General features: G+C 35.7%; 1 protein-coding gene and 3 pseudogenes across 2 annotated transcripts; 3 read left to right on the top strand and 1 right to left on the bottom strand.

The window, feature by feature from the left end:
- Window positions 1–2,516: 2,516 nt before the first annotated feature.
- On the bottom strand, window positions 2,517–96,051 carry SCP2 (sterol carrier protein 2). 2 transcript variants are annotated; one of them, XM_016120334.2, is made up of 16 exons: window positions 95,897–96,051; window positions 86,821–86,878; window positions 84,122–84,193; window positions 82,026–82,154; window positions 79,928–79,995; window positions 66,131–66,257; window positions 55,406–55,469; window positions 52,012–52,098; window positions 50,703–50,850; window positions 49,403–49,550; window positions 46,018–46,125; window positions 31,235–31,388; window positions 18,604–18,697; window positions 14,511–14,640; window positions 6,223–6,302; window positions 2,517–3,472 (listed from the first exon to the last, which is right to left on the bottom strand). In XM_016120334.2, the coding sequence occupies exons 1-16, from the start codon at window positions 95,951–95,953 to the stop codon at window positions 3,377–3,379; spliced, it is 1,620 nt and encodes a 539-aa protein (XP_015975820.2). In that variant the 5' UTR covers window positions 95,954–96,051; the 3' UTR covers window positions 2,517–3,376. The 2 variants fall into 2 exon arrangements, with proteins under 2 accessions (XP_015975820.2, XP_036089962.1); XM_036234069.1 differs by lacking the exon at window positions 86,821–86,878 and having other exon boundaries at window positions 95,897–96,028.
- LOC118605110 lies at window positions 16,900–17,018 on the top strand (annotated as a pseudogene).
- LOC118605483 lies at window positions 48,475–48,590 on the top strand (annotated as a pseudogene).
- On the top strand, window positions 68,698–68,816 carry LOC118607017 (annotated as a pseudogene).
- Window positions 96,052–110,036: the final 13,985 nt, after the last annotated feature.

The following is a 110,036-nucleotide window of genomic DNA, read 5'->3' as shown; positions in this document are numbered from 1 at the left end:
TAAAACCTGCTTGTCCCCTCATCATTCCTGGCCAGTCGCTGGAAATCATTCCTGCCCCTATATCCAGTCACCAAGTCTGTCAGCTCTGCCTCTGCTTACTTTTCCACATCTAGCCCCACCACTGACACCCTCATCTAGGACACCATCTTATTGCACCTAGATATCCATTCTCTAGCACCCGTCCCAATACATTCTCCACAGAGCAGCTACAGTGACAATTTCATTCCCCTGCTTACAGCCCTTCTGTGTTCATCGGTTCTTTCAAAAATATTCTAACTCCATTCTCTCCTTTTGACATGTGATAAGATTGTGAAGTTAGTGTGTGTGGGGGGGGGCATGTGACTTTCTTGGGATAATGAAATGGGGACAAAAGTGATATGGATCACTTCCGAGCAGAAACTTTAAGAGCCAACATGTATGTTACCTTTTTCTCTTCCTCTGCCCTGATGAGCACAATGCTCCAGAGAGTAGCTGCTCCATTAGCCTACGTTCCTGATTTAGAATAATGGCAAAGTAGATAAGCAGCATAAGTGAGAAATAAACATACAAAAACCTACACCTTCAACAGCTCCCAACTACACTAAGAATGACATACAAATGCCTTATCGTGATGAACAAATTCCAATATAACTGGCTCCTATGTACCTATCTAACCTCATCTTGGGCCTGTCCTTCCCGTTGACTATATTCCACTCACATGGCCCCTTTGCAATTTTTGGAATAAGCCAGGCCCCTTTCTACCCTTTCATGCAATGTTCTTTGTACAGTTCACTCCTTAACCTTTAGAACTTAGCTTAACTATTGCCTCCTCAGAGATGTCTCCCTTATCCATTTTATCAAAGGAGACCCCTCGCTGTGATTCTCCATCCCGGCACCCTATCTCCTGAATGGCACACCACAGTCTGTAATAATTATTCATATCTTTGAATGACTGTCTTTCCCACTAGACTGTAGATTGGTGGGGGGGAAGGGGGTTAGCTCACCACCATCTCCAGTGCCTAGCATTGTATGCTCAACATACTGCCCTATGTGTGGTAAGCATTCAACAAATATTTGTTCAGCGAATGAACAAATGAAAAAAGACTCAAATAGTGGCATATAAGGAAACACTACAAACATCATATCATGTATCAGAGAGGCAAGAGGTAGAGGTAGAGGTAGTGGTAGGGACAGGAAGGGAACTCACATTTTCAGTAAGGGAACTAAGAATGACTACGGTATACCTAATACTAATTTAGGTATTTACATATGTTCTCTCTCTAGATTTTCAATAATTCTAGGAGGTCAATATTAATATCTCCACTTTGTAAATCAGGTAACTGAGATTCAACCTGCTCAAGTAGCAAAGACCAGTAACAGTAGCAGTTTCAGTCCAGACCTGCTAACCTTTTCCCTCCAAATCATGATGCTTCCCTAGAAATGAAACCACTACTAAATTTCATCGCTAAGTAATTTTCTGTTATACATATAAATTGCACTTGTATATGAATATATTTCTACTCTAAGAACCAGTTTTTGTTTTTCTTTTTTTCAGGTTTACCCTAAAGCCTGTTTCAGGTATCTCATGTTAGCTGGGAAAAGTGAAAGCGGAAAGATGTAGTAAATCCAAATTATAAATAAATCAAACACTATGTTGGAACTTTTTTTCTGCAAGCCTTTTTCTTCTCGGAGTAAGAAGCTACTGTGATTAGAAAGTAAGTCTGTGTTCTGAATTAATTTTATGGGACTTGAGATTGACTTATATTAGCTTAATTTATTATCTTGCCCCACCACCAAATACTGTTCTGCTGGTCGCAGAACATGCAAAGTTTAATGGTCTAAGGTTGGGGTCCCCAACCCCCGGGCCATGAACTGGTAGTGATCTGTGGCCTACTAGGAACCGGGCCATACAACAGGAGGTTGAGCGGCAAGTAAGTGAGCAAAACTTCACCTGTATTTGTAGCCGCTCCCCAGCACTAGCATCACAGCCTCAGCTCCACCTCAGATCATCAGGCATTAGATTCTCATAGGAGCACTGGTCCCTGGTGCCAAAATGATTGGGGACTACTGGTCTGATCCACAGTCCTGACTTGATTTGCACAGGCTCCAAACATCTAAACAAACAAATGAAGCCACCTGGAGTTTTGCCTCTGACCATCTTGGGGTGAAGTAACATGTTAACAACAGAAAGTTGGGGCTTATGTAACTCCCAAACAGTTCTGCTGGGCTCTGAGTAGGTTCACAAAATGATCAGCGCAAAAGAAACCATAGAGAGCATGTACTTTAAGTTCCCTCTTTTAAAAGTTTAGCAAACAGGCCCAGGCAGGCAGTTATTTGCCTGATGAACTCCTTCCGTGACAACACACAGCATCCCACACACACAGCGTCCCTAATCAAGAACTAGTGATTATGTCAAAGTAACCAGCAGATAACATATCGATGATACAGACTGTAGATCCCCCACTGTTTCACTTTCGCTTACTCTCCACCAATTAGACAACCGTGAACAAAAAGAACATACAAAATAAAAACAAAGGTGATCAGGAAGAGCTATTTTAATTTTCTGTTAAACATTCTTCCAAAAGCATTATTTTATCCAATTATCTTAATGAGTTATATATAAGAAATAACTAGGAGATAAGTGTGAATAATTAAACTAAACATATGAAACTAAAAATTATAACAAAGGACTGAGGGCTTTAGAAACAAATCAATGAGATAATTTTAAAACTGTGCATCTCAAAGTAAATTTTATTCAATGATTTTTCAAGAAAGAAACCCACTTAAAAATATTTTTACTTTAAAAATAGGCCTGTGTGCAGCTAGCTATAAATTTTCCCCCCAAGCTGTGATATTTCTTCTATTTACATTTGGGAAGAAAATACCACTCAGATGACACAAAATGCAAAATTTTAATTTTTTAAAATCTCAGTACAGAATTTTAAAAACTATTAATGGAAAATAGATTGAGTGCATAACACTAATTATTGGCCAGCTACTGGTATTTTGGTTTTTACCTTAATTCTCTCAAGGAAAACTTAAAATTGAATCTTCAGCAGAATAATCCTTAAATATACATTATAAGCAAAATGAGAGCTCTTGTTTACATAGTTTTTCGATTTTGCTGTTCCTAATTTTATTCTGAAATTCAATTTTGCTCCACACCATAATTACCACATTAACTTTGTAATGCACAGTTGTATGCAATTCAGCAAAGCAGTAGTATACCATCAGGCTCTATTCACCCAGAGCTTAGGAAAAACAGGATTGGTCACACTCATTTAAAAACAAATCTTATACTATTTGCCAACGCGTGGTTTCAGTCTAAGTTCTGACAATGAAATATATGGATATACATCTATATGTCTCATCTTGATTTTCAAAGCAAAGAAGTTCTTCACAGCTTAGCTTTGCTTGGCTGAAGCTGAAGATTTTGTAACTTCATAGCCAGACCCATGTTGCCAGTGATTTTCAATTTGCCTTGAAAGAAGGCCTGCGAGTAAAAAGAAAGAAAATTCATTACTTGGTGTTTTTTGTTGTGAGATTACTGATATTTCTAGACTATCCAGCCCTATGATAATTTATCAGGTCTCTTCCTTTGATAAAATTTAAAATGTGGCTTTCTGGAATAGATTTAGAACCAGATTCTTCAAAACAATGAATCTTTACACAGAACAGTCAAAAGGCAGATCTTTTCCAAAGGTCTGCTCTTAGAATTTGAGTCTGCCTTACCTGCCTTCCTCAATGGTGGTACATTTTCCAATACTAGGCTAAGTGGGTTCATACCAGACTGATTTTGTTTAAAAACATTACATGTGGATCAGGGGTATGAACTGAAATTTTCAGAAGTCTACAGACAGAAAAAGCACATGCATAACACACTTAGAAACTCTTGGAATACAACATGAATGAAGTGTCACCAATTTTTTTCCATTTTTGGTCTACATGATAAAGAATTTTTCCCTTACAGAAGGAGGCCAGGCAGCCTGCTGAGACTGAGGTGCTTGTGTTAATCTTTGACTCAGTAAGAAAAATCAAACCGATCTGAAGTGCAGAGCCACAATTTGTTCCATTTAACAAATGCCTGAGATTAGGTCACATGATGCTCGCTAAATTTGTCACATAACAAAATCCCAGGAAAACTTTAGAGAAATATCAAAATTGGGAGCACAGCATGATTTCCCTGATATATCGTCTTTTAACTCACTTCTTAAAATAACGAAGGGCTAGATGAAAAAAGTTTATGACAGTCTAAGCTTTTTCACAAGTACTTTACGAAGCTAGGAGCTCTTCTGCCTCATCCATGGGAATGCACAGAGCTCTGCTTTTACTACACCTCTGGTAAGGGTGACTAATTCTTTTTTTTCCCTCCTCTGTCTGGACAAACTAAATATTTCCTTTCTATATGGCACACAGCCTTCTGTCTGATGACTTAAAGGTCAGGTGTCTCAGAATACAATATATTTAACATATGTCCTTTAAAAATATGGACCAGCAGTACCTAAAAGAGAAACTCACCAGCTTCCCCTTTTTTAAACTGAAAGAGAAAATGACTTTGTATTCACTAATTTTTACAGAGAAAACATGAATCTTTGCCGTTTAGAGAACCCAAACATAAGAATCATTTTAATCCGGCCCCTAGATGTTCCTCATGTGTGCCTGCTGCTGGAGAACATGCTGCTTTGTTTCAACTGTAGCCAAACACTGAAATTATAATTTCCACTGAATATAATGGTTTCCAGTCAAATCCTCTACTGATCAGAAGGGAAGGCCATCAGCACATTAATAGAAAGGTCTGCCATTTTTTATCTTTAATTCCTTTGGGTGCTAACAGATATTCAAGAAAAATAAGCTGACATTTTGCTCCCCAAAAGGTTGGTAAACAGACACGCTAAGAATGGAGGGCAGCTGATGTGTGAAGCCTGACCACCCTGACAAGGAAGGGTATGGAGTGAGAGCACTGCGGAATGAGGAGCAGTGAGTGGGAAGGAGGATGACAGCCAACTCCTATACCGGTGGCCTCTGTTCTGTTCAGATAGCTGGAGCAGGCCCAGTGGGTAGAAATGTCAGTGCTACTGGTGTGTATTCAGTTGAAACGTGACAGATGTATGACTTGTTTGTCAACGCATCAACTAAAATATGCTTAGGTGCTTAGACGAACATTTTTTAAAAAGGAATAAAAATAAAAGTCGGGTTTAGTTGTTTTATTCAATCTTTCAAATTACCAAGGACCACAGAAGCAAGACCTAACACAAGTCAAGCTGAGGCAATAACAGTAAAAATAAAGTTACAATATAAAGAAGCGTCTTAGTTTCCTTTCTGTTATCCATGGCTAACGGAAAGCTCAGTGTACCAAGTCTGTTCACCACTATGCAACTGAAGAATACAAGGAGACCCTTGACAATCTGGGGACCAGGAAAATCTACACAAGGCATAAATACACTGTAGGCAAATAAAATTCAATCTAGCAATTGTGAAAACCTAAAAATGTCAGGCATCCTGCTAAGTTCTTGAAGATAAATAAGATATGGTTTGCTCCTTTGAGATATCCACAATCTAATGGGGAAGGCACATTGTGATTAATATGTGACAAGTGCTAAGCTAGCAGTCCAAGAAGTGGACATGAGGAAGGACTGGCTACAGCTCCCCAACAACTTGGAAGGAAGTCTGTGGAGATAAGAGCTGAGTTTATTTTGAGAGACAAGGAGTCTGCCAGGGAAGGATAGCTTGGGGAAAAGAGCAAGGGCAAAGACACAAAATGTGAAAGGTCATGCCTTTGCTTCCTCCTTCCACCTGGATTGCTCTTACTCCCCATCTGTGCACCAATCACGTCTCGGCACCCTTAGGACTCACTCAGCTCAAGTGTCACTTCCTCTGTGAGCCTGATGGTCAAGAAAAACATGCGTATTCCTTCCCCCACCCTCCCCGACCACAAATCAGGCATGGCATCTCATATATTTGGCTGCACTTACTCTTTGCAGATCTGTCTCAATCCATATTGTAGATGCCCTGAGCATGGGAACTATTTTTTATTCACCTAGGCATTTCTAGTACACGAGACAGTGTCTACCACATAGTTTGCTCCATAAATGTTTGTTATTTGTTAACTGGACGTTTGGGGGAACATTAAGTTTTGTGGATTTGACCACTTTCCACTTTATGATATGAGACCAAGGCCTGAGGTAAAGTGGAATGGGCTAAAAGATCCACCTATTAGAAGGCCATAAGTGCCATCAAACTTACCGACTGAGGATTCATTTTACCAGTCATTAAAGCCAGTATGTCCGAGTCAGCCATTGTGATTGTGCAGTCGGCCTTCTTATCTAAAATAGAGATGTGGGAGAAGGAAGGAGAAGAAGGGAGTGTTCAGTTTCATGTATATATTTAATCAAAAGCCACTAACTGCAACAGAATCACATCTAGTACCAGCGTAGTATGGGGAAATGGGCTCTCAGATACATTTCCATGGCAGCCTGGTAAAATGTGGTATAAATCACAAGCAACTCTGACATTTAACAAGAAAGAACTAAGTAAATAAATGATGGTATATTCATTTACTGGGATACAATGCAATCATTAGATGATATGAATCTATATTTATTGGCCTGAAAAAAATGTCCGTGTCATAGTGTTCATGATACTGCTCTATAAACCAGTTACAAAACAAACTGTAAGCATGACCCCATTTTTGCGTAAAAACATATATTCATTATATATGTGTAGAAAACACAACTGTAAACTTAGACACCAATATATTAATAATAGTCACGGTGGTGCACAGACTCTATTGACTCCCATGATCCCTGCCTCCTGGCATTCAGGCCTTCGTATAATAACCTACCCTTGAGTGTGGGCAGGACCTGTGACTTGATTCCAGCCAAAAGAATGTGTCAACAGTGATGGGATGTCATTCCCGTGGTTCTGTTAAGTTATAAAAGACTCTGTCTTGCTTGCTAGCAGACTCACTCTCCAGCTGCTATGTTGTAAACTGCATATAGGTATGGCTACATGATAGGTTATCAGCCTTTAGGACCTGAGGGCGGACTCTGGCCTTTAACCAGTAAAAACAAACAAACAAACAAACAAAAAACCTAAAGCTATCATTCATACAGCTGCAAAGAAATGAATTCTGCCAGCAACCTGAGTAAGCTTGGACATGGACCCTCCCCTAGTCAAGTCTCCAGATGAGAACCAGCCCTGGCCAACACCTTGATTGTAACCTGTGAAACCCTATGCAGAGGACCCAGCTAAGCTGTCCTCAGCCAAATTACCCACAGAAACTGGGAGGCACTAAATGTTTGCATTGTTTTAAGCCACTAAGTTTGTGATAATTTGTTATGCAATAATAGAAAATGAATACATGTATCTAGATAAGGGGGTTAATAACAAACTTCTGTAAAGGATCAGACACTAAACAGTTTAGTCTTTGTGGGCCATTAGGTCTCTATCACAACTACTTGACTCTGGCCCTGTATCTCAAAAGAAGCCATAGATAAAACTTATGAGTGCGGCTCTGTGACAATAAAACTATTTTTAAAACAGGAAACATACCCAGGGGGAGAAGATATTTGCAATTCATATATCTGACACAGAACTTGTACCCAGAATACATAAAACATTACTATCACTCGATTAGAAAAGTTTAGATAATCCAATACAAGAAATGATCACATAACATAAAACAGGCATTGTACAAAAGAGGATCTCCAAATGCCTCCCCCCCCCAAAAAAAAAAGCACATGAAACCGTTCAATTTCATTAGTTATCAGGAAAAGGCAAACTTAAAGCCTTTTAAGTTTGATGAGATACTGTTACAGAGCTGCTAGAATGAATATTAGGGAAAAAAAGAGTATCAGTGCTAGTGAGGATGAGGAGCAACTAACAGATCGATGCAATGCAGGAAGGGTTGTAAAATGGTACAGCCGCTTTAGAAAATAGTCGGGAAGTTTCTTATGCAGCTAACCATGCACATGCCCTACGACCTAGCAATCCCACTTTTAAGTGTTTACTCAAGAGAAATGAAAACATATGTCCACACAAAAATCTCTATGTGAATATTAATAGTGGCTTTATTCGAATTGCCAAAAGGTAGATAAAACCTAAATGTGCACAAACTGGTGAATGGATAAACTACTCAGCAACAAAAAGGAATAAGCTACTGATGATATATTCAACATAAATGAATCTCAGTGAAAAAAGTATGCTCAAAAGGCTACATACTGTATGATTCCATTAATAAGACATTCTGGAAAAAGTAAAACTACAGGGACGGGAAATCAAATTTATGGTTGCCAGGGCCTGAGGGTGGGAGAAGGGAACTGACTGCAAAGGGACATGACACTTTTTGGGGTGATGGAAATATTCTCTATCTTGATTTTTGGTGATGGTTACAAAACTATGATTTGTCTAAATTTATAAAATTGTACATCTAAAAAGAGTAGATTTTACTGCATCTCAATGATCCTGACTAAAAAAAATCTGACAGTGCCACAAACTGTCAAAAATTAGGAGCAAATGAAATTCTCATATAATATGGTAGGGAATGTAAAACACTATATCCACATCGAAAAATTGTTTGGCTATATTGTACCTTAGTATTTCTTCTTCTGGTTATATGCCAAATAGAATGAATACATATGTCCACTAAAAGACACATACGAGAATGTTTATAAACTGCTTTATTTGTAAGATCTCCAAGTGGAAACACTACAAGAACACATCAGCCATGAAATGAATAAATTCTGGTGCATTTATGTAGTAAATATGAACTACTGCTATATGTAACAATATTATGAATCTTACAATGCTGAGCAAAAGAAACCAGACCTGGAAGAATAAATATTTTATGGTTCTGTTTATATAAATTTCCAAAATAAAATCAATCTATGGTGACAGGATTCGAACAGTGGCTCCTTTTGGAAATGGATAGTGACGAGATGGGGTGGGAGAGAAGTTTCTGGAGTACTGGCAACATTCTGCATCTTGATCTGGGACATGCATTTTTAACGTTTATCAAGCTGTACATACATTTCAGATTTATGCCCTGTATTACAGGCTAGACTTCAATAAAAATTTTGCACACAACAAAAAAAACAGGTAGTGGAGATAGTCGGTTGATTTGGCCCATAAACCATAGTTTTCAATCTCTGAAGTAGACGGTGGGGTTATAGGAGAGTAATTTTTCCATTTTTTCTACCTTCTCTAATTTTGTTTACACTGCATGTATATTATATGACACAAAGTTTTAAAAATACAACAGACTCCAATATCTCATTGCTAAATTAGCTATGTCCACCTTGGATAAGTGAGAGGTGGTTTTAAGTGCAAAAGAAAAAAACTGACCAAGGAATCAAAATTTTCAGCAGTGTTTTAGGCAATAAATTTAACAATAGTACTCTTAACAGTTGGCTCCCCCTCAAATTAAAGTGGGACTCTCTCAGAAACCAAGTCACTTTCTATCTCACTATTCTGCTTTATATTTTCTTCACTGTCCTTATCTGAAACTATCTTATTAATTTGTATATGTGTTTTCTGTCTATATTTGTCCACTAGAATGAAAACTTTATGGGGGCAGGGCCTTCGTCAGTTTTGTCCACTGCTATATCCTCAGGCCCTCGAAGAGTGCTTGATCCATAAAGGGAAATCAATAAATACTTGAATGTATGAGTCAATGAATGAATGATGTTCAAAAGATTATCAAATTATGGCCCAATAACTAATCAGATAATCTATGCCTTAATAAAAGAAATAGGAATTGCTATCGTCTAAATGCTGTGTGCCTACATTCCAAAACTCATATGTTTGAATTATAATGCCCAATGTGATGGTGTTCCTAGGTATGGCCTTTGGGAGGTCATGAGGGTATTACTGTAATGGATAGGATTAGTGCCTTATAAAAGAAGCTCCAAAGAGACCCCCTCCCCTTCTATCCTATGAGTCAACACCAAGAAGGCATTGGCTATGAACCAGGAAGAGGGCCCTCACCAAACATGACCATGTAGGCACCTTGATCTTGCATTTCCAGTGTCCAGAACTCTTAGAAATAAACTTCTGTTGTTTATAAGCCACCTGATGTGTGATGTTTGTTATGGTAACCCAAATGGACAAGACAAGGGTAAACTGTTAAAGCATAGCATGCCCATATTATTAAATAACTAAAACAAGATTGAAAATAAAGTTTTTATTACATATCTTACAATTCAGAAATAGCCCTAAAAAAGAACGAAATTCAGTGGCCAGTCCACATCTTTGCCAGTAACAAAACTTTCTCTTATTACTGGAAAAAAGGTGTGAAGCCTTGAAAATAAAGGAATTTATAATCTAGAAAATCCGGTTCTCTTGTAGACATATAACATCAAATAGGAGAAAGAAAAAAAGCTAAGAAATTGAGATAGTTGGACTTGATTTATAGTTGAACTTGATCCTAATATTCTAAGAAAGGACTCTTAATCACTGAAAGGTGCCTTTAGGAAATGAAGTCTGTTGCTGCTATTGCTGCTGATATAAAACATCAGCATTTATTGAGTTTTCACTACACCAAGCACTTCACATACATGAACTCATTTGATATTTATAACAGCTCTATGAGGGTCAGAGAACTTGCCCAGATCACACAGCTAATAAGCAGCTGAGCTAGGTCTGAAAGCAGATTCCTGTAGCTAAAGCCTATGCTCCTAACTTTTCAGCTCTATGGTTTCCTCTTGTTATAGGAAGGATATAAACATTCAACAGCTCAGTTTTAACTGAGCATTCATTCAGATGCTTTCTCAGTTCCCCACATCCTTTTGAGGAGTCTCAGACTCCTCAAAATTCCACAGTGGAATGCATTCATGCAAAATTAATGTTTAATATATGGGCTGGGAAGGAAGCAATGATCTACTGGGTACTTAATAAGTTAAAAGTGCTTTACATACCTTATCTCATTTAATCTCCACAATAGTTACATGAATAGAAATTATTCTCATTATTTTTGAGATGAGACAATTGGACTCAGGGAAGAGATACATGTAGTAAGTCACAGAACCAAGATCTGAACCCAGGTTTGTATGTCTCCAAAGGCTATGCTCTTTCTCCTATATCTTGGGGCTGGGAGAGACTGAGGCTCTCTATATCATGTTCCCCACAAAAAGGCAGAGTTGAGAACTCAAGTAAGTGCAGGGAGGGCAGAATAAAGGAATAAAAGAATAATATGTCATGTAAGATTAATCAACGTTGGTTTCCTGGAGAGATGCTATGTGAGTTGTTTCAGAGGAAAGGACGGCGGGGCAGAATTCATGGAGAAGGTACTAAAAGGCACCCAGGCAGGAAAAAAAAATGGTAAATGTGCAAAATCTAAAGTATAATCATTACCAAACTCTTAGAATATAAGCAAATGAAATACATTTAAGTAAATTTCACTTTGTTAACAGTAACTAAATCTCTCAACGTTGTGTACATGCCAAAAGAACTAGCAATTCTCTTTAAGATGCCAGTTCAAACTAGGACAGGTTATTAATGCTTTAACGTAGCTGATCTCTAACAAATGGTCATTTGTTGGCTGATGTAAAAGGAGCTGGCAATTTCCAGTAGTGGCTTTCACTGGATAAGTCCATATTTCAGCGCCACTCCTGGCTGCCAACAAGTGTCAATTTCAGCAGAAATTACCTGCCCCAGGGTAAAGCCCTTCAGGTCTGGGATGGGGCACCTAATGTGGGGGAGAGCTCACACTGCCAGAGTCCATAGGCAGGAAACAAGGTTTTTCTGAAATTAAGCGATAGCCTTCCATTAGCATCTTTTGTGACAAAATCAACACCATAACAAAATAGTAGAAAAAAATTTTTTTTGATCATCTTAACATCTGCCTGGGCATATCAGAATATAATCCTGAAGTAACTATTAAACCTCAGTCATTAAAAATTTGGCACTATTTCCCAAAAGTTCTTTTTATTTCCAAAAGCTAGAATCAATGAAGCATTCAGTTTTTCTTCCTCTAACTACCACATTTGAGAGGCAGCTCACAGAAGGAAAATATACAGTTATTTTTCTGTCCACACATTTTGAGGGGGAAAAACTATATATAATTCAGAAACTTCTCACAATGCCATCCTGCTCATACCAGATGGACACCCTTACTACTGCTCAGCTTTTCCTTCGATAATCTCTAGTTGACTCCTTATTCAACAGCACATATAACATTGCTCTTAACATTTTCTTCTGTTTCCAAGCTCTAAACTCCACTTCAGAGGCACTGTCAACCTTCGTTCTACTTGAAAATGACCTTTCAGAAAAGAAAGTATCCATCCCTCCTTGCTAAGGCTAACCTTCCTTCTACCTGAGCTCTTGATGTCAACCTCTCCTTCAGGAGCACCCTCGAGAATGTATCTATCAATAATAAACTCTACCACCTTTGATAGAGCTCCTTCTACACAGCTTCCAGGTCCCATCAACTTCACCCCAAATATCCCTGGCAATGATCCTGTAACAACATCCCTTTTTTCTCACTGCCAACACTGAGGCCATCTTTTCTGCTCACTTAAGACAATGGCAACATTCATTCTCGTAACTGCTCTCTCTGCCTCTGATTTCTCCCTTCGCAATTCATCAAGTCTAATGCATCAGCTTCATCCTCTAAAACACAGCTCTGACTTTGACTTTTCTACTTAAAAAGCTTTAATGGCTTGATTATATATCAAATCACGTTCGAAGTTCAAAGCACGGTATTTTAAGCCCTCCAAAAAGCCGGTTTTCATCCATCACATTTCTTAGTTGCACCAGGCTCTATCCAACAAGAGACACATATCATACAATATCACTTACTGAATGGTCACTAAGCATCAGTCATTCATTCTGCTGTTCGTTTTTATTTTATTGAAAGCCTACCATGTGTCAGGTACTATTCTAGACATTGGGAATGCAGCAGTGAACCTAACAGGCAAAAAGTTCTGCCTCCATTTGGCTTACAATTAGAGAGGGGTAGCTAAACAATAAGGAAATAAATGAGTAAAATATTATGGTATATCAGATGGCAATAAGTACCATAAGAAAAAACAGGAAATGGTATTGGGGGGTGTAATTGTAAAAGTGTGATTAGGGAAGGGCCTCCTGAGAAGGTGACATTTGGACAAAGATACAAAAGAAATGAGGGAACGAGCCATGAAGATATCTGAGGGAAGACAATTCCAGGCAGAGGGAACTAAGTAGGAAGCCCCTGAACTGAGAACACCGCATGTTCAAGCAATAGCAAGGAGGCCAGCATGACTGGAGCAAAGTGAGGGAGAGTATAGTAAGCCAGAGAATACTGGGGCCAGATCGTGTGGTACCAATTGTAAGAACTCTGGCTTTTACTCTGAGTGAGCAAAAAGCCACTGGATGGTTTGGGGAGAAGGAGGGTCACGACCTGACTTAAGTTTTAAAATGATCATTCAGTTGGTGTGTGGAGAAGAATCTGTAGGGGGAAAGGTTAGAAACAGGGAGATCAGGCAAAAATAATGATAGAAGCTTACACCAAGGTGGTAGTAGTACAGGAGGACAGAATTTGCTGATGGATTAGACTGTGGAGTGTGAGAAAAAGAGAAGCCAATGATGACTTCGGGGGTTTTGGACAAAGAACTGGTAGGACAGAGGAACAATTTACCGAGATGGGGAAGATAGTGGAAGGAGCACATAAATAATGGGGAGTGGGAAGAAGATCAGGAGTTCAGTTTTATACATGTTAGCTTTGTGATACCTATTAAGTATCCAGGTAAACTTGCCAATTAAGCAGCTGGATCTGTACCTTGGAATTCAGTGATTGGGCCCACATTGATGATATCTGGGAGTCACCAGTGTAGAGATGGTTTTAAAAGCGTGAGACTAGATGAGATTTTCTAGTAGATAGAACTGAGCCTTGGAGTACTCCAATGCTGAGAAATTTGGAGATGAGAAAACAGAAAGACAGGCCAAGAAAGAGCAGCCAGTAGGTAAGAGGAAAGCCTAGAATAATATCGTCATGAGGGCTGGGAATTAACCACTGAATTTAGCAACATGGTCATTGGTGACAAGAATAGTTGTGGGATAGTTATAAGGAAAAAAGCTGACTAGAGTGGGTTCAAGAAAGACTAGGATGTGAGGAAGTGGGTAGTGAGTACAGACAGGTTTTTCAAGCCACATAACCATACACTGGACCATGTGCTTTACAGATTAAGAGATAATTCTCTTAATCCTCCTGCCAACCCTGTGAAATAGGTACTACTTATTATTCCCATGTATAGATGAGAAAGCTGTGTCTCAGAGAAGTTACAAAATGTATTCAAGGCCAGAACCCGTGAGTGGCAAGGCCGGGACTCTAAACCAAGCTTGTCTAATTCCAAAGCCTAGGATTGCCAACTCTATGATTGGGGTTCCAATTTTGGGGAGAAGGCAGCTGTGACCTATTCCTGTTTCCAAGGATTCACTAGTTCTAGTTCTTTAACAAGGTCCAAAAGCCAGCCTTTTGTGGGAACACCAGAGCAGACTCCCATTTTCCTTTGTGAACTTGTCAGTGTTCCTACAAATGAAGTTATTACTGCACCGACCTGAGTTAGGATGCACTGATCCTTTGCCGTTCTTCACATCTACCACCCAGGTGGCTTCTTTACCCTCAGGGCCATCCTTCACTTTGAAGGCAAAAATACCACCGATTTTCTTCACAAGCTGTTCCCCTTCCTGGAAAGAAAAATAACACTGGGAGTTACATTAAGTTCATTTCTCTGGCTTTTCCCTCAGTCAGATTAAATGTTTTAAATAGATACATGACGTGAGCAGCAGGCAGTCCCCAAGCTCCCTTAGGATCTTCTACCCAGAAAAGTGTGAAAGGCAACCAGGCGACAACTCTCACATCTGCCAAATCTTTTGTTAAAAACGGCTTTCTGGATACAACTGGAAGAAGGAAAAGGAGGATGGGGGTGGCACGGTAGCATTTTCTAGTGAAATAGCCTTCATTTGTCTCAATCATTTCTGAAAGATTCACTCTGATGTCTCTAAATGTTATGAACCCTCTCTCCCTCTTTTATTATTATTTTTTTTTAGGTTAAATACCTTTACATATATTTTTGGTCCCACAATCAGAACAAAAAGATAAGTGGTTCTGAGATCAAAGTCTTTTTTGCCCCCGATCAACCCATTCTCTGGATTGGTATAAAGAGTTACCCAAGGAATATATCATCTACCCCTCACTTTTGGAAGAATGAAGCTGGAAAAATAACCTCAGATACACATCTCTGTAGGTTGGTTTCCATTCCTCCTCCCTCTTCCCTTCATCTCCACTTTCCTTCATCTTTCCTGAAATGTTTATTGAAACAACTAGCACCATACATTGTTCTAGGGACCAAGAATAGAAGTAGGAGTTAGAAGGTGAGTGATAATACACTATGACTACGACAATACACAGTGATAAAGGGAAGCACAGAGGACTACAGGAGCACAGAGGAGCAGCTAAGCCAGCTGGCAGGGGCAAGGAATGACAACCATCTCACATACAATTTAAAAAAAAAAACAAAACATAATAAGTTTATTGCAATTATTCTTCTATAAATAAATTTTTAAAAAGTTCAAAGTCTTCTCCCGATTTAGAAGAGTGGGTTAATAATGATGTGTGCTGGGTCGCCCAAGAGCCAGGCTCCCTTTGGGGCCTGGGGTCCCTGAGAGACTACTTCCAGGTGCATTTATGCCATCTGCTTGCACAATGCCTTAAGAACAGGGCTATGACAGGCATCAACAAGTTAGAGAAAGAAACACCAGCACACATTTAGAAATTCTACCTGTATGCTTGGAGAGAAATGCCTCCTGCCTCCTTCAGACAGATGTAGATTAATTTTGCACTTGCTATTACTTTTCAGAACCAAATGATCCCCTTATAAAATCACATCCTTTGGTCAAGAAAACATTTTCAATAGAAGAGGGAGGAAGAGAGTTAAAAGGGGAAAGAAAATACACATTTGTTGCGAAACTGGAGATCATTAATACTAAGAAGGGCCTCCTTGCCTGAAGAAAAGTACTTCTTTCTGACTAGGTAAAAGGTCAAGGAGTAGGTCCTGTTGTAAACATAATAGGAACAAAAAATTAAGAGAATTCAAAGAAGGGCAATGGGGTATTGCTAACAAAAAAGGGGAATTGCTAAAAAAAAAAAAATGTAGAAATAAAATCTCTTGTCAAGCTTCTTTTGCTAAGGCAGAAAATGTATGAATTGACAAAAGATTTTAAGACTTTCACTTTCTAGTCCTGTAAACAAATAGGAAACTGACAATCGTGGGAAGGAAAAAAGAAACAAGAGGACAAGGTCCATGCAAGTGAGGTTATGGAAGGAGAAAAGAAAATGGGAGCAAGAGGCATACATTTGCAAAGCTAAAAGAAGACTGTGAAATAAAAACAGGACTGCTTTGTTAATCTCATAATGAAGTACTGACATCTAGCCATACCAGATACTCTCTAAACTGATCATTTGATTTTTTTTGACAAAATAAAGTTGAAAAAAATGAGGTAAAACTTGGCTGAAGCAACTATTCTATGGGTTACTCTGTCAGCAAATAATGGTGGAATAAAAAAAAAAAAAATTTCAGGCTGAGCCCTTAGAGAGTCCAATTTCATTTTAGTGGACACTTGTACTGAAAGAAATTTTTAAAAATTAGATATCTTTTTCTACTAGATTGGCAAAAAAATAAAATAAAATAAAATATATACACACACACATACATACATACACACACATATATATTAAAGCAGCCAAGTAGCACTAGAGACAGTATAAATTTAAAAAGTTACTCTCAAGAACTATTATAATATTTGAAAATTGGTACTCCTTTTTGATGGATAATTTGGCAATATGTATCAAAGTGCAAAATACACACATCCAACTACTCCACAATTTCCTCTTTTAATTATTTATGCTAAGGTAATTGTGACATTAAGTACTTAAAGATAAATTCAGTTTACAGCCATGCCACCCTGAACAAGTCCAATCCTGTCTGATCTCAGAAGCTGAGCAGGGTTGGCCCTGGTTAGTACTTGGATGGGAGACCACCTAGGAAGACCAGGTGCTGTAGGCGTAAAAAATAAAAAAAATAAGGGATTGTAAACTGACAAGGTCCTTGCAACCTGTGAGATCAACCAAAGGTTGCCTTGACTAAAAAAAAAAAAAAAAAAAGATAAGTTCAAAGGGAAATTTATTAAACCATTGTTTTTCACACAAAATTTAAATACAACCAGAAGTTCATCGTTGGAGACTAATTCAATAGATTATGGTACACACATTCAAACATGTACTATGTGATTACTAAAACTGATGGTAAGAATTTATGTGTATGGGCACGGAACATACTGTCAGCAGTTAAAAGCAGGTTATAAAACAAAATCAGGCAGGTGTATTCCCACAAGATGGTGGAGGGACAGGTCGGTAGTAACCGGACCAGTGCTTGCCGGCCCAGAACTGTCAGCCCTGGCCTTCTCTACCTCAGGAAGGTTGTTGGTCATTATGAAAATCCTAGAAATGCAGGGTCCTTTGCCAAGACACATAGTCACATTGGCTGTCTTCCCACCCGCAAGACAATCACCTTAGATGTAAACAAGTCCTTTGTGCTATAAATAAGGGGGTTATAAGATATGCACAATGTTTACATTTACACTGTGGCTCTAATATGAGTGAAATATGTAGCTCAAATGTTCTGAATCTTTTTCTTTATTTCATACCCTTTGGATCAGCTTAACAGATAATGCGATTAGAATCGTTTGTGGCTGTAAGTGCCTTGTTGGTTTCAAAATTAAATCAATAAAAAATCTGAAGATGCCTTTAGGTTTGAATCAATGAAAAAAATATTTCTTTTTGCCTGAATAGAATAACTCTCTTTTTGGAGAGTTACTGTTAAATTACCTTAGTATGATTATTATCTAGCAAGAACTAATTATTATACATAAAAAGAAGATATGCATATGTAGCATAATTTAAAAAACTCACTGTTTGTATGATCCTCATGTAAAACTATGCTCATACACACAAAGAGATGTCTAAAAAAAATGGCAATCAGTGTTAACATTTTAGTGAACTCTAACATTTCAGGAGATTTCTAATTTTTGTTTTATATGTTTCTATATAATGTGTTTTTTTAAAAAAATTCACATCATTTTTACAAAAATAAATTAAAAACTACTCTGAAAAAAATCAAGCACAAAAGATTTCTTTTTAAAAGGAGTTTTAACATTAGATAGCTTTAAAGGCCACTTTAAGTATTCTTTTGAATAGTTCTAAGTAAGATTTTTTTAATTCATAATAAAGTTATACCAAAATAAATTAGAATCCCTTTACATAGAAACTTTGTCCATAATTATCATCTCCCTGACGAAGAAGATAAAGAGTGACATGGATTAGCCTTTCCTCTGAAGTTAAGATTTTAATAGCAATTTACCATAGTTATTTATATTCTATAACTCAAATCTGGAGATTTATATATCTCTGAAATGCACTCTTACCAGAATTACAAGGAAACTATAATAGACAGTGAGAAATCTAAAATACACTCAATACTTGACAATATGACATAAATTTTCAAATTGTACCCCCTCATGGCGACATCTGAAATCTATACACGCTCCCTCTAGCTTCAGGGTCCTCCTGGTAGTATTTTATATAAATCTTACCTTTTCAAGTCTTTTCTCAATCTCCTTAAAGACCAAATTTGCCTTAAATCCATCCATTCCAGAGCTGGCGGGAGTAGCCTGAATTTTGTGATTTCTAAAAGAATTGGGGGAAAGACTGAATTTCAATCCATGGAGTCATATATACATATATTCTACATTTATACAGTAATCAGTCATTTCAAAAACCCTAAAAACAGAGATGCTGTGACTCTTATTCAAAGGAAATTGTTATAAAGTCCATAAAACAAGCTGTACTTCCCTTTTTTTTTTTTCCAACGATATGAGTGCTCACTAGATGCTAGGTATTATCCTTGAAAATATGGTAAAAACAAAGAACCTACCTTCATGAAGCTTATATGCTAGTGGGGAAATGAGACAATGAACAAGGAAAAGAAAAGGAAAAAAAAGAAAAGAGAAGAGAAGACAAGAAAAGGAAAGAAAAGGAAAGAAAAGGAAAGAGAAAGAAAGAGAGAGAGAAAGAGTTACTTTGAAGAAAATAAGGCAGGTTAAGGGGATTTAGAGAAAGTATTTTATGGGTGTTAGTTGTTCTATTTTAGATCGCCTAGTCAGATAGGCCTCCCTGAGGAGGTGATGCTTAAATTATGTCAATGAGCAAGCCATGTAAAGATTTGGGTGGGGAAGCCAGTTCTTAAAGAACCTGAGACAAAAACTAGTTTGGCAGTTAAAGGAATTTAACAACCATCTGCCTGTTGGTTATATACTTGGGGAACCACTATAGCTAGATGACAGAAGGAACACAGTCTTTATAGCCACAAAGGCCTGAGTTGGAATTCTAAGGGCTTCCTCCACTCACTATCCATATCACTATGAGCCAGCTACTTCCTCTCTGTGTACCTCGGGTAAGGAAGTAGGAAAGAAGGTGGAGAGTGCCAGTGACTTTGCAGACTTAAATGGAATCCTGTGTGTAAACACCTAGCAGAGATCCTGGTTCATGGTTTGGGGAAAAAAAAAAAAAAGAGAGAGAGAGAGAGAGAGAAAAACGACTGTTAAGGGCTCCAGAGTTTAAGTGTTAGATATAGACAGAAACTCAAAGAGTCTGAGGAGGATGAGGCCACCTAAGGATGTTAGGTGATTCCTCTGACACATTGCAGGCATGCTGGTGGTATATGGTATAGAGACTGGAACAACATGGGAAGGGAATATTTGAAGCAGTCAAGAGTGTGGCAGCTGATCAGTAAGTATTTCTTTCTTTACCCCTTCTCATTCTTTCTGTTTCTTTTTAGTCTATCCCCACCTGCCCCGGCAATGTCTCCTTTCCCTTCCCTTTCTTTCTTTCTATCATTTCATAAATATGTAATGAGTGCTTGCTACATGTTCAAGGCACTGAGAGTATAATGGTAAACAAATTAGACCCACTCCCTGTCCTTACTGAGTTTACATTCTTCCAATGCAGGAGAAAAGCAAGTACACAGACAAAATAATTGCAAATATTAGGAATAGCAAACAAAAAGAGGAACCTGCTTTAGATAGGGCGACCAAAGAATGACATCTTTGAGAAGGCGAATTTAAGCTAAGTCCCGATTAAAGGAAGAAAAGAAGCTGCCAAGTTCCTGAGAGAGAGAGAGAGAGAGTCTGATATGTTAAAAGAAAGTAAAACATAATCAGTGTCACTAGAGCACACAATATGTCGGGGGAGAGTGACGAGAGATGAAATCGGAGAACCAGGCAGGAACCAGATCATGCACACCAAAGTAGGAAATCTGGGAAGTACTGAAATGATTAAAAAGGGAAGTGATACAGTTTGATTTGTGATTATTCTTACAACAGTATGCAGAATGAATTGGGGAGAGGGGTACAAAACCAGAGGTGGAGAGACAAGAGGCTGCTGGAGTAGTTCGGATAAGACGTGATGGTGGTCTTGGACTATAAGAGAGGCAGTCTGCCAGTGGAGATGGAGAGAAGGAAGTGGATTCAAAAATAGATTTTGAAGACAGAATCTGTAAGCCTTGCTGCTAGGAATGAGGGAGATCTAATGGGGATGGGAAAGGGCAAAGGTGATTGAGATGTTTAGCCTGAATAACAGAGAATGGTAGTGCCATTTATTTATAAAAGATGTAGTAGGAGTAGAGAAGATCAAGTTCCATTTTAGGCACATTAAGTATGAAATATTTGTGAGAAAAGAAGGCAGTTAGATATGAGAGTCTGGAGCTCAGAGGACAGGTCTGGGCTGGAGATAAAATGGAGATAATCATCAGCATAACTAAAGTATTTAAAGTAATCCATGGGAACTGATAAGCTCACCTTGAGAGTTACAGAGAAAGAAGAGAGCCCAGGACAACACCCAATGGAAGTCTATTATTTAGAGGTCTGGGAGAGAAGGAGAAGCAGCAGCCAGTGATGCAAGGGGAAAACCAGTAGAGCATGGTGTTACACAAGCTGAGACGGGAGAAAGAATCTGGAGGGAGGCGTAAACTAAGTTAAATGCTTCTGAAGGGCAAATACTTTCTGGATTTGGCAAAACGCAGAACACAGGTGACTTTGAGAAGAGTAATTTTAAGGAAGTGGTAGAAGGTAGAAGTTAGATTATTGTAATTAAAGAGTAAATAAAAGAAGGAATGAGACAGTGTGGCTTTTTAGAGACATAACTTTCAGGGGGACAGTGGTCTCTGGGAGGGGTGTTTAGTATCAAGAAAAGTTTGTTTTTGTTTTAAGATTAACATATTGAGTATGTTTGCCTGTTGATGGTAATGAATCAAGGAAAAGGAGATACAAGGAGAGAAGTCCTGACAGGGGAGGAGATCTGTGACAGGAGGAGGAGGAGACTTAAGGGAAGAAAGAGGATGATAAGATGGGTGCTAAGTTTTGAGAGAGAAGATAAGGGAGTTTGGGTCTAATGGCTTCCAATATTTCAACAATATATAAGGCAAAATAAGCAGCTGAGAATGAAGGAGAAAGGATGGGTATAGGAAGTCCAAGAAGTTGAAGAGTGAGCCTTCCAGAGAAATCATACCGCTATTGTGAGCAAGGAACAGAACCTGAGCTCCTGCCATGCTGAAACTCGTGCAGTTCTCAGACCCTGGAATGCCACTTCACACTTCCAAGCCTCTGCCCGTGCTGTTCCCTGTCTCTGGAATACCTCTATCTTGGCGAATTCCATTTTAACCTCCAAGACCTAGGCCAGGAAGCTCCTTTTCTATAACACCCTACTAAATGTCAGCTTCTCAAGAGAAGATGCCACATCTTTCTTAAAAATATAAAAATCTTTATATCCCCAGTTCTCACAAGTATTCAGTAAATAGTGACTAAATTAAATGAAAATTACACTGAATTCTCCCTTACCTATATCCTAATTTTTTCCTGTTCCATTTACAACAATATTATCTATGGTACACCATCTTCTCTGTCAAAAGTCTGAATGAGCAACTAAAATCAGGTAGCCATGACTGGTCTTCCACAAGCCAATTTCATTTCATTAATGGTTCAACTCTTCAGCTTTCAATCACCATTCCCTTCACCAAGCTTGCTGCTTCCTAACTGTACATGATAAAATAATAACGCATCACACAAAATATTTTGATAATTTGTGGGGCAGAGTCCAGACAACAAGCTCCCATAGGTCACAGATATCTATTTTGCTTGTTTTGAAAAGCTTATCAAATTAATGGTTAATTCATATTAGAAAAAAAGTTAATATATAAAATGTTAATATATAAAATGTTTATCAATATTTTCTGAAAATCCCTCATTCCTTATAATTTATTTGATATGTGCCCTGCTCTAGGGAAACTGAATATAACAACTTCAGCAAACTTAGAAAAGGATTCTCTTCATGATTTCTTTATATAGTTATTTTAGTAAAAACTAAATTCTGATTTTTTGAAACTTATCCACAAGTTTTCTGAAATAAATCAGGTACCTCAAATATTGGAAGGGACTTCAAAGATTAATTATTTGGAATATGAATTCCCTCTATGCTTCCTGAAAATTTTCATCTAAGGCCTAGAATACAGGCACCACTTCAACAATGTCAGAGATGAGAAGCACAGAGTATCCAACGAAATAGGAACTTTGAACTCCGACAGATGAAGGTTAAAATCTTAATGGTTACCACTTAAAATTCTCTTTAGATGAGTTATTTTATCTCTGATCATGAATCTCCTCATCTGTAAACAAGGTATAAGACCTACCATTTGGGGCTTTTATGAAGATTAAACAAAGTACATATGAAGCACCTAGCAAGGTCCTGGAAAAGTGGTTGTTAAAATAACCACTGCACCTCAATAATAAAAAGACAAATAACCCATTTTTCAAATGACGAAAGAATCTGAATAGCTATTTCTCCAAAGATATAGAAATGGCCAGCCAGTAAGCAAATAATAAAATGCTCAACATCATTAGACATTAGGGGAATGCAAATCAAAACCATAATGAGATACCACTTTGCACTCAGTAGGAGCTAAAATTAAAAAGTAAACAATAACAAGTGTTAATGAGAATGTGGAAAAACTGGAATCCTCATAATAGAATATTATTCGGCCATAAAAAGAAATGAAGTACAGGGATACCATATTTCACTGCATTTTGCTTTACTGCACTTCACAGATATTGCAGTTTTTACAAATTGAAGGTCTGAGGCAACCTGTGTTGAGCATGTCTACCAGTGCCATTTTCCAACAAAATTTGCTTGCTTTGTGTCTCTATATCACATTTTGTTAATTCTCACAATATTTCAAACATTTTCATTATTATTATATTGGTTATCGTCACCTGTAATCAGTGATCTTTGACGTAACTATTGTAATTATTTTAGGTCACCACTTACTGTGACCATGTAAGACAGTAAACTCAATTAATAAATGTTGTATGTGTTTGGAATGTTCCATTAACCGGCCATTCTCCCATCTCAGTTTCTTTCCTTGAGTTTCCTTATTTCCTTAGACACAACAATATTGAAATTAGGCCAATTAATAACCCTATAATGGACTCTTAAGTGTGCAAGTGAAAGAGTCACATGTCTCTCACTTTAAATCAAAAGCTAGAAATGATTAAGTTTAGTGAGGAAGGCGTGTCAAAAGCCAAGACAGCCATAAAGATAGGCCTCTTGTGCCAAACAGCCAAATTGTAAAACAAAAAAAGGAAAAGTTCTTGAAAGGAAATTAAAAGTGCTACTGTAGTGAATGCATGAATATTGAGAAAGCAAAACAGGCTTACTGCTGATATGCAAAAGTTGTAGTGGTCTGGATAGAAGATCAAACAATCCCTTAAACCAAAGCCTAATTCAGAGCAAGGCCCTAACTCTCTTCAATTCCATGAAGGCTGAAAGGGGTGAGGAAGCTGCTATAGAACAAAAGTTGGAAGCTAGCAGAGGTTGGTTCATGAGGTTTAAGGAAAGCAGTAGTCTCCATAACATTAAAGTACAAGGTTATCCAGAAGATCAAGTTATCCAGAAGATTAAGCTAAAATAATTAATGACAGTTGCTACACTAAACAACATATTTTCAATGTAGACAAAACAGTCTTATATTGGAAGAAGATATCATTTAGGACTTTCATAGTGAGAGAGAAGACAATGCCTGGCTTCAAACCTTCAAAGGATAGGTTGATACTCTTGTTAGGAGCTAAAGTAGCTGGTACTTTAAGTTGAAGCTAATGCTCATTTACAATACCTAAGATCCTAGGGCCTTTAAGACTTATGCTAAATCTACTCTGCCGGTGATTTATAAACAGAAACACAAACCCTGGATGACAGCACATTTATTTACATGATTTACTGAATATTTTAAGCTCATTGTTGAGATATACTGCTCAGAAAAAATACTCCTTTCAAAACATCACTGCTCACTGACCTGGTCACTCAAGAGCTCTGATTGAGATGTACAATAAGATTAATGTTTTTATGCCTGCTAACACAACATCCATTCTGCAGCCCAAGGATCAAGAAGCAATTTAGACTTTCGAGTCTTACCATTTAAGAAATATATTCTGTAAAGCTATAGCTGCTGAGTGATTCTTTTGATGAATCTGAGCAAAGGAAACTGAAAACTCTCTGGAAAGGATTCACCATTCTAGATGCTACTAAGAATATTTGTTATTCATGTGAAGAGGTCAACATATCAACATTAATAGGAGTCTGAAAAAAGTTGACTCCAACCCTCATGGATGACTTTGAGGGTTTCAAGACTTCAGTGGAGGAAGTAACTGCAGATGCGATGGTAACGGCAAGAGACATTGAATCAGAAGTAGAACCTTAAGATATGACTGAATTGCTACAATTTCATGATAAAATTTTAATGGATAAGGAGTTGCTTCTTATGGACGAGCAAAGAAAGTGGTTTCATGATATGAAATCTACTCCTGGTGAAGATGCTATGAAGACTGTTAGAATGACAACAAAGTATTTACAATATTACACAAACTTAATTGATAAAGCAGTGACAGGGTTTGAGAGAACTGACTCCAATTTTGAAAGAAGTTCTACTTGTCAAATGGTATCTGCTACAGAGAAATCAATTCATGAGAAGAGGAGTCAACAGATGCGGCAAACTTCGTTCCTGTCTTATTTTAAGGAATTGCCACAGTCACCCCACCTTCAGCAAACCACTGACCTGATCAGTCAGCAGCCATCAACACTGAGGCAAACCTTCCTCCAGCAAAAAGATTATGCCTTGCTGAAGACTCAAATGATAGCATTTTTTTAGCAAAAAAAAATTTTAATTAAGGTATGCACATTGATTTTAAGACGTAATGCCAATGCACACTTAGTATACTACGGTAAGTATAAACATAACTTTTGCATGTATCAGGAAACAAAAAAATTAGTGTTACTTGCTTTATCATAATATTCACTTTACTGTGGTGGTCTGGAACTGAACCAGCAGTATCTCTGAGGTATGCCTGTATTACAGTCATTCTTATAGCATGGATGAACCTTGAAAACGTCATGCTAAATGAAACCAGCAGTCATGAAAGGCCACATATTACATGATTTCATTTATATGAAATGTCCAGAACAGACAAATTCAGAGAGACAGAAAGTAGATTAATGAATGCCAGGGCTTAAAGGGGTAGGGCTGGGGAGTGACAGCTAATGGGTACATGGTTTCTTTTTGGGGTGATGTTCTAAAATTGACTCTGGTGATGACTACACAACTGTGACATACTAAAGACCTAAAAGCCACTGAATGCACACTCAAAATGAGTGGATTGTGTGGCATGTGCTTTATGTCTCAATAAAGGTATCAATATTTTTTTAAACTGTTGCTGTTTATGAAGAATATAGTGTTTAGGAAGAATACAGAATTCTACGTTTTAATCACACCTCCTATCCCTGAACCTCATGTTTTACCAGTGATCAATTTGTTCTAATTAGAGATGATTATGCAGGCACATGGTCCCATGAGAAACAGAAATCCAGCCAAAAGAGCCAAACTGTAGACTTCAATGAGTTAGATTGTTTCCCATTCTGAACTAAAAATTAAAGTTCATTTTTTCCAAATCCCTACATGATATTTACAGTTTAATAAATATAACCATTTTTCACCATTTAACCAATGATGAAAACTAGAGAAATAGGAAAGAAAAAAGGAAAATGCACAGGGAAATAAAAAATCAAGTTTATTGAGCAACTACAATGTATGGCAGGTATTTTTGTTGTTGTTAGTTTTCTAATCCCTGAAGTAAATATTTTTGCTCTTTTCTGAGGAAAAGGTTAACATGCCCAAAGCAGGCAGTATGGTGGAAAAGTTAATAGAGTGCACTTTCCACTGACCAACACTGCCTTTCTGATAATTCCAATCTATAACAAATTTAAGAAGATATTGTATACAGGAGGCATTTAAATAGTTTTATAATATCTTCACTCTAACTGCTAACTGGTGGGAATGAGAGCATGGAGGCAGATATAAATCACATTAGATTTCTGCATGTAGTTCATAAATACCTCTTTTAAAATGAAACTAAGATTGTGTGTGTGTGTGTCCACTGCTGTCTCCTGAAAAGGCCTAGAATAAAAACAAGCACTTGGCTAACAGCCACACTGTGGTTTTAAAATACCCTTCTCCACTAAAAGGAACCAGGGCTCCTTGGAGAAATGGCTGATCTGCTGACTAGGGCATGGAAAGTACAGGATGAGCCTGGAGTATCTTCTTTAGCTAGAAAGTAACTACTAAAAGGAATCATGAGACAATATGCCTCAGCAAGAAGGAGCTCCCACTGACCAAAGCAGGGACATTTTGAGTATCAAAAGAAATATCAATGAATTATAAGCCACTGAATGAAATAAGAATTCATGAATTCATGCTGATATATTTATCAACAAATAAAGATACAGATAGAAATAGATTTTAAAATGGGGGAGAAGAGAAACTCTACAGCAGAACACCACTTAATAAATAAAAGGAATGACGACGTTAGAAAAAATTCATCAGTGGATGCTGGAAACGAATGGGTAATGGGTAAAAATTTCATGAGGAACAGGATATTTATATAATTTCAAGGCATCTCACCACAAATTACTTATTAAATACAAAGGAAAAACCAGTAACTTTTCAGAGGAAAACATGGTAGATATCACTTCAACCAAGTGGTCAAAGCAAAACATCACCAATATGGGACAACCAACATCATGTGCCTCCAGACATGATGCGCTAAGGACACAACTTCGGTGGTATCCTTACAAAAAAATGTATAATCTGAATCTGTTTATGATGAAATATCAGACGAATGAGGGACATTCTACTCTGAAAGAATGTACTTGTAGTCTTCAAAAAAGACCAGGTCAAAAAATACAAAGAAAGGCTCAGGGAGTGTTTCGGATTAAAGGAAACTAAAGAGACGTGGCAGATTGACACATTCGGGATCCTAGAATGGGTCCTGGGCAAGGAGAAAAAATAAAGTTTACAGTATCTTTTATAAAGACATTATTGGGACAATTGAATGGTGAATATGTTCTTTGAGTTAGGGAATAGTATTGCATAAACGTTAAATTTCCGATTTTTTTAAACTATACTGTGGTTAAGTATGTCTTTGTTTTTAGAAATGCACAGTAAAACATTTAAGGATAAAGAAGTACAATGTCTCTAACTTTCAAATATTTCAGAAAAATATGCATATATCTATAAATATATGTAGAAAAAATAATAAACAAATGGGGAAAAATATAAACAACTGGTGAATCTGAATACAAGGTATATGGGAGTTCTTGTATTATTCTTGCTAATTTTTTCCTGTATGTTAGAAGTTATGTGAAAAAAAAGGGGAGGGGTCTAATTAAAATAGAAATTTAGAAAATGAATAAGTTAATCACCTACAATCCCACCATTCCAACAAGTTTCCTATACTCATTTTTTCATATTGCTTCTTCTAGTTCTTATGAGCACAAACACAGGTGTAATCATTACATGGGTATAATTTTTACTTCTAACTTTTAATTTCTTATATTACTTAGGCTTTTTATCTGTTGAGTTACACTTACAAGCTAATTTAGGTAATTTTCCATTAAAAAAAACAACACAACAAAAACAGAGCAATCCAAATATGACTCAGCCAAGGAATGGACAAACTGTGGGACATCCATACAGTGGAATATTACCCAGCAATAAAAAGGAAAAAATTACTGATACACACAATAACATGGATGAATCTCAAGTGTAACATGCTAAGTGAAAGAAAGGCTTTTTGATTCTATTCATATGATATTCTAGAAATGAAAAACTATATGAGCACAAAACAGGTCACTTGTTGCCAGGGGCAGGAGTACAGGCAGAAAGTTTGGCTACCAAGGTGAACAAGAAATTCTGGGGGTGACGAAACTATTCTGTATCTTGATTATGGTGGTAGCTATATGACTACTGTATATGTTTGTCAAAATGTGCAGAACTGTGCACTAAAAAGGGTGACTTCTACTGTAGATAAATTATGTTAATTTAAAAATGAAAAAAATAAAGCAAAACAAAGTTGGGTTTTAAAAATAAGTTTCATTTAGCAGAGTAAGAATGCAAATCTATCCTGTCTGTATCATAAAAGTTTCCCACTTACATAAACAAATAGGATGTTATAATACAAAGTCAATACTCATATTCAAAACTGGTCTAAATTAAAGGAAAGAAAAGTGCAATTGTAAATTAAATGCAAATTAAATGTTCTTAAATATGACTTCTCCTCTTCATTTTCATGGTCCCTGTTGTAGCACTGAATATTTCTTATCCATACTACAACTGCCTCCTAAGGATTCCTGGCCTTTGGTCTCTTCACCATTCAACTTGAAATAATGCCAGACTGATCTGTCTAGAGCACAATATAATATATCAACAAGATCTTGTTAAAACATATCTTCTGTAGGATAAGTTCCAAACTCCTCAACAACAAAACATTTGATGCATTTCAAAACCATGATCCGATCTACTGTGACAGCTACATCTCCTGTCGCCTATAAACTACAGACTCTGGCCCTCAACCAGGCACACACAAAGTAATCTACTCTCCACGTACACAGCATAACCACTTACAAAGCTTCCCTGTATTTTTAAAACACTGTAAAGGCCTGGAATGCCCTTCCTCTACCCTTCTGCTGGGCAATCCTAATGATCCCCATTTAAACTTACCTTTTCATCATAATTTCTTCCTCTGGGCCTCTACAGCATTTTGAAAAAAAGTATGTTTGCCTTTCCCATATACTTAAAGAACCATACTTGGGGGCCTAAGTATGCAGCAGCTGCTCCATCAAAGTTAGCTAATTGAGAAACTAAGCAAATCAGATCATGTGCACCGGGTACCTTAAATTAACTTTGTTTACAACCAAACCACAGACTCATTTTAAAACTATATTTGCACTTCAGAGTTAGAATTGTTTTTCCAACTTTGCCTCTGGAGTGAGTTATATTTTATCACTAAAACTATCAATAATATCTTTAATATTTCAAACCAATTTCTTTTCAATGTATCATCTGGATTTTTCATACTCTGCCTTCCCAGAAATATCAATCGTGGTTACTATGAACAATTCTATATCACAATTACTTAGTCTCCTGAAAATAAAAGAACTATGAGAATTCCATGTTTAAAATATAATTTATTGCCCAAAATTTATAACCTTCTATTCTGAGAAAATTAGACAGCTGCATTAATATCCTGACTCTGGTAGTTCTTTATAGTTTGGCTTTTATTGAGGGTTTTCGACTACGAATATCAACTAGATGGAATTTCAGAGGACAGTGCAGTACCAGTGAACCAGATTTCAGAGGAAACTTAATATTCAACATCTTAACATCTTTTTATTTGATTTAATTCAATAAAAATTTACCCACTATGAGGGAGATCCTCTGAGGGTTGGGGAGAAGTCAGTCAGTCTTAGGTCTCAAGGATTTCATATCATAAAGGGAATAAAAACAAGGTAGATACTCTACAATTAAACCAAAATTAAATAGGGACCCAAGAGGTACAAAGTGCTGTGTATATTTAAAGGGAGACGATACCTGAGATGAGCCTTAACAGATAAAGTTTTTGCAACAGAAATGATATTCTAGGCAGAGAGAAAAGAGTAAAAGGGCAGAGAAAAGACTGAAGAGCTTGCAAAACATAAGAATATAAAGGATTCTGTTAATGAAGTGTGCTGCATATCCTTTGTGGAAGCAAAGTGTGAATAAATAATTACCAACGATTTCAGTTGAAAATGATGAAAGCTACAGCAGGGTCAAAGAAAACAAAAATAAAAAATAAAGACAAGGAAAGACATGTCACAATTTCATAAATCAGATTATTGGTAGCCTTACCTGACCTCTGTGGTGAGGTCAGAATAGACTGTAGATATTTCAGCATGGTAAAACAAAGGTGGCTCAATATAAAAGGCTCGTTATGAATGGAAAGAATTAAGAAAGGCAAGGAAAAAAAAATAGAACTTTTAGAATACAGAAGACCTGCATGTTTGCTGACAGAGAGAAAGGAGTAGATGGAAAAGTAAAGATCAAAAGATTAGAAAATGAGAGGGTACACTTAGTTTTTGCAATAAAGTTACAGAAAGTTGTTGGAAAGACTAGCATGAAAAGAAGAAAGCTGGGCCCTGGAAAGGAAGAGTGAACTTTTTTCCTCTAGGAAAGAGGAGCACTTCTCTGAGAGGAAAGCAAGTTAGTTGAGAGATCCTGAAAGGCTTGGAAAAAAGGTGCTTTAGGGATTTGAGGAGCACAGGGATTTGACAAGGACAGGAAGAAAATCAAGAAGAGACAAATAAAATGGATTCTAGCAGCAGTGAGGCTTAGCTGTATTCAAAAATGTAAATTTGCAGAGATCCAATCAGCATAGTTGATGACTTTCTCTAAACAACTTCAGAAGCCTGGGAGGCTGTGGAGAGAAAGCAAATTGTGGGAAAGGAAATCAAAAAGTGACTTGCCTAAATTAAAACTACTCAGGTCGGCAAGGCTGAGACAAGAACCCAGTCAGCTCCCACTCTTTTGACTGTGCTGCCTCCTTTTTGAACAAAATTTTACTAAGGCTGGTTACGTTTAAAAGCTAATGTCCAGTTTTAAAGTTTCAAAGCCATGCTATTAAAGCAATGTAATGACATACTTAGTCTTTGAGTACTAAAACAATATAATTAGGACTTTTGACATATAAAGCATCTTCAGCTATGAAAAGTCAGAAATATTCATTGCTAGACAAAACCCAGAATGCCGCTTACGTGACAGCTTCGGGAAAACCCATCTTGTAGAGTGTGATAACTACAGCTCCTCCAAGGCCTAAATTATGCTGCAGAGCAACCTTTGCACCAGGAACTTGTCTTTTTCCGGCTTCCCCTCTCAGCTGCCAGCAGAGCTCAGCGCACTGAGCCAGACCTAACAAATCGAACACAGAGCAGTCAGGTTCTGTTTAGAAAGCTGCCCCAACAGCTTATGGAAATTAATGTTTAATTGTGACTTTAATTAAGCCGAGACATTTGCATAAATAATAACTTCTCTTAAAAGCACTAATGGTTTTGCACCTAGCTTTCTTCCCCTAAGTAATCTCTGAATTTAGACAATATTTAGGCTTAAGAACTTCTCTGCACTCTAAATTTATCCAATTTGTCATTTTCTGGCCATGTTCAAAGAGAAAACACTGAATACACAGTTCTCTGGTCCAGGCAAAACAACATAAAAATAATTTAACCAATTTTGCCATTTTTATGTATCAAAAAAAATCTAGGATCTGGGAGTTCATTTTCCCTAAAACATTCAACTGGTATGGAAATTTTCCTATTATTTTCCCCAAATAGCTTGCAACAAGAATGAACTGCTTTCCAAACCTATACATAGCTATTCACAAGAATAGGTCCGAATTCACAAGAACAGCTTTGTCCCCTAGACAATAAAATCAAAGGTTTTTAGAGCCGAAAAGAACTTAAATCATGTAAGCACTGAGAAACTGTAATATGAAGTAATTTCTGATGGCTACAAAACAGGCTAATTCCAGGGCTGAGATTAGAACCTAGGTCTCCTAATTCACACTTGTTTGTCTTTCTACCAGACCAGTTATTCAAGTATAACCAAGTTAAGAATGTTTTATCAGGATAGACTGGTTTCCTCCTGGAGGCAGAGCTTCACAAGTCTACTTCCAATGTGTTCTTTCACCCACACTCCCAATCACAACTTCGGATTCCTGAGTACTTGGTGACAGTGTCCTGGTACAAACCTCAACCTCCTCAAGAAATTCAAATGCCATTTCTCATTTCCAAGCGGTGTCTATAATTTTACACAATATATCTTAAACCTTGTTTTAAAATAGGTAACTCTACATCCTGTAATAATTTTTTGAATTGTGAACATTTAAAATGTTAATTAGGAAGGTCAAAATGAATGATTTTACTAATACATCCAACCTTTGGGGCGATCAATTTTACTAGAAAGCCATATAAAAGGTTCAAACATTTAATAAATATGTAAGACCAAAAAAAAAAAAGTATTCAAACTGGTATAATATACATATAGGTGGGGAAATAATTCTTGTTTTCGTCACAGAAGAATAAATAGTTTACAAATATTTGAGAAAGTACTCAAGCTCACCTTGATCATATCAAAGAGAATGATACCATTTTTAACAAATCAAACTGGTCGGCATATTTAAAAATGGGACCAATTAATGCTGGAGAGATTATGGCAAACAGCCACCTCCATAACGTACTGGTGGAGAGTTCAAACCAGTACAACCTTCTGAAAAGCAATGTAGAAAATTATTAAGAACTTTTAGAATGCCCTGAAAACCATTCTATGGAAATAATCAAGGGTAGGGGTTCAGAACAAGTTTCCCCAAAATGTGCCACTTTGGCATGTGAATTACTTTGGGCTAAAAGCAATCAAAACCCTGCAGGTTCATAAGAAACTTTTACCTCTCAAAGAATTTAAATTAGGGACCTTGCCCATAACAAGAGTTATCATCAAAAATAACTTTTTTTGGCCTATATATATGGCAGGGCAAACTACTAATTACTGAACATCTGCTCTTCTTATTGTCCTGCAATGACCTTCCTCCCCGCTGAAGCTCCAAGGCACCTTATCTCAGGCTCAGAATATCATATACACCTCATTTTCCAATTCTGTCTTTGAACCTCTTGTTTATGCAGGGTCTCTGACTCTCTCAGGTATGTGGGGTTCCCAAGCATACATATGTAATTAAATGTGGTTGTTTTCTCTTGTTAATCATTCCATATAGATTTAATTATCAGACAAGCTGAAAGAACCTTGAGGGTAGAGGAAAGTTTCTTACCCCACACAAGCATAGGCAAAGTTTAACAAAGCTACTCTCTGTTCATCACACTGTTATAACTGAAAAACTAGATAATCTAGAAGTGAAATAACTGGGGAATGGTTATATAAATTGTGAGTTATCCATATGACAAAGTACTATGTTTCTATTTACAATGATGTTTATAAAGTTTAACAATTTAGGAAAATCTTTATGATATAATCTTAGTAAATATTGCAATGAACCAATTCATCTACCCATACAGCCAACAAATATTTAATGTATATTATGTGCCAGACACTGTACAAGGCTCAGAAGATCCAGCAATAAACAAACTAGGCATGGTCTTTTCCCTCATGAAGCTGATAGTCTGAGATATCAAGATGCAGGCATTTACAATAGTTTGATAATGCTACCAGAGGAATTAGCACATGGAGATGCTCAACATCATTAGTCATTAGCAAAAGTGAATTAAAACCACAAGGAAATGTTATGACATGCTGATTAGAATAGCTAAAATTAAAAAAACTGACCAAATCATGTACTGATATGGAGGAAATAGAACCTTGATACACTGCTGGCGGTAATGTGAAATGGTACGACCTCTTTGGAAATCAGTTTGACAGTTTCTTTAAAGTTAAACATACACTTAGCATATGATCTCGTCATTCCACTCCTAGGTATTTTCTCGAGAACACATAATATATATTCATAAAACATGTTCACAGTAGCTTTATCTCTAATAGTCCCAAACTGGAAACAAACCAAAACAGTAATGAATCATGGTATATCCATACAATGGAATACTACTCAGAAATAAAAAGGAATGAACTATTGATACATGCAATAGCATGGATGGATCTCATGCAGACAAAAAAAAAGTATATACTTTAAGGTTCCATTTATATAAAACTCTACAGAATGCAAACTTATCTATAGTGACAGAAAGTAGATGAGTGGTTGTTTCAGGATGTGGGGTAAGAGGAAGGGATTACAAAGAAATATATATAAGAAACTTTTGGGGTCAATGGATATGTTCACTATCTTAACTATGGTAAGTTTCACAGGAGTATATACATGTCAAAACTTATTAAATTGTACATATTAAATATTGGCAGTTGATTTTGTTAACTTGCCTCAATGAAGCTGTTAAATAAAATATAAAATAAAATAAAAATATGGAATACAGAGGCACAATCTTCCTTTTCTCTTTTCCTGTTACCTGACAATAGCACTTTAAGCAAGGACTTCCTCCTAGCTAGCTCTACCTGACAAGAGGGATTAAGAGTAAACACTCTCTCCTGGGTTCCGTTTCTCCTGGCATTGGAGAATGTTCATTAGAATCTAATGATAAAACTTACCTCCCCTCACACCACAGTGCTAAAAATGCAAAATTCTGGGCAAGAGGAATGAGGATGGGTGAATGTAGGATACAATCAAAGGTGGAATAGATGCACTGGTACAAAGCTATTTAGGCCTTACGGACTTTGGCTTTTTTAGAGTAAGTATTGGATTTAGGTCTTGCCATCCATTGTCCTAAGATTTTTCATTTGTTTGTTTTGTTTTGTTTCTTTTTGTCGTTGTTTTTGGTGACCTCTTGCAGAGTAGAAAAGAACCAAGCCATGGTTTGAGTATGCTAAAATTCTATTTACTCTCGTTTTACTTTCACTCAAATCTTTAAAACCTAAGTTTAGAATACCTCTAAAGGCATTAAAACATGTAAACAAAAATCACACAACAGAATAATATATGTACCATTAAAAAACATCAAGAACTGTGTGAATTCAGGAGGAGAAATAATTATATCCCATTGGGGGATCAGAGCATCTTAGAATGAGGAAGGATGTAAGGGTTCTTCAAATCTAAGGCCCTAATAGATAGGCAAGTCCCCTTACAACATTCCCATCAAGTTACTTGTATTTCTCGTACACAGCCTCTGTGACAGACAATGCATGCTCTCAGGAGGCAACCTATTCCACTTTTGAGAAGCTATGTTAGAAAGTTTTTTCCTGTATCAGCCCAAAACATACCTTCCCATTATTTCTTCCCAATTGTCATAATTCTTCCCACACTAAACAAGTTTAGGATTTTCAGATATTAAAAAAGCATTAATTTATTCAACTATCTCTTTTACATGTGCAAAGTCTTGTACTGGGCATTGTTCAGGATACAGAAACAAATGAAATATGGATTCTGCCCTCACCCGCTTAGTTAAATAGAAGAGATTTTTTTTTTAAGCCATAAGTAATTATAGTATGTATTATACATAAATGTCAAAAGAGAAATACTGAGAAAGTATAGCGAGAGTTCAGAAAAGAGAAATTAACTCAATCTACGGAGGGGATCAAGAAATCAGGAAAACCTTCATAAGTGTTAACTAACACTTGAGATGGAACTTGAAAATGGGCATTTCCACTGAGGAAAGGGCTCTGAAGTAGACTGTAGTGGTTATGAGCTTGGGCTCTAAAATTATACTGCCTGGGTTTAAATCTTAACTTTTCCACTCTCTAGCTTGGTAACTTGGGGAAACCTCTCTGTACCCTCTATTTTCCTCTTTTATAAAATATAAAAATAAATATGAGAATTAAATGCATTTGTATATGAAAAATATTTAGAATAGCACCCAGCCCTTGGCACTGTTTGTTGTTGTTATTATTATTGAGGAAATAGCAAAGACAGAGCTTATAGAGGTGAGAAGGAATTAAACCTGTCTTGTGTAAAAGCAAATAGTACAGTTCAGTAAACACATTTCCTCTTTCTGTATCTCCTCTCTCAAAATTCAACTAGATATAAATGCTAGAACATAACCTTTCATGTGGTCAGTATTTAAGAAATCTTCACCCCTTTCCTTTTTCTTTCCTTCATCATTCTGGTTTATGCTTTGCCTAAGGCACTTATAGTCTGCCTTGTATCATAATTATTTGTGTTATTTCATTATTTGCCTCTTGTATGCTTTCTGGTTCCCAAACCTGGCTGTGCATGAAAAGCTCTTGGGGTAACTTTTAAAAAACTATATAACCTGTTAGGATCAACCAGATTTAGGAATCAGGATGTCCAAGGGAACCCCATGGGTGGGAATGTATATATTCAAAAGTTACAGGAGATTCTAAATCAGTTCATCAGTAAACCACATATTTGAGAGCCAGTTACCTATAGCACCTAATGATAAGGTAGACACATAATAAGCATTTTTCAAACTTTCATGGACTGGAAAATAGAAGAAATTACGTTGAAGTCACACTGGAAAGGCACTAAACGCCAGGACGAATTGATAGAAAAAGCCAAACTAAATAACCAACTTCTAGCTTCAAAGCAAAAATTCCTATGAGAAGTTTTATCTCAAAGGCACTTTCCTGCCTTTTCAGGAGATCACAAACATTAATATGCATTTTCAAAAATCAGAGATAGTTAAGAATATGTTAAAGTCAAATTTTACTTATGAATTTTAAACAAGTGTTCCATAACTGTTTGGCAATATATGTAAAAGCACTTTAAATCCTGCAATAAAATATGATAATATTATCTGGACACTAATTTTTTTTTATCATATGGCCATTGCAAAGGAAAACAAAAACAAACTCAGGTTTAATGTGATCTTTCTAATTGGAAAAGCTAAAAGTAATTATATTTTTAAAATGAGAGTGAACAAAATAATATTCATTTCACATTATTAAATTTATATTCTGTTAGAGGTATTGCTATGGCAGTTAGAAGCTTTTTTCATGCAGTTCGTAACAAGTTAAAATCAGAAACCAATATCATGGAGCATTAATTTTAAAGCCAACTCTCCAATACTGAGCTCCCATCAAAGCATCAAAATCTTAAAATTAAATTAATACCATTTATAGAAGAGAACTTGACACTCTCATCAACCCATGTTTTAGAAGCACTTACATGACCATTTTCTGATTCTCTTAGGATCTTATTGCAGTTTGTTATGCAAGTAACTAGGGCAAAATATTTAAACTACTCAGAGCTGTCATTCTGAAATATTTTCCAGGAGTCTGAGTTCTTTCTTGGGCTACAGCTAATGGCCATGTGTCAGATTTACTTGAAATATAGCCAAATCCTCAATATGTAGCAAGTAAACATTTATTCTTCAATAATTCCTCATCCTTATTCAGACTAGCAATCAAGTCACCAAGATTTGTAAGTTTTTCCCCGAAAACGCTACACTACTGCTAAACACTATTTCTTAAAAACTGATGATAAGAGGAAAATTTGACCAATAGGGTAGACTCAAATAAATACTGGAAAGGGTTTTCAAAAGATAACTGCAGAAGGTGAGTCTCTCTTTCAAGTATTTAAAAAATGGATAAATTCTATCTTCCTAGGGTATTTTAGGTTAACTTTTTAATTCCCAGAGGAAAATAACTGGATGTCTGGCCAAGATTAGCAAAATTGCTTATAGTTGATAAAAATAAAATTGAATGGTGGCACGATTGTAGAAAAAAAACATTCTCATATTCTGTCATTAGGAATACACACTGGTATATCTTCTTTGAAGAAAATTTGGCAATATGCACCAATTTTTAAGTATATACTAGCCTTTGACATAGAGAGTCCACTGTCTGGAATTCATCCTATGGGTATACTTGCAAGACTATGTAATGGTAAGCATCCTTGTGTAATAACAAACTTAATGGAACTCATATGTCTACCAATAAGTGAATGACTAGGCAAATTTCTTATAATGAGAATACTATGCAGGCATTAAAAAGCATAAAGAATATCTATAAGTGATAACAAAATTTTAAGATATAAGTAAAAAAAGCTATACATAATGTGATAAATATACATATACACACACATACATAAAGACTGTATAAACTCATATACATATGTGTTTGTATAAGCATAACGATTTTTGGAAAAATACAAAAGAATTATTAAAAGTTGTTAATGCTGACAAACAGAACTAAGGGTAAGGAAGAAGAAAAAGATTTGTTAAATGTTAAAATTTGTCATCCAGCTATAATATTAAACAACACATGATGACACTTTGAAGAACCATTTGGCGGTTTCTTATAAAGTTAAATACACATCTCTGCTATGACCCAGCAATTCCACTCTGAGTGATTAACTCAAGAGAAATGCAAAGGTATGTCCACAAATAGAGTTGTACGAAAATGTTTATAGAAGCCGTATTATAATAGCCCCAAACAGGTTAAGAATTCAAATGTCCGTCAACAGGAGAATGGATAAACGAATTGGTATATTTAGACAATGGAATACTATTAAGCAATAAAAAAGAATGAACTACTGATACAAGAAAAATCTGGATAAATATTACAGATATTCTACTGAGTGAAAGAAGCCAGATGCAAAAAGTACATATACATACTATATGATTCCATTTATATGAAGTTCTAGATCAGCCAGACTATCTACAATGATAGAAGTAAAAAATTCTTAGCCTGGTTGAGGGGAAGGGGCTGGAGAGTAGAGAAGTGTTTGAGGGAAGTCAGGAGATCTACTGGAAATAGACACAGTAGAAATTTCTGGGATGACTGAAATGTTCCATTTCTCGTTTTGGCTGGTATATAGATGTATACAATTGTCAAAACCAATCATCCAGTTCAAGCTTACAACTCAATGGCTTTTAATATATTCACGAACATGTGCAATCATAACCACAATCAATTTTAAAGTATATTTATTACCTACAAAAAAAAAATCCCCCATTCTTTAGCTATCACTCTCATTTACCTCAGTCCTAAACACTAATAATCCACTTTCTATCTTTATAGATTTGCCTATTCTGGACATTTTATATAAATGGAATCATATAATATGTGGTCTTCATGACTGCCCTCGTTCACTTAGCAAAATGTTTTCAAAGTTCGTCTATGTTATAGCATAGGTCAGTACTTCATTTCTTTTATGGCCACAGAATATTCCATTGCATGAATATACCACATATTGTTTATCCATTCATGAGTTGATGACAGACATCTGCATTTTTCCACTTTTTGGCTATCATTAATAATGCTGCTATAAACAACTGTGTTTGTGAGAACTGTGCATTTATGAAAATTATACTTCAATTTTAAACAAGAATATGGATATGAAAAATCATATTGTTGCTACAAAGCATGATTTCTGAATATTTCAGTAGGTAGCGGGAGAAAAATCTCTGAATGGCAAACAAGCCAATTATAATAAAAACATGTTCTTTCAGGAGAAAAAAAAAATTATAGGTCAATAAAAACAACTAAGTGAAATGTCACATTCATCCCCTGACAAAACAGAAGTTTCCTATGGGAGACTGAGGAATCTGCTGAAAGGAGAATTTAAATCACTGTTCTCAAATGCAGACTGTAACTCTTCAGGGCTTCAATGACCATACCACAGAAATATTTATTATCACCCTGACTGCTCTATGTCCCATTAGCAACAAAATCAACACTGAAATATGACTTAATTCTTCTGACAGATGAAGGAAACAGTTTATTTAGTCTATTTACCAAAAGCAGAAAAATAGTTTTAAAATGTCTGTGTAGCAATGTCTGTGGGCACAATGTTTATATAGGGATATTGACAATTTGCAATTGTCATACAAGAAGGAACATTATTTTCTCTACAAATTAAAAGAATGTTCTTTTCCTGAAATGGTGATAAATTATTTTTCATACTGTGATGATACTTACTAGCAAGAAATGGTATTGCTTCCTTTTGTAGAAATGATGCGGGGAGAATACTAGTAATTACTTTGTTCCTACTTTTTGGGGGGAACTCTGCTATATATTTTACATATATGTATTTCCTCATTTAATCCACAAAACAACCCTATTAAGTATATTTTATTCCTATTTTACAAATTAGAAAAACCAGGATCAACAAAGCTATAGAATTAAAAGGGTGAAGAGGATAAGCTCAAACTCAAGACTTCATTCATACAGAACACAAACCTGCAACTGAGGTACATACCCTATACACTCCTTTCCATTCACAGCCACTACTCCTAAAAGTAACGACTATAGTTACTATTTCTCATTTTTAATTCTTCCAGAATTCCCATGTGCTTCCATGCAAAACATTGTGCTAGAATTGCTCTAAGATTTCCAATGATTTGATAATAGTCAAATACAAAAGACACTTCTCACTCTTTATTGAACTCTTCTGTCCTGACCTCTTTTTAAACACCCTTCTCTCTTGGATTATTCTTTGCATTATTCTTAAAGGTCTCTCTTCTCCACCTATACCTTCAATTTTTATACCTCCTCGGGTTTTATCCTTGATCTTTGTGTTGGATCTGTCAACATGATATCCCACACAGTACTGCCTCTGATTAAGCAGCTCATTTAACAGCCTCAATGAATAAAATGCAGAAATGAACTCCTGCTTATAGCACTCACTGGGCTTACCATGCAGTCTATCACTGTGAAGCAGCTGGTCAGATAGAATAATGCAAAGGCCTTCTGAAGGTGCCAGCAATACTTTGCTGGGCCCAGGTAATAGCCTCCAAAATAGGAACATGCTCTGAATCAATAATGCTGTTTCTCCACAACCAGGACATACAAGTCTCCTGGTAATCAAAGAATGAGAAAAATAGTGGTTCCTCTCACTATTATCCCTACAGAACTGCTAGCAAAATTTTTCCTCCCATTCCCAAAACTTTGGGCTCTGCTGGTTTAAAAGTCTTAGAAACAACAATGGTTCTAATGAACCGGAAGCAGAGACTACCACCTAGCCGCTTTGGGCTTATTATACAGAACAGGCAAAGGAGAGGATTAACTCACTTGGGTGATGGATCCTGATTATCATGGAAATGTTGGGTTATGTAATGAGGATTAAAAGGATTAGCCTGTAATCCAAAAAATACTATGGGGTGCCTCTGAGTACTCCCATGTCTTATAGTGAAAGTTAGCAAAACTTTTACTACAACATTTCAAAAAAGCTGTACTGCAAATGGCACAGAATATTCAGAAATGAAGGTTTGGGTCATACTCAGATAAGAAACTATGAATAAGGTGCTTGCTAAGAGCAAAGGAAATATGGTACAAATAGTAGAAGAAGGAATTATAAATACCAATATAACCACCTACGAGTTGTAGAAATGAGGACTTTATTTTCATTTTCTCTTCCATTATCTATCATCTAACATAAATGTATGTTAATAGAGATTAATATTTTTCAAAAAGTACTTAATTTTTGAGAGCAGTGTGAGGGTCATAGTAGAAAGTACAGATATTTCTTGCATAGTCCCTGCTCCACACATGCAGAGCTTCCACCACTATCAACATCCCACCCCAGATTGGTACATTTATTATAATCTATGAACCTATACTGACACATCATTACCACCCAAAATCCATAGTTAACATTAGAGTTTATTCTTAGTATTGTATATTCTATGAGTTTTGAGAAATTCATAACATGTAGAAACATGTAACATGTAGCCAATATGATAATATCATATAGCACAGTTTCATTGCCCTAAAAACCTTCTGCCTATTCATCCTTCCCACTCCCCTAACCCCTGATCTCTTTACTGTCTCCACAGTTTTCTCTATTCCAGAATGTCATATAGTTGAAGTTATACAGTACGTAACCTTCAGACTGGCTATTTTCACTAAGTAATATGCATTTAAAGTTCCTCCATGTCTTTTTTTTTTTTTTAACTTAAGATATAATTGACATATTAGTTTCAGGTATACAACAGTGATTCGATATTTGTATATATTGCTAAATGATCACCATGATAAGTCTAGTTAATCCCTCCATATCTTTTCATCACCTGACAGCAATTTTTTTAGCGTTGAATAATTTTTCATTGTTGTGATATATCACAGTTTATCCAAAATTTGGTTGCCTCCAAATTTTGGCAATTGTAAATAAAGTTGCTATAAATATCCATGTGCAGGTTTTATGTGGACATAAATTTCCAACTTGTTTGGGTAAATACCAAGGAGCATAATCGCTGAATCATATGATAGGAGGATGCTTAGTTTTGTAAGAAACTGCCAGCATTTGGTGTTGTCAGCAACTGGTATTTGGACATTCTAATAGGTATAGTGGTATCACATTGTTGTTTTAATTTGCAATTTCCTTTTGACATATGATGTTGAGGATTTTTCTACATGCTTATTTTCTATCTACATATCTTCTTTAATGAAGTGTCTGTATGGGTCCTTTACCACCTTTTAATCAGGTTGTTTGTTTTCTTATTGCTTACTTTCAAGAGTTCTTTGTATATTTTAGATAATTGTCCTTTATTAGATGTGTCTTTTGCAAATATTTTTTTCCCAGTGTGTGTCTTCTCATTCTCTTGAACTTGTCTTTTTTCTCCTCTATTTCTCCATTCTTTCTCTTGTGTTAAATAGGTATTTTCTAGTATACCATTTTACTACTTTGTCATTTCTTTTAATATATAATTTTTAGTTATTTTCTTAGTGGTTGCTCTAGGAATTAACAATTAACATTTTAATTTATACAATCCAACTCAGATTAATATTGACTTTATTTCAACAGTACACAAAGAATTTGCTCCTATATAGCTGTTTGTGTTATCACTGTCATATAAATTATATCTTCGTGCATTGTATGCTTATCAACTCAACTTATTCCTTTATGCAGTTGTATTTTAAATGATATAGGGCACATATATATTGTCTTTTATAGCCACCAATGTAGTTACACTTTAAATGATATAGGATGTGCATATATTGTCTTTTACATCTACCAATGTAGTTACATTTACCAGTGCTTTTTATTTCATGTGTTCCTCATTTCACTGTCTAGTTCTCTTTGATTTCAGTCTGAATGACTCTCTTGTAGGGGAGGTCTGCTAGTGATAAAGTCTCTCAGTTTTTGTTTACCTGGGAATGCCTTAATTTCTCCTTCCTTTTTAAAAGATAGTTTCACTGAATACAGAATTCTTGGCAGTTTTTTTTTTTTCATCACAGTGCCTCAATGGTTTCTGAAGAGAATTCAGCTGTTAAGCCTTACTTAGGATTCCTTTGCTGAGGATTAGCAATCATTTCATCAAATATTTTTTCTGCCCCTTCCCTCTCCTTCTGAGACTATTATTATGCTTATGTTACCACACTTGCAGGTATCTCACAAGACTCTGAGGCTCCGCTCATGTTTCTTCATTCTCTCTTTTTTTTTTTTCTGTTCCTCAGAGTGGATAATCTCAATGGATCTATTTAAACTTTGCTGATTTTTTTCCTTCTGCCTTCTCAAATCCCGTGTTGAGCCCTTATAGAGGATTTTCCATTTCAGTTGTTACACTTCTTAACTCCAGAATTTATTTGGTTCTTTTCAATAATTCCTACCTAGTAACTGATAGTCTCTATTTCATGAAACATCGTTATACTTTCCTTTAGTTCTTTATATACAGTTTCCTATGTTCTGTGAATATACTTAAATAGCTTATTTAAGATCTTTGTCCAGTAAATCCAATGTTTGGGCTACCTCAGTTTCTATTGACTGCTTTTTTCCTCCTGTGTATGAGCCATAATTTCTTGTTCTCTTCATGTCTCATATTTTTTTGCTGGAAAGTATACATTTTATATGATGTGGCAACTTTAGAAATAAGATTATCCCCTTTCCCAGAGTCTATTATTTTTCTCGTTGTTATTGATGATCTAGTGATGATCTAGTTAGTTTCCAAACTAATTCTGTAAAGTCTGTGTTCTTTGTCATAGTTGGTCACTGGAGTTTCTTCTTAGTTAGCTTAGAGATCAGCTAATGGCTAGACAGAGACTTTCTCAATTAATAAGTGTCCCAATCTTTGCTAGGTTCTGTATGTTGTGCTGGGGCACTTACCTAGGCAGTTTAGAATTCCACCTTGGCCTTTACTTCCTGCTTGTGCAGAGCTCCAAGGTTAGCCAGAGGTAAGAGCTTAGGACCTTCTCAGGTTTTTCCTAAGCATGCATACAGCCTTGGGCATACACACTGCCTTATGTATGTATTCCCAAGAATATTTTATACCTTTTCAAAGCCCCCTATGGACATCTCATTCCACAGCTTCTTCTTTTATGTTTTCTGGTTGGTTTGCTGTTTGCCCCAATGGTTATTGGCATCTCAGGCAGCCATGTTGTTAAACAGTTGTTGCTGATTATTCCTAACAAATGACTGGAGAAAATACTGTGTGCACATGGCAAGTTCTCAGTTAGGTTACACAAAGATGAGGCTCTTGAGTAGGGTATACCAGGGAACTGCCAGACTGGTCACATAATGACAATTCTCTGAGAATGGAGTTTTGAAAGAGCCCCAACTCCATTTTGATTTCTCCAGTGCCAGCAAGGCTACTAATTTTCACCACAATTGCATGCTATTGGTTTTTGAGGATACTATGGAGCTGGGGAAAAAGAGAGTGGTATTAGAGCAAGTCAAAATGCTACAAAGCTTGGTGTTCTCAAAGAGATTCAATTCTTTGTTTTTAACAAATTTTCCAGATCATTGTTAGCCTTGGGTTAATTTCTAAAGTTCTGAAAAAAGCTGACCTTGACAATTTTTGCCAGTGTTCTTGGTACTTTTTAAAGGAGAGTATTTTCAGATTCTGTTATTTTGCCACTCTCAAAGATGTCATTCTCATTGCTCTCATTTTTAGATTTCTTTGAAAGATATTAGATTACTTAATGCAATGATGATAATATTATGTTGTGGATTTATAATATATTTAGAAGTACATGTATAACAAGAACAGCATAAAGGACAGGAGAGAGTAAATGCAAATATTCTGTTGTAAAAATCCTTTATATTATACGTGAAATGGTATAACATTATTTGAAGATAGACTGTGATAAATTAAAGATGTATGTTGTAAATCCTAGAGCAACCTCTAAAGAATGATAAAAAGAAATAATTCAATAGAAGAGAACAACTAAAATACTAAAAAATACTCAATTAATAAAAAGATCACATTGAAAAGAGAAAAATAGCAAAAAACAGACAAGACAAAACAAATAACAAAGTGGCATATTACGTTACAACTATCTGTGTGTAAATCTCTTCCTACCTATCTCTCTAATATCTATGTACATTTATTTTCTCTACTAAATAATGTTTACTAAATTTGAGTAATAAACAGAAATAAACCAAAGTTAACTGCTATAATAAACATCTATTGATTCTAACATCTATTTTCAAATCCGTGAGAATTTATAAAATTTTACTTCATTAATTCATTCACATATAAGACTATATGGAAAAATACAGAACTCACCAATCTATATAAAAATAAGTCCCAGAATTTTAGTGTTATTTTAGAAATTGCTTTGTACTATTTTTTCATTTTACAATTAAGTAAACTAAGTCAAAATAGTTAACTAATTGGTAATTAATCAAAATAGTCACATGGCTTATCAACAGTACAGTCAGAGTAAAATTCATATTTTATAGCTTCTCCCAAGAGAAAAAAAATTTCCATGCAACACCAACCACATATACAACTATATATGTGTTCATTTCAAATAATCCATATCTAGCAGGTCTAGCCAGATAGCTATTTAAAAACTTCTTATTAATTATATGCTCATTTGAAAACAATCACTCTTTTAAAAATATATATTGTTGAATTTAGAGTGTCAAATAATTTAAATTCTCATCAATTAATCAAAATCATTGAAGAATACTGTACTTACAAGAAAATAAAAAATACTGTAGCTAAACAATCATTTAAAGCACTGCCTACCACATTCAGAGAACACAACCTTTTATTCAAACCAATGATTAATCATTCGCACTTATGCTAAAATAACAAAAAAAATGTATGACAACTGTGTGCCGTATTACCTGTAGCTCCCAGCGGGTGTCCCTTTGAAATTAATCCACCACTGGGATTAATGACCCACTTTCCTCCATAAGTATTATCTCCTCTATCAATCAGTTTTCCACCTTGTCCTACATAAGGAAAAAAAATCACAAATGTTAAAAATAACATTAGAATAAATGATATATTTTTTAACTTCCATATAGCCAAGAATTCCTTGCAGGAAACATTTTTTACAGCTCAACCTAACATCAAATTTATATAAGCACATCTAAAAGTAGGTAATAAATACTGAGTAATAATTTTTCAGACTATTTCCTACATGAAACGAGGCATCTATTAAATCCCAAGAGCTCTCTGGCTTCCAAAATTGCTACAAATATAATAAGAGATTCAGAGAACCAAAAGAAAAAAACTAAAATGGATAGAAAACTACACTAAAACAATTGTATTGGCTTGAAAAATTTATAATTTTGCCAAAATGTATTCATTTCCCTACATTTTCAACTGTACTCTTATATGCTATATAAATATTCTTAATAAACAGGAAAGAGAAAAGGAGGATGAAAAAAGAGCACTTTATGAAACTAAAGGAAGTGGATGAGAATATTGTTGAGCCATAAATGTAAGCTGAAGAGGAAAAAAATTACATTACATGGTTGGCAGCTTCCAACATTTGTATCAATTCCCTAGTCATTCTTCTAGGTGGTTAAGAAGTAAGTAAAAATGCATGCATTGTATAAAACATTCTTTCAGATTATATTTCTGAAAAGTAACGAGAGCTGAAATCTCCAAATAATGATAATAATGGTGGCTATGGTACAATCAGAGGCAATGAATAGCTTTTAAGCACTGACTCTGTGTCAGGCCTTGTTCTAATTATTTTACATATATTTACATAACTTAATCCTCAAGCCTATGAGATATAATTAACATATAACATTATATTAGTTTCTGGTATATAATATAATGATTCCATATCTGTAGATATTGTGACACAGTACCACAATAAGTCTAGTTAACATTCATCCCCATATATAGTTTCAAAATTTATTTTTCTTAGGATGAGAATTTTTAAGCCCTACACTCTTAGCATCTTTCAAACATATGATACAGTATTATATAACAGTCACCATGTTGTATATTACATCTTCATTACTTATTTATTTTATAACTGCAAATTTGTACATTTTGACTCCTTTTATCCATTTCAACCACCCACCCCCACCTCTGGCAACCACCAATCTGTTCTGTGTATGTATGAGCTTGGGTTTGTTTGTTTGTTTTGATTCCATTTAAGTGAGATCTCATATAAGTGAAACCATATGGCATTTGTCTTTCTTTGTTTGACTTATTTCACTTAGCAAAATGCCCTCAAGGTCCATCCATATAGTCAAAAATGGCAAGAATTCATCCCTTTTTATAGTTGAATATCTCATGATATAGAAATATACTACATTTTCATTGTCCATTTATCTGTTGATGAACATTTAGACTGTTTCCATATTTTAACTATTGTAAATAATGCTATAGTAAACATGAGGGTGTACATAACATCTTTTTGAATCAGTGTTTTCATTTTCTTCAGTGTATAAAATATTACATCTAAAAAAAAAAAAGGAAAGTTAAATAAATGGAAATGCATACCATTTAATGGATTGGGAGATTCAACATTTTTGAGATAATTATCTCTAAATGGGTCTACAGTTCCAATGAAATGTCAATGAAAATTCCAGGGGTGTGTGTGTGTGTGTGTGTTGTGTGTGTGTGTGTGTGTGTGTGTGTGTGTGCAGACATAGAAAAACTAATTCTATTATGTACATCAAGATGCAAAAAACCTAAAATAACCAAAATAATTTTTAAAAAGAACAAAATTGGAGAACTTATCCAATTTGATTTTAAGACTTACTACACAGTACAATATAGTAATAGTATAAGTACAGTAGCTAAAATAATTTGGTATTGGTGAAAAGTTAAGACATGTAGATCAATGGAATAAAACAGAAAGTCCAAAAATGGAACGATACACACACACGCACGCACACACACACACAAGGGCAACTGACTATTGCCAAAGGTGCCAGTGCGATTCAGTACAGAAAGAAGTCTTTTCGGCAAATAGTGCTGGATATGTGTATGAAATAAAAAAGGATTAATATCAACCTTTATCTTACACCATACATAAATTTACTAAAGATGGATTAAACACTTTAAACATAAAATCGAAATCTATAGGACTCCTAGAATAAAAATAGAAGAAAATCTTTATGATCCTGGAATAGGAAAAAGTTTCTTAGAATACAAAAAGCATGAACCATAATTGATAATTTGTATTTCATCAAAATTTTTAAATTTTGTTCTTCAAGAGAGACTATTAATAAAACAAAAAGGTGGACATAGTTCCATAGTGTAGCAGTTAGCACGTCTGGTTTACATGCAAAAGATCCTGGGTTCACACCCCAGTGGAGCCACGATCCACAGTCTATGGTCATGTCACCCTGAACAAGCCCAATGTCTGATCTTGAAAGCTAAGCAGGGTCAGGCCGGGTTAGTACTTGGATGGGAGACCACCTAGGAAGACCAGGTGTTGTAGGCATAAATAATAAAAAAATTTTAAAAATAAATAAAATAAAACAAAAAGGCAAGCTACAGCCTGGGAGAAAATGTTCATAGCATACATGTATAAGACAAATGACTTGTATCCAGAAAAAAAAAAAAAAATATATATATATATATATATATTCTTACAACACAATAAAAAAAGACAACCCAATAATCAAAGCGCAAAAGATCTGAACAGATATTTCACAAAAGAAGATATATGAATGACCAATATGCACATGAAAAGGTGCTCAACTTCACTAGTCATCAGAGATATGCAAATTAAAACTAAAATAAGACACCGCTATATACTTTTTTGAATGGCTGAAATTTTAAAAACTGAACCTATCGAGTGTTAGTAAGGATGTGAAGTGACTGAAACTTTCATACACTGCTAGTACTAATGGAAAATGGTACAACCACCTTATTAATGAAAAAGAAAAAAATTCTCCAGATCCCACTGACTAGTTTTTCCATTTTCCTTTCTGCAAGGCTTTATTCAAACATAATTTGAAATAGTTGGAATTTCAAATGTAATTTTCTATCCTTTTTCCCTCCACTTAACAGTACATTATAAGTACCCCTGATTTACACAACACAAATTTTTTGTACACTCAGTGTTACTATTGTCCAAGACTATATATTCTAAAAAGTCCAGTATCAAGATAGCTTACATTCACTTTGCACAATATGGTAGAGTCAACATGGAGGAAAAGGCGATTAACAAATTCTTTTGTTCAATGGTGACAATGAAATTTTCTCAGAGAAATTGTATTAAGTTAACATGCATCTCTTGAAAGATATTACCTTCTGGACAGAGTCCCAGTGCTTCATAAGTAAGGAGTTCATTGACAGAAAAACAATCGTGAAGTTCTATTACATCAATATCATCTGGTGTCAGGCCAGATTTTTCATAGCACTTTCTGGCAGCTTCTTTACTAATATCGAAGCCAATCTAAAACCAAAACTATATATAAATAAAGGGCATCAAACCTGGACTTTTATGTAAACATTATAAGAGATTAATATGTATAACCTTAATAGCTGAGAACCGATCACACATATTGAAGTATCAGTTGATTCTATATGATACCCAAAGTCCAAATAAAGGGATATCCAGGAGGGAGACTGTACATATTAAATTCTGTACTACAAAGGACAAAATTTTAAATAAGATATATAAAAATGACAACTTCTTCAGGCCATATCTTAGGCTAAGTAACAAAAATTCTATCAAACCACAATGTATAGTTGCGATAAACAGGTTGAAGAGATTTATCAGCAGATCATTATGATTCAGATATACTAAAAAATAACCGGGGAAATTTTACATGAAAATAAACAATTTTCTTTTAGAAGATCATATGAGATTCAAACATTTTTCCAAAATCCATGCTCTTAACAACCTCTTCGGTCATGTGACCTGAACTTCTCTCCAAAGAATAAAATTATGGCATAATGGAAACTGTACTGTCTATAAGCAGAAACTCTGAGCATAAGTTCCATATCTACCATATCCTAGCAACCTAGCTTTGTGATCTTCGGCAAGCTTTAGGGACAATTTCAAATTCAAAGTATTACTGTAAAATCATTTTGTAAACTATAGTTTACCAAAGAATTGTTTATATATATGTATATGTATGCATGCATATATTTAATATATATGTATTTATCTTCAAATATTCAACTAACTCTAAGTCTGAATTCTCATCGTTTTTACTTCCTCTATTTTGTACTCAATCTTCAAACAGGATTTTGAAGCATCAAGAAAGTGCCCTGAAAAATCTTTGTTTTTCATTTAACTCTGTAAAACTGGAGTTCTGGGCATTTTTGCCAACTCAGAATAAATACAAATAGCACACCTAGGTTAGTTAAAAATTATCATATAATGATACATGGCTCTATTATGGGAAGCATAGATTTTAATCAATTATTTTCCCCTAACACATTCTTAAGAACGGTTATAATATTAAATTTTCCAGACCATTTTTTCAAGTAAATTATATCCAGAGTCAATAACAACATAGTCAATAACAACATGATGTCACTTTGAAGTTTTTAAACAGAAATCCCTTGACTAATTAACAAAACAGAATCTCAGACATACCAATTTAATATAGCTTCCTTCGAATGTGCTTGACAAATCAGTCATCATCTCTTGTGCCAAAATTTCAACAGCTTTGGACTGAAGGTTATTCTTCTTTACAAATTCTTCACTAGCTAAAACTGCCGCTGCAGCACCATCTGAAGTAGGACTAAAAGGAAGTAAAAATAATGATTTACACCTAGTCCACCTCAATCCTAAGATGTCAGACTAGGAGTTCTTTCTGAGAAGAAAGGCTGAGTATGCTCACTGGTCACTGGATGGTTTTCTTTGTGATATCTACAGTTAAAACTTACACATGCTTCTCACCTGAGGACTGAACCTCTATCAAGAACTTAATGATGTCAGTCACTGCTTGGTCCCTAAGAGTCACTCCCAAAAACGTTTTAGTACAAAGAATCCTGGATTTGCTTCTGTAGATGCTTAAGGCATCTTCTGGGGATTTCCAAGAAGTACACAAGGTTATTCCCAGCTTAGCACAATAAAGACTCTACTATAGGCCTAACTAGCTTCAACTCTGCTACCTCACAAATAATTCAGTCTTGGAATACTTTTGAAAATGGGGAAAGGATGGAATAGGGGATTCCAGAAAGTCCATGGTTTGGTTAAGACTCTTGAGATCTCAAAATATTTCTTTTCCTTAGAGCAAGCTGTGAAGGAAACTGGCAAGCACAAGAGGCCTTCTGTGAGTTCAGATGGACTTTATACATGGGCAGATAAATACAACATATAAAAGCTGAACCCACTTGTTTACTTGATTCTAGCCAGTATCTCCAAGGCACAGCCAGGTATTAACTAGGCACAGGAAGGAACTATGCAGTAGTAACTCAATGTTCTAGGAGATAGATATTGTCGAGCAATTTTCAAATTGCAACTATTATCACTATTAGGGCTATGGTTTTTTTCTTGTGTTATGTTTACTCTTAAGTACTATGATACAGTAAAGTTTCCTGCAGTAGAAGTATACAATTAAGAAAACAAAATGCTCGAGGGAAAAATCTTTAGACTCTGCTGGACTCCTGAATCACATTTAAATGAATAAATACAATTAAAGTAGGTAGAAGTCATGAGAGACAGAAGTAAAATACATAATTTTCCAAGGGAAGAGACAGTCTATCTCTAGGTGGGAGAAGAAAGTGAGGGTACTCACTCCCAAGTGAGGACCACACTGGTAGGAGTTTTACAGAAGCAAATATAGATACAGTAAAGATATACCCAGATACAAAGCCTAAGGTTTACCCAATGGCCGGGTGGGCGGGTTGGGGGTGGGGAGCAGTTACTTCTATTAAATATTAAAATGTGTTTTTCTTACCAACATTGTAAAAGAGTAAGAAAATCAAAAACTTTTTTAGATGCCATCACTTCATCTAAACTGTATTCCACTTGGAACTGGGAATACCTAAATGCAAAACAAGTAGTTAGAGAATGTGAGGTAGCAATTATAATTTTTATTGAAGATGTTCTGTCCAGAAGTTAAAGAAAGAATAATATGTAAGCATTCTTTTCACAACCCAAAGACAGACTTTTATAAACAGTTTCAACCTTTAATCAGTAAGTTATTTAAATTGAACTTTTAAAAAATTGTAACTTCAAAATATCATATGCTGTATAACAAAAAAAACTGTCTAGTCTTTGTCCTGGGTTCCTGTCACAGAGTTTCTAAAACCCCTAGAATTTCTAAGTGCTAAAAGTGTCTTTGTTATGCTAATAAGGTGGCAGCTAGGCATAGAAGATGGGGCAAGAGAAACGAATGTGGGTCAGATCATGAAAGGACAGTATATGGTGTTTACTTTTTATACTGAAAGCAATGAGGAACTAAAGGATATTAAGCTGGGGAGTGACATGATCGAATTTGTATCAAAGGAAAAAAACTGATATGGGATGGTGAAAAGGTATTACCAAAAGCAAGTAAACCATCTAAGAAATTGGAGTGATAACTACGGCAAGAAATGATAACGACCTAAATTACAGAACTGGAAGTGAAAGATGGGAGGAGGGATAAATTTAAAAGATAGCATGGAAACAGAATCACTAACATTCTGTTCATCTCCAAGTTATCAGCAACTCAAATGGGACACTGAGGAAGAAAGCAGAGTTGAGGCTGGCTTCTAGGTTTCTGTCTTGAATAATTACGTATATGTTATATCAATCACCAAAATGAAGAATGCTGAAGGGAAAAACAGGATTGAGGAGAAATGAAAAAGTCTGTAAGAACATGCTGACTCTGGGGCACCTGTGGGACATCTAAATGAAGAAGACAAGGAGAAAGTTACAGACAGGTGGTATGTGTTATCTCTAATCCTATACTACGTATCACAGATTCTCACAGCATTTAATTATTCTTATAATTTGTGAGGAAGCACTTAAGAATAGTTTCTTAATTCAACCTTCTTATAAATAGTTAACAAAACCTAGTGCAAGAAGTTAGCACCTGAAATTCTGATTCAAATCTAGAAGGATATTCTTGCCCATTTCAAAGAGTTTTAAATGATAAAACTGACATCCAGAAATAACATCTGCCCATTCAACATGATTGAGAACTTATATAGTGGAAGATCCATGCAAGCAAGAAATTTATCTGTCTTGTTCATTGCTGCATCACTAGCAGCTAAAGCAATGTCTTGCACATAGTAGGCTACTAAAAACATACTTGTTGAGTGAATGAAATTCCTTTAGAAGAATGCTGTCATAAGTGATAAATGAGGGTCTTGTTAGACACCAAGTTAGATGAAGAGAAAGACTTGGAAGCTTTGATTTTTCTGGGGAAAGTCGAGTTGCTCTTTGGAGCCTCAACACCAGGAAACTACACTGCTGTCAATTTCTCAGTATGCTGGCACAATTCCATACCAGTTTCAGGAAATCCCAAGGTTTTTAGTGGTTCTCCAAGTTCTAAGGACAAGGAACAGCTCTTATTGCCTTAAGACTGCTCATCCTAACTCTACTATTCAGTAACAGCAAAGTTTCACTGAGCATATACTATGTTCCAATACCCTGCTAGATACTAAAGATACGAAGATGAAACATAATCTCTATTCAAGGATCATCATTATCAGAGGAGAAAGACTCATAAATAATTAAGTATGATACAGTATGATGAGTTATAATAGAGGTATAGAGAATACAATGAAATTCATGAAAAAAAAAATAATTATGCCCAGGAAGCTTTAAGAAAGTGTTAAGGGAAGCAATATTTGCGTTGGGACTTGATGGGTAAGGAGATGTTCACTAAGAATAGCAGAAGACTATTCCAGAGAGAGCTAACAGCATAAGCAAAAACAAAGAAACAAGTCCTATACAGTATATTTGGGAAAAAACAAGTAATCTGATGAGACTAGAGATTAGAAATATCCAGGAAAGCGGTAAGAAACAAGACCAGGAAAAGAGAATGGGGCCAAATTATAATAGGCTTATTATGTCATATGAAAAAATTTAAATTTTATCATATAAGAAATGAAAATTCACTAAAGCTTTCACAATACCTTTAGATCTTTCATAAAATACCCTTAGGTCTAGAGCATGGAATTAGACTTTTGTTAATTAAGTATGCCCTAAATTCAAACATCAATTTAAAATTAGGAGAATGAGGAGAACTAGCAGTAGCAAGAAGTCCTAAGGAATCTGTCGTAATGATCCACTTGTGGTATAAAATGTTCCTTGTCATGGTTTTATGTTTATTAAATATGGCAAAATCTGTTTAATAATTCAGAAACAATTTACTGAGCACCTATTATATTCTAACCTCTGTGCTAAGCATTAAAGATAACAGATGGTTCTTCCAATCAAGGAGTTTGTAATCTAGGAGGAGAAAAAACACAAACATTATTTTGCCGCTACTGAGAATAATCCTGAGTATATTGCCCAATTTCTGTAAGCCCCATTTTCCTTATCAAATGAGAATAAAAATATCTACCTTATAGGGTCCTTCAGAGGACTAAATGAATATGTACATAAAAGTACCTAGCACAGTGACACAGAGTTGGCATTTAATAAGGCTAATACTCGTTTAGTACCTGGTGGTATTTCTTTTATACAGATTCTAGTAATATGGCAATAATTCAAGGCCCAGTGAACCAATTTGTTTAGCAACTATTAAGTAAGTATATGCTATGAGCCAGGTACTGTGCTAGGCACTAGGAATTAAAGATTTAATGATCTGTAATACACATGATGTAATTTTACTTCAGAATTTTTTTTAGGATAAAATCATATTACTCTAACAGAGTAAGAGTTAATGACACTAACGTAATCGAAATGCATTACTAAAGTAATACAAATAATTTAATATAAATTAAAATGGCTACTAATATGCATTTCACAAACATTTTAGTTGATCAAATGAACTAAGAAAAGTTTTAAGGAATAGCTTAAAATGGTGACTAGTTGTTTCCAATTAAAATTATTACAATAAATTTGATTCACTGGAGTTGCAATCTTTGACCAATCACAACTTTTAATATCAGCCATTCGCATTTTTTCTTAAAAGACTCATTAAGTTTAAATGGATTTCTAAATATAAACAGACCAAAAACTAAAACTAAAAAGAAGTCGAAAGTTTACTTGGGCACAAGCCTTTTATAAGAAAAAATAGACAAAACATTCTGGTTAATATCTTTGAGGTCTTGCATTCGCTTTTCAAGTAGTAAAGTTACATGTTATACAGCAAGATAATCTAGATTTTCGCTATTTCATATATCTGAAATACTTACGGGTTATTAACCGAATGTTTATGATTCTTCCATCCAATTTTTGCAAAGTGTTCAACTTTTGTTCCTATAAAGAAAGTAAATATCTATTAGTGAGTTAATGTTTTTCTGCTATTTATGAACAAATGGTACTCAGTGTCCCATATTTTCCCTTGCACAGATTAAAGATGTCAACATTAATTCCCTCAACAAGTATTTCTTTGTCATTAAACTTGGGTATATTTAATGAATTAAATCAACCAATAGGCACATAATATGAAAAAAGTTCAAACTGGCCGATTCTACCTAGTATAACTTGGATCCAATTTCAAAAACTAGAAAATTTGGCCTGGGACCACAATAGTTTTAAGGCAAGAAAGAGCACTGCCAGCAATTACTTAGGAAGTCTGCCAAAACATCCCAATGCCCCAGGAATAAGTGAATTTTACAATTCACACTACGCTCTAGGGCCTGCTCTTCTCTTTCCTTTTCATAGTTCTTTTGAAGAGTTATATCCTAATAAGAACATGGATGCTTTTCAAATTGCTTAACAGAAAGTTTAAAGAATAGTGTCAGGAAAACGAAAGCAATCACATTAATGAAAATTCGAAAAAAAGAAAAAAGAAAAAAACTCGTATTCATTGTTTTCAAAAAGATAAAAGAGAATAAAATGGTTTTGAATTATCCTTTGAAGCTAGAAAGACCAAGAACTGGAAAGTTTACTAACTGGAGTTATGTTATATTAAAAATGTCACAATACAATAAAAAAAAGGCACCATTTCCATTTTATCTCTATCTTCTCTGCCAAGGAAAAGTGACATAACTATTATTTATCAAGAGCAGAGAAGACATAAATATAATTAAGCCAATCTTATCTCAATTCTAATTTTAAAAAGGGAATAAGATGGATTCCATCTGATGCAGGACAAGGCAAATTCCTCAAGTAGTGGGGAACTCAAGCCCTGCACTGAGAGAGAAAAGGGTTCTTGGCTGAGCACAAGAAAGAATTCAAATGCCCGCCAAAGTCAGAGTCAAAAGCAAAGTTTATTGGAAAAGGAAACACTCCACAGACAAAGCCTGGTCTCCTTTCAGAGGCAGAGAGTGAGAGAGCATAAGGGAGACTCAGAGGGTCAGAGACAATTCATAGAGATGGAGACAGTAAGTGAAACAGAGCAAAGAGACTGAGAGGGACCCCAAGTGTTCTGGGAATTCAGTTTATATATTATTCTTTAGTTTCTGTGTGAATTTAAAGACTTTGTTTACCCGTTTTCCTTTGGTATGTGCACAGAGTGAGAAAGGATAAGAGCATGTAGCATGAGAGGCCCGCTGACAATTGCCTTTGATCCATAGGGTTCCCATGATTTTAGCCATAGGGAATTAATGATTTTATTTTGTGTAGGGTACCAGTTAAAGACTTTGTTTTCCTGTTTTACCTTCATGATGTGAGAAATGGTTTGTTCACAATCCCTGCAGAAATTTTCCTTTGTTCTGCAGATTTCCTCCTGGTCTGGCTGTAGGGCTAATTGCATATTGCAGTATCTAAATATAGCTTAATTTAACATATTAGTTCTCTTGCTTTCTTCCTCCATTACATCCACACTGGTGATTTCATACCAGTAAGAATGGTGATCAGGAGGCAGCCAATACGGGTTCACTAAGAACAAGCCACATCATATTAATATCTTTAATTGATCGTATTGACTGGAAGATAAAATGAAACATGATAACTGGATATCAGCAAAACAACGAAATTTTTCATGACACCTTTTGGGACAAGAAAAGGAAATACCGTAATGTGGGTTTTGTTGTTTTTTGGGGGGGCGGGGGGCGGTGTTACTAAAAGGTATAAGGATTCTTCTGTCAAGTAAGTTGATACACTGGGTTAAACAAAATGAACAGATTTCTTTATGGCAATTTATTCAGAGCCATTACTACTGCATATGTATTATGACTATTCAATAGGAAGTTAAAGTATGAAGCATATCCCATTATAGAGCATCTTATGAGCTTAATGTCCCATAGAACATACATTGGGAAACAACAGCATTGATTAATGCATTAACTTAGAGAAAAGTCTCTAGTAATAACTAACTTCTAACCTCAGCCATGCTCTAGTTTAGGAAATCAAAGGCACTCTCACCAAATCTGAAGCTGGAAGGGAATACTATAATGTTGGATCCAAGTAGTCTTCAACAAAATTTATCAATAGGAAAAATAAGAATATAATTAATTTAATGCCCAGTTCTATTCTTGGACCACCCAAGACAACCTGGAAAAAGGAGGAGCAACTATAAGAAAGGTTCTGCAGCTCTGTTCCACACGAGCTCAGTGATTTAACAGTATAATGTGACTACCGGGAAAACTCAAGTGCGATCACAGTACGGCAATCAGATTGCAGACGACGGGTCATGAAACAAGTCCAATGAGAAATAGTTAAAGAGGAGAAGAGAAATTAAGCGCACGGTCAGGCTGGCTTCAGATATCTGAAGGGCTATAAGGTGAAAGACTCTTATTCTGTCAGTCTTAGAAGACAGAAACAAGACTATGGGTATAAATTATAAGGATAGAGATTTGAGTTTAACATGAAAAAAGAGCACTGTAACAATTGGAATCACCCCTCAAAAATGGAATGAGTAACATCTGTCAGTGCCAAGTTCCTTGTCACAGGAAGTACAAATGCTTTATTGTCATTTATTAGATTTATAAGCAATTCATGCATGGATTGGTAGGAAATCAAGAAGCCAAATTATGTGAAAGCACTTGGCATAGAGCCTGACATGAGATATTCAGTAAGTGTTGATGTCTTTTCTTCTTCTTGTCTTACCATGGGATCCAATTAATCTATAGAAGATAACGATCCTTTGAAAAATATACTGCCAGTCACTTACCATACATTTATTACACCTGGCACTGATGAAGACATTGCTGACTACTGATTCTGACCTGCCAATTCAGATTTTTGGCTGTTTAAAAAGATATGCTGTTATAAAAAAGATTTCAATCTCCTTGAATCAAACTTGGAAGCCACAAAAATCTGCTGATTCTACAGAGCAATGTAAGCAACTATAAATATTCTATGTACTCATTTCTAGTGCACATTCATAAACAATTTCAAATGACAATTTAAAATTCTATGAAATTCTATAATTCATTAAAAAAATCTGTTGAATGAAGAATAATATTTCAACTAAAATACTATACATTTATAGTTCAAATTTTACATGAGAAACCATTCAACTACACTGAGTAATGTGAAAACTGAGAAAAGATATAAACTTAAAAACACAACTGACACAGGATTTCCAGGTAGTGAATAATGGCAGCTGCCTAAACCTGTCTCTCTCCATAAGAATGAATAACACTGCACAAAACCATACCCTCAGCATAGCTTAAAAAAGAGAAAACTCAAAAATCCAAATTATCTGTAAGTGAAAAAAAAAAAAAAAAAAAAAAGAATGGGAAACAATTACCAAAGCCTAACTAGCAATTGCTCATGCTCCCACAGCAAGCCGTTGGGGGAAAAGAGGTCAATCTGAAGAAAAGCTGCAGACAAGAAAAGAGGGAGCTAGTGGCAGGCCTGCAATTGCTCTAAAACTAGACCAGGAAGAGAAGGACTCCCTACCAATTGTGAAATTATTGAAAAACATATTCCTATAGATTAAAGCTTGACTATGGGGAAGGGTTTGAAAAGTATAGGACATTTGGGCTGGTGATCTTTGAAAGGCAATGCTTCTGGGAGAAAAAAAAGGCAAAAAGAAAGGGAAAGGCACCTTTTGGCAATTGAATGGTGAAAGAAAAAACTTAAAAGGAGAAAAATTTTAAGGTCCTATGTCACACACACACACACAAATTAGAGGTCACATAATCCATCTTTCAATAAATCTACTACGGAAACAAGAATTTACTACGCAGACATAAGAGGACACCATAGACCTAGGAATTCCAAATCTAAAAACTACTTTCAAATCACAATTCAGTATAACTAGAAATTATTAATAAAATGAAAGATTACGTCAACCTAGAAATTTAAATAATATTTCCATGAAACGACTCAAGTTAAAAAAAACAAAATACAAAGGGAAACTACAAAACTTTTGGAAAAATAATGATATTGAAAATACTACATATTAGAAACAATATGATATATTTAAAGCGGTAATCAGGTAGATACACAGCACAAAACAGTTATTAAGAAAAAAAGAATGATAAAATAAAATATTCATCAATAAAAAAAGAATGCAGTCCTGATACACACTACTACATGAATGAACTGTGAAAACATTAAGCTAAGTGAAAGAAGGCAGTCACAAATAGCCAAACCCATAAAAACAGAAACTAGATTAGTGGTTGCCAGGTGCCTGAGAGAAGAGGCTAATAAAGAGGACTTCTAATGGGTCTGATGTTTCCTTTCTGAGGTGGTGAAAATGTTCTGAAATTAGATAGTGATGATGGTTGCACAACTCTGAAAATATATTTAAAAATCACTAAAAGGATGAATTTCATAGTTTTTAAATTATATCTCAATAAATTTAAAAATTATTTTAAATATTTAAATATTTTTAAAAAATAAATTCCCAACTCAAAAAGCCAGAAAAATAACTAAAAGAAAGCACAAGAAAAATAAAAGCAGAAATTAATGGGGTAAAGAACAGAAATAATTAATCAATCAAAATCCTATTTGAAAAAGTTAGTAATATAAACTACTACCTAATTTAATAAAGAAAAAAGGGAGAAAGCATAAAAGAACCAAAAATAATAAATAACAAGAGGCAAATACCACTAAACAGAAACAAATTTTTAAATTGTAAAAGACTACTTTTCAGATATATTTATACAAACAGATTTAAAAATCTAAATGAGATAATTTCCTAGATCAATATAGACTGTCAAAATTGATCCTAATGGAGATAGAATGTTTAAACATAAAGAAATAGATGATTACCAAGCAACTATTACCTTGCCCCCCAAAAGAAACAGGCCCAGATGGGGTTTCACAGGGAATTCTACCAAACCTACAAACATCAAGTAGTCCCAATGCTCCATAAATTTAAAAGTGCATTAAAAGTGAAGAAAGCCTTCTTATTTCTTTTTATGAAACAAGTATAAAATAAACTTGATAAAGATATAACTAATAAAGAAAATTACAAACCAATATTACTTATCAATATTGATTTGAAAGTACTAAATAATGACAATCTAACCCGACATTAAAAAATCAATATATCATGATCGAATGGGATTTATTAGGATATGCAAAGTTGGTTTAATATCAAAAATCCATTAATAAAATATTCTATTAATAGACTTAAGTGGAGCGTATGGTCCAAATAACACCACAGATGCTGGAAATGCCCTTGAGAAAATGTAATACCCATTCTTAAAAGTAATAAAAAAGCTCAAGATAATCAAAATTAATGGATACTTTCTCAACACAATAAAGTAAATAAACATGTACAAACACACATATGAGATCCTGAAGCCAGAATCTTTTTTAAAAATAAAGAAATTAATTTTTTTATGGCAACATCAGTTAACAAAGTCCAATGTTTCATCTGTACACTTTAACAGTAAAACATGTATATATTTACACTGTGTGTTCATTTCCCATCTGAAGCTAGTATCTTAATGAAATAATACCACCACCCAAAATGGATTGTTGTGAGAATTGAATGAGATGACATAGGTTTTGGAAATTCACTTAGTCACTCAACAAATGTTTACTGAGTATTTAAATATGCTAGGATTGCAGAAGAGAAAGGGTAAAAGGGCTTTCTTCTGGCTAGGTTACCTGCCAAGCACTGGGCTAGGCTGCTAATGTAGCTTTCACAGAGTTTATAGATGAATAAGAAAGACAAATCTTAAACAAGTAAAACCATATGCAACACATATATAAATATAAATAGTACTAAGCGTTATGAAGAAAAGCAAGAGGGGGTTATCTATGAAAGAGGATAACAGGAGGGCTCTAGTTCAGTTTGAATGGTCAATAATCTTTCTTTGAAGATTAATTAATTAATTACAGAATACCAGGCACTGTTCTAAGTAACAGTCAATGATCAAAGAATAAAACAAACAAAATCTGTGCCCTTGTGCAGAATTTCAATTCTGGCTGGAGGAGACAGTCGAGAAAAAATATACATGCCAGATTTTTGTAAGTGGTATATAAAATGATAAAGCAGGAGACAGGAGAAAAAATTCTGGGAAGGAGAGTGATGAAAAAAACAGAAGGTAACATTTAAGCAAAGATAGAAGGGAGCTAGCACTGATACCTTAGGGTAGAACATTCCAGAAGTAGAAATGGCAAGGCTAAGGCTCTGCCTGAAGTAGGAATGTGCTCACTGTGTTTGAGGAACAGAAAAAATAGTATGGCTGGAGCAGAGTGGTAAAAGAAGAAAATGACAGATAAGATCAGAAAGCTAATGAGGGTCGGGGATCAGGTCATTTAGAAGCCTGTAGGCCGTAAGATCTATAGGTTTCAATTTAACTGTGATGAAAACACGATGGAGAGTTTTGAGCAGAGGAGTGAAATGATCTTTAAAAGCATTACTCTAACTGTAAAACAAAGAAGTTACTATAGAAGTATGCAAGCAGAAACAGAAAAATGAGTTAGGAGACTCCTATAATGCAGGCGAGAAATTATGGTGGCTTGCAAATACTAGAAGTGGTGGAAATGATGAAAAATGGATATTCTGAGAAATGATTAAACATGTTTGCCGATATACTGAATGTCGAGTATGAGGAGACTTAAGGATGGCTCCAAGGTTTTTGGCCAAAGGTCTTAGAAAAAAGGAGTTATTATGAAATGAGGAAAACTTCAGGAAGAACAGACAGGAAATAGGGAAGTTCAAGGAAAGAATTAAGACTTCAGTTTTAGACCAGTTAAATTTGATGCCTATTAGACATACAAATGGAGATACTTTGGTAAAGTATTGGATGTAGCTGATCCTGAAAGAACAAAGTAAAGAGCACTGTAGCCAAAGGGAATATGAGACTGAATATGAAACAGAGAATAGTTTGGCTTACTGAACACAATGAAAGGAGGCCAGTGAGCTTTCACACAGAGAGACTAGAAAATAGAAATGAAAACAACAACTGATGTTTTAAAATAGTCTCTTTATTACACAGTAATAGATAATCAATACATATACTGGTACCTGAATGCTATAGACTAAATTGTGTCCCCCCACAAAATTCATATGTTGAAGCCTTAATACCTGAGGTGGTGGTAATTGAAGAGGAGGTTTGGGGACAGTAATTAGAGTAGATGAGGTCATAAGAGTGAAGTCCTCAAACAAAGAGGAAGAAAAAGATGTATCTGTCTCTGTCTCTGTCTCTGTCTCTCTGTGTTTCTCTCTCCCTCTCTCTCCCTCCACCCCACCCCCACCACCCTCACAAAAGAAGAGGTCATAGGAGCACACAATGAGATGGCAGCTGCATACAAGCCAAGAGATGAGGCCTAGAATAAAACCTATCTTACACCTTCCCAGCCTCCAGGACTATGAACAATAAATTTCAGCTTGCACCACCCAGTTTACAGTGTTTTGTTATGGCAGCCCAAGCAGACTAATATACTGGAAGTGGCGTTACATTGAACAAATACATAAAATGTGTGAATGACTTTTGAGCCAGAAGGTGGGTTTTAAAGAAACTCCAAGTGAAAGCCTAAAATGCCTTGAAGAAATTATCAGTAGAAACCTCAAGGTCCTTTGAGGCTGCTGCAGGTGAGGGTTTGCAATAAGGTAAAACCTTAATAAGAACTAGAGGGAAGGAGATCCTTGTTACTTACAATAGTAGAAATTAAAGTAACACTATTAACTGTGATGATTTGAAAATTCAAAAGCAAAATATTGAAGTAGCCACATGGTTTCTCCTTGTTGCTTATAGAAAAATTCTATATAGCAATATTGAGGACAGGACTGTAAAGCAAAAAGAATTCAGGGCTTGATAGTTTTGAATTCTCAGCTGCTTAAGGTGGTAAAAGATGCTAAAATTCAGAAATGAGCAAAGATCAAATCAGGGAACTGCCAGGAAAACAGGGTCCAAAAAATGGAGCTAAGGATATGACAAATCTTTTGTTAAGATCTCACAAAGAGCAAAGCTGATGCCTCAGAGTACAGTTCAGATAGAAAAAAACCCTCAAAGACAAAAAGGCTGTGCCTCACAAATCCTCATGAAACGAAGGGCTGCTAGGAAGCTTAAGAATGCTGTTTCCCCTCAGCCATTTCAGCAGAAACCGAAGGTAGAGTAGAGCTTCGTACCTCAAAAAGATTTCCAAGTGTAGCTTTTTGTCAATCGAAGTGACCCAGAAAGATTCACAGGAGGCCAGCGAAGTTAAGATAAAAATAATTTACAAAGAGCATTCTTGTGCATCAACATTCTATTTTTGACTTGGGAGGTAGTTTATGTCACAGTGATGAGCTTTGTTAGAATTCACCAAGTTACCTGTTTATGTTTTATGTACTCTTCTGTGTTGAGTTATAATACATAACAACAACAGAAATTTTAGATTAAAAAAAAAATGCCGGATTCAACCCACTGACTTGATTCTTCACTATCCTAGCAGGTTACAACTCACAGTTTGAAAAATTCTAGTCTAGGTTAAGAGTTGTGGTAATGAAACGATTTGGAAGAAAGAAACATAATTTGGAGATAGAACTGATACTACATAGTGAGGGCTGGTGTTGGGGAAAAGGAGGGAGGAAAAAGTGTTAAAGATAACTCATGGTTCTGCTTTGAAAATCTGAATAGATGTGCCACTTTAGGAAAACCAGAGGAACAATTTTAAGGTGACAGAATAGAATTAAGAGTTTGCATTTGAACATGTTACATTTGAGAAGCCTGCTAAATATGCAAACAGAGTTGCCAAGATATCAACTAGATTTACAAGTATAGAAGCCATCAATCATCTATAGTAAGTTTGCCTCCCACTTCCCACAAGTATATTACTTTGTTTTCTTTTCTTTACAGGACTAATAATTATCTGAAATTATCTTAGTTTTTATGTGTTATATATAATCTCTCCCCACTCTAAATTTTAGCAAAACCATACATTTCATCTGTTTATTTATTGCTTGTGAATGAATGCATTAATGTATCTAATTCTTTTTTCCTCCCGAATGTCCTTTGCTGTCTAACTTTGCAGTTTCTTACCACAAAAGAAGTGGAGTTTACTTCCATATCCCTTGATTCCAAATTTGCCATGTGACTTGCTTTGGTTAACAACTTAAGTTTCAAAAGGCAGAAATTATTCTCTTGTACTTCTGCTTTCACCATGAAAAGGATATGCCAGGGCTGGCATTCTGGTCTCAAGAGGAGGATGAGCGACATATTACCCAGTCAAGTATGACTAGAACAGAGCCATAAACCAATCTACAGTCATATGATTAACCCACACAAGAAGAGCTGAGCTCAGCTTAGATCAGCTGATTTCTAGTCAATCTACAAATTTGTAAACCATTGTAGTAATACATAATTTGCTGTTTAAAATCACTGAGTTTTGGAGTGGTTTATTTAACACAGCAATAACTGACTCATATACTGCTATATTTCAGTGCCTAGGACAGTGCCTGAAATATGAGAGCTCAGTAATGTTTTAAATGAGTTATTTAATTGAAAAAGTGAACAAGAAATATCCAAAGAAGTTAAAAAAAAAAAAAAAAAACAGGAGAATGAGATATCACAGAGGCCAAGAGAAGAGAATGCTTCAAGAAGAAAGTGATCAGAAGGGATTCATGCTGCTGAGGTCTATTAAATTAAGATTGAAAAGTGTTTACTAGATACTGCAATATGGTGATCAATGATAGCCCTGAGAAAGGGGGGAAGCCAGACTGGAATGGACTGAATTAAAAATGATAAGAAATAGCTACGAGAAAGAAAATGTCCATGGTCAAAGTCTAGCAGTGCTCCTCTATATGATCCCGCCATCTTTCCTTAAAGATTTTTTCCTTTCTAATTACTTGCTTTTGGCTATCAAACTTGGGATATTTTTCCTATATAGAATAAAAATGCTGAACTTTCAAGCACAGAAATGTTCTTTCTTATCTCATAGTACACAATAGGTACTGGTTCAGAGTCATATAATAAAAATGAAAATCCTATCTGCACTATCCCATGCTTTAACTGACTAAGCCAGGCCAATCACTTCATATTACTCAAAAAACTAGCATGTTTACCTATAAAGTAAAAATCAACTATGAAATTTAAATCTCATAAAACAGTATAGAATGAGAGATGATGTACTAAGAATAAAATCTGACTATATAAACCTATTACTGTGAATAAAATTTGTAAAAAATACAAATAAATAAACTGGCAATTAAAAAAGATAAATAAAAAATAAAAATAATAAATAAAATAAAAAGTAAAGTAAATTAAAATAATTAAAATAAGATAAAATTTGTACTAAGAATAAAATTTGACTCAATCTATTACCAAAAGAAAGCTTTAAATCTCATTAGCATATTCAGAACTAATGCACCTCAATTTATAGTCCATGGTTAAAGAAGACATGATTTACTTTTCCAATTTCAATCTCTGGTTTTGCAGCATTCTAGTACTTCCCATATGATGTCCTGTATACAAATACTTTCTCTACAACCAAATTCTACACAGACTATTTCTTCAACTTAATGCAAAAGCCATTTTATATTAATATATCCTGGCAGCCTCCACAGCGCCTTAATAAATACCTATTGTTTCTCATCACACATATAACTACCAATAAGCTTTAAAGATTTTTTTCTAACATACCGTATTTTTCCATGTGCTCTCTTCCAGCAGCTACAAACATCTGCGAAATAACCGTTTTGGGAAACAACTCATGTTTACTGGCCAGGATTTCCAAATGTTTATCTAATGGAGTGATACTACCTGAGACCTAAGAGATAGGAAAAAACAAAATTTAATAAGCACTTGATGTGATAGTGTCTCTTTCAAGTATTACAATGCAACTTAGACATCTGCTTATTCTAAGTACAATGTAAACCAAAAATAAGCCATGTTAATAAAATCAGTCAGAAATATTTTGCACAAAAAAATAGCAAGGAAAATAATCAAATAACCAATGAGGTATAATTCTTTCAAGAAATATTTATCAAAAATCTTGCATATACCAAAAACTACTGAAGGTGAATAAAATGGATAAAGTCCCTGCTCACCTGGCATTTACATTTGAGGGGGAGAAGAGGTTGGAGCGATAGGGACAAAATTAAAGAAAAATGTAAATTATAATGCTATAAATAATAAATCCAAGACTCACTGAGAGATCAAATAAATAAAATCAGTAATGAAAAGTTATATAATAAAGGCCATCAATGACAAATCCATAGCTAATACACTCAATGGTAAAAAGCTAATAGCTTTCTTCTAAGATCAAGAACAAGACAAAGATCATCAGGTGCTACTATGAAAAATTTATACATTAACCTAGAAGAAATGGATAAATTAATAGAAACATACAATCTTCCAAGACTAAACCATGAAGAAATAGTAAATATGAATAGAGCAACTGCTAGTAAGGAGATTGAATCAGTAATAATAAAAAAATATTTTAAAACCTTTCATCAAACAGAAGTCTAGAACTAGATGGCTTCACAGGTGAATTCTACCAAACATTCAAAGATTTAATACCTATCCTTCTTAAACTCTTCCAAAAAACTGAAGAATAGAAAATGCTTCCAAACTCATTGTATAAGGCCAGTATTGCCCTGATACAAAACAAAAGGAGAGTACAGGCCAATATCCCTGATGAACAAAGATGCAAAAATCCTCAACAAAATATTAGCAAACCGAATTTGACAATATATTTAAAGGATCATACACCATGTTCAAGTGGGATTTATCACAGAGATGCAAATACCTTTTAACATCCACAAATCAATCAATGCGATACACCACATTAACAAAACAAAGAATAAAATGTTATCATCCCTATGTATGCAGAAAAAGCATCTGACAAAATTGAACATCTATTTATGATAAAAAAAAAAAAAACTCTCAACAAAGTGGGTAGAGAGGGACCATATCTCAACATAATAAAGGCCATATATGACAAATCTAATATACTCAATGATAAAAAGCTGAAAGCTTTCCTCTAAGATCAGGAACAAGACAAGAAGGCCCACTCTGCCACTTTTACTGAACATAGTATTGCAAGGTCTAGCCACAGCAATCAAACAGAAAAATAAATAAAAATTATCTATATTGGAAAGAGGTAAAACTGTCATTATTTGAAAATGACACAATACTATACATAGAAAAACCTTAAGACTCCACATACACACAATCATACACAAAACTGTTTGAACTAATAAAGAAATTAAGTTGCAAGATATAAAAATCAATATACAAAAAACTGTGGCATTTCTATACACAAATAACAAACTATTAGAAAGAGAAATTAAGAAAATAATCTCAATGACAATTGCAGCAAAAGGATTAAAATGCCTAGGAATAAGTTTAACCAAGGAATACAGAAAACTGTAAGACACTGTTGAAAGAAACTGAAGAAGTCACAAATAAATGGAAAGACATTCTGTGTTCATGCACTGGAAGGATCAATATGGTTAAAATGTCCATACTACACAAAGCAATCTACAGATTCAATGCAATCCGTTCAAAATTACAATGACATTTTTCACAGAACTATAACAAATAATTCTAAACTTTGTATGAAACCACAAAAGAACCTGAATGGCCAAAACAATCTTGAAAAAGAAGAACAAGGCTGGAGGTATCATGGTCCCTGATCAAACTATACTACAAAGCTACAGTAATCAAAACAGTATGGTAATGGCATAAAAATAGACACATATATCAATGGAACAGAACTGAAAGCCCAGAAATAAACCTGCACATCTATGAACAATTGATTTATAACAAAAGAACCAAGAACTACAATGGGGAAAGCACAATCTTCACTAATAGCACTGGGAAAACTGGACAGGCACATGCAAAAGAATAAAACTAGACCACTATCTTACACCACAAAAATTAACTCAAAATGGATTAATCACTTTAATGTAAAACTTGAAACCATAAAATTCCTAGAAGAAAACAAAGGCAATAAGTTCCTTCACATTGATCCTAGCAATGTTTTTTTTGGGGGGGATATGACTCCAAAGGCAAGGAAACAAAAGCAAAAATAAACAAATGGGACTACATCAAACTAAAAAAGCTTCTGCACAGTGGAGGGAATCATCAACAAAACAAAAAAGCAACCTACTGATATATTCAATAAGGGCTTAAAATCCAAAATACATAAAGAATTTACACAACTTGACGACATAAAAGCAAACAGATTACAAAATGGGCAGAGAGTCTATGGCCACGCCACCCTGAACAAGCTCGATCCCATCTGATCTTGGAAACTAAGCAGGGTCGGGCCTGGTCAGTACTTGGATGGGAGACCGCCTAGGAAAACCAGTTACTATAGGTGTAAAAAATAAAAAATAAAGTAAAAATACAATAAAAAATGGGCAGAGGATCTGAACAGGTATTTTTCCAAAGACGACATACAGATAGCCAGCCAATAGGCACATGAAAAGATGTTCACTAATTATCAGGAAAATGCAAATTAAAACCACAGTGAAACATCACTTCATATCTGCTAGAATGGCTAAGAAATAGTAAGTGTTGGAGAGAATGCGGAGACAAGGGAATCCTTGTACACTGCTTGTGGGAATATAAACTAGGGTTGCCACTATGGAAAACTGTATGAAGATTCCTCAAAAAATTAAAAACAGAACACTATATGATCCAGCTATTCTACTTCTGGGTATTTATCTGAAGAATGTGAAAACACTAATTTGAAAAGATATATGAACCCCTTTGTTAATTAAAACATTGTTTACAAGAGCTGAGATATGAAAACAACCTTAGTGCTCACTGAAGAATGAATAAAGTGTGTGTGTGTGTGGTGTGTGCGTGTGTGTATATGTATGTATATTAAATATGTATGTATGTATGTGTATGTATATGTACACACACATATAAAATTCAGCTATAAAAAAGAAGGGAATCGTGATTTGCAATAACATGGATGGACCTTGAGGGTATTATGCTAAGTGAAATAAATCAAATGGAAAAGACAAATACCTGATTTCATCTATATGTGAAATCTAAAAAACAAAACAAATGAACAAAATGAATATAAAAACAAACTATAAATAGACAAAGAGAATAGACTGGTGGCTACCAAGGGGAAGGGGATTGGGGGGAGCACAAAAGGGGTAAAGGGGATCAGTTGTATGTTGACGGATGGTAAATAGATTTACTGTAGTGTATACAAGTATCAAAATATAAGGTTGTACACCTGAAATATATATAATCTTGTACACCAATTTTACCCCAATGGGGAAAAAACAATCTGAATACAAATTTAAATAAAGACTGAAGGTGAGGAGTGCTATTTTATAGACAATAGTCGAGGTCTCATTGATAAAATAATACTTTAGCAGAATTGAGAAAGAGTAAGTCATTTGGATAACCTTAGGAGAGGAGCATCCTAGGCAAAGGGAACAGTTAGAACAAAGATCCAAAGGCCGGAGCATGCTTGGGTGTTTAGGAAAAAGTGAATTAGGATAAGGATAAAGTGATTCCCAGAGACTATAATCACCTCTGATTCCACAGTTCTAGAACAGAAGAACACAGTTCCCACTGCAAATGTTCTACAAGGGAAAAGCTGTCTCTTGTCAGTTTACCTACTATACTATGGATTCCCTAAGGGAAGGAATTCTTTCATATACCTTAGTATATATACCCAATGTCTAACATATAATAAACATTCTTGCCACATAATAAACATTCCATAATTGTTGAATGAATAAATGAAGCTGTTTTTTTTTGTTTGTTTTTTTTTTTTGGTCCACAAAGAGGTTCCAGGGGGAATACTGTTCAGCCATTTTCTTTGATTAAGAAAAAAGTATGCTTAAAAGAAGCATACTTCCTTTAATTATTTAGTTATTTAATTATTTAGTTAGATATGATAAACAGCTTGGCAATCCAAAGAATAAAGACAAATGAGCTGATCAATGGGTCTTGTGGAATATCTAAACACAGAAATCTTAAAAATAAGTATATATAATTACGTGTTCGGATGGTCATAGGTAGGAATTTTTTCTGTCAAAAGAAATTTTTTTAAACATAAAAATCATATAGAAATGTTAAAATGTAAGTTAAAAAGAAATGATATTGAAAGTAATGATATGCTACTTCTGCTGCTAGCTATGATGGATTACAGAAACCAGACGTACCCTTCTATCTTAAACAACTTAAAATATGAACAAAATATATACTGTTTTCTGAAAATGGAAAACAAAGTTTAGTACAGTGATCTCTGGGAGAAGGGAAATAAATAAAGTAAGCATTATGATTGTCCCCAGATTACTACCTGGAAAGAGTAGGGAGGCGTAACACAGAGTCCACCAGTCTCCCTAAGTTGAAGAAACGGAATTCCGAGTTCAGGGAGACCAAGGTATCTATAATTCACAGAGAAGAGTATTAGAGGGAAAGGGGAAGAGAAGGTAGGGAAGGGGAGAGGAAACAGGAGGGAAGAGGAGGATGGAGGAGAAGAGAGGAGAGATGTCTGTCTCTGAAGATCTGAAGTGGGTTCCACTTGAATCTCCAGTGAGTCTGATCAATGCATGAGTAAGAGAAAACTACTGAGATCAGAGAAAGAATCCCTAGAAAGAAACAGACAGAACAATTCCCAATGCTTCCACAGGGTTGGAAATAGTTCTTATTCCTAAAAACCACAATAAAAAGGTTTCCTAAAACATGAGGCATTAGCAGAATCCTGAAGGTACTGCCTAAGTAGCAAAGCTAGGTTAGCCTTAAAATAAAGGCTATTCTGATTCTACCTAACTTGCCTTAAAAGCAAATCTCAAAAGGATCAATCCATTTCTGGAGAAAAAAAAAATAGTAAAACATCCAGCATTCAATCGCAATTACAAGGCATGAAATGCAACTGAAAAATACAACCTATAAAGAGTGAATTAATCAATCAGTAGAAACAGATCTAGAAATTACACAAATGATAACATTAGTAGGTAAGAACATTAAGATCATTACTATAAATATACTCCATTTGTTCAAGAGGATATTAGAAAGCATGGGCATGACATAGGAAAATACAGAAAATATATAAAAAAGAACAACATGAAACTTTTAGATACATAAAATACAATGTTTGAAATGAAAAGTACTTAACTGGAACTGACAGCAGATTAGGTAATGCAGCATAGGTTAATAAACTTGGGGGTGTAGCAAAATAAAACACAGAGAGAAAAAAAAAAACTAAAAAAATAAAGCACCAATGAATTGTGGAACAACAATTAAGAAGTTTGGTAAATATACAATTGGAGTCCCAGGAAAGAAAAGATGGAGGAAGAGAGAACTCAGGAAAAAAAAAAAAAATGTAAGACATAATGGCTGAAATTTTTCCGAATATGATGAAAACTATAATTCACATATCCAAGAATTTCAATGAACTCCTACCGCAAAAAAACAAATAAAAAAATATATCGAGTCAACACAGAACCAAAAGACAGTGAGCAAACATTCTTAAAGTACCAAAAAATTCTTTTAATTAAAATTTAATTTTTAATTAAAATGGTAAACTAAAATTCTGTACCCAGCAAATATATCTTTCCAAAGATAAAGCAAATAAAAACTTATTAAAATATACAAAAGTTGAGAGAATTCATCACCAGCAAACCAGCACTAAGTGAAAACAGAAAGAAAATGATCCTAGAGAGAAATATGAATCAATATAAAATAAAGAGCATTGAAAATGATAACTATGTGGAGAATATATAAGGGTTTTTTCTTACTTTAAAAATATATTTAATATGAGCTCCAAAGTGATCTGCAGATGGTTGCCATTTGTGCTTGGCTTGAAGGTGCCTGGGAGAGGCTAAGCTGCGAACCACGGCCAGCTGCTGTTAGTACAGGACTTGGGGCTGCTTAGCAAGAAGTAAGGGGCATACGAAGACCAGATGCTGCTTGTTTGAGGTTTGTAAAACTGAAAGACTTTAGGAAAGTCTGCAACATGAGCCAAGACAGGCTATTTGTATGAAAAAGCCACTGGAAGAGGCTTGGGTGAGCCCGCAGTTTAGGGAAGGCCTCAGGGAACAACCAGGACTAGACAAATGGTGTTAGCTAAGTTGATGGAGACTCAAATATGGTGCAAACTTGTGTCTGCACACTAGGTGTGGAGAGTACTCAACAGAGGAACAATGGCTTTTGCCATCACCTCTGTCTGGGAGAAAGCTGCCCCTCCAGCTCTTGCCCTGAAGCCAGACAATTTAGTTCTTGCCCATACGCACTTGGCGGTTCCGGCTTGGCTTTCCGAGCTGCTGCCCCAGAGCTGGAGCTCAGGGAAAGTGAATCCTTAACTAAGTCTGTGTGCAAGCCCTTTTAGAGCAAGCACAGTATCCACCTATTTCACCATCTTTACCAGAAGCCTGACAAGCCAATTCTTAAAATGTATATAGAAATGCAAAGAGCTAGAATAGACAAATCAATTTTGGAAAAGAAGAACAAAGTTGGAGAATGTGTATTCCAACCTGATTTTAAGGCTTGCAATCAAGAAAGTAAAGTACTAGCATAAAGATAAATCAAAGAAAAAAAATCCAGATAAAGGTCCACACTACATAATTAAGTGATTACCAGAAAAGATGTCAAAGCAATTCAAGGTGGAAAAGATAATCTTTTAAACAAAATATGAGCTCTACATTTAAAAAAAAAAACTTGATATTTACTTCATACCACTTATAAAAATTAACTTAAAATGGATATTAAACGTATATTTAAGAGCTAAAATTATAAAACTTCTTGAAGAAAGCATAAGATTAAGAAGTGTCTTTGGTTAGGTGAAATGTTCTTAATAGGACACAAAAAGTACAAACTATTAAAAGGACACAGATAAACCTGACTTCATAATTTTAACTTTTGCTCAACAAAAGACAACACGTACAAAACAAAAGGGCAAGTCTACAGAGTTGGAAAAGATTTTGTAAAACATATCTAACAGGAGCTTGTATCTATCTAGAATATATAAAGAACTCTTACAACACAATAATAAGAAAATAATCATATAATAATTAGGTAAAAGGTTTGAACAGTCATTGAATTCATCAAAGAAGATATAACAATGGCAAAAACATGAAAATATTCTCAACACCACTAAGTATTAGAAAAAAAAGCAAATTAAATCCACAAAAAGATACCACCGTACACCCACTGGTGCGAAGAAAATTCAAAAGAATGATGATCACAAGAAAACTATATATCAATATCTCTTATGAAGATGAAAAAAATTATCAACAAACTACTAGCGAGTTGAACGCAACAATGTATAAAGAGGATTACACACCATGACCAGGTGAGATTTATCCCTCCCTCTCTATCTCCTCACTCCCAAAATGTGCTCACCAAGGAAAAGGCCACATGAAGACACAAGGTTGATGTAAACCATCTATAAGCTACAAAGAGAACTCTTACCAGGAATCAAATAGGTTGGACTTCCCAGCCTCCAGAACTGTGAGAAATAAATTTCTGGTGTTCAAGCCACACAGTCTATGGTATTTTGTTATGATAACTCAAGCAGTCTAATACACTCATATATTGTTGGCAGGACTGTAAAATGATGTGGCCATTTGGAAAAGTTTGGCAGTTCAAATGTTAAACAAAAGAGTTATCATTTGACCCAGCAATTCCACTCCTAGGTATATAACCAAGAAAACTGAACACATATCCCCACACAAATCTTGTACACAAATGTTCACAGCAGCATTACTCACAAAAGAAGTAGAAGCAATTTAAGAGTCCATCAACTGATGAATGGATAAACAAAACATGATCTAATCATACAATTGGATATTTTTTGGCAATAAAAAAGAATGTTGTAATGATATATGCTATAACATAAAAGAACCTTGAAAACTTTAAGTGAAAGAAGCCAGACACAAAAGATCACATATGCTATGATTCCATTTATGTGAAATATCCAGAACAGACAAATCCATGAGTTAGAAAGTAGATTAGGGGTTAGGCAGGAAAAGTGAAGGAATACTAATATGTTTAAGGTATCTTTTTAAGATGTTGAAAAAGTCTAAAATTAGATTGTAGTCATAGTTGCACAACTCAGTGAATATACTAAAAACCACTGAACTGTATATTCTAAATACGTAAATTTTAAAGTATGTGAAAGGAACTGGTCAGAAGTGCCAACACGAGGAACCATAGATCCATGTCACCTCATAGGAACAGCAGCCTCTTAAGTCCCTTTCTTGGGCACAATGTATAAAAAAAAATAATGTGCGAACCATATACATAATTATAAATTTTCAAAAAGCCACATTAAAAAACAGGTAGAATTAATTTGAATATATTTAACCCAATATATCCAAAAAAATATGATTTTAACATAAAGAAATATAAAAACTTGAGACACTTTACATTCTTTTTTCATACTAAATTTTCAAAATCCAATGTGTACTTTATGCTCACAACACATTTCAATGTGGATGCTAAATTTTCATCAGACATATTTTATCTATATGCATATTTTATAAAATTTGCAGTTGTAAAAGTAGATTCACATCCCCAAATTATTACAAATATACTTAAATTTTTCTAGTAACTGAACTGCGCATTAAACTTAAAATAAATAAAATTTAAAATTCAGTTCCTCAATTTTACTAACCACATTTTAAGAGCGTAATAGCCATGTGTGGCTAGGCCTCTCCCATGTATTTTGTTTGTTGTAAAGAGCATTCCCAGGGGAACAAGTATTCTTCTTAGTTCAAAGCAATAATTTCGTCTTTATATAAGATTTATTACTTTTGTTTGCAGCATACCCATAAAAAGACACATGATCTAAAGGGAAATAGATACACAAGACCAATCAGAAACCAAAGCTTAACAGCAAAGCAGGTGGGAAGTTAAGGACTCTGCTATAGAGATCCATCTAGGGGCCATAACCAGGAACAGCAAGTTATTTTGTAATATTTACATAGATTGTTCAATCACCTCATTTTTAAATTTAGAATTATAAATCTAAAACCTTTTTTAACAAATTCAGTTACAAATTGTATAAGTTAAGAAATGAATAAAGAAAGAAGAAAAAGAACAATAAAAAAATAAAAGAGAAATGCAGATGCAGATGGGAGTAGGGGAGGGTGAATAAATGCCCCCCAAAAGAGGTCATGCCAGAGAGAGATAAAAAGGAGGAAAAGACAAAGCATAAAAAAACAGGGAGAGAAGAAACTCATGAAAGAAGAGAAGGGAGAAAATAATAGGTTTTTCAGGTATAGCAAAAAGTTTGTATTTGGATTAAAAGATCTAATTTTGGTTGTATCACTAACTACTAACTGGATACTATGTCAATGGATAATTCACTCGGGGCTTCATGGATTCACTTTACCTATAAAATATCTTCAGGGATACCTCTAGCTAAAATATTGTCTAATTCTTCATCTGCTCTAGGAATCTATCCAACAGAAATAATAGCTTGAATAAGTAAACATGTAAGTACAAGAATGCTGAGTGCAGCACTGTTGACCAAATCAGACATTCTGAAGAGGATTACATTTTAAGAATCTTTTGGTGTGGACCAAATGACACCACATACATTTTGGACAGGACTAATGTCCACTAATTTTTTCACTCCAACATCTGTAACTTAGGTCATGATGTTTTCTCCTATACCTAGAAAAATCTCATTTTCCCTACAACTATCCTTATTTTATTTTAATTATCTTTATTATATGATAACTTTATATAATTATTATCTCTTAATTATCTTTAAGACAAACCTAATTTCTACCACTTCCTTAAAATGTTCTCTAAGGGAAAAAGAAAAAAGCGCTTGTTTAGTTGAATACCTATTATATTGTAATATCGCTTACAATTACTAAGCGATATTAACGCATGTATTTAACTTAATTTGGGGAAAATGTTCTTTAACGTTTGAACTGCTAAAACTGAATCAAATTGATCGCAGGAGTTAGAATAGTATAATCTCAGATAAATAAGCTAAAAGTTATCTTCGACTCATTTGCTAGCAATGATTATATTTTATATTGTAGTGCCTGTTATAGAAAAAATCTGAATTTACTAGAGAGATCAATTCCTATTCATATTTTAAACAGAAATCAAATACATAATTTAAGAAGCACAGGGGGGTACTTATATAAATTAAGAAGCACCCCTCAGGGGAAGTGAGGGTGGGAAGGAGGAATATATATATTAGAAATTACCTACCTGTCACCTGGAAGAATGAAAGTAAAAAGTAGGAACCATGATCAAATGATTATTACTAAATGAGAAATACTTTAAAGATGAAGAAAATACAGTTAAATTGAAACACAACTCTTTAAAATCATGTTGATAATCAAATTGAAAAGCCCTTAGTCTTTACATTGTCAAAAAATTACTTAAAAATTGCTCCCAATTGCTTTAAAATTTTAAATTGCTTTTTTACAAACAGAATGTAAAATTATTCTAAAGCTGACATGCAACTCAAAACAGATATATAAAACAAATATCTATAATCTTCTGTTCTAGTACTATTCTTTATACAAAGAAGATACTAATATTTACCTCACTATTCTATTTTTGTATTGTTTTTGTTCTGCTTTGTTTTGCAGTTTCATTGTGATATGTCTATGTATTGGTTTCTTCTTATTTATCTTACTTTAGATTCACTGGGATTTTTCAACCTGTAGATTAATGTCCTTTGCCAGTTTAAGAATATTAATAGCCAGTCTATGGCCATGCCATCCTGAACATGTCTGATGTCATTTGATCTTGGAAGCTAAGCAGGGCCGGGCCTGGTTAGTACTTGAATAGAAAACACCTAGGAATACCAGGTGCTTTAGGCATTAAAAAAAAAAAAAAAGGAAAAGAAAATTAGTAGCCATTATCTCTTCAATTATGTCTGTGCCGTACAAACAGCCAGGAAACAATTAACAAAGTAGAAATAAGTACATATTTATCAATAATTATTTTAAATGTAAATAGACTAAATTCTCCAATCAAAAGATAAAAAGTGACCATATGGACAAAAAAAAATACTCATCCATATGTTGCCTACAAAAGATTCACTTCAGACATAAGGACACACACCAACTGAAAGTAAAGAGATATTCCATGTAAATGGAAACCAAAAGAAAGCTGGGGTAACTACAGTTATATCTGACAAATATACTTTAAAACAAAGACTGTAATAAAAGACAAAGAAGGTCATTATATGATAATAAAGGGGTCACTCCAACAAGAGGATATAACACTTGTAAATATTATGCACCCAACACAGGAGCACCTAAATATATAGAACAAAAATTAACAGATGAGAGAAATAGAGAGCAGTACAATAGTAGAGGACTTTAATACCCCACTTTCATTAATGGATAGGTCATTGAGACAGAAAATAAAAAGCAATCAAACATTGGTCTTAAACAACATGTTATACCAGATGACCTTAAAAGACATTCACAGAACATTCCATCCAAAAACAACAGAATATACAGTCTTCTCAAGTGCACAGGAAACATTTTCCAGAAAAGTCCATGTATTAGGCCACAAAACAAGTCTCAATTAATTTAAGAAGACTGAAATCTTATCAAGTAACTTTTCCAACCACAAAGGTATAAAACTAGAAATCAATTACAAAAGAAAACTGGAAAATTTACAAATACTGTATGTGGAGATTAACTCTACTGACAACTGGGTCAAAAAAATTAAAAGAAAAATCAAAAAATATCTTAAGACAAATGAAAATGGAAACATAACATTACCAAAACTTATGGAATATAGCAAAAGCAGTTGTAAGAGGGAAGTTCATAGCAGTAAGTGCCTACATTAAGAAATAAGAATGATCTCAAATAAACATCCTAACTTTATACCTCAAGGAACTAGAAAATGAAGAATAAAGCTTAAAGTTAGTAGAAGAAAAGAATTAACAAAGATCAGAGTCAAAATAAATGAAATAAAGACTGAAAAAAACAGAAAAGATTAATGAAACCAGTTGTTTTTTTTTTGCAAAAGATAAACAAAATACCTATGCCCTATTTTCCTTCACCATTTTCTCCATTAATTCCAATTAAACATTTATTATACCTTAGCACACTATCCTCCATATATCTTAACTTCTTGCCAATTTTCCATTTTTTTTCTCTCTGTAGTATACTCTAAATAATTACTTTTAATCTAGTCCAGTTTTGCTAATTCTTTTTAGTCATATATAGTATCTGCTATCAAACCTATCTTTTAAATTTTTAACTATTTTATTTTTCTTTTCTATAAATTCTATCAGTGTTTTTTTATTCAAGCCTGTAATACCTCTTTTTGCAGTTTCCTATACCCATAAGATATTTCCAAGCTTATCTTTTAATTTCTTTAAACATAGTAAGCATGCTTAAATCTATGTCCAATAAATCCAGTTTTTAAAGTTTTCAAAGATCACTTTTTACTGTGCCTCTTTCTCCTGGTTCTCAATTATAATGCCTTGTCTCTTTAATGCTTAGTTTTCTTTGACTGCATGTCCTCGAAAAATCTGAAGAGCTCTCAAAGCCTAGAGGAAAGATGCCTTCCTCCAAAAGAAAATTTGCACTTCTGTTAAGTGCCTAGGCTCCTACCATTCTGGTACCAATTTAGACTTAATTTATGGTTTGAAGTTTCTTTGACCACACAGGTATAGAGAATTTTGGCAGCAATCCCACACGAAGGATAGCCTGTGGTTTATTAATTCTTAGTGAAAGGTTCTTCTGGTTTGTTTGTTTGTTTGTTTTCCCTTCTCATTTTTTCTCTCTTGTTCTGCTCAGTACCAAGGCAATTCTCCCCATAATCTCATGAAAGTTGGGGAAATAGGATGTAAGGAAGGGCAGAAGTTTTACTTTGGGTTCACCCTTATCCAAAGAGAACACCATATATTAAACAGCATCCCAGTTTAATATAAGAGGTGGGTATTAAACTTCTCATCTTGGGAGGATGTGAGCTTTGACTACTTTCCTCGTCATTGTAGGGGGCCATCAAAATTAAAGCTAACATCTTCCTGATCAGCTAAGCTCTTCAAGGCAAAAGCACCTTCAAATGCTGATCTTAATTTTCTGGAATTCACCTGCAATTCCTCTCTATTGTTTGCTTTTTGATGCTTTTAGGATATTTTCTTTATATTCTATTCAAATGTTCTGGTTGTCATCAGCAAGAGAACTGGTTCAAATAACTTTGTTTGCCATTACCAGAAAAAAATTCCCATAAATTATTCTCTTCAAGTTAGTAGATGGAATTAATTTTTGAATGAATGAATAAATGACTTTCAAATTAAATAGTTAAGTCAATCTCAAATTCAATAATCCAACCTCAAGAATCCATGCATACATATACAATCTCACCTTTCAGCTTTTGGGTTATATCAGCTCATTTAATAACTGCCAAATTATGTTTTATGTTGCTTATTAACAGGTGTTATTTATGGAAGTCTGATGGGCAAAGTTTTCTCACAGTGTCAATAACAACTCCAAAATAACAGTAAATGAGACTCACGTTCAGTGAAATAGATCCCTTCAGCATCTTCTCAAACCCAAGAGCCAAGACACAATCTGCTACGCCTCCTTGAAAGAAAATGTAATTATTGTGAATATTAAATTTCCAGACACCCAACGAAATACCATTAATAGTTCAATTTAAATAAGCATACCAATTTTGCTAAGTGAAATAAGCCAGACAGAAAAAGTTGAAAATCACATGCTATCACTTACAGGTGGGATATAAACCTAAAAGCAACAAATGAACAGGAGAAACAAACAGAGACTCATGGACATGGACAACAGATTAGTGGTTACCAGAGGGGAGGGGGATGGGAGGAAAGGAGAGGTAGATAGGGTAAAAGGGGTCAAATATGTTGTGACAGAAAGGAATCTAACTATGGGAGGTAAACACACGGTGTAAATATATATATGCCTTACTTTTAAAATGTACAGCTGAAGCTTATTGGATTTTGTTGACCAATGTCACTATAAAAATAATTAACTTAAAAAATAAATTAATTAAATAGGCATACCAATTTAAATAAAATGGAAAAACAAAACTATAATCCTATAAATTTTTCAGTTAGTGAAAAATTAGAGATTTCTATATGCTTCTAAATAAGAGGAATAATCAAGTATTTAATTCTTTTATCTTCAATACTAATAAAATTTAATTAATGTGGAATATGTAAATAAATAATTCTTCATTTAAAAATATTTAATAAACTAATTTAATTTAAAAAGGATCCTGATCCATGGATGGACCTAAAGGTTATTATGCTGAGTGAAATAAGTCAGACAAAGAAAGATAAATACCATATGTTTTCATTTATATGTGGAATCCAAGGAACAAACAGAACAAACTAATCAAAAACAGACTCACAAATATAGAAGACAATGTGGGAACAGTCAGAGGGGAGAGAAGTTGAGGGGCTGTGAGAATGGGGTGAAGGGTTAAAGATGTACAAATTAGTAGTTGATAGATGGTCACGGGAATGGGGAACACAGCATAGGGAATGCAGTCAGCATTAATGTAATGACTAGGTAGAGAACCAGACGAGAGAAAGAGCAATTAAGGTGATTGTTTTATAAACTATATAAATGTCTAACCAATGTATTATAGACTTAAAACTAATAAAATAAAATTTAAAAATAATTAATTAAAAATAAAATAAAAAATAAAAAGGATCCTGATCAAAATCTCAACAGAATTATTTCTGGAGGGAGGGGGGTACCTAAAAAATGTCATTAAAGTTCAACTGAACAGCAAAACAAGACAGAAATTACAAATCTTTTCTTTAAAAATAGAAAGAAAAATAACAAGCTGGCAGGGCACACTAGCACTATGAAACAATAAGATTTCATAAAGTTCCAACAGTTAAAACACTGAGCATTGGAAACGAATAGAGGGTCTGATCAAAAGATAAAAGACCCTAGACTATTTGAAAATATAAAATATGATATATACTCAAGAGAACTGAAAATACATAGCCAAAAAAAATCACACACAAATGTTTCTAGTAACGTTATTCATAACAGCTAAAAACAAAAATAAACAAACAAACAAAAAACAATGTCCATTAACTGATACATGGATAAACAAATATGGTATATCCATACAATGGAACCTTATTTAGCCATAAAAAGTAATGAAGTATGGATAATATGCTACAACATGGATGAACTATGAAAACATAATGCTAAGTGAAAGCCACAGAAGGCAATATACTATATGATTTGTTTATATAATGTTCAGAATAGGTAAATTCGTAGACCTAGAAAGTAGATTAGTGGTTACCAGGAGGTGAGGGAAGGGGAAAATGGAGAGTGACTGCTAATGGATACAGGGCTTCCTTTTGGTATGATGAAAAATTTCCAAAATTAAACAGTGGTGATGGTTACATAAATCTGTGAATATACTAAAAAAACATTGTATTGTACACTGTAAAGGGGTGAATTTCACGGTATATAAAACACGTCTCAATAAAGTTATTTTTTTTTTTTAAAGAAATACATTATAAAGCCATCCCTGTGATGAATGTGTGGATAAATGAAGAGGGGGGGCACTAACCCCACTATTTAAGTACACTAGACTAATAAGCACTTCACATCACCTTGTATCAGCTGCTTGGCCATAAACAAAGCAGTAGAACCAGTAGAACAGTTATTGTTAACGTTGACTATAGGAATCCCAGTCAGTCCCAAACTGTGGTAGATGGCTCTCTGACCAGAGGCGGAGTCACCTGTATAGAAAAAGAAATTAAAATTTTAATATATGCAGCATGGGAATTATGGAGCTGCAATACACAATACAGCATAATACTACATTATGGTTTTTCAGTATTATGCCTTTGCCTAGCACACAACATGGACAGAACAATAAATACACTATTAAACGTCTTACTCAGAAACAGTTTTAGCATTAAGCATCACTTCCTCTGAGAATATAAAAAAATTCTCAAAACATGGAATATATGTACACTTTATTTACACAACATAGAGGTTGGAAAGTAGAGAAAAAACCCAGTAATAGCAAACAATTCAATATGGCTAGGGCTACATGATAAAGGAAGTAGTATTTCATTTACACTATTAGATATAAATCTTTAAAACTATACCAACTTATGAAAATGCCATGATTTTTCCTTCATATAAAGGTTCCACAACTTCAAAACATTTAAAAGATCCTGAGTGTCAGAGCATTTGAGAAAAATTGTGATCCAAGATGAATACACATCTGACTCCCTTTCGTAAGTAACATGGCCATCAAAGCAGACACACTGAAGCAGTATGATGGGAAGATCTGAAGGTACAGACTCTCCAGGAATTTTCAGGAAAAAGGGCAAGGTTCAGGACCTCCTTTTCAATAACTATACTGCATCTCTTTGAACTAATAAATTTCCCCTCATGGATTCTTTTGATATCTTGAAATCTCAAGGAAATAATCACAGATATGCACAAAGATTCATCTACAGTAACACTTACTAGAGACTTTCATAATAACTAGAAATTAGAAATAATTTTAAATGTCCACCAACAGGATATTATTAGTACTAAATAAACTTCAGTAAATCCTCAAGACTAGAATATCATGAAATCATTAAAAATGCTATAAAAAGACTGGGAACATTCTAAATGTCCATTAAAAGAAAGCAGATTAAATAAATTATATCTATTCTATGGAACATTATGCTATTATAAAAAGAAAAAAAGAATAAGGAAGCTCTTTATGATTGATGTAATTTGGAAAAGTTACCAAGAACTACTAAGCCAAAAATAAAAAGTGTATGTATTATGCTCCCACATGTGTAATGAATGAAAGTGGAAAGGGGAACTTACATACTCACACCTACCTGTTTGTATATACATAAATTACCTCTGGGAAGATGCACTAGAAATTAGTGAAATTAGTTGTCTAAGGGAAGAGAACCATGAGACAGGGAGACAGGAATAACAGTGAGACTTTCCATTACATAACCATCCACCTTTTGAACTTTGATACCATGATAATATTTAATCTAAAAAAAAATACTTAATCCAGAAAAAAAATGTAACTGCAAAATGTTAATCGTATAAAAGACTGAATGACACGGGAAATACTAAATATTGTAAAATGACAAAAGCGGGTTACCAAAAAGTATGTATGCTAGGATCTTATTTTCTTTAAGAGAAAACTGTATGTGTAGGTATATTCACGTGCATGCATATTCACTGAAGGATATATACCAAAAGTTAATGGTAAAAATTTCTAGATAATGGGATGAAATGTGACTTATTTTTACCTGTGCTTTTCTGTGTTTCCTTTTTTTCTTTTTATGATCATTATATATCATTTTTAATCAGAAAAAAGTTTCATGAAAAAATTTTATTAAATACGAAAAAGTCAATGAATGCAAATTTTAAGACAACAAGAAACAAAAACTTATCTTCTGAACCATAATTAATTACCTTTACATGGTAGAACTATGGGTAATTTTTTTAAAAGGTAAAAAAATATTCATTAAATTTATCTCCTATTTTGACAACACAAAAATGGCAAAAAATACATGTTAAACTAGGCTGACACATAGGGAAATCTAGGAATGATGGGTAAAACTCTGAATTCTGAGTTTTGAAAGTTGAAATTCACAAATGTCCCTGCATTGCTGCATTGTTTATGTAGCTGCTGCTAGATGTAGGTGAATAATTTTTAGAATAGTTTACCACTTACCATAAACATAGCCAACGCATGCCTGTTCCACTTTTGAATAAGGGATCTGTGCATCAGCTAAAGCCCGCTCACCTATAAAAAAAAGGGGGGGGGCGTCTTATTAAATTGTGCTTTAAGTATTTGTTTTAGGTGGGTAAAAATTGTTTAGAGTTTTCCCAAAGTAAATCTACCTTCATATAGTCTATGTTCAATTCAAATGACAAATCCCTCCTCAAACCATCTCAGGTCTCTCCTTTCAGAAGTAATCATTTCTTCTTCTAAGCTACTAAACCACTTTTTCATGTCCCCTTTTTGATACTCAACATTTCCTATCCTAACTGTATACCTAACTATAAATATATTAAACCCCAAGAATCTTAAAGCTCCTTAATGGCAAGTTCCTTGTCTAATCCATCTCCATGGCTCCAATGCACATCTACTGGACTAAACTAGACAGAATGTCAGTATTGGGTAGGAAAGGAGGCAGGAGGGTAGGAGCACTTTTGTGGTCATCTTAGAATCAAGAGATAATGGAACAAGAAATGGACCTTTATGAATGCTATCCAAAGTTGCAGAAATAACAAATGGAGGAACCGAGAAAAATTATAAAAATAAACTGGGAAGAAGAGAGTAGAGGCTGGAGAAAAAGTATGAGCTAAATCTTTATCCACTACAGCGAGAAGCAAATAGATATCTGAAATTGGTAAACCAAAACCTGGAATAAGCGTAGAAGAATGAATATTTAGAGATATGAAGATAACCACCAGAAGAACTAAAGCCAAAATGGTTAAAAGAAAATGCCCCCTGGGGAAGAAGCCTGGACATTATAAGGCAATCTGTGCTTTAAAAAAAAAAAAAAAATATATATATATATATATATATAAAACTTTGAATGTTTTTTAACTAAGAAAATATATAATATATAATTAATTATGGAACTGGTTTGTCAGAGTAGTTATCATTTTCTGCTTAGCATATGAACAAAAATATTTTACTTGTGATAATGCTGGTGAGATTATGTTAAGAAGAGCATTCTCATATACTGCTAGTGAGACTCTAATAATGTAAACAGTCAAAAATAATTTGCCAAGGGCCTTTAAAATGTTATATTCATTGTTCCAATGAGTTGACTTCCAAACTGTCTTCCTCAGAAGTAACTAGAGAGAACAAATATTTATTTAGCAAGATGTTAACCACAATTCTTCTAAAATATCAAAAAGTTGTGAACCTAAACGTCCAACAAAAATTACAGCATAGATACATAATGAAATATGAAAAAATTAAGTTTTTCAAACAATTAAGCAACAAGATTAAGGTTCATGATTAAATAAGTTTAAATATTCAAGATACAAAATTACATATAGAATATGATCCCATATAGCCACAGGAAAAAATGCTAAAATAGAATACACCAAGATGTTAATAATGATAAGCACAGGTCACAAAAATTTGTTTTCATTGTTATATATTTCTGTTTCCCAATAAAATATATGCACTGCTCTTATAATCAGTGGGAAGAAATGAGTTACAAGAAAGAATACCAAGGTGTAAGGTTTAGCCTATGCTCTGTACTTCCTCTAATTGCCAATATGTTGTTCCCAGCATGGTCTGTCTACTCACCATGTGTGTAAACTTGTTCTGATTTTCCTTACTAGATGGTAAGAGCCTTGAGATCTGTATACCACCCTACTGTATGTAAACCCCTCCCAGTGCCCAAGATGCACTCACTAATATCTAAACATTTTCTCCTAACATCTGGTTTCTTGCATATACTTTCAGATTCAAATAACTGTTAAATAAAAATGTTTTAAAGAAATGAGAAGACAAAGGAAGCACAAAAGTTAACCATCTGAAACAATTTCAAAGGGTTACACGGTATTGCTATACCACTCAAATGAGTGTTATTTGTACTTAGGTGCAAAGGGATTCCTAACCTTTCTCTGAGGTAAAGGAGGATGGAGGGATGTATAAAGAGCAGAAGTCTCTAAATAATGGAAGTGGTAGGACACAATTCTGCTGGTTGTGCTCCCCTCCATTCTATGAATTTAGAAAATGATGGGAAAGAAAATAGTAGCAGAACCCCTTCCCAAAACCAGTCTGGAGAGTTAGAGGGTAAGACTTCTAGATTACTGTTCCAAGATACCAATCCCCTTGCTTCGTCCACGGTCTACAAATAAGTCCAGAGAGAGCAGAATGTGAAATGATTTACAGAATCCTAGGAGTTTTTTCCCCAAGTTGTGATTGAATATACATTCAACTAAATGTGACTGTTTCAGTCTGAGGGTGCACATACCTCACATAAGACCATGGCAGATATGTGAGTGGAGTCATTCTTTTGCACTTCTCATTTCCCTACATACTTAGAACCAGCAGGTATTTTTCAGAGCAAAGCTAAGTTTTTAGAGTTTATTCTATATAAAATTCTTTATTAAATGAAGTTTATTTTCCTAATTTCAAGCAGTAAGCAAAGTCAATCAAACTGAATTTCTTGTTACTAGTCAATCACCACAGTTAGTTTCGAACTTCATAACTAGGCCTCAACATTATCATTTTATCAAATATTATATTCATATATAACTAAAGTAACCTCAAAATTTTAACTAAATACAATATACAGATGTCAAATGATAATGTACTCCTCAAAATTATGACTGTATTAATGAATGTTGCCCCAATAAACTTAATTTAAAAATAAAAAATAAATAAATGTTCTATATTACAAGCTTCTTTTGCCAAGTCGGGGTATTCTCTTGAATCCTCAGCTTCAGGCTTCATCAACTAGAAATATAGAAGGAGATAATGAATAGAAACAAGTTTAGTTAGATTTCCTCGCAACAGAGCACTGCAGAAATTCATTCATCTATTTGTTTAAATGAAAACATACTGAGCATTTATCATGTTCCTGGATTTACTATATAGTCCTTACCCTCAGGGAGCTTCCAGTCTAATGGAAAATAGAAAATTATACTACAGTGTCATCAGTACAGAATGATTAGGGAGAGACAACTATCCAGCCTCAGAGGAAAGACTAGAAAGGCTTCCTAGAGGAACTGATATTTAAGTTAAGTCTTTAAGGAAGAGTAGGAGTTAGCCAAGTGAGGGAAAAGGAAATTCTAGAGCAGAGACCTAGAAGTGAGAGAAGATAGCTCAACCCAGGTAACGCAAACAATTTTTATACTGCAGAGGTTGAAGCACAGGATGGGAAGTGATAAGTATTAAGGACAGAAAATTAACTTAGGACCAAATAATAACTACTAACACTTATTGGGAATTCACTGTGTTACATATTATGCTAAGCACTTCACATGTATTAATTCACTTAATCTTCACAGCAACATTAAGATGCAGGTACTATTATTATCACCATGTTATGATAAGAAAACTAGGGCATAGAAAGATGAATTAACTAGCCCAAGGACACACAGCTAATAAGTAGCAGAGGAGAAACTTCAGTCTGGCTCTAGAGCCAACTCAAAAGGGACCTTATAGGCCCTCCTATAATGTGTGGGCTTTATCCTGAAGACAATAAATTTTTTATAAAAAAGAGACTGGATAAAACAATGAGATGCTACTACTCACCTATTAGAATGGCTAAAATCAAAACAGTAACAACACAAAATGATGACAAGGATGTGGAGCAACAGGCATTCTTATTCATCACTGGTGGGAATGCAAAATGGCACACAGCCACTTTGGAAGATAAATTGGCAGTTTCTTACAAAACTAAACATTCTCCTACGATACAATCCAGCAATTGTGCTCCTTGATATTTTCCCACTTGAGTTGAAAACATATGTCCACACAAAAACCTGCATGTGAATATTTACAGTAGCTTTATTATTGCCAAAACTTGGAAGCAATCAAGAGGCCTTTAACAGGTGAATATATAAACTGTGGTACATTCAAACAATGGAATATCATCAGTGCTAAAAAGGTATGAGCTATCAAGGCACAAAAAGACATGGAGAACTTTAAATGTGCATTACTAAATGAAGAAGCCAATCTGAAAAGGCTACCTACTGTATGGTTCCAACTATATGACATTCTGGAAAAGACAAAACTATAGAGACAGTAAAAAGATCAGTGGCTGGCAGAGGTTAAAGTGAAGGAGGGATAACCAGGCAGAGCATAGAGGATCTTTAGGGCAATAAAACTATTCTGTATGACACTATAATACATGCAAGTCATTATTCATTTGTCCAAATCCATAGACTACATAACATCAAAAGTGAACCCTGATATAAACTATGGACTTTGAATGACAAAGATACGTCCATGCAGGTTCGTCAGTTGTAACAAAGGTACCACTCTGGTGCAGATTACTCATTGTGGGTGAGGTTTGCATGTGTGGGAACTGTACTTTTTGTTTAATTTTGCTGTGAACCAAAAAATGCTTTGAAAAATAAAGCCTTGTTTTAAGAAAGAGAGAGACTGAGATGAGAAGTCTTGAATTTTAGATCAATGTGGCATTTGGAATAAAGGGAGCAAAGCTAGAGGCAGTGAAACCAAATGGCATGATTAGTCCAAATGAGAGCAGGAACAAAGAGGATGGAAAGAAGTAGAGAGCCTTAAGAAACATAAAGTAAAATCTACCAAACTTGGTGACTGATTAGATAAGGTGAAGTGGTTTGCTCATCGGTGTTTGTGCCAAACAAAGAAGGCTTTCAAAAATTTCTGACTGAAACCACCATAAGATACACATTGCATCACAACCTAGCAGACACACACAGTCACATCCTCAGGGGATTGGTCCCAGGACACCCCTGCCCCACATATCGAAATTCACAGATGCTTACATAAAATGGTGTAGTATTTGCATATAACCTATGCACATCCTCCCCTATACTTTAAATTTACATCTCTAGATTACTTATCATACATAATATGACATAAATGCTATACAAATAGTTGTCATACTGTATTGTTTAGGGAATGAAAAGAAAAAAAGTCTCTACATGTTCAGTACAGACACACCCACCACAACCATTATAGACCTATTTACAATAGTACATGTCAGCAACAACATAACATTTTGGGGGAATATTTCTGATAGATACGAAGGGCCAATTGTATCTTCATAGATAATTCAAGTAAAAATATCACGAAATACTTATCTTTGTTATTCTGGTGCAATATTTTCTATTTCTCAAAAAATTTTTAATGCTAGATGCAACTTTCTAAATTGACTTTGCAGCCCCAGAATGGGTCTAAAAACCTAATTTGAAACGCTGTATAGATACTTGACTTAAATGCCACACTTCATTGCACAGTGCCAAAATGCAGCTGTTGAACTGAAGCAAAACAAAACATTTAACATTTATTCCTGGCTCCGACCCATCACAATCCTTCATAATTCCCTAATTCGGCAACCAAAAAATTTCCTATTCTCCCTCTACTTCTCTTTCTTCAGTTCACTAGTCACCATCAGATCATTTACAGAAAGCAACTAGTATCAAGACTACTGTGCTAGGCTCCAACAAGTAATATTCATTAATGAATAAATTATCAGCCACGTAGTGAAATAACATCACATTCCTATTTCTTATGAAATCGAGGCCAATTTTTTTAAAGGTTAGTCAAGCAAATAAACACATACATTACTCCTTCGAAATTAAAAGCATTTTGGGGCAGAAGCTACCAAATGTCAATTAACAGTAGAATGGATAAATTGTAGTATGTTCACACAATGGACTATGTTACATCAATGAGAATGAACAGTCTACAACTATACATAAAATTCTGGATGAATCTCACAAACACAATGTTGAACAAAAAAGCAGGAATTAATCTATGGTACTGAAGGTCAGAAGCCAGAATAATAGCAAGCCTTGGAAGGCAAGGAGTCAGTGACTGGCTGAGAGTACAAGGAGGATTTCTGAGATACGGGTCATGTTCTATTCATATATTCTTTTAGTTTTTTTAATCAAAGAAATGCAAAAAAAGTATCACAAGGCTTATAATAAAAACAGAAATACTGTTTCATTTCTCCCCCTCTGTTAGTCTTGCTCCCAAAACACCCACTTTAATTATTTTAGATATTTCTTCTTTTATAAACTGCCATGTTTCTAAATATTCTTATACTATTACTTCTTTTTCAATTTAAGAAACTACATAATGATATCCAATATGGGCCAATAATGATTAGGTTCTTAGGCCACCTCACATTTACATTTATACTTCTTCTACCCTCCTTATAGACCTGAATCACAATTTTTTATTAATTCAGTACTCAGTGTTTTTATTAAGTAAATATTTCTTACTGTTGAGCCAAGTTGGGTGCTATGATTACATTTCCTCTATTGTATAGTTTTGGTGTTTTTTTCCTGGAGTTATTTATTAACTGCCTCGTTTTTTAGTTTTAAATTTTTTATTGTAAATACCAGAGATACAGAAAACTATACACACACACCCCAAAATGTGTTTGTGTGTGTGTGTGTGTGTAATCTAATGAATTATTTTAGAGCAAACACTCTTGCAACCACTTACAAAGATGCTCTCCTTCACCAAGCTCTAGTCAGGCTCCTCTGCTCTCTACTAGGCCTTAACATTAGTCTATAAAGACTTAAACACTGACGTAGTTTCTAATAGCTCAAGGACACATCCCTAGGATGACTCCCTTAAAGTATCTGGCTGAGAAAACTCAAGGCTGCCAAAAGAATTTGTTTGTTCCAACCAATACCAGAAGATAGGACTCCTCTTCCAGTCTCTTACTAGGGTAGAAGCTTGACTGCATAAACACCAGTTAGCAAATCCATCTGAGTTTCATGCAGACTAATCCCCGACTCCACCCTTCACCCTTTTTGTAAGTTTTCACTTCTCTGACACAACTGAGCCCTGCTCACTTCTCCCCTTGATTTCTTCATTCATCCTTTAAAACACCCAGCCACCTCTATATAAATCAAAGTTCAGTTAACATTAGACTCTTTTCCCTTTTGTAATAGTATATGACTAATTAAAATATGTCCTAATACTTTATCTAGCATCCACCTTTATCTATGGCACCACCATCCAGAACAAAATTTGGCTGCCACTCCAGAAATTCCTCTAAGCACTCTGTCCCAATCTAATTTCCCATCCTACTCCCAAAATAATTACTGTCCTGATTCTTATAACTTCCTGGTAATATTTCATAGCTTTATCATTCATGTGTGTATCTATAGGACTACAGTTTAGTCTTGCCCATTTTTTAAAATTTTTATGGGCCTTTTAATTCTCTTTTCATCAGGTTCCTCTCCACTACTCTTTTATTCTCAATGTATCTGTTAAGGAACTCTGAGCACTTGACCCAAAGCTTTCCAGAGCATAGATGTTTGCCAAATGCATACTCATGCAGTTCAACAAGTTCCTCTGTTCCCTGTATTTCCTGTAAATTGGCAGCTGGATCCAGAAGTTTGCATACTCGCATTCTACCCCCTTGACAATACTATAGGTGGTGGCATATTCTTTCATCAAGAAGCATGTTTCTCCCTTTGTGGTGCTAGTACCTGTTGGTGCTCGATGACTAATTCAAGCAATTCTCAAACTTCCTAGACTTGGGACCCCTTTACTTTATTAAAGATCATTGAAGATGTTAAAGAACTTTTGAATATGAGCGTTATATTTACCATTATTTACTGTTTTAACACTTGAAACTGAGGAAATTTAAAAATGTCTTTTATATCAAAAAAAATAAACCCATTACATTGACATAATTTTTATTAAAAATACTATATTTTCCCCAAAAAAGTATTGAGTGGTATCGTTTTACATTTCTGTAATTCTCTTTAATGTCTGGTTTAATAGGAGCAGCTGAATTCTCATATCTGATTCTTCAATCGTTGGCATTTCAGTGTTTTGGCTGAAGTCTGTGAAGTAAAGCCAACCCCACAGAGATGTACTTGGAAAAATTAAGAGTATTTTAACAGCCTTTTAAGTTAATTGTGAATAATCCCTTTTAATACTACACTAAAATTTGACAAGTGAGTTTCTTACAGGTTAGTTGCAATGTAGAATTTAAAACCATATCAATGAGTTTTTCATACACTGGTGTATTAAAATCCATTAAAATCTTGCACTTTGAATGGAATGGCAATCTGGTTTTCCTCTGAAGCCATTTGAAATAATTTTCCATACCTCTGCCAGGAAGCTGGTATACATCTGGTTGCCAGAGTTCTGGGAACAGGACTGGGAAGTACCATTTTTCATATGCAGAATTTTACTCCCTCCTTTCAACTTGGGCCTCACTTCTGCCTTCTGCTATGTCTAATGGCCCAGATGATTCTAGAGACTCATCTGTTTAATTTCTCCAGAAAACAAGCCTCCAACATCCTGATAAGGAAGGGTGGTAAAAGGGATCGTGGGATCTAATTACTCTATAGGAGTCTTTTCCTTTTCTCTTCTCATCCCCACTTTACTTGCCACTTACTACATGCAAGTCCTGAGTTTTCTGGAGTTCTGCAGACTCAGCCATTAATAACACCCCTTAGGAACTTAGGTTGCGGGGTCCTCTGTTCTGAGTCAGTGACCACTTCTCCATCAGCTCTTAATCATCCAGTATTTTTCTGACTTCTCTCTGCTATTGTTTCCTCTCCTATTCATTTTGCCCTTGCAAGTTAACACATTCTTTCTTTCCTGTCATTTTAGTGGGAGCTGGAAAGCACCTATAAACTCATATTATCAACCTGCCATGTTTAACTCAATATCTCAATACATTGTTTTTAAGTTACTTATCCTTTTCTCCTCCATAGTATACAATCCTTAAAAATAGGAACTTTGCTTTTTTCATCTTTGTATTCCTAGCATATAACAATAGTATGTTTATTGAACATATGCTTAAAGGATGAATTAACTATAACAGTAATGCATGGTACAGATAGTATGGAAGGAACATGAGATTTTAAGTAATCCTATCCAAAATTTAGGAGCTGTATCAAGACATATAAGTTACTTAGTCCATCGAGCCTGAGAGATAGACAATAAAATGGGGATAATAATCCATTACATGGTGAGGATTATATGAGATAATGTAATATTTTTCAAACTGTAGGTGTGCAGAGTGACAAAATCAATTTTAAGGTTGTGACCAGCATTTTTAAAAATAAAATAGAATTAGAAATATCAAGAGTTCACACGTAATAAAGATAAGTGTTGCTTTAGCAAATTTTGTTTCAGTTGTGTGTATATGTGTGTGTGTACAGGGTTGTGATGTAAAATGTTTTTCTTTATGAGTCATGAGATTACCACACATAAAAGTATTAGAAAAATTAAGTACTTAATTATGTGGTCCTAACTACAAGGGCACCAGAATTTCAAAAAAAAAAATAACCAGCATAACTTAGAGCAATCTGAGGAAGTCAAGAAAATACAGGACTTGGACTCTGTTATAAACTGAATGTCTCTGTCCTCCCAAAATTCACATATTGAAATCTAATCCCCAATGTAACAGTATTTGGAGGTAGGACATTTGGGAAGGTTCTAAAGATGAAGTCCTCATGAATTAGACTTCTGTCGCTATAAAAAGAGATCCCAGAGAGCTCCCTTGTCCCTTCTTCCATGCATGGACACAGCAAGAGGGCAGCTGTCTATGAACTAGGAAGCAGGACCTCACCAGACACCAAATCTGCCCGTACTTTGATCCCACTGTAAGAGTGAAAAATTCTCCAGTAAATTAGTCACTAGGGCAAGACAGGGAGTAGTGATATCTTCAGGCACCAGCTCCGAAGAAGAAAAAGAAAAAATAACAACAACATCATCCTCAGGATGCAGATAAGAGAACTGGCTACCAGGCCCTGTTTGCTATAAGATTTAAGAGTCCCCCAGAAACAACATTTTTGCACCAAACGATAACAGCCAACTTCTGCTTCTCTAATCTTCTTAATGAATAACTAGGGTGTTGTCCTGTGCAAAGATATATGAATGGCTATCTTCTGCTTCTGTAAACCTGCGTGCTTGTTTGATGTGGTTTTAGGCTTTATAAGCTACCTCCTCTGAAAGCTCGGGGCTGATTCTCTGCCAGCTAATAAAGGCTCATAATTAATCTCAATTGGCTCCGTGGGTCTTAGATTTGAACATACCACAACATCACCAGCCTCCAAACTGTGAGAAATAAATATTTGTTGTTTACCTCACCTAGTCTAGGATAGTGTCGTATGGCAACCCAAACAGACTAAGACCAGTTCTTAAAAAGGGGTAGGATTAAATCAATCAAAAGAGGGCATATTAGGAGGTAGGCAGCATAAGCAAAGGTACCTGGCCTGTTGTCAGCCAGGTGGCAGTTGTCATTTGTGTTAAAACCTGTGGATATCCACAATAGGAATTTTAGCTCATTTCCTACAGTAACGATAAAACCTCATTAAGAGAACTTGCAATTGTCAGCTACTCAAACTAAGAACTGTAACACAGGAACTCAACCAGTTCAGATCTAACAACAGAGCTTAAACTACTATGTAGTAAACTTCCTCTTCATTAAAACCTGCCCAAAGTTCCAAAAGATAAAACCCAGAGGGAAGTACAATGGCCTAATAAGCATATCAATAAAGCTGCTCTCATATTCCCAATTTCTTCCTTCAGGACTGTAACTAATACTTCCCACACCACCACCTTCTAACTTAAGAGATACATCTCCTACTTTCCCAAGAATTAGAAACCTTTCTCTGCGCTTTTATATAGACAATATAATCAGACATTCAACAGCCAACAAAGGACCTCACTGCATTGATAACTATAGTTAAAAAGGCCTCTGGCCTCCTAAAGTAGCAAGCAGAGTACCACTTGAGAAACAAAAAACGAGATTGGAGGATACAGAAAACTTGCCACTAATGCCAAGACACTGAATATCACTAATGTTTCTCTTCCTCATTCGCACTTCAAAATGTCCCTGAGCAGAGATCCAACAGTACAGTACAGTGCTGCATCCCCTCATCCATGAAGGATATATTCCAAGACTCACAGTAGATCTCTGAAACTGCAGATAGACTTTAACTCTATATATACTGTTTTTTTTTCCTCTGCATGCATACTTATGATAAAGTTCAATTATAAATTAGGCATAGTAACAATAACTAAGAGAGTAAAATAGAATTATAACAATATACTGGAATAAAAGTTATACGAATGCGGTCTCCCTCTCCCCCTCCTCTCATAACCCAGACGGTTAAGTGACTAGTAGTGAATCGTGCATACAAAATGGTATGATGTATAAAAGAATGATTCACATCCCAAGCTAAACAGAGTGGGATGGTGAAATTTCGTTTTGCCACTCAGAACTACATGCAGTTCAAGACTTAAGAATTGTTTATTTGTGGAGTTTCCCATTTAACATTTTCAAACCAGGTTGACCACGGGTAACTGCAACCACGGATAAGGGAGCACTACCGTTTTCCTAAGAGTCCAAAGCTGAGGACATTAACAACCTGCTTCTCTTTTTGGTGCGAGGCCAGCTGCCTGGTTTGAAGATCCTCTCATTAAAAAAAAAAAAAAAAAGGAGGTGTGGATTTCGGGTTATCTTCGAGCGTCCTTTTCAAATCCTGACTCAGGGAGGAAACGAAAGGGAGAAAAGGAAAGAAGCTGCCACCAAACAAGCCCAAGACACTACATTCCCTCCGAAACACCCTACGTCACAACCCACCAAAGTCTTCACTCTGCTGCCCCAAGGATCCAGAAGCAGGAGCTGGGCGGTGGAATGTCCCTGGCGCCCTCAAGGTTGGAAGGATGAGCGCCTCCCTCAACCCCTCACGCAGTAACCTCGGGGCTCCCCTGGTCTCACCCGCACAGAGCTTAGCAAACAGCCCGCCTCGCGAGTTTGGCCACTGTGTTTACCTTGGTCATCCCAACTCCAACCACGAACACCCGTCCCTGTGAAGCCCTGTGAACCATGGCTCAGACACTGGGGGAGACTGCGGAAGGAGACACAGCGGACACCAGCGCGACTGGAGTACGTGCGGCGAGACTGGCCAATAAACCCAAGTTCACCGCTGCAGGCGACGAGGAGGTGGGGCACGCTCCAGGGGAGGGAGGCGGGGCGACACAGACCCTGGTGGCTGCGCGCGCACCCTTGGGGGCGGGGAGCGTTATGTAGCTTTTCCTGTGATATTCTCATTTTAAAAATGCAATTTCATTTCATTCTGGCATTGTCTATTCATGGACATAACTGCCTCACTTCACACATGCACCTCAACTCATCCCAATTTTATGCTCGATAATTGGAATGCAAAAATATTTACGAATGTGAATCCTTAGTCTGCCCCCATTGTCCACCCAAATTGCTTTTGTATAGGTCATCAGTGGCCTTGAATAGATCATTCCGGACTGATCTTTGAAGCGTTCATTGAACACTCTACTCTCCCTTCCCCTACCTTCCACTGTTTTAGATCCCAAAGCCACTAAAAATCCTGGCCTCCAACTGTTGTGGATTTTGGCACCTGTACCCAGAAGAACCAAGAGGCACCCAGCGAACTAAGAATCAAAGGAGGTTTATTTATTCCAGCACGCTTAGAGGAGTCACTCTCCAGAGTCTTAGCATTAAAGAGGTTAATGCTAACTGTTTTAGACTAAATTTGTCCCCCCAAAATTCATGAGTTGAAGTCTTACCCCTCAGAATGTAACTATTTGGAAATAGGGTCGCTAAAGAAGTAATTAAGTTAAAATAAGGTTATTAGAGTGGGCCCAAATCCAATATGACTGATGTCCATATGAGAAAATTGGACACATATGGATACTGAGGATAAACCACGTGAAGACAAAAGAAGAAGATGGCCATCTACAAGTCAAGGAGAAAGGCCTTGAACAAAACTAACCCTGCCAATACATTAATCTAACCTCCAGAACTACGAAAAATCACCTTCTGTTGTTTAAGGTGTTAAGCAATCCAGTATGTGGTACTTTGTTCTGAGAGCACTGGTAAACTAATCCATCAAAAAAAAGGAAGCTCTTTTCCTAAGAGGAAATCTGGTGCCTGGTTTTTAAAATAACAGATGTGAAATGACACATATACAAGGTTATTCATTGCAGCATTGCTTATAATCGCAAAAGACTGAAAATAGTCAATATCCATCAACAAGAGATTGGTTAAATAAATTATGATACATCCGTAAATTGAATACTATGCAGCTATGAAGAAAACAGAAAGCTATTTATGCATGATATTATCTTCACAATCTATTGTTATATTAAAAAATCAAGATGCAGAATAGTGTGTAAAGAAAGCTAAATTTTGTGTTACAAAGGAAGATAGCACTACCTAAGTGTGCATTTATTTCTTTAGTTGATATTTCATAAAATATTTCTGAAAAATAGGGAAAAGAAACAGGGAGCTGAGAATAAGGGTGGCAAGGAGAATTTTTATAGTCTGACTTTTTGTACTTTTTGTACTTTTTGAATCTTGATTCATGTGTCGAATATAATCTACTCAAAAAAAGTAAAATGAAAACAAAACAATGACAAAAAATAAAAACATGATAGAGTAAAAAATGAAAGTAATATTTACACAAGGTCAAAACATTCAAATGGTGCAGATACGTATAATATTAAAAGAAAAAAACTTCCCTACTCCATTCTCCATGCAATTACATTTGTTCTATTTTATCTAGAATTTCCAGGTGTTTCATGGCAGGAGAATTTTTGGATTACCTAGTCCTTCACATTGAAAAGGGAAATGTTCTTTCCTAGTCTTTTCAGCATTAACAGCAACTTTTATTATCTTATTATACTCTCTCCATCTGTCTATGAACTCCTATTTTGAAACCAATATCCAGTGAACTCTCAGCATTTGTTGCATAATAAACCTGTGATATTTGTTCTATTGAGCTGGTACCATGCCATATTTACCAATCACATTACTGTTTTTATCAGCCAATCTGAGTTTCAAGAAACAGTTCTGTACTTAATAAAAGCTTCTTCAGTGCCCTGCCGTGTGCCAGGTGCTAGGGATAGGCAGGAAAAGGGGAGGTTCTTGGCCCTTTCCCTGATCAGCTGGAGATTTTACTAAAATCTTTATTTGCCCAATGGGGTCATCTCAGAATAACCTGGAAGAAACTTTCTAAACATTGATGTCTGGGCTCTACTCCCAGAGGCTCTGATTCAGTAGAGTGGGGTCTGGCATATGAATGTTTTGACCTATGCTGATTTTTAAAATTTATTTATTTTAATTAGTTTCAAGTATACAGTACATTGGTTAGACATCTATATAGTATGTAAAACAATCCCCCTATTTGCTCCCTCCCTCTCCTAACTTTCCACCTAGCCAGCACATTCAGGCTCATTGCGTTCCCTATGCTGTGTTCCCCATCCCCATGACTATCCATCAGCTACTAATTTGTACTTCTTTAACTCTTCATCCCATTCTCCCAGCCCCCCCAAAACTCCCTCCCCTCTGTCCATCACCAAATTGTCCACTATATTTGTGAGTTTGGTTTTGATTCATTCATTCTTTTTATTCTTTAGATTCCACATATAAGTGAAATCATATAGTGTTTATCTACTTCTATTTGACTTAAATATATTCTAGGTCCATCAAAGCAATATCTTTTTCCATCCTCTTCCTTTTTTACATACAGAGGTCTTGTGTTCTTACCCCTTCAGCCACTCTATATTTTGGTTGGAGAACTTAATTTTTTTTCCATTTAAGGTATCTATTAATAGGAATGTAGTTGCTACCACTCTTTATTCCTGTTTTTGATACATGTTTTTTCTTCTTAAAGAAGTCCCTCCAACACTTCCTGTAATTCTGGCTTGGTGGCGATAAATTCCTTTAGCTTATTTTTGTCTGGGAAGCTCTTTATCTGTCCTTCAACTCTAAATGATAGTTTTGCTAGATAAAGTATTCTTGGTTGTAGATCCTGGGTCTTCGACCTGTTGAATATTTTTTACCAAGCTCTTCTGTCCTGCATAGTTTCTTTTGAGAAATTAGTTGCCAGTCTTATGGATGTTCCTTTGTAGGTAACTATCCGTTTTTCTCTTACTGCTTTTAATATTCTTTCTTTGTATTTAACTGTTGGCATTTTAATTATAATGTGTCTTGGTGTGGGCCTCTTTGGAACCCTGGTTTTCATGATTCTCTGAGCTTCCTGAGGTTTTATGTCTATTTCCTTCACCAAGTTAGGGAAATTTTCTATCATTATTTCTTCAAACAGCTGTTCAACATTTTGATTTTTTTCAGTTATGACTAACAGACAGATATTTTGACCCTTAATAGTGTCCCACATACTCTTTAAATTATTTTTTTAGCCTTGGCATCTTATCTCTTGCCATTCTGTTGAGTGTCCTTGGCTTTCCCATCCTCTAGATAACGGCATTTGATCCTTTTCTTTATTCACTTTGTTTATTCCATTTAATATACTTCTCATCTTAGATAATGTGTGCTTCATTTCAGTCTGGTTCCTTTTTATAATTTCCATTTTTATGTTTTTTATCTTTTTGTTGAAGTTCTCACTGGATTTAACCAAAATTTCATTGAGCATCTTTATAACCAGTGTTTTGAACTCTGCATCTGTTAGATTACTTGATTCCATTATATCTGGATCTCTGTTCTGTTTTGCCATATGGTTTCTGCTTCTTTGTCTTACCATTTTGGCTACCTTTCTGTGTCTATGTACTAAGCAAAGTTCATAAGTCTTCTGGTCTTATTAGGATGGATTTGTGAAGTAGGTGTCCAGTGGCACAGTCCTGAGAGGGGTTCAGCTACAGGTCAAATTTAGCCCAAGCCTCTACCCCTCTGGGGCCACCTATTAAGATTCAGCAACCTATCTACAGATGCTGTGCTTATAGTTACCTCAAAAGGCCACAACAGAAACCAAGGCCAGCTGGCTCCAGTGTGAGTCTAGGCGCTGCTCAGCAAGGAGCTCCTGACTCACTGATATACCTGGATATGGCTTGTGGGGGAGGGGCGGGGGTGAGCTGGAGAAGGCAGAGTTTTAGGGAATCCTCTGGGCAGAGTTACCTCTGTTATCCAGTTTGATGACATCATGGCTATGGCAGCACTGTGTCTGCCTCACTAGTATGGGGAGGGCTCAGCAGGGAACAATGGATACCGCCACACTTCTGTACAGAGCGAGTCTTGCCTTTAAGAGGCATCTGCTGCTGCTGCTGCCACAGCCTCCGTCTCACTCAGCCTCTTGAAACCAGGCAGACCCATGTCCTTGCCCCGTCCTATCTTCTGCCGTTGAAGGGTGATTTCTTGGATGTCTCCTTAGTTGTAATGGCTTGTTCATCTAGATCCCAGGAGATTTTTCCTTGCTGCTGCTGCTTGTTTCCGTTACAACTTTGATTTGGTCGCCAGAGTGATGAACAGAGCCTCTACCATCTATGCCATTTTGGTTGCCCCCTCAACCTAAGCTGATTTTTATCTGGGGTAGCATGGTGGGTATAAATGTACAATTTCTATAAGGCTTTTTGATATAATGAAAATTGGCTGTTAACCGTTGGTCCATTCGGTTCAGTTTTCCTCCTGGGGAAAGTTATCTCTTGATGTATCCTTGTGCTGGTTAACCTCAATTTGAACATGTCCCTTCCCCCAGATACAGGGGACTCAGTCCCCACAGAGGAAGCATGTTTAGCATCCAAAAGCTGGAAGGTCACTCCCTCCGGGAAACCTGTCATTTTTCCTAGCATTGCTAGAATTTAAGACCAGGTGTTCACATAGCAGAAACCACTTGGCTGCCTGAGGATGCTTTATGCCATGAAGATCTCTGAGGGGTTCTTACCACAGACTCTTAGGGCTGAAAGGGGCCTTAGAAGTTTTATATACACATACACAGTCAATTCTCATTTTTTGAGGTAGTTATGTTCTAAAAACCTCTGTGAACACCAAATTAGTGATTACTGAACAATTGCTCCTAGGGGGAACACAAGGTTAGGATCCTACAAGCCTCTCATCAGAACATTTTTGTCAATGGATCAATATGTAACCTTCTTTGCTTTATTGTGTTTTCTGTTTAATGACACTTATTTAATATCTATTCTTTTTTTCTTATTCCCCCATGCCCTAGAACCTCATGCATCCTTTCCAAAATATCTTTGTAAATTTATTTTTAATTATAATTAACATACAATACTATATTAGTTTTAGGTGGATGACATAGTGATTTAATATTTATGTACCTTACAAAGTGATCACCACAATAAATCTAGTAACTCTCTGTCACCCATATGTAGTTATTATGATATTATTGACTCTGTTCTATATGCTATACTTTGTATCCCTGTGACTTACTTTACAACCAGAAGTTTGTACTTCTTATCCCCTCACCTTTTCCATCCAACTCCTAACTACCTCCCCTCTGGTAACTATCAGTTTGTGCTCCATATCTATAAGTTTGTTTGTTTTGTTTGTTCATTGGTGTTTTAAAATTCCACACATAAGTGAAGTCATATGGTGTTTGTCTTTCTCCGTCTTATTTCACTTAACATTCATGTTGTCACAAACCGCAAGATTTTATTCCTTTTATGGCTAAGTAACAGTTCATTTTGTGTGTGTGTCACATCTTATTGATCCATTTATCTATCAAAGGCCCCCTGCGTTGTTTCCATACCTCGGCTATGTAAACAATGCTACAGTGCACATAGGGGTACATGTATATCTGAATTATTATTTTAGTTTTCTTTGAATAAATACCAAGAAGTGAAAATGCTAGATTGTATGGTAATTTCATTTTTAATTTTTTTGAGAAATCTCCATATGTTTTCCATACTGGCTGTACCAATTTACAATTCCACCAACAATGCACAAGAATTCCCTTTTCTTCACGTGCTCACCAACACTTGTTGTTTTTTGTCTTTTTAATAATAGCCATTCTGACAAATGTGAGGTGATATCTCATTGTGGGGTTTTTTTTTTTTATGGTGACATTGGTTAATGAAATCCAGTAAGTTCAGCTCTACATTTTAACAGTAAAGCATATATATATATTTACATTGTGTACACCTCTCATAGTTAGATTTCTTTCTGTCACCACATATTTGACCCTTTTTACCCCATCTACCTCCCCCATGCCCTCTTCCCCCTTCTTTCTGTTATCCATGTCCATAAATCTCTGTTTGTTTGTCCTGTTCATTTGTTGCTTTTAGGTTTATATCTCACATGTAAGTCATATCATGTGATTTTCAACTTTTTCTATCTGCCTTATTTCACTTAGCGTTCTTTGGTTTCTCTCTTCTTCCTTTTGATTTATTTCTAGATTTCTGTCTTCAATATCACACTCCTTTCCTCCATTTGGTTGACTCTATTTCCTAAGCTTGCTATTTCATTTTTCATCTCTTGCAGTTTGTTCTTCATCTCCAGAATTTCTATTTGGTCCTTCTAAAAAACTCATTCTGCTCATCTAGCTGGTTTTTTTTTAATTCCTGAAATTGTTGATATGAATCATTTTGTATCTTGAGTTTTTTCAGAAGTATCATCCTGAATTCTCTGTCATTTAAGTCGCATATTTCTATGTCTGTTAGCTTATTTTCTGGAGATTTTTCTTTCTTTCTGAGATGCCCTGTCACCTTGGTTGTTCATGGAGTTTAGTGGACTAATTCACCACCTGGGCATTAATGGAAGTGTATTCTGCTTCCCCTGCCTCCAGAAAAAAAAAGATTTATTATATAATGGGCCCTAGCCTGTTGTAAAGAAGGTGTTTTTCTTTTGGTTTCCAGAAGGTGGGTTCTAAGCCTCTTGGATCTTTGTTTTATATAATGTCTTAATAATGCCTTTTTTTCCCATAGATATTCAATCACTCTCACTACCCTCAGTCTCAGTCCCTATTGATGTTAGCAACAGCTTTGGTAGCATTTGCTCAGATTTTCCTGGGTCTCTGTGGTGTTTAGTCTCGGAGAATACTGGGGGAGGAGCCCTCTGGGTTAGGGGATGGGGGCTGTGGTTCAGCCTGGTATTTTACAACTGCAGCTGGTAATAATCAACTGTTGTTCTCTGCCAGCCCTGCTATTCTGCTGTCTCCACTTCTCTGCTTTCAGCCATGATGCCTGGGCACTGCCCCCTGCTGGCAGTCCACAGGTAGGGCTGTTCTGGGAACTCACTGCACCTTTTCCCCTCTCCCCTCGTCCTATAGGAAGCGCTGGCTGTGACAGGCAGCTTCTTTGTATCCCCCAGTCTACCGCCCAACTCCTGGGGTTCTGACCTGTGGTAGCTCTTATGCGCAGATCCCACACTCAGATGTGTTGATGTGCATTTTGTGTTTTTGTTGAGTTTCAGATATTAACCCTATTGGTGTTTCAAGGGAAGATATCTGGGGACATCTCTCACTCTGTCATGTTTCTGGCATCACTTTTCATTGTGGTTTTGATTTGAATTTCCCTGATGATTAGTGATGTTGAGCATCTTTTCATTTGTCTGTTGGCCATCTCTATGTTGTCTTTTGAGAAATGTCTATTCAGCTCCTCTGCCCATTTTTTAAAATTTAATTGTTTGATTTTTGATGTTGAGTTGTATGAGTTCTTTATATATTTTCTATTTTAACCCTATATTATATTCAGCATTTGCAAATATCTTCTCTCATTCAGTAAGCTTCCGTTTTTTCTTGTTGATGGTTTAAAATATATGTGTGTGTATCATGTCTATATATATTTATAGTTGATTCATTAACATTGGCCTCAAGGCCAGTAGCACTATAACTAATGTCTGCACTAAGTTTATCTAACATACATGTTTTCTTCATAAGGCACATTACACTTCTTGCACTTAGGTATACTAGATAGCACTTCAGGCTTGGAGAGCATTTTTAAACAGCAAAATCACCAACAACAAGGACAAAATTGCAAAAAAAAAATGTGGCACTAAATAGATCATGAGAAGGACACTTGTTTACAGCATGAGAGCTGAAAGGAGAAGGTAGACCATAGTCTTGCTTAGCCTCAGCTGGGAACAGGCACCAGGCACCACACAAAATTTTTGCCACCTCAAAAGCTCTTCAAGTATGAACTTGGGGGTTACAAATCGATTTGTGTGAGCAGACAAGTTCACAATTCAAAATCAGCAAATAAAAAGCATCTAACACACACACACACACACACACACACACACACACTTAAACGCTAAAGCCTTTGTTTCTGTCACCTTGTTTAACCCTAACAAAACAACAACATGTGAGAATAAGTTTCAGAGGGGTTAAAAAGGTAGCAGAGTTAATGGCTGAACTTTGTTTTTTTCCTTTTAGATATACATATAGTGAAATCCTCCCTCTACCCTTTTTGGTTGGTGTACAATCCCATGAGTTTCAACACATGCACTGACTCTTCTAAACTACTACCATTACCAGGATACAGAATTCCAACGCTCCAAAATTTTTCCCAAGCTACTCTTTCTTGAGTCCAGTTTCTGGCCAATCCCTGCCCTTTCTCAGACTCCCCTCCAGGCCAAATCCCTCATCGCAGAGAACCTAAACCTAAATGGTTGGTACCAGGTTAAAACTCTTTTTTCGATGACTGGGGTGGACTTTGTCTTGAACCGGTTTGTGAACTCCAGCCCCCGACCCAGGTGGGTTTTCACGCTGGACATTTCTTCCCTTTTGCAACAGCATATTACCAGTTAAAATCTATCCTCGCTACTTTAGCTTCTGGCTTTATCTTTGCCAGTAGTCACTATTATTACCCCTACTTTACAGATTAAACTGGCAACAGTGTTTACCTTGAGATAGTTATAATTATATACCTCGCTCTACAAATTAAGAAACTAAGACATGGAGAGGTTAAGCAAATTGAACCTGTTTTCTCAACTATTAGGTCACCACTGCCTCTTCTGTTCAAAACACGGACTTATCGATCAATAAAGAAAAAAAAATGAACAGGGTGTCCTGTCCAGAAATAACAAGGATCATCAGATTAAGTCTCTGCCCCGGCAAGAGGGCATTTAGAAGGTGGGAGAAGGTCATTGAGGGAAGGAGATGAGGACACCAAGGAGAAGCAGTAGAGGAAGCATGAGGAGGAGACCCCCACACAGGAGAAACACTCCCTCCCCTCCCTGGCAATGGTTTGGGGTCATTTGATGTTCCCGTTAGAAGCCACGGGTTCTGCCTTCCTCTTGGTCTGACGGCACCAAAGCATTGCCACATTTTACCTGTTGTCTTTGAAAATAGGATTGGCTTATTAACCACTCTTCACTCTTTATGGTTGTATTCCAACTCCTTAGCAGGGAGTTCATAGATCTCCACCACAACCTAACCTTTCCATCTTCTCTCTTCTACTCATGGGTTCGTTTTCAGCTGTTCCACCTCTGTTTTAGCTATGCCCTGACTTGGCTCCTTTCCTTTTCTCTCTGTCTACATAAATACTTCTGGAAATACCACCCCTCATTGTCCCATTACTTTCCACATGTTTGGTCTTGTCTCCCTCATAGTTTGTTGGCTCGTTGACAGTGAGGATTGATAGCTGGGTCCAGCCGTCAATGCAGGCAAATCTATTCTGGTTCTATTTCCCCTTCTATATTGTAAGGAATTCTTAAAACAATTAGTCCTCTAGAATACCTTCTAGTGGTTTCTATTCAGTCCCATCAAATCACCCAGGCTGTGATTCAGGTCATCCAGACAGAAGTGACCCAAGATCACCTGAGAAAATCATCCGCTAGTGGCATAGTGGGTTTGGTAAGAGCCAGGATGGCACAATGCAGACCCATCGGCATTACTGGGGGGAAAAAAAAATCCCAGCAGTGTTCCCAGAATTGGGGCTTGATGAAGAAGGCAGGGATCATAGCCAAGTTTGCTCTATTTCTCCAGAACTTGGCATGTGGTAGTGCAGATGTGTTGAGGCGCGTTCAATAATTGAGATTAATTATGAGCCTTTATTAGCTGGCCAGTGACTGATTCTCCCCACTAGAGAATCAGCCCATGCCTCAGAGCCTCCGGAGAAGGCAGCTTCTAAAGCCCAAACCTATGTCCTGGTTGGCCTTGATCAAGCAAGCAAGCAGGTTACAAAAAGCAGAAGATGGCTGTTAGGTTTTAGCACAAAGATATATTGTTTCAGGGGGACTCCTAAATCTTGTAGCAAATGGGGCCTGGGAGGCAATGTTGTTTTTTCTCTTGGGATCTGACGCCTGAAGCTATCACTCCCCCTCTTGTCTTTGGGACTAGTTTACTGGAGAATTTCCACTTTTACAAATGGAATGTTGTCAGATGAATGAATGAAAGCCAAAGACCACTTGCCCGGCTCCTCAGGGCTCTCAGTTCAGACTTTATACCTTGTTTTGGGCCCTAGACATTCCCCAGCATCTGTGTCTTTTCCCTGCTCATTGTACCCACAAACTCTAGCTAAACATTTATGTGCATTAGTATCATTGATCCTCATTACAACCTTTTTATCATTTCTATTTACAAATGAGGAAATTAAAGGTTAGAAGGGTAAAGTAATTTGCCCAAAACCATGGAGCTGGTGTGTGACTGAGCTGTAGTTGTAGCCGCCAGCCCGATAGACACATGGACCACCAGAAATCAGTGAGTTATAGGAAACACACTCTTTATTCAGCCAGCTGGGTCTGCCAGGGGTACGCAGACCCCAAATTAAGCAACCCCAAAATGTAGAGGTACAGGGTTTTTAAGCCCTAAACCCCATTCTTCATTCTGTCTAAACACAAAAGACTATTTTCCTTCTATTTACTGTTACCCCACAGGTCAGTTGTGCAAGCGGGGATACAGAAACAGAAAGCTATTGTTAGAACATTATGCCCCCATGGGCAATAGCCAAACAGTAATTTTCCAGCCAGCACACTGTGGCTTGAGGCAATCACCGTAAGATTTGGCAGATAATATTTTGCAGAAGATAAAGATGGAAAGAGGAGATAAAGATGAAAGGTGGAGTGTCAGTCAGAGAGAAAGGAAGAACAGAACAGAGAGTGAACAGGAGAAAGTTTCTGTCAGTCCCAGGACTTTGAGATTGTATTAGTGTTCTCTTGTCACAAAATAAATTACCATGAGCTTTGTTGCTTAGAATAACACACAGTTATTATCTCCTACTTTCTGTCATAAGTCCAGGCATAACCTACCTAGCTGGGTTCTCTGCCTCAGGATTTACAGGAGTTGGCTAAGGCTGGGTTTCATCATAGGCTTGACTGGGGAGAGATCTGCTTTTAAGCCCCTCACCTTGTTGACAGAATTCACCGTGTTTGTAGGACCAATGTCCTGGGTCCTTGCTGACTGTTGGCCAGGGGGCCACTAGAGGCTGCCCACAGTTCCTTGCCCCATGACCCTCTCCATAGGCCCACTAATTTCTCTAGTGCCCCTAGCAAAACAGTCTTATCTACACTGTAACCTAACCATGGAAGTAACATTTCATCACCTTTGCCATGTAATTGAATCTAGAAAGTAACTAATAGAAGCTGTATTTTGTTGGTTAGAAGCAATTCACGAGTACTACCCACACTCAGTGTAAGAGGATTATTTAGGATATGAACATGGGGGCCACTCTAGGGTCTGTCTGCCACAATGACCTTGGACCTGGACTGTTTTCCTCAACTCCTCTGATGTGGTTTTTCTCTGCATCCGCCAGTTTCTCTTCCCCAAAGTTGCAACATTTTCTCCTTTGAAGTATCAGAGCTGGAGAGGACCTTGGAGACATCATAGTTTCTATGTGGTGCTTCCAGACCTGAGCTCAAAGAGCTCTTGAAAGATTTCTGGGGAGGCTAAGGAAGCCCACCTAGTCCACCAGTTCTCTGTCCTGCATCACAGTTCTCTAACTAACTCCTGGCTGGAAACTCTGTGCCTTGAGAACCCTGAAACTTTCTTTGGCCTTTCTCTATATCTCAGATCAACTTACACTAAGAATGCCATCTTAATAAATGTCCCTTGTTCCACAGACAAAGCTGAGGACCCTGAGAGGAAAAACATAAGGGGCCTTTGAATGCCAAAGGATTGGTAAACACTCTGTAGTCCATCCATCCCTGACATTTTAGAGAAAGAAAAACAGCCTCTACCCAGAGCTGGTGCCTCTTTCCCACACCTGGCCAGGATTGTGAGAATGAGTTGAGGCCAGAGTAGGGTGCAAGGGTTAGCTTGTGGAGGCCCCTGTGAGTATTATTAAAGATTGGACTTCATTTTGATGAAAAGGAGAGGGGAGGGGCATAGTCAGATTTGGGTTAGAAAGATGACTCTGACTCAGTGAAGGAATGAATGTGGAAGGGGGAAGAGGAGCAAGACTGAGGGCAAGAGGGCCAGTTGGGTGATCTACGTAATATAGCAAAGAGCCTGTACCACGTTAGTGGCTGCAAGGGGCGATATGAGCTGAAAGAGCTGAGATCTATTTAAGAGGCTGAATTGGCAGGCATCGGAGACAGGGTAAATTTCTTGGATGAGGGAGAGGGAGGCAACACAACAGACTTCTGAGTCGATAGTCACGTCATTCACTCAGCAAGGGAGCAGGAGAAAGACTGATCATTTTTGGACATGTTGGTCGTGATGTCAAGTGGGCAGTTGGATATTCAGGCTCAGAGCTCAGAGAGCTCTGGGCTGGCCCAGGTATGCTGGGCAGCCCTGGAGGTACGAGAGGCAAGCACAGTGGAGCTGCAGAAGGTGGATGAGAAGGGGCAGATGAGCAAGACCGGGGCCTCTGGACTCTCCTGCCTCGCCTTATACTGCTTTCCCTTTGCTCTGAACTTCTCGAGTCCTGGAAAACACTGAAAGGTGGCAGAATATGCCACCCCAAGACATGCTACTTTGGCATAAAGATTACTTTTGAGCTAAAAGCACTTGGAAAAAACAGCAGATGCAAGAAGGGCTTCTGATCTCTTTTTCTTCCCGAAAACAGGGAATAAAAACTCCCCTGAGAAAACTGATCTCTCTGTATTAGGAGAAAATTCTTTGACAGGGAGTCAAAGCCAAGAGAATTCTGTGCAAACAATTATATACAAACATACCTTATTAAAATAATTCTTACTTTCCTTTAGCCTCCCCATATAGATTAGTTAACTTTTCAAAATTGCCTCTCTGTTCGACCTACAATAAAAGCACGTATTAAGTTCCATAACTTCTGGGGGTCTCTGTTTCCTTATAAGGGCTCTCATGTCATATAAAACTTAATAAATTTATATACTTTTCTCCCATTAATCTGTTTTGTCAGTCTAATTCTCAGGCCCGGGTGAATAATCCTGAGGCCTGGCTCTACAGATTTTGTAGAACCTCCCCTACCGTCCCTGCTCTGCCTCACTCAGAGCCCATCTGTTCCACATCCGCTGCCTAGAATGGGCTTCTCCCTGGGCCCCCATCCCACACACCTTTTACTTGGCCCACTCCTCTTCATCCCTCAGCTCTCAGCTTCAAGGTCTCTCCCTCCTTCAGGAAGTTGTCACTGACCTTCTGCACTGGGGTCCCCCTTAGCCCACTCTATATCTCCTACCTCCTTGTCCTTTTCTTCCACGTTCTCATCACAAATAGTAATTATTTGCGGAATGACTGTCTTCTCTGCAGGACTGAAGTTTCTGAGAGGACAGAGAGGAGGTCTGCTCTGCTCTCTGGAATCACAGTGTCTAGTACAGAGGCCAGCATGTATTAAATACATAATTGTACAAAAGTTGACTTAAAAAAAGAGATCCTGGATTGAGCTTTCAGGAGCTTTTACATTAAAAAATTGGGTAGTCCCTTCCCTGGAGTATTTCCCCCAACCATACCTCACTCCTAAATGAACATTTTTTACTCATTCTCACCTTGCTTCCATCTGTGAGCTGCCATCTGTAATCTTATAATACTTTATGTACTTACCTTACTCATGACGTTGTATTTTAATTTACTTGTGTTAGGCTGTAAGTGCCTTGAGGGCAAGAACTGTTATATAACTATGACTCCCACAATATATTATATATTATAGTTGTTCAATAGATATGTAGGATTTTTTTTCATCACCAACACTTGTTTTTTATTTTTTATTTTTTGGTTTTAGCAATTGTGCTGGGTGTGTAGTCTACCTCATTATGCTTTTTTAAAACTCTCATTTATTTGATACCAATAAAATTAAACATCTTTTCAGGTGCTTATTGGCTATTTGTATA

This window comes from Rousettus aegyptiacus, unplaced genomic scaffold (genome assembly GCF_014176215.1).
Source record: "Rousettus aegyptiacus isolate mRouAeg1 unplaced genomic scaffold, mRouAeg1.p scaffold_m13_p_1, whole genome shotgun sequence".
In the NCBI taxonomy this organism is placed as follows: domain Eukaryota; kingdom Metazoa; phylum Chordata; class Mammalia; order Chiroptera; family Pteropodidae; genus Rousettus; species Rousettus aegyptiacus.
Note: the sequence above shows the minus strand (reverse complement) of the source record. Positions and strands in the feature narration are given on the sequence as shown.

Bases quoted from the DNA above. Each gene is read 5' to 3' on its own strand.
- SCP2 (XM_016120334.2), bottom strand. From the start codon at position 95,953: ATGGTTCACAGGGCTTCACAGGGACGGGTGTTCGTGGTTGGAGTTGGG. The intron at 55,470-66,130 runs GTATGTTAGAAA...CTTTCTTTATAG, and splicing joins AGAGCACATGGAAAAATACG to GAACAAAAGTTGAACACTTT. The intron at 46,126-49,402 runs GTAATATCTTTC...TTCCTTATGTAG, and splicing joins ACTGGGACTCTGTCCAGAAG to GACAAGGTGGAAAACTGATT.